The 144,179-nt window shown below is 42.1% G+C and overlaps 2 protein-coding genes across 10 annotated transcripts in view; one reads left to right on the top strand and one right to left on the bottom strand.

The window, feature by feature from the left end:
* The window catches only part of THAP12 (THAP domain containing 12), a 30,927-nt gene extending 8,986 nt beyond the window's left edge, over positions 1-21,941 (bottom strand). Inside the window, exons 1-7 of one of the 4 annotated variants that reach the window (XM_080341132.1) lie at positions 21,754-21,941; positions 12,671-12,791; positions 10,936-11,043; positions 9,933-9,969; positions 8,532-8,759; positions 1,193-1,302; positions 760-907 (exon numbers count right to left, since the gene is read on the bottom strand). In XM_080341132.1, coding sequence (XP_080197258.1) covers positions 896-907; positions 1,193-1,302; positions 8,532-8,759; positions 9,933-9,969; positions 10,936-11,043; positions 12,671-12,791; positions 21,754-21,842 — 705 coding nt within the window. In that variant the 5' untranslated portion in view covers positions 21,843-21,941 and the 3' untranslated portion in view covers positions 760-895. Of the gene's footprint in view, positions 1-759; positions 908-1,192; positions 1,303-1,780; positions 1,921-6,104; positions 8,760-9,932; positions 9,970-10,935; positions 11,044-12,670; positions 12,792-21,753 lie in introns of those variants that run through there. The other 3 variants (XM_080341131.1, XM_080341133.1, XM_080341130.1) reach the window with 3 other exon arrangements.
* Positions 21,942-31,905: 9,964 nt separating this feature from the next.
* Positions 31,906-72,463, top strand: EMSY (EMSY transcriptional repressor, BRCA2 interacting). Of its 6 annotated transcripts, XM_080339896.1 has the most exons (21): positions 31,906-32,025; positions 33,386-33,494; positions 36,989-37,088; positions 37,725-37,799; positions 40,034-40,209; positions 41,855-42,007; positions 45,332-45,591; positions 50,059-50,329; positions 52,281-52,577; positions 54,513-54,662; positions 56,174-56,347; positions 58,623-58,759; positions 60,176-60,349; positions 61,253-61,451; positions 62,575-62,739; positions 62,994-63,149; positions 64,445-64,504; positions 65,520-65,674; positions 67,016-67,582; positions 68,469-68,978; positions 71,054-72,463. In XM_080339896.1, the coding sequence occupies exons 2-21, from the start codon at positions 33,425-33,427 to the stop codon at positions 71,246-71,248; spliced, it is 4,044 nt and encodes a 1,347-aa protein (XP_080196022.1). In that variant the 5' UTR covers positions 31,906-32,025; positions 33,386-33,424; the 3' UTR covers positions 71,249-72,463. The 6 variants fall into 6 exon arrangements, with proteins under 6 accessions (XP_080196022.1, XP_080196018.1, XP_080196017.1 ...); XM_080339892.1 differs by lacking the exon at positions 54,513-54,662; XM_080339891.1 differs by lacking the exon at positions 54,513-54,662 and having other exon boundaries at positions 62,991-63,149.
* The last annotated feature ends 71,716 nt before the right edge of the window (positions 72,464-144,179 follow it).

The raw sequence follows: 144,179 nt of genomic DNA, 5'->3' as shown, positions 1-144,179 counted from the left end.
TAAACTGATACATCTTGCAAAATATATCCTGGTCAGAGGAGGAAATAGCCTCAAAGATCGGATGCAATGACTAACATGGAACTGGAATTGAGAAGAGAATGCAACTTTGTAGACAAAAAGAAGTGAAGGACTGTTGGGGTGAATTTGGGAATGGGTAAGTGAATAGAGTAAGGTAGAAAAAAATAGCACATGTAAAGTTTAACAGAAGAAACTGAACACAGTAGGGTTTTTCTGTTCCCCAAACCAAAATTAAAATGAGGGGATTTATCAAGAAAAGCAAATTTTAAAATTGTTTAGATTTTATAGTTACAAGTATACCGAAAGCCACCTGGGTAATGCAATATAATACCAAGGTAACTAAACAATACAGTCCCAGTGCTCTTCTCAGATGCCAAATTTTGTTCCTAAGCAGAGCTTTTCAAAATCTTGTGGGTTTTCGTGCCTTTAACTGTGTGTGCCCAGCTTGACACCACTTTAAAGCTCCTTCCCACCGAGAGGGGTAACGCTAAACACTTTATAAAAACCACAGCCTCTCAATGCATCTCCAATCGAGAAATATAAAGTAAGGGCATGCAAGAACGCTGACTTTTGAAAAGCATGACCTTAGAGCACAGCAGGCATAAACCTATAGAACACACAGGGCGCTAAACCAGCACTTTGTCCTGGGAAGACCTGTCTTCCTTGCAGGTCTTTCTGTATTAGTGCTGGGAGAAGAGTGGTGAGACCTGAAGGACCATGTAGCAGCAAGGTGTGCAGTACCTTATGCATACCTTGGCGAAGCAAATAATGCAGGAAATAACTGGATCAGCATTTTCAGCATCTTTTTTTCACTTTGAAGAGTTTCCCAGGAGCAATGATGCACTGTGACACGGGCAACCCCATCCAGGCTCCAGCTTTATCGTCCTGCCTGAAAGGTGCGAAGAGTCAGGATTAGCGTCAAGAATCTATTCCGCTACCCCCGTTGTTAAAACATGAAATAGTCTGGAAAATACAAGAATACCCGATGTCAAATTGTATGTATTACAAGTACTTTCCAAATCCAGCTTTTATAATAACGCAGAAGGGTGCCTCTACGTATGCCAAAACCCACACCGAGGCCCCAGGTTTCTCAATAAACACATTTTCTGCAATGGTGATACACTTACGGGATTAAAGTTTATAAGAATGGCTAAACGGAGAGAGCTTTGCTCACCTGCCAAGCGGTAATTCCTTCAAGCTTTCTGCTGTCTCCGCAGACACTGAACAGCATTCCCGGCCTTATGCACGACATCGATTTGGAAGGTGTAGTTATGTACAGCGAAACTGAAAATAAAGTCAATGCTCAGTTGCGTACTTCCACTTAAACTTTTCAGAGCGGGAGTGGAAACTATCTAATAATTAGCATGTGTTTAGGCTTGTGTATTTTGGTAATTTAACAGTTGTGTGCTTGGATCGTAGGGTACAGGGCTCGGGAGGAGCTGTGTATGGTGTGGACGAAGTCTCCCAGGAATAAGCTGTGTGCCTTTTGCTCTGGATGTGCTGCTGCTTAATCAAAGCTTTGCTCAAAGTTGACGTCTGCAAGGCAAACAAGTAACTTCATGTGGCTTTGCATACTTTATATACGTACACACAAAATGAACCAAAAATTGACTTAGAAGTGCTTATTAATCAGGGAAAGAGAAGTCCTCCAGGGCACAAAGATTCTTTTCTCAGTGAGGTTCCTGGCACTCATACCTTCCCCTTACTTTTTGATTATTAAAAAAAGGAATGAAAACCATATTTTTCTCATTTCAGTAAGTACCTTTATGATTTCCAAACAACTCCAACAATGATATCATCTGTCTCTTTCCTCCAGGGAAGAATTCAGGCCAGACTGCGATATTCCTGCTTATTCCTGGAGCGCAGAGCCTCACACCAAGGCAAGGGCAGCAAGCCTCACTCCTTGGGAGGAAAAAATGCAAATCACAGCACCATCCACTTTATACTGAACCTCCTACGGATCACTCCCTCTCTTGAGAGCTGTTCAACACTATAAATTAAGAGTCAAGGCCTGAATCTTGCTAAGTCTGATCTCTGCAGGCAGATACCCAAGGCTGTTCTTCAGCGGGACGTGCTCACTAATAAGGATCTGCCCATATGGATCCCATTTCACCACAAGTACTCTTTATGGGATACGTACAACACGTGGCATAATTGGGCCGCAGTCCTTGAAGTGGCCTCTGATTTAATGAAACAGATGATTCACTTTCAACTTAAGTCCTCCAGCTTAGGAAGGAGGCCAAGCGTGCCTTTAGTTGGCTGCCTGCACAACGGTGGACCCGCAGGGATGGACGTGAGTCCAACCATCATCAGCCTCCTCGTGGCCACTTCTCCTTCATGCTCCATGAGAGGGACCTCTTCTGTCAGCAGCACAAAGTCCTCCAGCCTGTGTCTGCTCAGCCTGAAGATGGGGATGGAGAATACCAGGACTATATCTGGTCTTAGCTCTGGGCTTATATAGCACACAGGCTGAGAGCATCACACTACCAAGCTCCATCACATATCTCCCCAACCCTCCTCTGCTTCTCTTATGACTCAAACCCATCACCTCTCCTTCCCAATAGCTCATAAACATCTTTCCATCACCAAGTTAGCAAGTGCCAGTTCTACAGAAGTGTTCTGCTGCTCCACTAGGCATCAGCCATGAAGCTTGAAGCTCTGAAAAAAACAATGTGTTGGTGATAAGCTTTTCCCCTCAAACGCTGTGTCCCGTTGACAGTAGATGCTGAAATCTCTTGGTTTCCAGAATCTACCTGCTAGAAAACCTCACTGAGGCTGGTGGGCTATGCCAGAGGTGGTGTCTGGCTGAGTAGATCTTCTAGAGGTTCTTCCAGAAGCAAGGAAAGATGGTCCTTTCCCCAGCTCCTCAGACATTAACTGGCTGGAGAGTTGACAGCAGCTGAATCTTTGGACTCCAGCAGTTGTGCACGTAGTCCCAACTCTGACTGTAGTCCCAGCTCTACTGACCATCACAGATGACCAGAGACTCAGTAGGTCACCTCTCACAGAGAGGCCATGAGACACTTGAAACCATGGGCAGATGTGCCAAACTGCCTCCAGCCATGGCTTTGACAGAGATCTCAATTTTCAAATGTAAACCAGCATTTTTCAGTATCTTTTAGTAGAGGTAGAGATGTCACAGGACCCTTTCTTCTAACCTCACGCAAAGCACTTATGAGTAGCCACTGCAACACAAGAGCATCATCTACCGTAAGATCACACGGGCAGTTACACGCTGACGTGTTTAACTTTGGGACGGTACAAAACAGAGGAACGGGGACAACACAGGCACCTCTTCTGTCACTGCTGCTCCTCAGTGTCACTGAACAAACTTTGCTAGTACCTGCCTTGCCTTCAGAGACTTGCAGGGACTGACTGTTGCCAGCTAAAACAGAAGACAGGCACGGTTATGGAACACACGCACTGAACTCCATTTGGTTAACAATGTTATTTTGCAAAGTAAACTTATAATGAACACGTATGTATTCTGAAACTAATACAGATCTACATAATACTTGCAACTCCATTCTTTTTGCTTATACATAGGCAAAATGGTGGGGAGACTGCTGTTCTTTCTAAGAACTGTTTTCCTTAGGGAGAGTAGAGAGCATTAGAGGTCTGGAAATTATTGAATGTTAAGCCTACTTTGGGATAACACCTATTGTTATTCCACGTTAGCAGCTGTTTCTTGAAACAGACCCAGTCAAGAGATTTATTTTCACCTTCTCGGAGTGACTGGGATGTTTCTGGCAACTCTGAGATGTGCAGCGTTGCACAGAAACAGAGCGTGGGGAGAAAACGGGATCACTGCACCCACAGAATTAAGTAGCTCTGCTCCTCTGCTTCTTTACAGCGGAACCTTGGCAGCCAAACAAGGAGTTACAGGATTTCTGCAGCCAGTGACAGAAACACCACCGCAGGAAACAGAATGCTACAAGACATTTTTCAAAGCAGAAACAGTGATTTCTAATAGGAATTCTACATGGAGGAAGTAAGATTTTGTATATCGAAACAAGGATCGCTTTCACAAACCGCAATCAGCTGAGCAGCTAAGGAAAATGCACTTTAAATATCCCAGCAGCGATACTTAATTTAAATGGATATATCGCTTCATGACATACAATGTGCCAAAAACAAGGCCAAAGCATGGTAAATATCTCAGGTACACCTTAGAAATACATATTGCCCTGAAATGGCACGATATTTAAGGTAATTCCCTCTGTGTCAAGAGTTTGTTAAATAAAAGAGGAATCAAAGTTTATCTTCAGTGATTACTTGTACCATTTTCGGACACTTTTCTGTCAGTCTCCGACCTGTTCTAGCAACAGTGTTTTCTTTTAAATTACATTACTGGATTCCACTTCAGTCACATCCTTTCTCTGCACCCCTAAACTGATGCATTCCCCACCAACAGGACAATTCAAACAGGCTAAATAAGGAGCTTTTGATTGATCTCAGACAATTTAAGCATCTCTGTGGCAGGCAGCGCAATGATGGAGCACACCAAGCGACCAAAGGCTCTTGGAGCCAGCTAATTAACAATGCTAATCACAACTTAATGTGTCAGCTGAGCTCCAGAACACACTTCAGTAGTTAAAGGAGCGTTTTACTGCGCTTCCCTTCTGCAATTTGTCTCAGTACGTCGGTCAAAAAAAGATCTCATTTACACATTCAGAAAGCGTTCTTCAGCTCTTTTGGGCAATTATATGGCACTGGGCATCAATTTTCCTTCTCTGGTTAAGCCTGTAAGTCTGGGCTCATCCAACCTGACTTTAGTGACCTGGCGCTCACAATCTCAGAGATTACGACCACCTTGCGCTGCTCACAGACATTCCCAGGATGGGAAAGATATTTATTTTATTAAAAATGTATTTGAGATCCTCTTTTAAAATGACTATTTTCCCCTATGACTTCTAACTTAAAAATGCCTTTTTATTTTAATAGCATTAACATAGATTTGAGCTATTTTCATGTATTTAGAGCAACAGCGCAAGCTTTTAGCTAAACCACTTTTTGCTGACCAAGGCAACAACTGCATTAACATGACAGAATACACAAGTAGCAGTGGAAATAAAAGATAATAGTTTTAAAAATTAATTTTTACTACCCAATGTAAATAAAAGCTCCTGAAAGCATTTCTTAAGATGCACATAGCCACTTTAATAGCTAAGCTTACCTACTAAAGGTTTGGGTTTAATTTATTCTTATTGCTTGACTGCATTAAAACATCAAGAACTGTATTTATCATAGTCTCTTACAATCATTTGATTTTCTTTTGCTGGAGGCCCTTCCCACTTGCAACAGGAAAGTACATAAAATTACAACCGTAAATAAGTGATAAAACCAGCATTTATCAGACTAGCTGCGAAACTTTTCAACCATTTCAAATTTAATCCATTCCCATCTGCTTCAGTTAGACAGAACTTCCACAATTAAAAGAACTGGATTTAGTGCCACCTTAAAATCATTTAAAAAAACCTTCAGTAGAACATACAGATCAGAATTACACAAAGTTCCCTGTGTCTTAAGACAATGACACTCACTGGAATTGTAAAAAAACATGAGAAGGAAAATTGCCCAAACTAAACGATACCTTACAAAAGGTTCCACTTAAATTTGAGAAGAAACTTCTTCTCAGTGAGGGTGGCAGACACTGGAACAGGTTGCCCAGGGGGGCTGTTGTGGAGTCTCCTTCTCTGCAGACATTCCAACTCGCCTGGACACCTTCCTGTGTAACCTCATCTGGGTGTTCCTGCTCCATGGGGGGACTGCACTGGATGAGCTTTCCAGGTCCCTTCAACCCCTGACATTCTGTGACTCTGTGACAAGAATACCCATTCTCAGAGAGGCCCAGCTTTACTAAGAAATCCAGTACTATGTAAAAAGCAATTCACATTTTATTTTAAATTGCAATAAACTGTACAAAAAATGTTTTATTCTTGCAAAAAATAACAGCAATATTTTTAATCTGACTTCTAGACAAACAACAAACTCTTAATCTTTCCTGGGCGAGTTTACAAATAAACAGACAATAAGATGCACGGGGTTGTGTCAGAGTCAGGAGAGAACGAACAGATTTAAACGTCTGTGGAATAACTTTTGAGTTTTTAGTGTCTTTTAAGGAATTTCAGTATTCCTGCCATGCCTGTTAAAAGCCTAAAGAAAAGGAAGTTTTGTGTCTCACACAAAGGAATGTAAACAGTCATTGAGAGATTAAAGAGGTTGACTCTTCCAATGAAACCATAAACGTACCTCTATACCACTAACATTCACTTTACACCGACAACAGTCCACAGCACAAGGATTGTGCAACAGCTGAATCCGCTCTCCAAAATCCCAATTAAATATACAAAGACTTTTTAAAAAAGGTTTTCAATAATAATAACCTATTACAGAACTGGATTATATTATTCTTTAACATTCTGAGGGTTTTTTTTCCTTATCCTAATTCATGAGCAAATAAGTAACAGCCCCATTGGATCTACAATCAAAATGTACTTTTTCCAAGATGCAATAAAATAAATGAGCACCTAGTTAAGTCAATTACATGTAGAAATCACCTCTGCCAAGAGCATGGGCTTATTTTCAGGCTTGGTTCTGTTCGCATAACACATTTAATGCAGACTAACAAAACATAATTTGAGTCACTGACCGCAGCTTCTTCAGTCTGAGACCTAAAAGGGAAATACAATTGCAGTGATTTTTGCTTTAGATTTCACATTTTTTTTCCCCTCAGCATTGAAACTCAGCTAAGAAAAAGCTGTTTCAACAGATTGGTTAGAGCTTAAAAAATTAAGCATCTTCTGTCACTTCAGAGTTGTTTGAGGGAATAAAATCTTCCTGAAATTCCACTTTTTCCGGATAAAGTTTAATATAGGTGTCCACCATTAAATCCAAGTCATGTTTTATATCGAAGTTTATGTTTAGCAAAGCCAGGTTGCTCGACCTTTGCTCTGTCAAGGTGTTTTTCAGATACGCCTTTAAGCGCTTTCGTCCCATTTCGTATTTCTCATTCTCCACCTTCATCACTGGAAGTATACACAGGACTTTTAGTAACGCATAAACATTAGGGAAAAACTTAATGTCAGGCAAGTGAAGTGCTTCATAAATAGTGGCTGGAAGTTCAATATCTTTTCCTCTGTGCTTCCACTTGATTCTCCAACAATGAAGCTCAGCAGAAAGTGTGTCTGGATTAGGCAAGTCATTTTTGTACATGTCTGCATGATGCTCCTCAGACGTATTGAATTTGAGCTGTCCCATGACTGAGGGCACCAAGGATAAACACTTAAGAGCTTTTAAATGTTGTTCTGAGAAGATATCTTTTAATTCTTGGATTATATGCTCTATTGTGGGGACGCTAAGGATTTCTTTGTAGTAATTTTCTGACGTTATCTCAGAGTCCAAGCTCCCCTGTTGTGCCCTGCGAAATTTTCCTGGGAGTTTAACTTGTACATCCAGTTTTGTAGCCAGATTTGTTGCTTCCTCAAACCAAAATTCATGGTAAACCTCAATGTTCTCCATCACTTCATTCAGAGAATGCAACACCGCTGTTAAGCTGCCAGCTGCAAAGAACACATCTGAAGTTTGTCCCTGGAGATTTTTTCCGAATGCTCTCGTAAAAGACAGAGCGTTTTTCAGAATCACGACAGTGACAATGAAGTCAAAATCTGTTAACGCACTTGAAAGTACAAACGCTCGACCGGCAATAAAGTTGTTCCACCTGACGGATGAGTCACTGCATACGGCATCCAAGCACAACACCAATGCTTGTATGAGGTCCACTAAAACCTCGAAAGTATCATGCCTGCCCGTCCACTGAGAACGGCAGATTTCCTTCAGCTCGTTACCCTTCACCTCATTGTTTTGAAAAAGAACAGAAATTGTGTTGTCCAGTTCTACCAGTAATTGTGGAAACTGATTAAAGAGACAACAAACTTCTTCGATTGTTCCTAACGCAATGGAAACGCCAACAACAGGAACGGATTTAGCTAGCCAAATATTTAAGGCACAGGAGGAACACAGCGTATACACAGCTTGGGGATACTTTTCTAAGAGTCTTGTAGCCACAACTTTCATTTTAGAAGCAAACCCACTGGAGACGATGTAGGCTTGACCTCGACAGTACTCCATGTTTAGACCCCACTTTTCAGTAATAGTTGTGTGGAACTTGACAGCTAAAATTTCAGGATCAGCCTCGTAAGGCAAAAACCCGATGAATTCTTCTCTTAGATTATGAGAATCATCAACAAATCTCACCAAAACCGGCAAGTGTTCCTCTCCTGCTATGTCTACTACTTCATCAGTGACAATAGAAAAGAAGTGCGAGTCTCTTACTTCCCTCAGTGTCTCTTCTCTAACGCAGCTTTCACAGATCTCCAGCATTTGTTTCTGCTGAGTTTTTGAACAATACTCGAGATTGACCGCAGTCATCTCGAATCGTTTCCTCAGAACTTCATCTCCTGAATTTATTCTATATTCCAGTAGAGCCTGAAAGTTATCTGAAGTAAAAATACCTTCTGGCAGCTCATCGACACCATGGCCATCCAAAGGAATATTCTGTTTACCCATTAGGATCAAAATTTCAAACAAAGATTTAAGGTAATCTTTGTTTTCTCTTTCTTCCAGTGTTAAGGGAACGGCTTCTTCCTCTTGTTCTTCCCCTCCTTCCTCTGAGACAGTATTTTGTTCATTGCTTTCGTTCAGTTCTTGAGTTGCCTGTTGCCGTTCGAAAGCTTCATCAACTACAAAATGTAAAATACTGTAAGTGTCAAGATAACATCAATAAAACATTATATTTGCTTTCCACTGCTGCCCCCATTACCCCTAAGTTACTGAATTCCAGAGAAGAACGTTTCCAGTTAAAAAATGAATATCAAAAAGAGTTTAGACTGGCTGTTTGAATCAAGAGGCAACTCAAATATCCTCCTGATACATATAAAATTACAGTTATTTGTCCTGCATTACCTCGTCAGCCTTACTAAACAAAGATTTAGGGAGGGTATAGAGTGACAGTACAGCAAGTTTACTGATGACACGAAGCTGGGAGGAGTGGCTGATACACCAGAGGCTGTGCTGCCATCAGAGACCTGGACAGGCTGGACAGTTGAGCGGGGAAAAATTTAATGCAATATAACAAGGGCAAGTGTAGAGTCTTGGATCTGGGCAGGAACAACCCCGGGTTCCACTTTAAGTTGGGGAATGACCTATTAGAGAGCAGTGTAGGGGAAATGGACCTGAGGGTCCTGGGGACAGCAGGGTGAGCATGAGCCACCACTGGGCCCTTGTGGCCAGGAAGGCCAATGGTACCTGGGGTGCATTAGAAGGGGGTTGGTCAGTAGGTCAGAGAGGTTCTCCTGCCCCTCTGCTCTGCCCTGGGGAGACCACACCTGGAATATTGTGTCCAGTTGTGGCCCCTCAGTTCCAGCAGGACAGGGAACTGCTGGAGAGAGTCCAGCGCAGGGCAACAAAGATGCTGAAGGGAGTGGAGCATCTCCCGTGTGAGGAAAGGCTGAGGGAGCTGGGGCTCTTGAGCTGGACAAGAGGAGACTGAGGGGTGACCTCATTAATGTTTACAGATATATAAAGGGTGAGTGTCAGGAGGATGGAGCCAGGCTCTTCAGGGTGACAACCAATGGTAGGACAAGGGGTAATGGGTTCTAACTGGAACACAGGAGGTTCCACTTAAATATGAGAAGAAACTTTTCAATGAGGGTGGCAGAGCCTGGCCCAGGCTGCCCAGGGAGGTTGTGGAGTCTCCTTCTGTGCAGACATTCCAACCCGCCTGGACACCTTCCTGTGTAACCTCATCTGGGTGTTCCTGCTCCATGGGGGAATTGCACTGGATGAGCTTTCCAGGTCCCTTCCAATCCCTGACATTCTGGGATTCTGTAAACTCAGTTATTATGCTCACTTACTCTTTTGTTGCTTCAGTGTTCTTATTTCATCTTCACTCTTTAAAAAAAAAAAAAAAAAAAATTTATATTGATGATGTCTAGTGCACAACCTTAAAACATTAAAACACAAATATTGCAGATGAGACCATTTTAAGAGTGTTAATATTAACCAAAAGGTGCTAGAAGGTCCAAGAGAAGGTGGTTTCTTCAGGTAGCTTATTGCTGCCACAACATGTATCTACTAACTTCATGAGAATATTTTGCTACTACTGCTAATATTCTCATAATTTTATAATTATTAGTAAACAGATTCTGTTAAAGAATTCTGTTTCAATATGAACATGCACTGCCAGTAGACAGAACAGTCTTTAACTTTATCTTCAGTCAATAAACAGACGTAAACTCAAGGAGAAATATTTAGAAATTGCCTGTAATCGTCCAACATAAAAGCAGAGTTTAAGAGTTGAATTCCTCTTAATTGTCAGTATAGATATAACCACAGAGACCTAGAGACATTCTTTTCTATAAATGACACAAAGGGGTATCGACGAAACACAATTCCACTAAAAAACTGCTTGATCTTGGTTTTATACATGCATCATCTTTTCAGAACAATAAGCTAAACCAAGCATGTCTGAATCGGTGCAGAGTTCAAGAATTAAACATGTGAACTGATGATCACAGTCAATATGTAGCAAGAATTTCAGGGTACTATGCATCAGTTATATCCATTTAGCGCTGTAGTAACAAGAAAAAGGAAGATATGCACTTATTTTGGAAAACAGAATAATCTCTGGATCAATACATTTCATTTTCCAGATTATTTCATCCAACCTTCCTTAGCAGAAAAAATTTATAACAGGATAATATTTGGGCATTTAAGTTTATAATCAACAAAAAGATACTAGAATAAGCAGTATAGGAAACACAAATACTCAAGTGATAAATATTATTATTTGACACTTGTATACAAAATATTAAAGTACTATATTAAAAGCAGAAAGTCTGACATGAACAAACTTACCAGCTCTTTTATCCTTTTCCTATGTCTGCTGTGGGGATTGTTCAGGTGACTTGTAAGATCAAATATAGTTGGCACAGCATTATCCCGTAACACTGTTCTGTAAGGGCTCTGTAAGAAGAAAGACATCTGGATTAGGGATTTCTTTGGGAAATTCTCACGTGTGTGCACAAAAAGGAAAACCCCAAGCAACAGAGTTTCACATACACACCCTCCTTTTCTTTTTAATTTTTTTTTTTAATTCCTTTTTTTAAAAATTATTTTTACTTTCTGAAGTTTAAAAACAAAGAGAAAGTCACGCTGTGCAATTTATATTTTGGGGCATCAAGAGAACACTGAAAATGAGAAATATTTTTTAAATAAAGCACGACCCCCACCCAAACCACAAACACTTTTTCTTCCCTATTATCTTCACATCAAGGACCCCAAATGCAATGATTAATACTGTAATATTATGACTTTTTTTTTTTCTCAATAAAAAGACATCAGAAAGGAAACCTTTTGTTAGTACAGAGCTCTAGCTTTTATCACTTATTTCCCAGTTCCAGAAACAATCACACAATCATTTTCACAATGCAAATGTCCAACTGCTTCTTTATGTAGACAGAATCATCATTCTTTATGAATAAGACATCAGTCTTTACAAATTCCACAAATCAGTACTGTGAAAGATCATACTGAATGAAAATGCATCTGTCAAATGAGCAGGAGGAATAAAAGACTTCTAGATGGTCATGTAAATGTTTCTAGCAATTAAAGAAAAATATTTTAAGTTTATATTTGGATATATTGCAGACTTATGTGTTCTAAACTGCCTAATTTCCAGTAAGTAGAGAATTTTAACTGATTATTTTTATACCTGTCATTAGATTGAAATACATTTTAAACAAACTGAGTTTCATAAAGCTTCATTTGTAATTCAGAATCACTTCCAACATTCAGTTTTTTTGTTTGTTTCTGCGATGCTGGCTCATCAGAGACCCTGACGCATGGAACACCACCAGGAGCTCAAAGTCTGACCTGCGTATTTTAATTATCCTTCATAATTACAGGACTGATCTTGCCTATGTAGCAACGTAAAATTCAGCCTGGGAATTAAAACTTTATCCAAAGCCTCAAATCCACCATTTCTTACTGTTATGAAAGCTGTTAAAATCAGCATTATCATGCTAGCAAGAAGAATTGAAAGCTATTATTTCATTGCCAGGAAACAGTGCCATGATTTCAGCTGGATAAAACAGAATAGGAACCAAAAGCTTGATAGATGCAAAGAATGTTTAAATCTCTTGGCCGCAAGAGTGTGTAATTTGACTGAATCACACTACATACACACTTCAGTAACAGCACATTAACGATTTTAAATAATTAGAGGTATGCAAACTTACATACTTACACCCCATAAATTAATATAATGTTGTAACACCTAGTGACAATAAACAAAATGAGCATTGCTTTGCATGAGGAAAGAACTGCAGTGAAGACCAGGGCTCCATGGAACACATTAAACCAGCAGGAACAGCTCCGCTTTTCTCTTCCCCAACTGCTCATTTCCACCTCATCCTTTGTGCCAACATCTGCGAGTCCATGCGGTGCCCTGAACCACAACAACAATCTCAATTAAGACTAAAAGATTAATTCTGGAATACCCAGAGGATCAAAGATTAAAACGCGGCACTCTGAGGAAAAACATCAGTCACATTTGGCAAGAGACAATAAACAAATGCTTGGTTTTACTTACACTTCTACATATCATAGAAGTCTCAAAATGTTTGGCGCACAATCTGTAATGCTTGTTCAGTTGATCTGGAGTTTTATCTTCTAAATCTGCCCTTCGGCAGTTCTCTACCCATCTTTGACACCTGCATGTAAGCAAAAGATTTAGGTAGTTTCAAGGTAAAATAAAATCCCCCACAATTTCAAACCGTACTCAAAATTGGGAGTGCAGTGAGCCCTGCTCTTTATGTGAGACTAAAGAAAGTTCCGTACACCTTCTGTTGTAACTTACCATCAAAGATTTTAAAGATCTGTTTTTCTCACCACTTAACGCTCCCCCAGCAAATTCATTAATCTTTTCCCTTATTTCATATATTTTTGCCTTTGTCTCACACACACAACAGATGTTAATGCAGTTGCTCATGAAACCTGACCATTTAATTCTTAAGAATTTAATCTGAGAAGGTTAAAAAAAAGAAAGAGATGAGCTTGTAGACTAAGGTCATAAAGTTTTGAAGGCAGCTATTACAACAGTTGTCTTCGCCACCTCCTTCCAAAATACAGCATTTTTCTTATTTATTGTGGTCATTGAGGAGTTTAGAGTAGATTTCTGAAAAGTGAAATAATAAACATCAAAAAGCAAGCGTTTTACAGACAGCGCTCACTCCCCTGAAGTTTTTGTTACAGGCATATTTTTACATTTCATTCTGCTTTAGATTAGTTCTCTGAGCTATAACACAACGCTAAAGAAACATTTCACCTGCTAATAGAGCTCCTTGCAGATACGCAAGATACTGTTTCTTCTGATGAGTAAACCACTTGCAATAACTGATGCAAATGCATTAGTCAGCTCGTACTTCCCCCAGCGAGGTCCATGCAATCACTTTCTTGCTATGGATTTTTGAGCAACAGCACACTTCGACTGATTCTGCACAGCTACTCCAGTAAAACTCATCTGCTATTTTATTTATGCGGTAAAAATATATCTATAAATTAACAAGACTCCAGCAGCTATTGAGATCTCTGTATTTAAAAGTTTGTTTTTTAAAAAAGTCGTTTCCTTCCTGCAAAAATAATCCTCTGAAGCAGCATTATTTTAATGTCTTTGCTTACACCCAGAGCCACAAGTTTACAACAGCACATAAGTAAACAGTTGAAAACATACGATACAGATGACTATAAACCTTCACATGAATGCAACTGATGATTTGTTCATCATTTTAACCATACAGAGTGGTGACACAAGCTCCCATTCCTCCTTCCCTAGACAAACCCAAGAACACCAGAGACAACTACACTATAAAGAATCACGGTAATATCACAACAATTCTACAGCAAAAGGAGAAGGAACTTTTGCTACAGTCTCAGTGACTTATTTTACTTCACAATCCACCGCTTCGCTACATACTTTTCAACGTGGACTCATATTTTAAAGTGTTGTGTAGTTTTTTGGTTTTAATTGGTAATGTTGGCAATGTCCACAAAGTTCGAGGAACCTACACAGAGAAGTTACATGAAGAATCTAGCATATCAGCAAGGCACAGTAGGGGAGATGTCTTCACAACCCAAGCATTGCTGAAACTCATGAAAGTGAAAGAATTACTCAGCCCACTGAAAAACAAAAGGCTTTAAATCTTCTTTTTTATTCCTAAATTAAAAAGACAGGTCCCGAGCCAAGAAACAGCTAGAAGTTAAAATAAAGCATTTTTATTATAATATTATTTTTGTCTGCAAACATGGCACTATTGCTCGCAGGAGGGAGGAGGGAGGAAAATAATTACGGATTATTCAACAATTTAGGAATGAAGGCTGTCTCGCCAGATGTTTTGATGGGCAGCGCAAATGAGGAAATCCACAGCTCTGAGTGGATTCAGCATCACCTCTAACTTAATGAAGTGCAATAAAGGGCAACTGTGAAGATGAAAAGGGAGGAATCTTGGATTCTGATCTCTGCTGGCTGAGCGGTTTGTTCATCTGAATTTTTTGTTCATGCAAAATATCAAAATAACAGTGGCAGCAAGCACCATAAACCAGGAATAATTTATAATATTGCCCTTGGAGCTCCACACATAATATCCTTAATAATGATGTAAGATGTAAAATGTTTTTAAAAAACAAATAAATAAATCAGTTTTTTGGCAGCACAGGCCTTGCACTCCTGCCTGGACAGTGCTATCACTCCAACAAGAGAACAGGAAAGCCTTCTTCATGTAACCAAACAGTATAAACATGGTATTTTTACATGGGAGACCTTTAGCATGCAGATTACATTGAATAAGGCTCTCATACTTTCTGAGTAGGCGCTGATTACTAGATAACTCATTAAATGTGATCACATCGGGCTGTCACAAAGGCTGATGAGCCTCCCTGCAGTCAGTGGGGAAGGTTTCAGTCCAGAGGGGTATCCAGAGGAAGAGCCTGATCACAGGGGTGTTTTCTGCCTCTCTGTGACCCAGGGAAGCTGTCGGGGAGCAAAGCCAGAGAACTGGCACATAATTGTCAAGGACAGACAAAAATCAGCCTGAATCCCGCACCTTCAATGCTGCTGCCAACCAGAGAACAAGTTAAGCAGATACTAGTAACAGCAGGTAAGAATCATGAATGATGGCAAAAGGCACCGTGAGCTCTTCAGAGACGGGAAATGAGGCTCACAAAGATTAAGTTAACCACCCAATAATCCTCTCTCTTCCCAACATCTTGTACAGTTACACAGAAGCAGCTGAGGCCACTGCCTTCTGTGCTGAAGTCAATATAGAACCATAGAATCGTTTCAGTTGGAAGACACTCTCAGGATGATTGAGTCCAACCATAACTTAACTCTAGCACTAAACCATGTCCTGAAGAACCTCGTCTAAACACCTTTTAAACACCTCCAGAGATGGTGACTCCACCACTGCCCTGGGCAGCCTGTTCCAATGCCCAACAGCTCTTTCCAGGAAGAATTTTCTCCTAATATCAAATCTAAACCTCCACTGGTACAACTTGAGGACATTTCCTCTTGTCCTATCACTTTCTACTTGAGGGAAGTGACCAACCCCCTGCATGCTACAACCTCTTTTCAGGCAGTTGCAGAGAACGAGAAGGTCTCCCATCAGCTCCTGTTCTCCAGGCTGAACCCTCCAGGTCCCTCAACTGTTCCTCATCAGACTTGTGCTCCAGTCCCTCACCAGCTTTGTCACCCTCCTCTGCGCTCTCTCTAGTGCCTCAATTTCCTTCTTATGATGAGGGGCCCAAAACTGCCCCCAAGATTCAAGGTAGGGCCTCACCAGTGTCGAGTACAGTGGCACAATCACTTCTCTAGTCCTGCTGGCCACACCAATGCTGGTACCAGCCAGGATGCTGGTGGCCTCTTGGCCACCTGGGCACACGCTGGCTCATGTTCAGCCACTGTTACCAACACCCCCAGCTCCTTTTCCACTGGACACTTTCCAGCCACTCTTCCCCGAGCCTGTAGCGCTGCCTGGGGCTGGTGTGACCCAAGTGCAGGACCTGATACTTGGCCTTGTTGACCCTCAGACAATTGGCCTCAGGACAATGATCCAGCCGGCCCAGATCCCTCTGTCTGGCCTTCCCACCCTCCAGCATATCAACACTCCCACCCAATTTGGCATCATCTGCAAACTTACTAAGGGTCCACTCAATCCCCTCATCCAGATCATTCATAAAGAGATTGAACAGAACTGGCCCCAACACTGAGCCCTGGGGACACCACTTGTGACTGGCCAACAATTGCATTTGGCTCCGTTCACCACAACTCTTTGGCCCGGCTCTCCAGCCAGTTCTTTATCTGTCGCAGATACACCATCCAGACCATCAGCTGCAGCTTCTCCAGGAGATGCTGTGGGATATGGTGTCAAAGGCCTTACTGAAGTCTAAGCACACAACACCCACAGCCTTTCCCCCATCTACTAGGTGGGTCACCTTGTTGTACAAGGCGCACACTGAGCAGATGATTCAAAAGAAGCCCTTGGCATGTGGAGCCCCAGTTTGTGGATCCTGATCAGACATGAGCGCCCATCAGAACAGCAGATGGGAAACCGGAGCTCCAGACATCTAGAAAGCTCCGCTGGCAAAGGCTGGAGCGTTGATGTTTTCTCAGGTAGCTGCAGGACTAGAGGGAGATGGTGGAGGTTGTGTGACTGGACACAAACTCCATCGGAGTCCGAATTCGGCCCTTTGGTCTCACTACAAATTTGGCTCCAAATCAAATGCTCCCCGAGAAACAAGGAATGGAAGAACAAAGAAAAAGGAGGTCAGATCCCTGAAGTCACCCAACATAGCTCTTCACTGTATTATCTAAGCAGCAATTAGAAGATTTTAAAATGAAATTATGTATAAAGCTTTCTCCAGTTTTTTAGTATTCAACTTACACAGTATACAGTTGCACACATGCTTTAGTTGCAAAATATTTGGAACAAATTAAAAGCCATTTCGTTGCAATACATTACAGCACTGCTCAGATATCGCTCATTAGCTTTTACAAAGGTTTTCTTCAGTCACAAACTCCACATTTTCAGAGATCTGCTGACATCTCATGGAAGCTTAAGTGGCATTTTATTTAAGTGTGGACAGTGTTTTATGTTACCCCAATATCGGTCAACTGCAGGAGAACACCATCTCTTTGCTTAAAAAGTATTCTGTTCTAAAAACTCACACCTGGCCATGACAAACAGAGTCAGAAACATGGATGGGGGCTAAATAAACAGATGTTACTGTCCAGACTGCACAAAGCTATAAAAATATGCATCCTTACTGGGGTAGCAGAGGCTATTTACATTAATGTTTGATATGGAAAGACCACGTACCATCCAGTAAATGCAGCTGGTTCTTTTGCAAAGCCTCATCTGTGCAGCCCTTCTTGTTTTCTCAGGTAGCAACAATAAATGAAACTGGTCTTAAATAACTGGTTAGTTCTCACAGACTTGGAACATCTAACTGGAACTGCTTAGCACTGAACTGGGAAAATGTAAAGGGAATTATTTGGTTATTGCAGAAAAACTGAAAGCAGTAAAGTAGTAGAGACAATTTACCTGGGACTATGTATTTCTCTGCAATGATTTTCTTTAAATTAAAATTTATTTTTAAAGATGTACTCTAATGCCATTATACTCAGCTTTCTCACCGTAAGCTGCCAAGTGCAAATAACACATTTTTGGCATAAAGTACTTTGCTCGCTGGACCAGTTTGACCTATAACAGTAAGAAGTTTCTATGACAGCAAGCAGTATGACCAACACATTGTCATTAACAGTGCCCAGCCTTGCAGTGTTTGGGCATCAGGAAGAGGTCTGGTTGTTCTGGCTTTAACACAAGGCATTCACCCAGGAGAACTCGACAACATAGTGGAAAACACGGCTTTAAGCAGCAGCTACTACCTATCTGAGCTTTTTGTATCTTCATTTGAAATCACTTACTGGAGATTGTTTTCTTAGGGAAAAAAACCCCTGTGTACCCATAATTCCCATGGGTTTTGAAATCTCCCATAAATCAGGTCAAGCAGCTTCAAGGAAGGAAGCAAGAGAATATAATGTATAAATCATCAAAAATTTCAGCCTTAATTACCTACTGTTAGGAGAGAGATAACCGGTATTGCTCTAGCACCTAAATATCTTCCAAAATTGTGAGGAACAAGTTAAGTAAATGATTTTAAGAACGTTATCTAGATTTAAATGTGAGCTCCCATACAGGGGTTTCTATGTCTAAGCGCATGATTTATTTTCAGGACATTTTCCATGTCCTTTCACTCACACACTTCTTGCTCTACCAGTGCACCACCTCTGCTTTTTACCCATTGGGAACCTGAACATCCCATCACTCTGCTGTTTCTCATGCTGCTTCACCACCAAGCATCACCCTTGCAAGCCTGCGGCAGTTGCCTGTCACACCAATGTCCTATTTGTAATGCAGACACATTGTTGTCCAGAGCCACGTCACCTCAGCATACACAGTAGGACTGACAGACTTCCACCACCATGCTGGCCCTGAATAGGGTCCCCATGATGCATGGGCTCCCCTGCCTCATCCCACTGTTCCTGTCCCATACCCCTAACAGATGTGCACCCCCTCACACCCAGGTACCTTCTCATATCCTCCTATATCCATTATAGCCAGGCACACTCTCCTTCCCTCCTACACTCCTCAAAGCCAGGCAGACCCTCACAGTCCCCCACACCCTCATTCCCCCACTCCTCTCAGGGCCAGGCAGCCCCTCACACACCCCCCACTCTTCTCATAATCAGGCACCCCTCATATCCAGGCACCCACTCACCTGCCACCCCCTGGAGTGGCCCCTCACGGCCAGGCAGCCTCTCATAGAATTGTAGAATGTCCTGAGCTGGAAGGGACTCACAAGGATCATCAAGTCTAACTCCTGTCCCTGCACAGGACAACCCCACAGTTCACACCGTGTGTCTGAGGATGTTGCCCAGTCTCTTCTTGAACACTGTCAGGCTTGGGGCTGTGACACCTCCCTGGGAAGCCTGTTCAGTGTCCAGCACCCTCTGGGTGAAGAAACTTTTCCTAATGTCCAACCTAAACCTCCCCTGGCACATCTTCCTGCCATTCCCTCGGGTTCTGTCACTGGTCACTAAAGAGAAGAGCTCGGTGCCTGTCCCTCCTCCTCCCCATGTGAGGAAGCTGTAGCCACCATGAGCTCTCACCTCAGTCTCCTCTTCTCCAGGCTGAATAAACCCAGTGACTTCAGCTGCTCCTCATACAGTTTCCCCTCCAAATCCTTCACCAACTTTGTAGCCCCTTCTGGACATTCTCTAGTAGCTTTATATCTTTTTATCCTGTGGCACCCAGACCTGTACACAGTGCTCCAGGTGAGACCAGAGCAAAGCAGGATGATCCCCACCCTGCCCTGCTGGCCATGCTGTGCTGGATACACCCAGGACACTGGTTCCTCTTTGCTGCCAGGGACACTATTGGCTCATGTTCAACTTGCCATCAACCAGAACCCCAGATCCTTCTCTGCGGAACTGCTTTCCAGCATCTCTATAACACATACCTCTCTCATTTTCTCCCAACACTCCTCAAAGCTGCACCACTAAGTGCCAAGGGAACAGGGTTCTGTGACTCTTCCTAAGTAACAAGTGACAGCATGAGAGGAAATGGCCTCCAATTGTACCAGGTGAGGTTCTGACTGGATATTGGAAACTTTTCCTCACAGAAAGGGCTGTCAGGCACTGGAACAGGCTGCCCAGGGCAATGGTGGAGTCACCATCCCTGGAGGGGTTTCCACATAAGGTCCTGAGGGACATGGGGCAGTGCTTGGAGTGGGTTATAGTTGGACTCGATGATCTTCAAGGTGTTTTCCAACCAAAATGATTCTCTGATTCGGTTGCACACTCAATTTTCACACTGTAATAGAGCCTAAAGGTCACAACGGGGTTTGTATCACTGTGTGCTGGAATATTCTCAGTGGGTCAGGTCTGTGTCAAGAGTGTGATGGAAATGAAAAGAGAGAATACGGGAGAGAACAGTGGGAAGGGTGGAGGGACAAGAGTGAAGGTAAATACCAGGCAGAGCAAGTGATCACTAGCGATCACCCCCAAACTCTGCACCCTTAAATCCTGATTCCCCAAATCCTGCCCCCTTAAGCCCTGCACCCCCAGTTGCTGAACACATGAACCCCCAAACCCTCACCAACCCTGTACCCCAAGATCCTTCTACCCTAAACCTTGCATCTCCAAATCCTCCACCCCATATCCTGCTGACACGCCAGAGGCTGTGCTGCCATCCAGCGAGACCTGGACAGACTGGAGAGTAGGGCAGGGAAAAATTTAATGAGATATAACAAGGACAAGCGTAGAGTCTTGCATCTGGGTAGGAACAACCCCAGGTTCCAGTATAAGTTGGGGAACGACCTGTTGGAGAGCAGTGTAGGGCAAAGGGACTTGGGGGTCCTGGGGACAGCAGGGTGACCATGAGCCAGCACTGGGCCCTTGTGGCCAGGAAGGCCAATGGTACCTGGGGTGGATGAGAAGGGAGTGGTCAGTAGGTCAGAGAGGTTCTCCTGCCCCTCTACTCTGCCCTGGGGAGACTACACCTGGAATATTGTGTCCAGTTGTGGCCCCTCAGTTCCAGTAGGACAGGGAACTGCTGGAGAGTCCAGCGCAGCCACCAAGATGCTGAAGGGAGTGGAGCATCTCCCGTGTGAGGAAAGGCTGAGGGAGCTGGGGCTCTTGACCCTGGAGAAGACTGAGAGGTGACCTTATTAATGTTTATTCTCAGTGAGGGTGAGAGAACACTGGACCAGGCTGCCCAGGGAGGTCGTGGAGTCTCCTACTCTGGAGGCATTCAAGACCTGCCTGGACGCCTTCCTGTGTAACCTCATCTGGGTGTTCCTGCTCCAGCAGGGGGACTAAACTGGATGATCTTTCGAGGTCCCTTCCAACACCTGACATTCTGTGATTCTGTGATCAATATATATATAAAGGGTGAGTGTCAGGAGGATGGAGCCAGGCTCTTCTCAGTGACAACCAATGATAGGACAAGGGATGATGGGTACAAACTGGAACACAAAACGTTCCACTTAAAGATGAGAAGAAACTTGTTCGTGGTGAGGGTGGCAGAGCCTGGCCCAGGCTGCCCAGGGGGGTTGTGGAGTCTCCTTCTGTGCAGACATTCCAACCCGCCTGGACACCTTCCTATGTAACCTCATCTGGGTGTTCCTGCTCCGTGGGGGGATTGCACTGGATGAGCTTTCGAGGTTCCTTCCCACCCCCGACATTCTGTTAATCCTGAACTCCCAAACCCTGAACCCGTCACTTTCCCCTCCCACGAGTCCCCCCTTCCCGCCCCGAGAGGCCCCGACCGGCGGCCGCTCCCGCGCATGCGCGGCCGCCCCCCTCCCCGCGGCGGCTCTGAGCGCGGCGGGAGAACCGGCAGCTCCGGGCAGCGGCCGCCGGCCCCTCACACCCCGCTGTACCCCCCCCGCCGAGGTGAGGAGGCGCGGAGAGGGGTTGCAGGGGGAGGGAAGGAGACGCCTCCCCGCCGCGGTGTCTCCTCAGGCTGCGGGTAACACTTCCCGCCCCCCCACCCGCCCCTCGGCACCGCGGGGCTGCCTTCCCGAGGCGGCGCCGGTAGTTCCCGGCTGTTCTCTCACCTGACCGGGTCCCGGGGGAAGCGGAAGAAGGCCAGGTCGGACTGAGTGCTCTTGCGGGTGCAGTTGGGGGCCGCACAGAAGTTCGGCATGATCCCCCCCCGCCCTGGGTTGGCGCCGCTGCCCCTTTAAATCGGCGGGCCGGAGGGAGGAGGGGGGAAGGGTGTGTATGTGGGGTGGAGGAGGAGGCCGGGGGGGAGGGAGGGAGGAGGGGGGTAGGGGGGGAAGCGGCTCCACACTGCTGTGAGCGGCCGGGAGGATTCACCGCCACCCTCCGCCGGGACAAGAGCCGCCTCCTTCCCACAGTGCACCGCGCCGGGGTGCCCATGCGCGGCGCCGGCGTGAGCGGTGCGCATGCGTGTGCCGAGGGGCGGGGCTGAGCGCCTGCGCAGGGGGAGCGGCGGCCGGCGGTGCCGCGCATGCGCCGTGAGGCGGAAGCCGGCCTGTAGCGCTGGGCCGCACCGCGGTGTGGAACAATATATATACGTGTGTAATATAATGAGTATGTTTACCTTAAAAATGAACTGAGGGTGTGGAATGATGTCATAGCTTTTTCCCCTTGTGTGTTAGGAGGGTGTTGGTCTCGTTTCTCAAGTAACATGCGATAGGACGAGAGGAAACGGCCTCAAGATGCATGAGGGGAGGTTTAGATTGGATCTTGGTAACAATATTTTCCTGGAAAGGGTTGTTGGTCATTGGAACAGGCTGCCCAGGGCAGTGGTGGAGTCACCATCCCTGGAGAGGTTTAAAAGATGCGGAGATGAGGTTCTTAGGGACAATGTTTAGTGGGTTGATGGTTGAACTTGACCTTGAGGGTCTTTTCCAACCAAAATGATTGTATTATTTTCTTCTGTTTTGCTTTTTAGGAAGGTGTCGTTATGCTACAGCCCTGATGAATAATGAGAGGAACCACAAATGTTTCAAGCAATAAAATAATCCAACAGGGAGTGTACCCAGCATGAAGAGTTTGTCAGGTCTGGCATAGGTAAAAATGAAACAAAGCTTAGAAAAAAAAACAGAAAACTGGGGAGTTGGAAGAAGAAAAAGAATAATTCCCCAAATGTGGTCTGCTGGTAGTTTGAAGTAGATACAGCAGCTGTGAAATGTATGAGTGCTGATGGCAAGCGATAATTGTTTCAGGTGTGGTAGTGCTATTGTGTAAAAATTCAGCTTGGATAAACCTTTTGTATATCTTAAAAGCAACGAAAAAACATCCTGATATGGGGATTTGTTGGGCTTTAGAAAACATAGTCCAAATGTATGAAGTGGCCAAAAGGGCATAAAGGAAAAACAAAAAGAAGTCCCTTGATTCCTTCTGGCTTCAAAACTTGTAAGCTTTTTTGTTTGGTATGAGTAGAACAAAAGCTGTCGTCTACATGAGAAGGCCTTGTCATCATGCACCATTCAAAATAGGAACCTCAAAGCATATTTCATTTGACTAATATCAATAACATCAATTTATTTGGTGTTAATTCTTTACCAGAACTCAGGCATGTATCTCAGTTCATTCCTTCTAAGTGGTTTTGAGTAGTCGTTTAAGCCAATACTAAAGATGAGTTTAGCTGCACCTGAATGCTTTCACTTTACTGGGCAATCGCCAAGGTTTGTATATAGTGAACTGTACAAGGGAGTTAATCAGATAAGTAACCTTTTTTTAAGTACATTCATTTGCCTTTAGGTTAGATGTAATTTGGGTAGCTGCCATCTGATTTGTTGTGCAGATTGCCTAAGTGCTTATGCTGATGCAGAGGAACACATAGAAGAGAGCAGGATCATCTTCAGTTGTATGACTGTATAATGTTAATGTGAAGCTCTGTAATTTTCAAACTCTTCTAAAACCTTCTTTCGTATGAAAAAGTACTTCTTCACCCTTAAATAATCCTTATGTTTTGCCCAAGATCGAAGGGCCTTTTCCCCTCCAGACTGATTCACCAAATGAAAGTGCATATGTACTGGAACTCTGTCTTATGGTTCTGGACAAGCAAAACCAGAACGTTGTAATAACAATATTAAAGTAAACATGGCACATATTTCTGAACTGCTGCTTCTGACTGAAGCTTCTGTTGATGCTGCATCATTTGAATTATAGAATCATAGAACAGTTTGTGTTGGAATTGCTACACAAGCATGTTATGGCTTTTACCTCCTAAATGCGTATATATTTGCATATGAGCCTTCCTAATAAAATTAATGCAATGGCTTACACATAAAGTTAACTTAGTGAAGGCTTCTGGATGATGTTTTTTTATGGGGAGACTAATTTTGAAGCAATTCCTATATAATGGAAATAAAATGAACTTAATTATTTTCAAAACCCAACATTATTATTAGAAGCCCATTATTTTTAAAGAAAATTAGTTTACTAAGTTGAAAATTCCAAAAATTAGCTTCTTTTTTAGAGTACAGAAACCACAAAACCCTTTTATTTTCCTGCAGAGTAGCCTTTGAATTGTACATATATAATTTGTATGCTGGTGATTTTGTGTCTTAAACAATCCTCCATATTATTGCAATATTGCTCACAATGTATTTCCAAGTGTGTCTGTCTATTATGTATTATAGACTGTGTTAGTAGCCTTGTATGTATGATCTCTATTCTCTGGATAAATTATTCTTTAAGGAATTTTGTGTGTTCATGTGGATTTCTTAATTGCTTTATTTGAATGCTGTGTCTTTAAGGTCAGCTGTGTCTCAAATCCAGGATTGTATATCATAAATAGTGGTTGTAAAATAAGCTCTTTAATTTACTTCTGGAAATGATCCTAAAGTAAAAGTCAGTATGCTTTTATTTTCTGATTGTACTGTTTAAGTGCAATTGTCTACTCATGCAGGCCTTCTGCTATTAAAAGTTTGTTTGCAAGAGAATATTTGAAGTCTGAAAAACTTGCAGGACTCTTATCACTATTATATTGTCTTGCAAGTCTTACAGCTGCATTGTTGGGATAACTTGTTCGTAAGAACCCAAGGGACATCAAGTTAATCCCACAGAGGTATTTTTGTAGGTGTCTCTTTGAGATGTGCTGAAATTCACAATGACAGGACGAAAAACACGTTGTTTATGTCCATGGTTTGTCTGCAGTCCTGGAGAACAGGAAGGGAAAGGTGGGGAATAACTCAAGTCTTGCACACTGTGTGAGAGGATCTGTGAGGCCACGTGGGTGCACACTCAGTGTGCAACGTTAGTTGCAACATGCAGCTTCGCTCACAACCCTCAGTTGGAATCATGCAGCGCCCTGCTTCCTCCCTCAGGGCTAGTTTTTTTGCAAGTGAAAGTTAGTGATGTCTGTGATGATATTCAAGGGTTATCAGACCCATTTCCCACTGCATTTTCCCCTATTTCAGTAGCATCTTTTTTTTCTTGTCTGATTCAAAGAATGCAGGGGCATCTTCACCTAGCTCAGGTTGCTTGGAGCCCCGTCCAGCCTGGCCTGGGATGTCTCCAGGGATGGTTCATCCACCACCTCTCTGGCCAACCTGGGCCAGGCTCTCACCACCCTCAGTGTAAAACAACTCCTTCCTCATGTCTGGCCTGAGTCTCTCCCCACTTTAGTTTAAAACCATCAGTCCTTGTAACACAAGGGTGTTGTGTCAGACCCTGCCCAAATGACGTGGTTTTGTGCACAGGTGTAGCTTTTAAAATGACCTTACTGTGTGATTTACTCATACTGAGCTGTATTCTGGCCTACAGCTATGCTCCCTGCACAGGAAAGCAGCCTTCAAAATTACAAGCAGCTGCTCTGAATCCCATCCTCGCTTCCACTGGAGCTGCTGCAGCTTCTGAAGGGCTCAGCCAGCCCAAGCAGATGATACAGTACATGCTAACGGACAGACAGGCATACATATCACCATGAAGGATTTAAAGTGAGGGAATCTGAGTCACCTCTTGTTTTCCCTATTTGCTTCCCCCAAACTGGGAGTGACAGCTTGTCTTTATTTGACTGCAGAAGCCTTGCTACTACCGGTATTAAGACCAATCTCATAAAAAGTACATGAGTTTCTCCCAAATTTTCAGGTGAGACTGCACAGAAACGTTAATTCTTTCTGGTTTACAAACTCAGCGCTAGCTTGCTTTTCATTTCCACTGCTGTTTTCACCCCATAACGATACAGTACGTTTAAATGAACTTCCTTTCACAAAGCGTTCCAGGATCAATATTAATTTCTTGAATCCAGGGCACAGCAAATGAATAGGATCCTTCAGACACAGTTGGGCATAAAGAGTTTGTAAATTATTGTATTGCTAGGAGAAACAAGGTTGGTGATTGTCCAGATAAGCAAATGCCTAATTTCATTGGTAATTACAATCATTAACTGCTTATCCTGTTGGCTGTGGAGCTGCATTTGTTTTGCAGTCTCTGCAGAGTGATAAAATACATCCTTTACCAGTTAATATGTTCACTTGCTTCCCCAGCATTTATTTCCCCATCTTAGCCTCGTAAAAATCAGTCAAAATCAGGAGCAAATAATTCACTTATGAGTTGTGTTGGACTTTGATGCAATACACTGTCACTCTTCATGGGTTAGAAGTGCAGTTCAGGAGAGAAAATGCAATCTCCCTGACAATACAATGCAAATCAGGTCCTATTGCGGCTGAATTTTACTTAATGCTAATCTGGAGTATGTTCATTGAATTGCAGAAGTATGTCAAGAGTTACGGATGGTTTGTAAGACACGTATGTGACCATAGATAAGGACACAAGTTGCACGGCGAAGCGATAATTTTAATACTTCACCTTATTCCCACGCTTGCTATTCTGAGAAGCGCATTTGCTTTCTTCGCAGCACGTTTATATGTTCTGCACCAATACAGCAGGCTACAAAGAGGCTGCATCTGCCTCCCTAAATTGCAGAGGGCACCGACTTTAATTCGCTGTTTGATATGCTGCAGAATGACACAATGAAGTTGTGGGTATTTTTTGTTATCTGAGGTTATATAATCAAGTTTCTGCAAAGTGCTTAAATCGGCGCTCGGTTCGACGCACGGTGGCGTTTTGATGGATTTAAGCCTTGCTGAATTTAGGTACTTTCAGCACTGAAGCTCTTACGCTTTGTAAAATAAATACACTTTTAATATAATATGTATTACTTACAATAAGGGGAAGAAGAATATATTAACTGGCAACACACAGCTGTCTTCCATGAAAGCAGTTGAAATATCTTTGTGGATTTAAATACAAATAGTCCTGTGTGACAATCCCTGTATCTGACAAACTGTATATAAAAGGCTTCTCTGGCGAACTGCCAGCACCCAACCATCGCTGATGCTTCTGCTTTTATCTTAACCAGGAGAAAAAAATGTGATGGGGAAAGCGTTTGAGGGGGAAAGGAGAGTTTGGGAGTGGTCTGAGGGCGATGGAATGAAATGAAAATAGAGATGCTTATGTCAGGAAAGCACATCGAGTCACTGAATTATCTCTTCAGAGAAGTGGGAACTCCATTGATTAGACCATTTAACTCAGAAACAAAAAAAGGCCAAGAAATAATTAAACTTTTCACAGAATCGCAAAATTGACTGGGTTGGAAAAGACCTCAGAGATCATCCAGTCCAACCCTTGGTCCAACTCCAGTCCATTGACTAGATCATGGCACTAAGTGCCATGTCCAATCTCAGTTTAAAAACCTCCAGGGCCGGTGAGTCCAGCACCTCCCTGGGCAGCCATTCCAATGCCTGACCACTCTCTCTGCACAGAATTGCTTTCTAATCTCCAGCCTCAATTTCCCCTGGCAGAGTTGAAGCCCATGCCCCCTTGTCCTATTGCTGACTGCCTGGGAGAAGAGACCAATCCCCACCTGGCTAGAACTGCCCTTCAGGTAGTTCTAGAGAGTGCTGAGCTCACCTCTAAGCCTCCTCCAGACTAAACAAGCCCACCTCCCTCAGCCTCTCCCCATAGGGCTTGTGTTCAAGTCCCTTCCCCAGTCTTGTTGCTCTTCTCTGGACCCGCTCCAGCACTTCAATCTCTTTCCTGAGCTGAGGGGCCCAGAACTGAACACAATACTCCAGGTGTGGCCTCCCCAATGCAGAGCACAGCGGAAGGGTCACTGCCCTTATCCTGCTGACCACGCTAGTTTTGATACAGATATTTTTGTTAGAATATAGGCTATTTCTCTCTTATGTAAGACAGCGAAGATAATTTAAACCATCTTTAAATTCTTCACATTTAAATTACTTACAATGTTGCATTCATCTTAGTATAAAAGCATAGCTGGTTTCTTTCTTCTTTTCTCAGTTGCTGTCAAACTGATACAAATAATATATATATATATATTTTTTTTTCCTTGATTTTCCAATTTTACTTTTGAAATTACCAACGTCAGGCTCTTGGAAGCTGAAAATTTAGTGTTTATGGCAGAAAAGAAGCAGCTGCATCGTTCTCATCTCGCACCAAGCTGATGCGCCTCTCATCTACCCAGGAAACCCTGCTCAAAAAAGAAAAGAAAAAAAGGATTATTTTGGAGTCTGTATCCATCATGTTGTAGCAATGTGAGTGGAGATGTAGTGAATAATCCAGCGAGAACTATGAGCCTGGTGTCCTGGGCTGCATACAAATCACCTTCTCCACCTGAAAATCTCCCCCCTGATGCTTCCGAGCTCATTGTCTTCCCCTTTCCATTGTCTTAAGGTATAAAAGGACATGTGGTAAGACAGAGATTATTCTGTTAGTGCTCAGAAAGCTTAATTAATTAGACCGGTGTCTGTAATTGATGAGAATCGTATTATTCAAGCTGACAGGGTACTCAAAGTTGCACAAAACAAAGTAAGAGTGGTTGACGGTTGCTACATTTCTTTCCCTTTTTGGAAGGGGGAACATATGTTGCTTAAATGCATGTAATTGAGCAATTTCTTAAACAGAAAACACAGCGGTGTGCTGTTATAAATAATAATGCATGGCTTATGTATATCACTGATTAGTTTTTTAAATGCTTTATAAAAGAGGCGCAAGAGAGGTGACACAACTTGTGTGGGTTGCTCACTAGGTCACCATCCCATGAAGAATACTGCGGGTCCTGATAGATCCCCGTTTCATCTCTGCTGGCCAAACTACCAAAATTCAATGATTTTACCCCTTGAGGCTGTTTTAAATTATGCGAGTTCTTAGCTTGCTTTGGCTGCAAAATAAAACAGATTATTACAAACGACTTTGACCTCGTGGGTTTTTTTATACTGTTCAGCTTCGCCTCCTTATGAAACAACAAAATGTTGCTGCTATCGACAAGTTTCTCTGTTGTTTTTGTCAGAAAGTGCTCTGTAATTTTGGGCGTCCTTAAGCGATGACTCAGTCAGAGACTGCGGATGTAGGTAATGAGAACTAAGAAAGTGATTAACATCTGGAAGGCAACTCAGGCAAGAAAAAAACACTGGCATTTTCACATTATGCATTTTCTTCCTTCACCCACAGTGAATTTGTTTATATTACAGGAATTAACTGGGAAAATTTCACCTGTGGGACGTTTAGCTATTCTTCTCTATTAGTGAAGTAAGTCTAAACTATATTGTTTTATTTTCATACCGACAAATTCAAAATAGACATTTCGTTCATCAGACATAAAGAAATGCTGCCAAGTCTCAGCCTCCTTCAGGTGACCTCCCTGGATTAGGACAGAGGATCCAAACTGGCTCATACGCTCATTCTGAGTCCAGATAACCTTAATTGAGTCTTCTGGAGAGCTCCATGATGCTCCTGGGTCCAGTTAGGTCTTCTTGACTTGACTCTCATGACCACAAACCAGAACCTGCTGGTGCATCTGCTGGGACAACTTTGGTGGACCCATCCCAGGTGATCAACCACCTCAAAGCTCAGGTCGCTTAAGCTTTTCAAGACTCATTATTTGTATGTTTTGGGTCTTTTTTTTCTTTGCCCATGGCATCTCTGCCGTCTCATTTTTATGGGTAATAAAGAAATGATTGTAGGTTAATCTGAACTAAATGGAGATGTTACTGCCATAACTACATTCAGAATTTGGCCTTCAGGTTTTCTGGACCAGTTGCAGCTTCAGGTACTTCATACGTAACTGGCTCATTTTTTTATTATTCGCCTCTTTTCTGTTGCGTGTGCTGAAGGAAATTAAGCGTATATGTATTGAGTATATACATATGCACATATGTGAGTGTCAATGCATGTCTGTCCACCTTGCCCATAATACCTTTTGATCCCATTGGCTAGTTTCATCCACTTTTGGAAAAAAACAAAAAAACAACCAACCAAACAAAAAAGGTCCAAAAAACCCCACCAAACTGATCTAATTAAGTTTAACGAATATCACTGCTGAGCAGAGCTAAGAAAATGTATTTGTGCTCGCCCCGAGCTGCCTTCTTAGCAGAGATTGAGAGCAGAGTATGAGAATAAAGTGCATTAATAAACCCACGAACTCCAAGAACACATTCAGCTAAAATCCACACCTTGGTAGATGCATTTTCTTAAGAAGTTTTGATGGTTTCTTTGCTCGCACAGTGATTTATTTTGCAAATGTAAGGGCCAGATGTTAAACACTTCAGACGCAATAAAACCCATACTCTGCTAGAGCATCAGGGTTAAAACTGATGAATAAACCTCACAAAAAGCTTATTTTATTCTGCTAAGCAGTGACACTGTCCTGCCTGTTCCCATTGACCAGGGTAATCCACCTAAAAGCCACATTTTCCGATCTGTTTGCTGTGGTGTCTCCGACCTGCAAAGGAAAACTGCAACTCCTGACGCTGAACTGCTTTTCATCTTCCTCAGTTTTGTACAAAGCTGAGGACATTTATTTTTATTAGGTAATATTATGCAGATATAATGCTACTTGCCTTCAGCTTATTCTTGTTTAAGAAGGCATTAAAGGAAAATTGTTCTAGTTCTCCTGTACTGTTCAGCATAATTGTTCTCAAGTACTTGAGGTTTATGCTGCTGTGAAGAACAATAGGAAATCACAAGCGAGAAAAACGTTCATTAATGATCACGGGGAAGAAACAATTTATCTGTAGTTAGGTGGGAAAATGAAATAAATAAAGATGTGGAAATAGGTGTTACGGTTCAACGCACACCATCCAATCGCCTCATCTTCACCTCAGCAAACATCCAGCTGTTTCCAGCACTCTGAACCCAAACTATACAATAGGATTTTATAGGATAAAGCGGAATGAGGAGGAGCCCTTCCCTCCTCTTCATCAAACCTCCCGTCCCCCCGGGGGGGCCTGTTTGCGGAATCAGAAAAGCGTGCAAGACGAAGCGTGGAAAATAAGCGCCCGCAGCAAAAACGAAGCGTTGTGAGGTGGAGACCCGACAGCAAACGCTCATCCTGAAGGGGTTTTCGTCTGATTTTCCTCAAAAATGGTTTTATAGATGATTTTTGTTTGCTTTCTCGCAGCAACACGCGGCCACGGGTGGATTGTTTTTAAGCTCCGGCTGCACCTCAGAGGTGTTTTCTATCTCTAGTCAGATCTACGGCCTTTTAGAAATGATACAATTTATTGCCATTCTTAGAAATCTGCAGGGAAAAAAAACAAAAGAAGTTGTAATTGCTGTTATATATAAAATAACTGCCAGGCCGTGGCTCTGAAACCAGCGCTTACGGCGTTTTGGAGCAGGTGGTTGCTCCGCTCCCCCAAGAATTACCGCAGGGAGCAAAAACACCCCGAAGCGGCTGTGAATGTGGTTTTAGGGTGTGGATTTTATGGCCTTTTTGCTCGCACGGCAGCGCGGTGACCGCAGCCCCGCGCGTAACCGCGGCCGCTTTGCAGCCAGAAAAGCTGGAAACGGCCAAATGACGTCAGGGCTGATGTTAACCCGCTCAGATTTCGTTGTAGAAGCGGCGGTCAGATGTTAATGGCTTAAAGTTTAGGGGTGTGGGGGACGCGTTTAAAACACGCCGAGATCGGAGGTATTTTACACAGCGCGCAACGCGGGCGGGGCTTTTTGACCCCAGTCGCTGCCCGTACCCGCCCGCCGGGCCATGGCGGGACGGCCGGCGCCGCTTCCCACCGCGTCGACAAACGCCGAGAGAACTACAACTCCCAGGTACACCCTGCGCGGCCGCGCATGCGCAACGCGCTCACCCCGCGCCATCTTGCCACCCGCTTCTTCCATCTCCTCGCTGGCGAAGGGTGGTGGCAGGGACTACAACACCCGGCGTGCCCCGCGGCGCGCGCGCATGCGCAGTGCGCCCCGCCGCCATCTTTGCCCGGGGAAGCGCTGCCGCCGCCGCCACCACCAAACAAACCCGAGAGCGGCACCGGGAGGGGAGAGGAGGGGCCGTGGTCGCCGAGGGGTCTTTCGATGTGCCGGGCACGGCCGGGCAGGTGGGTCCCGCTCCCTGGCAGCCTCCGCTGCCCCTCCGCGGTGCGCTTTCCCCCCCTCCTCGGGGAAGGGGGCAGTTCCCGTTCACCGGACGGCGGGACCCGCCGCCCCCTCACGGCCCCGCGGGCAGCGGGGAAGCAGCAGCCGCCGCCCCGCTCCTTCTTCCCCTCCCTCTCGACATCGGGGGCGGCCACCGGGTACCCAGCGCCGAGGAGTCGGCGGGTGGCGGCCGCCCCCGGGCGCCCCTGGGGGAGATTCTCCCGCTTTCCCTCCTTTCCCCCCCTCCAGGAACGTGCGGCGGCGCCGGGGCTTTTGTTCCCCATCCCCCCACCCCCTCCCCGGCACCAACCGGCTCGTCCCGCTCTCCTCCGGCTCCTCTTTTATATATATATATATATCTATATGTGGTTTTTTTCCTTTATTGGAGATGCGCCCTCCTTCCCCGCCACCCCCGGCATCTCGCCGAGATGCGATCGGGCGAGGCGGTGTTCCCGTGTTTGTTTTTTTTTTATTTGTTTGTTTGTTGGGTTTTTTGGGTTTTTTTTTTTTTTTTTTTGGTGAGTGTTGGATACGCGTAAAGCAAATTTTCACTTTTAAAAATTAATTAATTTATTTATTAATTTTGGCGTTGTGTCATACAACAGGCTGGTGATAAATGCATTGATCGGGCGAGGGGGGTGCTCCTGTGTTTTGTTTTGCTTTTTAATTATTATTATTGTTATTATTTTTTTTGTGAGTGTTGGTATGCGTAAAGCAAATTTTCACGCTTTAAATTTTATTCATTTATTTAATCATTTTGGCATTCTGTCATACAACAGGCCGGCGCTAAATGCGTTCCCTGGGGCGATGGGGTGTTCCCGTGTTTTATGATTTCATTTTATTTATTTATTTTTTGGGTGAGTGTTGGTACGAGTAAAGCAAATTCTCGCTTTAAAAAATGTATTTGTTTATTTATTTATTCATTTCGGCGTTCTGTCATACAACAGGCTGGCGCTAAATGCGTTCCATGGGGTTGGGGGGGGGGGAAGTGGGTGCGAGTGGTGAGCTGGGAAGAAGTTCTTATAAATAGGTGCTCTGTGCATAAAGGAGAGGGAGGAGACTCCAGCATCAATTCATGGAGCGTTCCAGTGTGGAAAGAAGCCTATAAGATACTCAATAAAAAGGTTTGGGCGATGGGTTTGAGTAAGAGAATATAGGGAGCCCGTGCCCTTGTGAAACTGCTGGATTCCTGCATGCAAAGCCCCATTACAGGGTCTGGGAGTGAACATGTTGGCGGAGTTATGAGCAGGCTGAGGAGAGTTTTGCATTCATTAATAAACGAATTGTGCTTGTGCTTACTGCATTTATATTCCTTTTTTCCAGCGAGGCTGAGCTCTGTGGGAGCGCAGACGCGAGGGAAAGATGCCCGTGGTGTGGCCAACTCTTCTGGATCTCAGCAGAGATGAGTGCAAGAGGATCCTTCGCAAACTGGGTACAGTAAGATACAATTTGCGGGTCTGTATGTTCGCCCTTTTAAGATTCGCCTGCCTGCTGCTTCCGTGAAATACTTCAATATGTCTACAGGCAACTTACGAGTCATTTTTTTGTGCTTTGCATGTGTCATTGGTTTGACAGCGCTGGTTTGAAGTGATGTTTAGCAGATGCTCTCTGCCTGGGCAAAATGAATAGAAAAGAATTGGTTTTGGTCGAATCCTTCATGGATGCACCAGTCCATCTCTGCCTTGATGTCGCAGTGTTGCATTGCTGTTCTTTTTACGATTATTAACATGCAACAGGATACTCTGTGGAGAGGAGAGTGTTTGTTTTTCAGTTCTGTGTTTGAGGCCTTTTTGTACCAAAAACAAAATCATACAACCCTGATTTAACTGGCACTGTGGAACTCAGTTTAAGTTGTAAAGATACTATCATGAAGACTTGAAACAGGAGACAAAAAAAAGAAGTGATAGTTTGTGATTTGCAGTTGCACAGATTATCAGGGAAATGTGGCAACAGTGTTCTCTTTTAACTGTCACAACAGTAGGAGCTTTTTGCATTGTTTCGAATGTCTTGCAATATCCAAGACTCCTGCCCAAAAGCCTTATAGTGGGAGATTTTATTTGTGCTCCATCCTTATAAATACATGTGTACAAGGAGACACACTTTTGCATTTTGGAAGGTAATAAAACTATTTGCTTGCATCCACTTCTGGCTACCACAGGAGAGAGAATCCTTTGTTAGACGTTTGATCTGATCCTGCCTGGTGGTTTTTGGGTTCTTAGAGCTGTATTTATTTTTTAGTTTAGCTGTTTGGCTGGTTAAATGATGTGTAGTATTAGAAGAGGGAAAAAAAACCACCTTAAATTTCTTTTCAAACTTCTGAGGAGCATAATCTAAGAAATTATGTCAGGAGGAAAGCTGAGACTGCCTCTAACTTCCTCTGACGGTCAAGTCACAGCTTTTTCTAGTTCTCATTTTACCCGAATGTTAAATGACGTGCTGCACTTCTTAACTGTGCCAAGGTTCTCGTTCATTATGAAGCCATCCACTTTCTTTTCTGAGAGTTGAGGATTTATTTTCCCTCGCTTTGCCCTATTTTTTTTTTCATTCCTTTGGAATCTGGGATTTGCTTTCTGTTCAAACAGACAGTGATGCGGCTGTTACATGTGACACTGGAAGCTGTACATCCATTAAGGCGACAGCCCTAGGTTTAAGCGAGGCTCAAGAAGCACGAAAACCAGGAGAAAGTACAGGATGCAAAAAGACTTGGACCGGATCTACGCTACTAAATTTTGTTAACGCAGCTCCACTGGCTGGGAGCGTGGAAAAATAACCAAAACAACCAACTTCTAGCCCAGCTGACGGTGCTGTGCTGGCACAGCCTCGCTGGTGCAGCTGAGCCAAACAGAACTGCAGCTGCACCTCCTTCAATGACATAACCTAGGCTGACAGGAAAGAAAAAAATTAAATAAGTAGTGTTTTCTTTCTTTTTTTTTGCTGGCATGAGCTGTGTCCCCACAAGAGGGCCCTGCCAGCCTAACAGAGGAGCAGAGCCCTGTCTCTCTAGGGTAGGGAAGCTCTCAGTTTAAATAGACGCTTCACAAGGTTAGAGGGGGAAGGAGCAGGGGCAGTGGGAGCAAATAGCTCTTTAATGGTCATATCCTGCAATCTTAATCTGCTTTAGAAGGTCCCACTTTTTCCAGCTCTCAGCCCAACTGCTTATTTTTGACCGCAACAGCGGGATTGTCCGACATGGGTGAGATGCGGTGGTGCAGGTGAGAAATTGGCAATACCCGGTGTTTTTCTGCGGTGTTCATGGTTTGTAACTGAAATAGGGGATGATGCACGTTATGCTTGAAATAATTATATTTATTTGTGAAATCTGTTTAGGCCGTTTGATGTGTTTTGTGTTGGAAAGAGGGCGCACCAGTTACTGATTGCTATGTAGACATAAGGGTGAGGAAGCTGGTTAAAGCTATTCTGTTATCTTTGCTAGCTTCCAGAAGGCTGGAATGTGCCTTTTTTTAAAGCCTTAGTGTAGAGGATCGCTATTAAAAATGCAGAAAGAAAAAAACAACTATCCTTGCTAAATAATTATATGGTTGTATCTAAGAATTACTTTATGTTGTTAACAGAAAAAAATAATTAGTATCTTAAATACTGTAACGTGGTTGTCTAAATAAATGTTGATATTAGTAATAACCGTTGCTTTAATTAGTGAATGTTTTATAACTGAAGCTGCAAACGCTTCTGTAGGTCACTCAGCATCCTTGTGCAGGCTGCAGAGTTAACCAAAGCGACTCTGCTTTCTGTGTTGTCTGCTTAATCAGGACAGGAGAGCAGGACTTCTTTTGAACCTAGTTCCTTGATTTGATTTGTAAATTAGCTCTTTGGAATCCTGCAGGCTTTTCAGAATAGCATCAGTCTTTCTTTTGCAGCAAACTTCAGAGGTGTTAGGTTTTGGTCTGCCCCTTTGATTCTCGCTTTTGGTTAACTGTTAGGGGATGGGATTGGGTTGACCACTGAAATGGGGGTGTCGAATGAAAGACACCTATGTAAGTATTGGGAAAAAAAGATCTATATTTGTGGCTTAAAGCAGGAATTTCAGTAATGTTTCCTTAAACCGTGCTAAGCTTGGAATAGCTAGTCATTTGGGGACAAATTAGCAGACTCCATTATTTGTATGAGATGTGTTTTCTTACTGCTGAGTAGGACAAAATTCAGAATGTTCAGCAATCTTTAGCTATTCTATTTTTTTAAAAACATCAGTGGACTGATATTTACATAGGTCACCTGGAATTATAAATTTTGGTAAATCAGAGTTGTATTTTTGTGAATTAATCTTCATGCTGGCTCTACATTTAAGAATAACCGGATTGTTTCTTTTGTGTTGAGCAGGTTTAGTTCAGTGCGTTGCATTCTTTTCAGACTCAAGCAGTTGTACATATCAAGTAAATGGGCATAAAAGATTATGATGATCGTATTTAACAAACTAGAGATTATGTTCTCCATGCTAATTAAAGGAAGGCATTATGGAAAAAATTAGTTGTTCTTTTGATAGTGTATTACTTTTTCAAGCCAAGCTTCTCTGTGGAACTTCTAACAATGATACGTGTTAAAGATTTTCTTCTCTTCCTTCTAGAGAGTTCTGAGCTACTCTCCAAATTTGGGGACTGTTTCTTCAAGCATTCTGGCTGAACTGTCAGCTCAGAGAGAGCCTGAAATATTTGGTTTGGTTTATAAACTAGATAATCCTCTGTGATGATACAGTTGTTTCGTAGAAAAGCTGTACGCTGCAGAGTAATTGACTGAGAGAGCTCTAAATCATCAGTCTCTTGAAAAGCACTGAATAATTGAAAGACGTGTTCCTTTTAATGGTTTTCAAAATTAATAAAATACTGTCAGTAATAGCGAAAATAACTTTTCTTTCTTTTTTTCCCCATTTGCGGTGAGTGTTAAATAGAAATACTATTTGCTTTAATTCTTCAGAATTGGAGGCGTACGCAGGTGTCATCAGTGCCTTACGTGCGCAGGGAGACCTTACGAAAGAGAAGAAGGATCTTCTTGGAGAACTCTCTAAAGTGCTTAGGTAACTGTCCTTTTTAAAATAAGAACCGATGACCTGTTTTCTTTTAAGGTATCGCGTTCTTTTTCTGTCGCTAGTATCACCAAGCACATCTTAATTTATGGAAGTAATTCTCTGCCTTGTGGAGGTTTAATTCCTATTCTGCTTTGAGTTTTTAATAAGGAAAAACAACTGTGCTTTAGTGGTTGAATCGTTGTTGGTGTTTTGTGAGATACTGAGTGTTAAAAGGATTGCAGCTGGTTCAATTGTGTGCACTAGCTTGGAGTTCTGTCAAGATACGACTTCAAGGTCTTTGGCCCCAAGTTACATGAAGAAAGAACGCTGCACATTCTGTGCAAGTTTTCCTACCATAGGCATTAAATTTATTGCTCTCAGTAGGAGATTGGATTCTAGCTGTTTTGTAGGGGTACCCTATGAAATACAATGTTCTTTTTATTCTTCACTAATATTTTAGGACAATAATACATTAATTCTTCCTCACCGTGACAGCAGAAGTTAAGTGACAATCTCCTAAATGTAAATGCCCGTTCCCTTTTGTCTCTTGAGTAGATTATTCATAAGTTTAATTTTAGTTAGAAGTTTTAGATAAATGTTCGTGTCACCCTCTGACTAAAATATATTGCTGGGTTTTTTTAATAGTATTTCAACAGAGCGACATCGCGCTGAAGTTCGGAGAGCAGTAAATGATGAACGACTAACGACTATTGCACACAAGTAAGTTACAGGCCATTTTCTGTGTGATTTCCAAAGGTGCTCTTTGGAAAATCCATTATATTTTAACTGAGCAGCAGAACTTGGAAGATTGATGCTGGTTTAAAGAATAGTGGTTAAAACAGTGTGTGGATGAAGGAATGACTGTATCAGATTTACATCCTGGAACTAGAAACAGTTATTTAATACTGTTGCATTTTGGATCTGAAGGCATCTCATTCCTTTTACAAGTACAATATAAGAAACAGTCTTTTGTCAGGATGAGCTTTCTCTAAGATAGTCCAGAACAGAAAGCGGAGAAAATAGAGAAATCCATGAGCCGGATAGAGATGTTTGCTTTATTATTGTTTATTTCACCTTTAATTTTGTTTAAATCCATTTGGAGAGGTTATGTGAGGAGGGACTTAACCATGTAGAAAGACAAAGGGAGGGAAAGAGGTGGCTGAGATTAGTGGAAAACAGTGTGTCAGCACAGAGCCGGGGGAAAAATGTTAGAGTAGAGAAACTGCAGCAAGATAACTGATGACATCAGTTCCACTGTTCTGTGCTTGATGCAGCTGCTGTGCTGACATCAACGGGGCTGGTTCCTCCTTGCGTTCCCTTTCACAAGCTCCACACGATGTTGAGAGGTGGAGAGGAGCAAGAGGGCAAGTGCTTACTTATTTTCGATAAATACTTAACAGCCTTAATGTTAAGAACTGTCTTTAAACAGAGCTGGATGGCAAGTTGTCTGTATTTTTTTTTCCTTTATCTGTGTTACAACCGTAGATTTTGAAGTTTGATTACTTAGGTGTCATAAGGAGAAAAAGGAAGGAAATCGTACAAATAGGAGTTGGCAATTGTCCTTCCAAAATCAGCATGCTGTTTTAGTGCTGCAGAAGGCTATTTACCATTTTAATGCTTTAATGTTCAAGTTTAAAGAGTTAGAAAGAGGCTGTTTACTGAAGAAAAACCACCGAGTTCCTTACACTTCTTTAAAGAAAGGGGAAAAAATAATGAAAACCAAGTATTTAATTTTCAAATCAGGATTCTTCTCTTAAATCAAGTTTCCTTTTTAAGTAGTAGTTCTGTTTTTAGCATTTTACAGAAGAAGCATAAAGTTTGTCCTGAGGTGTTGAACTTCAAACGGCTGAAATGTTATAATCCAGACAAGGTGCAATTGTGAAGTGCTGCGTCTCTTTATTTTTCCTGTGATAACTCTTTGTAAGTGATGGTTGATAATATAGTATTTGACTTAAATAATTCTCTAACTCATTAGGAAAGCCGACTTTGCCAGCTTTGCTGTACGCAACATTTGTAGTCTTATTTTTGATTTTAAAGATGTATTTTTACCTCGGCTGATGTAGCTCTGCTTACACTATATGAATACGTATGAAGAACGCTGAAGCGTATCAGGATTTAACAACAGAGCAGATACTCTGCATTTTACGAACTAATTTGTGGTAGCTTTTGCTGCAAACTGCTTGTAATAGTTCATGTGAGGAGTTGTTTTTTCAGAATATATTAATACATTGAATGGGTTGATTTGCTTAAGAACATAACAGCATTGAAAAATAATTCGCCTTTTTGGTTTTGCTGATTTGACAAATGGTTTATGTAAACCAGTCATAACCAGAAACACTTCTCCATCTAGATAAGAACAGCCTTTTTTGGAAACATTCTAGTCAGTGTGTGAGTACTAAGGTTAAGAGACAATGAGAGCAGCAGGCTGGTTTCTGTTGAGGAAGATGCACAAGGCGTATTTAAATCATATAATGTTCTGTTACCTTGTTTGGGTCTAATTTAATAAGTTGAAGAAACTTTTCAGGTAGAACAAGATTTGCTTCAGAACCCAAGGGTTTTTCCCTGTAGTATAACCAATTTGAGTAGTCTTATGTTGGATGTGTAGGTATTTTTGTCATCCAGAAGCAGAGTGTGTAGCCACTCTACCTGAATAGTAGCTAATTAATAAGGGGGTTTTGAACACAACATTCACAGACCTCTGGACTTTTAAGGGCTCTGCAAAATCAATCAGCAAAAGAAGCAGCAACTCTTAAGTTTTCCGTGGGAGGATTTCTGTATCAGGTGGGAAAAATGTAAGGGCTTTCATGAAATGAATAAGGTTCAGGATTATTTCTCTAGAATACCTTTAGAAAGTGTCTTTTAGACTTTGGCTGTTGAAAAAAGGTGTTTGAATGAGAGCACTGAGTATTTTGGAAACTTGGCAGTGTACTTACAGAACCTTCATTTCTATTTAGTATGTCTGGACCAAATAGCTCCTCCGAATGGTCTATAGAAGGTCGTCGACTGGTGCCGCTGATGCCGCGACTTGTTCCACAAACAGCTTTTACTGTTACCGCCAATGCTGTCGCCAATGCAGCTGTTCAGCACAACGCGTCTCTGCCAGTTCCTGCAGAAACTGGAAACAAAGAAGGTGAGAGAATGCCGGGATTCTACTGCAATCGATGGGAATATCAAAATAATGTCACAGTATAAGTTGTTATCTTAGATTCCAGGTTCCAGTATAAGCTGGGGAATGACCTGTTGGAGAGCAGCGTAGGAGAAAGGGACTTGGGGGTCCTGCTGGACAGCAGGATGACCATGAGCCAGAACTGGGCCCTTGTGGCCAGGAAGGCCAATGGTACCTGGGGTGGATGAGAAGGGGGGTGGTCAGTAGGTCAGAGAGGTTCTCCTTCCCCTCTACTCTGCCTTGGGGAGACCACACCTGGAATCTTGTGTCGAGTTGTGGCCCCTCAGTTCCAGCAGGACAGGGAACTGCTGGAGAGAGTCCAGTGCAGGGCAACAAAGATGCTGAAGGGAGTGGAGCATCTCCCGTGTGAGGAAAGGCTGAGGGAGCTGGGGCTCTGGAGCTGGACAAGAGGAGACTGAGGGGTGACCTCATTAATGTTTACAAATATGTAAAGGGTGAGTGTCAGGAGGATGGAGCCAGGCTCTTCAGGGTGACAACCAATGATAGGACAAGGGGTAATGGGTTCAAACTGGAACACAAAAGGTTCCACTTAAATTTGAGAAGAAGCTTCTTCCCAGTGAGGGTGTCAGAGCCTGGCCCAGGCTGCCCAGGGAGGTTGTGGAGTCTCCTTCTCTACAGACATTCCAACCCGCCTGGACACCTTCCTGTGTAACCTCATCTGGGTGTTCCTGCTCCATGGGGGGATTGCACTGGATGAGCTTTCCAGGTCCCTTCCAATCCCTGACATTCTGTGATTCTGTAAACTCTAAAAACTTGGATCAATGGCTTAAGATTTTGTAAAGTTCTGTAAGTGATGGAAGGTGTTTCATAACACTTAAAAAACATAAGTAAGTTTTGGTGAAGGTCAAGAAAATTAAATTTTGTTGGTTTCCTTTTTTTTTTTTTCTTTTTACTTCACATTAAACATACCAAATTAACAAATTAAAAGCTACTTTCTGCTTTCCCTGTGCCTTTTAAGTAATGTTAGTACACATTCCATTTAGCTTGGCTGAATAGGTTCGAGTTACACTTCATGCAACTGGAGAATGTGTGACACTTGTTGAAATGGGCTGTTTTATTCCCGTTTGGTGAGAAATATTGGATTATTGCAATATTACTTATGAGCAAGGGTTTAAAAAAAGCTGATTAGCAAAATGAGTTGATCATTACGGAAGGAGTATTTTGGTTCTTCAGCTGATGTACTGTTGAGGAGAGGCACTAGTGATTTTTCTATCAGTTGCCTGTCTGGATGTGGTCATTTTCTGAAAAGGAAAAAGATCAAAATATTTAATGCTAAAAAGACAAATAACCAATCGTAAAATACAACATCAGATTAATACATATAAAAAAAAAATCTAGAATCGACAGCACAGATTTCTGGCGATGGGAGGAGGGGAAATGAGATTTCTATATTGTCTTTTGAGGCTGTTAATTCCAAGACCGCGCTTAAGTCAAACTGGGGACTGTTCAACAGTAACAGGACTGCAAAGGCAAAGACGTGGCTAATGACCTGAGAAGTCTTTGACTTCCATTTCAGCTGTTAAAATAGTGATAGAATAATGGGATTCTGCGCTTCAGTTATACGGAAGGTGTCTTTTCTCCTCTTCAGTGGTGGTTTGCTATTCCTACACAAGTACCACTTCAACCCCAACATCTACCCCTGTTCCAAGTGGCAGTGTAGCGACAGTGAAGTCCCCCAGACCCGCCAGTCCAGCCTCCAATGTAGTCGTCTTGCCAAGTGGAAGTACTGTTTACGTCAAAAGTAAGTGATACTAGCAACTGATTAACAAAAGGGAAAGAAAGGGAGAGTTTCGTGGCTGAAGCATGGACTAAGTTAAACACTCTGACCTTGGGCAAGTCATTTAGTGCCTTTATGGCTTCATTTAATCTGAAGAATGAATGTATTGCTTCCCTTTTTTTAAAGAAATTGCCTTCAGGATAAACCCACTCACTGTAATATGCTGCAGGGAACGGCAATGACAAGGGACAACACCAGTGAGAAGTATTTTGAAAATAAAATATAGGAATTGCTGTGTATCAGTGGATTTCTAATCCATCTTGCTCAGAAATTGTTTTTAAGGTGGCTCTGCTGGTTGCTTCTGCAGAGGACTTACCTCCTCTTTATGCTTAAATATGCATAGGAGTCACTTATTTGGGTTAGAAAAGGTCCTTCCTTTGCACTTCCACAGTTGGCCAGTACATTTTTAGAATACAGTAGTTTGGCAAGCATTTATATGCTTACATTAACTATGTTGGCGCATTTTGTGATTTATTTGGAAGCGAATCTTAGTGACATTGCATTCCTGGGCAACTGTGAAAACTCCATACAAAATCCCACCAGATACCCATTTTCATTTATTTAAATTTGTAAATCCAGGGTGTAACGTCTAGAAACAGTCATTTTTCTTGTCCCTCCCCATCTCTTTCTTTGGCTAATAAATCAGGTAGTTCTAAAAGCAGAGTATATCCTCATACGTGTGTCTAGCTCATCAAAGGTAGTTTTATTTAACTAATAATTAAAAATCTTTCCTTTTGTCCTTATTTGATGCCTGTCAAAATGCGGGTGACAAAGATTAATAGTAAAGTTGATAAGAGCTATTTTTATGCTTGCCTTGCATACATTTAATATTTAAAGAATTATTTTAATCTTTTTGACTTATGTGCCTGTTTGTATAAACTTTTAGCTAGTCAGAAATGTCACATATTACTTTAATGTAATATTACCTGTAAACCACCATCTTTAATGGCTATATCAACCCATGGAACCCATTAAGATTTTTCATTTTTCTGATTTAATGCACTAATCACTCCTCTTTAGTTTAAAGATTCAGGGGGAAAATGTTCTTAACCTCTTAAAAATTTAATTTCAACCTCTCTTGAATTATTACTTGGTAATGAGTATAAAACCAGTCTAGACACACAATGGAGGAGGATGAAAGGTTCTCGTTTTTATTCTGCCCATCCCTAGATTTTATTTTTTCCCCCACTTCACATGCTTCATTTTGTTCGTTTTTTGTTTTGTAAGGAAAAGTGTCTTTCAGAGTGTATTGTATCAGTCATGTTAGTTTTAACAAACCTGCTTAAGAGCAAACTTGGGGGACCTGAGTTAGATTCATGACTTTGCTGCTGATCTGTTGTGTGACCTTGTCCAAGCCACAGGCTGATGGAGCCGTTAACCTCTCCGTGCCTCTGCTCCCTTGCTCACCAAGCGTGAGTTGTAGTTGAGCTGCGTTAACTTTTAGTTGAACGCATGTGGAAAACCTTCTGCAAACGCAGTTTCTAACATTAAATTATAGGAATAACATTCTTGAAAACCTCATCTGTGGAAACAGGAGATGCAGTGAGCTGTATTTAGCATAAAATAATGTGTTGCTAGTTTAATCGGTGGTGTGTTGTTTATTTTTTTTGTGGATGAGGACCACAAATAAATATCTTTCTCTGCAGTGTTTCTTGGTGACCCACCAAAATAACAGCTGTGTCCTAGCATCTTAGCTGCATGTGTTTTCTTGCTTGGAATGGATTCTGAAATTCCTATACATTTTCAGTGTGATGAGTGACCTCACAGTTATCAATCTGCGTAGTGTACTCAGAGTAATACTTAAAAGCCTGTTCATGATAGACCTTGAAGTCATGGAACCAAGTCTTTGCTTTATAGATGGATATCACCACTAGGCTTGTGCAGGGCCATAAAGTGAATTCTTGATTAGAGCTTTGAAATCCGGGCTCGTAAATCCATGCATCATCTGTACTGTTACAGCCACCTCAAACTATTTTTTGGGCTTCAAAGCAAACTTAAAAAATAGTCTTTACTTCTCTTCTCTAGCTCGTTTTTCCATCTTTGTCAGCATTCTGAATGAGCTGATACTCGTGATAAGAAGGAATCCCATTTTTCAGAAATCACTTGCTGTTCTACTGGGCACTTTCTTGTCCATGTTAATTCCTGCATCTTCACTTTTTGAATGTCAGAATATTTTAATTAGAGACTAATTAGATCTTAACCCTAATTAGAGATTGCCAACCAAGTTTGCTTGGGTTACCAGCAAGACTGTTTCTTGTCATGACAGCATTTTTTTGTCTTTAAGCTCCAGGCAAACGGAACAAGACACTTGGTCTTGTTTTGCATAGGGGAGACTGTGTCGTTTTGGCTTATCTCCATATTTTAAAAAAACACTGGCTAATTGGTAAACCTAAATGCTGCCCAATAGCTATAAGAAATTTTCAGTTATTAAACTGCATCTTTGTGTAATGTATACCAATTTATGAACCTGTTGTCTGCTTTGGGAAGTTTCATATGGATTTAAGTTCCATTGATCACACTATTATCCTGAATATTGCAGCACACTATATGTGTACAGTAGATGATTGTGAGGAAGAATGAAGTCCTTTGATACCGGACTCTGTTTTTCATTATTGTGTGTTAGGCGCTGTTTTATATCTGTGTGTATGTATATATATATATATGCACCAAACAAGACAGAAGCTGATAAAGTGAGGTTTGACCTTCATAGTTAAAGTATGTAATTAAAAACAAAAAGGATCTCAATGCTGTATTGAGGTGAAAGGGAAAAAGGTGTTTTAATGATGGCATTAAAGTAGGTACGAAAATTGAAATCAGACAAGACTACAGGAGGATAAACTTCAGTAGTCCAGCGGCTTTAAACAAAACCAGCAACAACAACACTGTAGTTTAAAATTTTAAACTGGAATGTGCATGACATTGTCCAGTCCCCTTGTGTATATAATCTCATTAGTCAAACTTCTGGAGACAGAATGAAATCCCTGTATTGGCTCCAATGTTCTTTTAATATCTTAAACTGAATGAAATTAACCCAGTAACTGAGCGACTTGTGTTTTATGAGGTTTTGTTTCTTGGCTTTATGGCACTGTAAGTGTGGTCTGTATCAAGGACCGAGACCACCTGTTGTACGGTGTGGGTTAGTTGTGACCATAAGATGTGATTTATCCTCTATTTCTTTTTATCTTATTTGAAAGTGAGTATAAATCTCAGCAAATTTATAGTGTTTTAGAAAACACCGAGACCCGCAGTTGGGGAAAATATAATATAGAAAAAGTACTTCTTTTCCAGGTGTCAGCTGCTCAGATGATGACGAAAAGCCCCGCAAAAGACGGCGAACGAATTCTTCCAGTTCTTCCCCCGTTCTCCTGAAAGAAGTCCCGAAGGCGGTGACTCCTGTCACTAAAACTATCACCGTGCCTGTAAGTGGCAGCCCCAAGATGAGTAATATCATGCAGAGCATTGCCAACTCCTTACCGCCACACATGTCGCCTGTGAAAATAACCTTCACTAAGCCCTCAACACAGACAACAAACACGACAACACAGAAGGTATGTGGGGGAAGCTGCCAAATGTTACTTTATTCTGCTTTTATCAATGAATAAGACGCGATGTTTGACTCTTACTTTTGATGAACTGTCTGGCTGGTTTGTTGGTGTATTCTTTTTAAGGATTGCTCCTGGGATAAGGTAATCCCTCTGTAAAACAAAGAGAAAAACCAAACTCTTGTATGAATTTAGTTCACCTGTGTGTGAAAGGACCTGGATTGACAGCCGTGGAGACTGAAGCCCTCTTTTTATCCACAGAACAGGTACAGCACAGGCAGCGGGAGTGCAGGCTTCCCCCAGACTGCCCCACCAATGTGCCTCAACCCTGACCTGAAGGGACCACTTCTAGGGATGAGAGGGGATTCAGTCTCCATGCTCATTCAATTCTTGGCCTCTCTGGTGAGACTGCCAACAAGGTTACCAGTTAGGACCATTTGTGGTGTTGGGTTTTGTGATATGGACACTAGTCCACTGAGAACTGGATCACATAGGCCACTGAACAGCCTTCAGATGGTAACAACTATTGGTCAAAGGTAATCTTTCTTATTTCTATTTTCCTTATTTATAATGATTCTTTGCAGTAGTGGAATTCCAGGAGAGATGGCGTGGGCTTTCCCTTGCCAAGCCTTTTGTCTAGAGCCTAGCTTTTTTTTGCGATCTATAAAGCTTATTTTCGGAGCCGATCAAAGACTGGGGGGCTTTATTTTCCTTTCAGTACTAGTGTGCCATTTCTCATTCTACATTAACAGTGTTATAGTGGTCAAAATCAGTTGCATTATTTCAGCTCAATGTGCCCAGCTTTCACCAGAATGCAGTTGTGTGGAGAAGCTTTTTCCATGCTGAAATTTTGTATTCGACTCAGATACTTACGTGCCTGATCTATGGCATGACAACTTTTCCATACTTTAGGATGCATTTCAGATGTGTCTGCTCTTTTGTTGTTATGATATAAAAAAAGATGACTGGCCCAAACCAAGCTTGTTCTTGCTGTGGTTATTAAGGCAGACTTGGAGAAGGATGGTCCGTGGAAATAATTTGGCCCTGATACCAACAAACTGATGGTAGCCTGGCCACTAACAGACATTTTCTTTTTCAACCCTGAGAGTTTGACTGTTGAGCTCAAACCTTCACACAGTATTTGTGCTGTTAGTCTTCTTAATTGTTTTATGACTCTGTTTGGATTAGCAGAGTTCCCGTGTCCTCATTTTTGGAAACTCTAAAACCAAGGAAGATAAACTGAAGGGATGTGCAATGAAGAACTTGCTTTCTGCCCTTTTCCCACTTCAGATGCTTTCATTTGACTCACTGTTCTGTAACAGTGTCCTTAATCAAATTTCATCTCTAAATACACAAATAGAAATTTGTGAATGAGCATAAACCATCGAATAAAATGTCCTGCTTTCATTGCCACAAATCCACATCGACGATAGGGCTTAATTTGCCAATCCTGTTGTTCTTGGTAGGCTCATCTTTTGTGCAGGAAGAATTTTTTTGCCTTAAATGTCTGTAGTGTTGTAACTATGAGTGTTATATCATAGTAGTTGACGATGGAGTGTAGTAAATCTCTGAAAGGAAGAGAATGGAGTGATAGAGTCTTTGTGCAGTTGTGCCTCTGCTTGTTCTGACATGGAAGTTTTTGGGTTTGCTTTGCAGTGAATTATTTGACTCTCGCTAATCTGTAATGATGGAAAAATAATTGCTTGTCTTGTTAGAGAGCTGTAGTAGCGTTTGTATCGAAACTCATCACACTGCACTCTTGCTGGATTTAGGTATGCCAAAATATGTAACTATATCATTTTGGTGGGGAAAAAACCCTTTTAGTACTTTTAAATTAAATGGCAGACTTGTTACACTCCAATTGGAAGTGTACTATATTAAACAAGCACTGTCGGATGTGAGTGAAGGTGTTGGATGTGAATGAAATTCGTCGTTTCTGCATGCCAGCTTTCTGAATTGTTTTGACATTTTAGTGGGTTGGAGGAAGATTTGTCGTAACAACTAATAATGTCACAGCTCCAATTTCTGGATTCTCTTATAATCAAGTCCTCTGTCTGGGACACAGAAGGAAACTAGTGAGGGAAGCTTCTGGCGATTAATGCTTTTATTTCTTCAGAGACTGGGATTTAATGCCTCTCAAAATAGAGGTGACAGGACTAATTTCAGTGTTTGTTAGGAATTAGTTTTTACCTTAACAATTACGATCAACAACAACAACAAAGCAACTTAAGTGTTGTTTTTTTTTAAATTAGGCAGCCTTTCTGCTGTAAAAGATGTGATGCAGTTTTGGTACCCATGATGACGTTACTTACATCATTTCAACATATATGAGAAAAGAGTATCTCAAAAACGTCATTGTTGTGATTTGAGCTTTTATACTTTTAAACTTTTACCTGAGAATTCTGTTCTCAGAATATACTTCGCACATGAAAGTCACTAAACTTTGTTCTGCTGTGTTAACTTTGAAAGAAGAAATAAAGAGACCCAAACCTACTTAGTCTCGGGACAGCAGCCATTGTTGGACTGTAATGCTTTACAAGCTTTTATTTTTCTTCGCACAATTAAATAAGGTCTTATTAAGTGATAAGCTTGGACTGATGGTTTTATCTCTTGTCTTTCAATGAAGAACAATGATGTTCAGGATTTGTGGTTACGCCAGATTCATCTTGCATATCTGTACTTAGTTGAGATGCTAAACTTGCCCTGTTGCACTACGTGTTATATAGGAAGTTTAATGTGAATAATCTGCCTTTTTTAACTGCAAGTTGTCGTTTGGCTGTATTCCTAAATTAATTATCCTAGGTGCAATTAAGCTGGCCCTAAAATACAAACACTTGGGAAGTATTTCTGGTTGTAACTGACTATTTAAGAAATGGGATAAAACCCCAGAGGCGCATCATCGTAGGATCTTTTCTTGTAGCAGAATCAAGCTGTGTCGTGTTCAGCTCATCTGCATGGTTGTAGCCTAAGAGCAATTTTGGAAAGGTGTTTAATTAAATCAAGGTTGAGCAGAAGGCAAAAATAAGAGAGATGCAGAGGACACATTCTCCCTGCAGAATGCAATGAAGCGGTAGAGCAGCAGATGTAGAAACCTTGTCCTTCCGACACTGCTCAGTTGTGGTCACCCTGCTGTAGCTGATGGAGGTGATAAGATTTTGTGTTTCACCAGATCGAGGTATTAAAGGCTAAAAACTAAATAATTGGGACCATAAAACTAAGGACTGGGGTGAAAGGAGAGAGAGGGGTAGCCATGGTGGTGAAAATTGCTGCTTTTATTCCATCCATGTGGTTATATATATTTTTTCTGTAATTATAAACTCCTTCTTTCTTACTCCTTAATCTGTCACTTAAGTGTATTTCTGGTGCCATTATCATGTTTTTTCTTTGTCAGGCAAGGTTTCAATAGTCTTTGGGCAGCACTGTAAGACTTGGTTTGAGCTGACCCAGGGTTTCTTTGCTCTTTCTATACCATCTTTTTTCTATCTGCTTTTGTTGCATCAAATCATTAATAAGTTTTTTAATAAACGAGGGGTTTTTTTTTTATTGGGGCACTTGCATTATTAAAATAATTTCTCTATGTTCTTGCGTGGTAAATTGGAAGTATGTTGTATTTCTGTGCTGTGTGTTTCTATTTTAACTGTGTGTAAGTACAATGAAGCACGTAGAAGCAGAATAAAAGGAATTACTTTAAACAGCCTTAATATTCAATACTTAAGAAATACTTAATTTTCTGGCTCAGTTGAATAAGAACAGACCTTGTCCAATGTTATAGTGAATTCTGTGCTTTTGTATGTCAAATCAGATTCATGGTGTTGTAATTGCAGCTCGCACTCAAGGTAATGTTTATTGTCTTTAAACAAATGGTTTTCAGACAGATGAGACAGAATTTCTTGTTATTGAGAGCACTAATTAAAGCAGAAATTATTTTCAACCTAAAACAGGTTTTTCACAGATGAAATATTGATTGTTTGCAGCCTTGTGGATCAAAAATATTTCTCATTGCTGACTCAGCAATTGCTTGTTAATTGTTAAAGAGAAAAAAAGAAAGTAATCTGTTCTCTCATTGCCATTTCGATTTGGGAGAATGGTGTTTAAAACTTCCTTGAAATCCCTTTAGTTGCATTTTAAATGGGCTTCAGGCTTCCTGGCCCAGTTTAATGAAGCCAAGCAATTCATTCCTGTCTGTTTGCCTTCAGATAGGAAATAATTCTACTTTAATTAGATAGTAATTGTTTTACTCAAAAGAAAAAAAGCAGCCCTTCTAAGGGAAGGGTGTCTAACAAAATGTTTATCACCACTTCTTCAAACTAATTGAAATTTGTTGTTTCTAGGAAATGTGAATGAGACACTCTTAGATGGTCTTAATAAAAATGTATCCTTAAAACTAAATACACACAGATATATTACTGCAATTTCATGCCTTTAAATGAATGCGAAGAACAAATGAATTCCTTGTTCTTTTTCTTCTTTCAGGTGATAATAGTAACCACCTCTCCAAGCTCAACTTTTGTACCCAACATCCTTTCAAAGTCCCACAACTATGCAGCAGTTACGAAACTTGTCCCAACGTCAGTCATTGCCTCAACTACTCAAAAGCAACCGGTGGTTATCACGGCTGCTCAGTCCTCTTTGGTCAGCAGCAGCAGTAGTAGCTGTTCTACTGCCTCCTGTACTGCAAATACTGTTGCTGTGACTGCTGTGGTATCATCAACACCATCCGTGGTTATGTCAACAGTAGCACAAGGTATGGCCATAATATTATATTATTTCACTGATGAACCGGGCTTTATTTTGAGAATAGCGTAGAGGAAAATGCACTTTATATTTACATATGATGAGTAAAGTGCAGGAGATGTGGAAGAGGTGACAGAACTAATCCAAGATACTCCACAAAAGTTCTTGATGAACTCTTTCCCTCTTCAACAAACATGGGCATCCTCTTCTTGAAGAGAATGTGCTGAGACGGTGCGGCATAGCTTTTTATTTTAACAAGATCTTACTTGCAGCATTAAAACACTATAGCCTCAAAATCACTGGCTTTAACAACTCTATCTGATGTGTGAAAAAGGAACATTTCCAATATTTGAAGATGGTTCCTTCTTTTAAAGCCTGATTTACAAAAACATGCAAAGTCAACATAAAAATACAACTTATGCTTGACATACCCATTCTTTAGCATATTTCTAGTGGTAACTAATCTCGATGACAATTCTGAAAGGTAGAGAACTGTTTACACCTTTTTATTTGCATTTTTTCAGCATGTCCTTTTCCAGGTCCTTAAAAATTAAGACCTGAGTGGGCCTGGATTGAGATTCCTAGGTTTCTGATCTTTAATTCCCACTGTGTGTGCCAACTTGACTGATTCAGCTCCACAGCCACAGGCAACATTTGGAAGGGAAGATGCGGATGAATGAAAGGGCCTCAGTGACCAGCACTGGAAAAATACTGTGCCTGACAATAACAAATATCAAATGGCAATTTTTCCTGGTCCATATTTTCCATTCTTGCTCCATTCCACAAAGAGTTGGTCGACCACATGAAGGCTGAGGAGGTGTTTTGGCTTCTATATTGCTTCTGTTAATCAGATCCTGAAGATGTTGCTCTACAGAGCACAAGGGCTTACAGCACAATTTCATGTTGTGGATTTTTAGTTGGATTTGATCACAGAAGAAACTATAATTCTAAAATACTTTAGGTGGAATATCTCTAACAGTTTTTTTCATGGCTATAAGTGTCGTTGCAGAAGATGCTGGTGAAATGTTTTGTGACATAAACTGATTGTTGCTTCTTATGTGGAGGTTAAATTCATGAATGAAAACAGCCGACCAAGGAAATGGAGAAACCATCTTAGATGATGCAGTGAGAAAAGGATTACTTATTTAGGTTGATAGAATAGTAGTTTATTATGATTTCTGTCATTGTCACTGCCATCCGTAAATGTAGAGATACAAGGGAGATTTTCTTGCCATTTTCCACTACAGCTGGGACTTGGTTAAGAAGTGCCTTCATAAGACATGGGCTTTGTATTTGACTTTTGATGCTTAAGGATGTGCACTTTAGAATTATAGATGAAGCCAAATTTTGCTGGAAATGTTGTGACAACTGTGTAAGAGAATGACAGGTTAGGATTTATTTGGGAACTTCGTCTTTTCATCTTACTGCAAACTTGCTTTAATCACTTTATTACTTGTACAATCACTTAAACCTATCAGCACAAAAAACCTGTGTTTCACAGTTTTCTAAATTATATACTATTGCTTGATTCGTTATTTTAAAATAGCGTTGCGGTTAGTAGCAGATACTCCCTTCTAATGTTGGTTGGTTTGATATTTATCATCCTCGTATCTCTAACTTTTTCTAGTTAGGCTTTTCACTACAATATTTTACTTTCTTGAAGCTTAAAGGTCAGGCTTTGGAAATATTTGTAGTTTGTTTATACTACCAAAGGTGCAGGAAGTAGACTTGGGATTGTGGTCTTTCCATTAACTGCCATTCTGCTGCCACATAGAAAATCTGTATAAAAGCCCGTTGCCTCTGAACAGAGCACTTCTGCTACGTGGGAGCGTCTTTTACTTACGTATATCTATGGTTTTTATTACTAGTAAAGACAGTTTAAATGTAAAATTATTTTAGAAATGGTAATGTTTTCCTTCCGAGTTGCACTATTCCATCTTAAACCATTTACTCTTTCACAGGTGTGTCTACATCGGCAATTAAAGTTGCCTCTACCAGACTACCTTCCCCAAAAGGTTTGGTTGGGAATCCAACTCAGATCTTAGCACAGTTTCCCAAACAGCATCAGCAGTCCCCCAAACAGCAGCTGCACCAAATACAACAGGTTCAACAGCAGCAGCAGCAACAACAACAGCAGCAGCAACAACAACAACAGCAGCAACAACAGTTGGTGCCGTCATCTGTAGCTCAACAGCAGCCACAACAATCTCAGTTGCCTCCTGGCATCAAGCCCACCATTCAGATCAAACAGGAATCAGGTAGTTGGAGTTAATCTCGGGTCATATTGCTGATTGGTGAGGTCTAAACTCAAGGAAGTTTGGCAGAATTCTGTCCCAAAGTGTCCTGTTGTTAAGACATAATGACTTGAGGATGTGGCATTAAATATGGATATAAGTAAATAGTGAAGGATGTCTTAATGTTCTCATCTAACAATAATTGAAGAATTCGGTTCTGTCACTTTTCTTGTCTGGCTCAGGTATGCAGACCATGCTTTAGGACTATATGTTTTATCTTTAGAGATTGAAAGGTATGTAAATATCTTCAAAAGTAATGTGATTGGCAACCTGGAAGACACCGGTTTTCTGAAGATCCAAGACCTTTTCAACTGTATCAACTGGAAAAAAGAAGTTAATCCATGTTTTAATTCTTTTTCTTGGGTCCAGAAATAAAAATCTACTTTTTAGGTACTTGTCAAAACAAATACAATTAGATCCGAGACTGGAAGTTGGACTAGATTCATTTTGTAACACTGATTCATTCCGTTGACTTCAGGCAGGTCATGTAATCTTCTGTGTTGGCCTTACTCTGCTATAGAATACGTTCTTTTTCTCCATACGATGTGGTAGGAAGTCATGCTTGAAAAGCTACCTTAATTTTAAAGGAAGAAGTGCTATAGAAGTGCAAAGTATTTTTATATCCATATATTAATCATGCCAGTTAAATTAATTATATCCATACTATTTAGATCAAAGAGTTAAAATAGGCCATAGAATGAAAAAAATAAGCAGCCCTACTCCTGTCCTTTAATAAATTACCTTTTGGATTATAGGAGCGTTGCCTAAGAAAAAATACCCACTAATGAAGACAGATATGAGGCCTCCATCCTTCAGTCACTGAATAATATATGATCAATAAGATCAATAAATAATTTGATCAATTAGAGTGTCGCTACCATCTGGTAGCTATTCTTTCTGAAAGGTGTGAATCAGTTTTCACAGAGACTTTGCCTTTTATTCAGTTTTGTGTCTGGATGATGCAAAGGCTTTAAGTTACGTTTTCTAACTTCAAGTAGTTCACATCCTGAGTGGACAAAATTCTTCACCTTAGAAATATTTGCGTAGAAATGTAAGTAGGATTAATTCAGGCTGGGTGTTTCATGGCATTTGACCAACACAATGCAACACATTTACCTCGTTGTGGAATGTAAAATGACTTGAATCTCCTGGTTTGCAACTGAGAAGTGAATCTGGCAGAGAGCGAGCAGAGTCCTTGCTGTCCTAAGGTGTCCTCATCCTTTGTTCTTGCTGATTCTACTCAGAGCTTGTTTCAGCCCAATTCTTTTGTGGCTTTGAGATAACCAGTAGATCAAGAGGAGAGCAATTTACTTAAAGCAACCTTCCATAGCCAGTGTGGCGGTTGCTTCCTTACACACACTAATATTTTTTGCCAGAAAAGCGTGTTTTTTAATATTTATTTAGAAGGATGAAATTCAGCGAGGCTAATTGAGACACGTTAAAACTTACAGACTAAATTGATGAAGAACTATTTCACTTTTAGATGGTTCATGTATATGAACCAACTAAGTATTGGTTGTAACCTGTTGGTTCTTGGGAAACGTTCTGTTATTGGAATCATGGACCAGAAAAGGCTAAAAATCACTGCGACAAGTCAATGATGGAACGGAATCGCACGCCTCAGTGGGAATAGTTAGGAATTGAAACAGGCACATGAAAGGCAAAGATGGTGATTGTCTTGGTATTTGCAAAAAAAAACCAAAACAAAACCCACAAACAAACCCCAAACAAATGAAAAGGCAAAAAAACCCAACCCAAACAAAAAAAATATATGTTTTCAATATCATGAATAGATGGGCCTTGTGAGGCTACTTGCCCACTAGAGCTTGGTCTGAGAAAGCATTTCAGAAAGTAACTTTTCGTGCCTGTGTTTTAACAGTGACCTTTCTCCTTTCCTAGGTGTTAAAATAATCACTCAACAGGTGCAACCCAGTAAAATCCTTCCCAAACCAGTTACAGCGACCTTGCCCAGCAGTAGCAATTCACCCATTATGGTGGTTAGCAGTAATGGGACTATCATGACAACTAAACTGGTCACTACTCCCACTGGTAAGTTATGGCTCTGAGAAGGGAAGGGAGGGTAAACCCAGACACACAGGTGATCAAACATGGTTTGTTAGAGTAGAAAAAAGAGTCACTTCTCTCTTGTAAACAGGGAGCGCAACAGCACATCCACAATCCTGTTGATATTTATTGTAGATGAGGATTTTTACACTGAGTGCTCTTTTATTGCTCTTACAACCTCTTTGAATTTGAACATGAAAATATGATTGTTCCTTCCCCACTAGGTTTTATTTTAAACAAAATTTCCTTGCAGCTTATACTTTGCACTTCCGTAGCACCTTATATTAAATGATTTACATTAACTTTTCAGGTACCTCAAGCAGATAGGTCAGCATCATTCCTATTTTACATATATGGAGTTTAAAAGGCATGTGACTTGCTCATAATCTTGCAGTGAATTTATGAAAAGGCCAGTAAACTGAATTATATTTTTCTGGGGATCTAATTGTATTTGTGTTTTGGTACCGATGAAGGATTCAGAAATAATGCCGACTGTTCAGATTGTAAACTTGTATGGAGAAGACTTGAAAGGAAGCTTTATCCTAATTTTGAGAACTTCTGATTTACTTTCTGAGTTTTAGCATGGATTGGCAATATTAGCATAAAATAATGGCTAATATTATTTTTTTTAAAGTGCTTCACAAAAACGTTCTTAAGTACGTAAAAAAAAAAGAAATCCAGAAGTTTTGCAGTTCATTTGATCAGGAAAACCTGTGTTGTGCTCTCTTGGGTTTGAACACTTGGCTTTCTTGTTGTAACAATCTGTTTTGCTCTGTAGTCTTAAGCAATTAAGGTCTGTAGTGCACTGTCTGCAGCCGTACAAGCAGAATGGAATTACAATCTTCGTGTAGCTGTCAACTCCTATTATTATTATTTTGAGCAAGTTTATTTTATGGATTCATATCCATTTCCATTCTGAGAAGTAAGTAGGAAAAAACAACATTTATACTGTATCAGGAGGTTTCTTTCGTGCTGCTGAATCTACAAAATTGCATTATCACCATAAATTAGATTTTTGTCTTAGAGTGGTATTTAGACCGGTCCTTGGTAGTGTTCTTTATAAAAACGATAAAGAACACTACCAACGACCGGTCTAAATACCACTCTAAATGCCACTTATCATATAGGAGAAGCAAGAGTAGGGGTGTCTTTCAGGAGAGGAAGGGATTAGTTATGGCCGTGTCATCAAATGTAAGGGCCAAACATACAGGCAGAATCCAAACACCTATTGAAAGTTAAAATTTTAGGCACAAGGACATAAGTCACAGAACACTTGGTAAAGTAGTTCAGAAAACTCTTAATTTAATGTTGGTGTATAATTCAATATTGCTCTGCAGGTTTAAAAAGTACTAGCATTGTAAAAGGTGGTCATGAATCACAGTGTGGGGTCTCTGAATAAAATCTAATGCCTTTTTTCCCCCCCCCCCCCCAAAACTTATTTTTCCACAAAATATCATGTTCTAACGGCAAGATTTTTTGTTCTGTCTTTAAAACAGGAACTCAAGCACCATATACGCGGCCAACGGTGAGCCCGTCTATAGGGGCTCGGATGGCTGGAACTCCAGGGGCTGCTACATACGTGAAAACTACAAGCGGTAGCATCATCACCGTGGTACCGAAATCGCTGGCTACGCTGGGAGGGAAGATTATCAGCAGTAATATTGTTTCTGGTAGGCACATGAGCACTTTGATATGAAGACTTATTTCAAGAGTAAATTTAGGTTGTTCAGGGCCTTTCTGTGGGTTGCTCAAGTAGTTACTGGGACCTTTATTGGAGAAGATAATTCAGAAGAAAAATAGCTGAGGTTGAAGAAGAGAATAACGGGTAGAAGTTATGGAGGTGAGGTGTTCTTAAGGATTGCAGTAATTCTTGCGTCTAAGAAGGAAACATCTAATGTGAGGAAAGCCTGGGGGGAAAAAAGAAATGTAGAGAAGGAGAACTGCTGTATTTTCCTGTGTTAGAAGGCTGAAAGATAGGAAAATCTTTTAGCCTTAGTTTAAAGCATTCTGTAATCTGGATGCTGGTTTTTTTTCTATGCCACAATACGTCCAAAGAACCAGAATAAAAATGAACCGTGTATGTTAAATTCAGCTGTGCAGTCCCCACCTTATCCTGTTCTTCTTTTGTGAGTGTCAGCCGGTCTTTCCCTTACCCCATGTTCTAAGTCAAGTTTTTCCTCCCAGCCTCAAGCAGAACCTGCTGCTTTATGTTAGTCTGCTGCCAAGCCTCAGTGCTCTCTGTTAGCATTTAAACAGGGTCTTTTTAGGACTGGGACCAAGCATTCTCGCACCAGTCACAATTTTAGTATCTGTTTTGAACTTTTACCAGCGCTAACGCAGAGAAGATCTGCGGCATTTCCAAGCAGATGTCTGGCAGGATCTGTTTTTCATGTTTAGGAATATCTTTAAATTACTTAGAGGTCCCACTGTTGGTGCTTAGCAAAGGCTCCATGTAGCACCAGCCAGTTCCTGTCACTGGGAACGACCCAGTAAATCCACAGTGTGGTCTGGTAGAGGTCCTGCAATTTTTCAGGTGCTAATTTCTCCAAAATGATGTTTTGGACTGATAAGTTGCTTCTTTGGAAATGAGTAACTCTCTTTTTAGGCTGTTGTGGGTATAACTACTTGTTAAGATTTCTAGATCTATTAGTCAGTTTATACTCAAATGCAAATACTGTTCTCCTGAGCACCAGCTAATGCAGGGAAACCCTTGGCTGGTCTTGAATAGCGATTATATTGAAACAACACAGGTTTGGAAAGGATGTCTGTTTTTTTTGGTTATTGTTTCGTGGCGGGGGATTTTTGGTTGATTTTTGGGTTGGGTTTTTGTTTGCTTTGGTTTGTTTGTATTTTTTTGCTAGGAAAGGAGTATTCTAGGTATCTAGATGCTTCACACAGAATCACAGAATGTTAGGGATTGGAAGGGACCTCAAAAGATCATCCGGTCCAATCCCCCTACCGGAGCAGGAACACCCAGATGAGGTTACATGAGAATTAAGAAAATCATAATCTCAGTGTGTCTTCCCATTCCCACGATTGGAATTATTACTCTGAAATATGTAGTGGAGTATCTGCAGGCATAACTAATTGGGTAGAAGGTAGAGAGGGGAATTGTTGGGTTTGCAGCTCTGCCAACTGAGTGGTACTTTCTTCAAGGAGATAATGGAATGTGTGATTAAAAACTGTCCGAGTAGATATTAATTTACAGTCTGATAACACTGGTGACTTGCATATCGCTATGTACTCTTGTAGATTGTGAAGGGCTGATGAGAATTACCTGTCACTGCAGGTAAATAAAAACCTGATATGGGGAATGGAGCTAATTAAATATTGGGAGAAGAACAGAAATAACCCACAGAACTCTTCAAAAAAGGAAAAAAGAATCCCCATACTTACGAACACAACTTTCAAGAACTGATTTTAAAGCAATAGCGTATTTTTCTTTTTTCCTTCTTTAAATCCACTACTCGTCACTTGTATCACAATTCCATGCCAAAAAGAGATGGTATTTCTCCTGACCAGAGATAGATTCTTGGTACGTAGATTCTTTTACAGAGGTGATCTGTAGAAGAATATTGTCTGTGCAAATAGGACCCTGAGTTGAGTATTAGTGGTGTCCTTATCCCACTTACTTCTAGTCTTTAAAAAATTAAACATATTAGCCTGAGAAAGCTGTATTAGTCTGCTCTATAATTTGCAAGAAGGAGTTGACTGTCTTAATATAGAACAAATTACATGCCTGTTTTTACTGTAGATTTGTAGAGTGAGCATCTAATCTTTATACGTTGGGTTAGGTGACATAAATTCCCATTCCAGATACTGCCCTTTTTCTTTATGCTGTCAGATTTCAATGCAATGATTTGTATATATCTCACCAGCTCCCACCTTAGAAGGAAATGTACATGTGATAAACCGCACATTACTTCTTTTCCCACAAAAATTTAGGAACTACAACCAAAATCACTACAATTCCAATGACGTCCAAACCCAATGTGATCGTCGTGCAAAAAACAACTGGAAAAGGAACAACAATTCAAGGGCTTCCAGGCAAAAACGTTGTCACAACGCTGTTGAATGCTGGGGTAAGTAAGAGTTTCAAGTCTCAAACTGGTAGCGTGCGCTGGCTGCTTCTTTTGTTCTGCTAAAGTCCTGATTAAAAGCAAATTGTGCATGAGCTCCTTAACAGAGCACGCATTAATGTCAGGGGTGTTTTGCAGGATATGAAAGATACTTAAAGCAACTGGGAATATTCTCAAAGTTAAAGGAAAATAACTTTTGAGCTTGAATTTTTTGCATGATTAATGATTTTGCAATCCCAAAGGGTTTAAGTAGAAGAAAATGAATAGATTCTTACCCTGTTGGTGCTCTAGTGAGAACCGCAGTGTTGTTTATAAACTCTAATCTCCAACCATTTATCTTTTGGAAGAAAAGATACCACCTTTCAATTCCTGTGGTGTGTAACACTGTAACATCCTGTACCTGGGTATTGTGTAGTGTTGAATTATTTTCTGGATAACCTGATGTGTACTAAGAACAAAATCAAGTTTCCAGTTTCAACCGGGTTTACCTATAACTGCCAGTAACTAAAAATGATGAATGTGCTTTATGTTCCTAGATAGAACTGTGACATTTAATCCATTAATCATCTTTAAAAATCTACTTAAATAGCTAAGTAAGGAGTTGGAATTTTTGTAAACATTTTAGGTTTGGGCTTTTTTTAAAGATTTTGAACTAACTTAATTTACAAAACTTAAAGCTCTGTTTTCACACAAGTGGAAATCTTGTGATGTTACACACTAGGAACCACCAAAATGTGCTGGTATTTCTGAAACAAGTATGGTTCTTGGGTTTTCTAGCTACTTGATGGAAATTAGTAGAAATACTGGGATAACTGGCAGCCAGTGTTGTTCCTTGTCTGGTTTGTTACTGTGCAGAGCTAAAAAATACCCCATGCTTAATGCCTTTGCTCTTCTTAAGCAAGCAGGAGTCTAATAATTTGTCAGCACTGTTTCAAAGTCAGATGTAATATGACCATGTGTAATTAATATCTTGGTCATAAGGATAATACAAAGAACTATATTTAAATAGTTTCTTTTTAGAATATCAGTTGAAGTTTTGTCTTGCCCAAGTTAGTGTTAATAGAAATAAGAGGTTTTATAAAACATTTGCGAAGGATTTGAGGAAAGTTCCAACTTAGGTGAAATCTTTGAAACAGCTTCAAAAAACCTGTCGGCATCTTTTAGTTAATTCTTTTTGTTCACCCCTTCAGAGCTGCTCAAAAGGTAAAGTAATGGAAAAGGGGATTTTGGTAGCTTTTGCATTCAAAACCCTAGGGGTTTTTATTCATGGTTGTTGTTTTTTGTATCAAGTCTAGTTGCAGCAGCAGCAGGTTGATCTCATGGTACACACATTCACCTGTAACTGTGTATTTTTTTAGAGAAGTGGGTCTCTCTGAAGAATTTCATTAAGTTAACCTGTAAATTTTGACTTCTCTACAGGGGGAGAAAACTATTCAGGCAGTGCCAGCAGGAGCAAAACCTGCTATCATCACTGCCACAAGACCCATCACAAAAATGATTGTTACACAGCCAAAAGGAATAGGGTCCACGGTCCAGCCAGCCACCAAAATCATCCCAACTAAAATTGTTTATGGTCAGCAAGGGAAAACGCAGGTACAGTGAGGACCCATTTTTGTCTTGGAATGTACCCCTAAATTTTAATGGGAAGTAAATAATTTTTCACTGTGTTGCCGCATTTGTTGCAAGATTAATATATGTCTGTGGGGAATAAGGCTTTGAGGTGGCCTTGATTTTGATTTTTTTGAGCACCGTGTTTGCATTTCTTAGTTGTTTCTGGAGGCCTAGAGCAAAGCAAACGGATTTACAAAGCCTTTCACAGAGCTGAAACTTCCTGTTCATGGCTCTGGATGCCTGTTTAAGTCTTACAACTAACGGCTAGATTGCGGGAAATAAAGACGCAGAATCTGGACATTGGTCGTCCATCAAATCTGAGGTGTTATTGAAGTTATTTTCTAGCTAATGTACGTTCACGTTGTCCCTGCAACCTTATATAGCTGGTGGGGCTGTATACAGGGAATCTGGCTTATTGCTGGACGCTTTTAGTTTCAGCTTTTTCTCTGGTTGTACCTAGTATTTAAAAGAGCTAAACTTTTACCAGATATAATATTTTGTCTGTCTTGATTGTTCAAGACTATTTATTGTGGGCTGTGCAAGGGAGATGCTTGTCCTTACCAGCGCAGTGCATGTTGCAGCTCACTTGCGTAGCTTTCTCTTGTCACACCATAGTTGTATCCAACCCTGAAAAATGACTGTTCAGTGGTTTATTGTGTTAAATATTCCAAACTACTGCGTGAGAAGTACATTCTTGTGCATCGCCATGTACTCGGGCTTTGTGGTTTAATGACCAGAGCTGCAGAATTTACAGGTAGACGTTTTCAGTGAATTATTTTGTTGGTCTTGTACATTGATCTATTTGAGTGGCACCCTGTACTCCGATTGTTCAAATCTGTTTTCCTGAGTGCTCTTGGTATACACAAGATTTCTCTTTCTAATTAGGTTCTCATAAAACCAAAGCCGGTGACGTTTCAAGCAACAGTTGTGAGTGAACAAACCAGGCAGCTGGTGACCGAGACGTTACAGCAGGCGTCAAGGGTGGCAGAGACAGGAAACTCGTCTCTCCCAGAAGTGAAAGAAGAACCGCAAACCTACACTGAGAGCAGCTCTTCTTCTACAGAGTCCTCCCAGAGCTCCCAAGGTGTGTATTAGTGTCACATAAAATACAAACGGACCATCTCCCAATCATTTATATAGTTTTATATAGAATCACAGAATAATTTTGGTTGGAAGAGACCAAGATTGAGTCCAACAGTTAACTTTCTGCATCTCTTTTTACACAGATTTTCACCCAGTCTGTTAGCAGTGAGTCTAATTGTTCACTTCCCATACAGCTCAATGTATATTTTATGATCTATTTACTCTATGCCTCCACTTGTCTGAAAAGCAGAGATGATATATTTTTGCTGAGCTCTGGCTTGCTGTTACAGTATTTGTGGCTTGCAGCCTGTTTCTTCTTTTTGGGGAGTCACAGGTAGCCGGTGTAGCTGTTTTTTGTGTTTTCTTGGCAGCCCATGCCCTGCCACCCTCTTCCCTGAGTATATTGAAGCATCTCTCCAGTGCATGACTGTCATGGGACCAGCATAAATTTCGGTCCTTTTATGGGCACATATGTGTGCATCAGAACATAAATATCAGATATGCAGTTCCAGTGGAGATGCTGCCATGGCTTCAGGCCTTAATACAGATCCAGCTGCTCTTATCTGGTAGAGGGGAATAAATAATAGGGCATAAGTAACACCCAACTTTCAGTCAGGAGAGACCATAGGGTGTATCACTCCATTAAATGAAAAAGAAATGTCTTTTGGTGAAATGTGTACTTATTTTTGTGCTGTTCAGTCTCCTTGCCTATATTATTCTGTAACTGTTAGTCTATACTGTTATTTTAAGCAAATTTTTTAAAGTTATTATTAAGATTCAACACACTTTAAAAAACTAGGAGCTGTTAATTCAGAGCACTGAACACATGTTGATCACAACTGCTAAAACCTGTCAGTAGTTCAATTCGAGGCGAATTCACTGTAGAAAGAAACCTGCTGAACTTCAGTTGTTCAAACCAAAGCCTTTATAAGCAACTGAAATATAGAATCTTTTTTGTCGGTGGAAACTGCTCATAATATCAGCAGTGTTTTACTTCGAGAACCACTTGTAATAAAAAGTATTGCAGAATGAGAGTATACATCCTTGGCAATGCTTAAAATGCTGATGGTTCATCCCAGAATGGTTCTATGATGACTCTGTACCTTTATTCTTTTCACAAACAGATTCTCAACCTGTCGTCCATGTGATTGCTTCAAGAAGTCAAGATTGGTCAGAACATGAAATTGCTGTGGATACAAGCCCAACAATAATTTACCAGGATGTATCCAGTGAATCTCAGTCAGCTACTTCCACAATAAAAGCTTTGCTGGAACTTCAGCAGACAACAGGTGTGAAAACACACGCGGTTGTTTAGAATAACATCAAAGCTTATTACTTGCTTAAGCAGCCATTTGTAATAAATTTTGTAATTAAAAAGCACCTACCTTAAATCAACTTGATTCCTTTCTTATCCTGTAACAGTTTTTAATCTCTTATATAATGTTCACTATTAAATTAAACTTTTGCATTTTTATTGGAGGTATTTTTAATAATAGAAGTTCATGTTTTGGATGTTTATTTTATGTTTTTTCTTCTAAAGCAGTGAAGGAAAAGTTAGAATCGAAGCCAAGGCAGCCTACCATTGACTTGAGCCAAATGGCTGTCCCAATCCAGATGACCCAAGAAAAGAGACATTCTCCAGAAAGCCCTTCAATTGCTGTAGTAGAGTCGGAATTAGTTGCTGAATATATCACGACTGGTAAGTTTGATGTGGGGGTTCGCAAAACTCATTTTGGAGTTTTCTCACAATGAGTTTTCATCACTGTGTTTCACTATAATTTACTGTGGAGGAAACGCATCTTTTCTATCTAGAGGAGTCAAACTTTTTAGTTTGTTTAATCTATATTTGCAAAATGTTACTTCCTTACCAGGACTAAGTGGCTTTTAAAGCCGGGTGTGCATTTAGAATGCTACCATAGTCCACAGCTTCTTTGTTTGCTGGAAGGCTTTGAACTGTTATATTTGCACTCTTTGAACAAATAAATCATTCAAATTCAAATTATTTTGGGGATTCAGCTCTTAACTTTTTATAAACTTGACTCCTCCTATCTGGATGTCCTCTTGTATAGAAGTCCTTGACTTGCTTCCACTAATCAGCTCTTAATTATATCATGTGTCTGATGTACCGTGCTACCCCAGAACACTGGGTGTGAGCCACTTCCCGTACATACATGAGAGGATAAAATTACCCATTTTCTATTTTAATTTCTTAAGTCTGCATTATCGCTCTCCCTACTTTACTTGGAAGATGAAAACAAAAGTGTGTTGAAAATCTTCATTGGAAAAGAAGAATAAAACTCGATTATATTAAATTTTGTCAGTACATATCTAACTGGAATTTTTAGTGTCTGAACTGATATTTTTCCTTTTGCTGCTCTGTACCTCCGTGCTTCCATCCTTTGTATGGTTTTACTTTAAGTTGTATGAAATTGGAGCTGGGGGGATGTTACTGTTATTCTTTTAAATAACAATTACTGTGCCCAGCTTCAATTTGGAATGTTTGAGTCATGTTCCCTTGGATCTCTTTTAAAACAAGCTCAGAAGTACAACAAATAGTGTTAAAGTGATCCGACTAACAGTCAGTTATCTTCACGGACGTAGGTGCTGTGCATTGTGCTTCTGTTCAAGATTCCAGTTTTTGCTGGGTCTTGCTGTAAAAGTTGAATGCAGGGAAAAGTGGAAATTAAACTCAGTATCTTTGTATATTTAAGAAATTTTATGAAGCTATACAAAGTACAAAAGTTTGAGAATTCCTTGTGATTACTGTTTGAAATACTGGAACTTCTATAAAACTTGAGCTGCTACACAGGAGTCTACCCAGTATTAAGATAGTAAGCAGTCTATAATCTGTTGTGAAATCTCCTGCGTGAGCCTGGACCAAAGGATTAAGCACATTTTAATCTTTGTGGGAGCTGGGATCCAACGTTTGCTTCCTCGTGAGATGAAGGGAGTGGTTCACGCATCTTAGTGTCACCGTTTTTTGTCTGTCTGCAGACTCAGGAAGACAACACTGTATTGGTTCACATTCGGAAGAATATCTACACAACCATATAGGTTAGAAACTTTATTTTTAAATGAACTTTTGAATTGTGCAGGAACTTTTGGGGCATCTCCACGATGGATCTGGCTCAGCATGCAGGCCAGTATTGATATAATCCAACTCCTTTCTTGGAGTGGGAAAGTAAAATTATAATATTAATTGAAAATATGAGCTTTCTTTTAACTTTCAGGAAGGCCAATAGAAACTTTAAAGTTCAGCTGTAACATGGCTTAATGTTGCTCGTTCTCTTTCAGTTATTATTTTGTCACTAAAGGGTTAATTAAGGCAAATACTTTATGCCTGTCCATACTGATATGGAAATATTTTGATCAATGTCTTATAAGTGATTGCAATATAGAAGGGTTTGTGGGTTTTTTTCTCAGCAGATCATTTCTCTGTCAATCCACTATTTAATTACACAACCATCCCAGTAGCTCCATAAATCATGTCGGATCTATTCTAAAAAGTGACATAGATGCATGAAAAGGTCTCCCAATTTTTGCTCTGTGGTTTCTGATCAACCTCACTTGTTTTCATAATACCTGAATGTTTCCTAATTGCTAATCTTTCAAATTTAGCCTATGCTCTGGAGAGCATGTCTTGCAGTTCATCAATGGTAGAAATTTAGCGAGCAAGCCTTGCTGTTCTTAATTGCAGTCAATTGTACAGGTCCTTTTAGCAGTGTAAAAACCACAGAATAACTCATGCTGTGGTGGTGGTATATAAAGAATCCAACTGAAAATCAGGTATAAATTCTACTTGCAAAGAAAGGCCAGAGGAGGTTTGAACCAAGCATGATTACTTAGGAAGTGGAGACAAAAGCAAAACCCCTGAGTTACTATTTTAAGAGGCTTCTCAGAATACATCTGTGCTTTAAGGTTGAAGCTAACCTACAGTAAAATAACTATTTCATGCTCAGATCTTTAATTTCGCTCACATGTGCTTTCAGTTGAAGCTTAAATGCAAAGCCAATAGCTGAAATCACTGCAGTTAGTTGTGGAGAAGTGCCAGTGACCTCTTTAATTTCAGTCAGTCATCGGTCTCAGCCCCACCAGCAATCGTCCCAGCCCCAGAGGACTCTGCTCCAGCACGTGGCTCAGTCGCAGACAGCAACGCAGACTTCTGTCGTGGTGAAATCCATCCCCGCATCCTCCACGGGCGCGATTACCCATATCATGCAGCAGGTTGTACCCTTTCTTTTCCCAACGCTCTATAGAAATAGCAGTAGGTTAAATTAGTTATATAGGACCAAGGCTGCTTCTCAATGGATATGTCATGTTGCTGCCGCTGGAAATGCGGAGTGTAAGGGTCAATTAATAATTTTAATATTGCATGTTTTGATGGTGAAGGTGGTGGGATAAAAGGTGAAGCGGTTAATGAGATTATTTGAGACTGTTAAGTGAAATGTATTAACAGCCACTGTGGAAAAGATGGTGCTTCCTAGATGAGTTCTTCCTGTCTGTTTGTTACCTCTTCAACAGCGACAAACTGCTTTTTTTCTATATGTTGTATTGCAGGGGCTTAGGCTATTTATATTATCTTGGTGTTAGTGTGGGGGGAAGAGGAATGAAGCAGAATCTGGTCAGTACACAGAGCACACAGTGTCATTTTCATTTGAAGGCTTTAGTCGATGAATAAGCAAACTTCTCAATCAAAAAGTAAAATAATATTTAGACCAGTACCACAAGGATCCCAAACACTTCAAATAAAGTGTAGACTGTGGTGAAATCTCACTGAAGCCACTCCAATGCCTTTGTTCAAGAACTGCTCAGCTCTGCAGTGCTTTAACTTCTAGGAACTTCACTGCAGACCGGAACAATACTGCGTTTGGGTTATAAACCCACTTCAGAGTGTATTTTCACAGGTGTTTGAATAGGCTGCTTCATCTTGCTAAGGCCATTTATTAATACATGTACACTGTGGTATACAAAGCATAGTAGCGTAGGTATCTTGCTCCCTTAAACCCCTCAAAAAAATCAAACAATGTGCAGTGCCCAAGAAAAATTGCAATGATAATTTGAGGAAGAAAGGAAGGAAGAAGAGAGGATCTCTGCTGAGATAAGGTGGACTGTAGGTATATGAGGAGCTGCAGAAGCAGCCATGGAGATGATTAGGCTCTCAAAAGGAAAGGATAAGAATTTATTGTGGAGAGGGCCTCACTTTAATGAGGAGCTACTGTTCAACCACCTGCTAATCCCCGCTGCTTCATATCCAAGTGCCATTGCAACCTTAGGGGCTTTGAACCTTAGTGTGACGCATTTGAGAGCTACGTGGTCTCCACTGAGGATTAGTTATGTGGTTAATGTCACACAGAGACATGCCACACTTTAACATGATGGAAATAGCTATTGATTGCTTACTTATTGTGGAATCTCCATGCAAGGGTATTTTTATACATGAGCTGAGATTCTGTAGTGGTAAAATAAGTTGAAGTAGTCCGGTTGAAACATTAAAAATTATTTTTATATTGTGTATTCTTATTTATATTTCTCTTTACTAACTTGCTGTAACTTCTTCTTATTAAGGCCTTAAGCAGTCACACTGCATTTACCAAACACAGCGAACAACTTGGAACTGAGGAAGGAGAAGTGGAAGAGATGGACACCTTAGATCCTCAGACCGGCCTGTTCTACAGATCCGCCCTGACACAATCTCAGGCACAAAAACAGCAAAAACTGAGTCAGCCACAGCTGGAACAGACTCAACTGCAAGTGAAAACTCTGCAGTGTTTCCAGACTAAGCAGAAGCAGACAATCCACCTGCAGGCTGATCAAATCCAGCACAAACTCCCACAAATGCCCCAGCTTTCCATAAGGCATCAAAAGATAAACCCCCAGCAGCAGCAAGAGCAAGCACAGACCAAACCAGATGCACAGCACCCCCCACCCCACATGATGGCCAAAGAAAGGCAACTCCCTACCTTAGTGGCACAGCCACAGCAAACTGTAGTGCAGGTGCTTGCAGTCAAAACCACGCAGCAGCTGCCCAAACTGCAACAGGCACCAACGGCACAAAAAATCTACGTGCAACCCCAACCCCCCCAGGGTCAAATGCAGCTACCTGCCTCTTCAGAGAAACAGCCAGCAAGCCAGGTAACGGAATATTGATAGCATGCAAAATACACGGCGCTGTTCAAGGAAAAAAAACACAAAAAAAGGCCAAAAAAAATGTATATCAAAACACCGACACTGTCGCTGTAGCAGTGTTTTGTCCTGGCAAGAGAGAACTCCTCATTCCACTGGTTTTAAGTGCCCCATCAGAAGGTTGACACTAGGAAAGAGAAGCACATGTTATAGGGGAAAAATCTGTAGAGCTCACAGAAGTGTTTCATTGGACAGTTCTTACGAATTTCTGCCACCATTGGTGCATGGAATTTGTCCCCACTTGTTTCCTTTTAATTTTTAGATATGACACGTTATTAATTTCCGTTCCCGTAGCACTTTTTATTTCCGTGGAAATAAAGATGAATACACTGCAGTCTCCTAAGGCTCTCCATTGTACATCTTCCTTTGTAGTTTACATTCTCCTGAAGTTGTATGGCTTTCATGTACAGGAGTAATTTGATTTTTCCTTGGGAGGGGAAAATGTAAAGACTGAAGAATGAAAAAAATAATGCATTCTAACTAGCTCCAGAAAAGTATAGTTTCTTTTTTTTTTGGCCCTTTAAGGAATACATGTGAAAACAAGAGGGTTAACAAACATCACATGAGGGTGTAAATCCCAAAGGAAAATGAGGCTGCTGTGGTGTTATACTGCTAAAATCTTTATCTAGCAGCATAAAGAGCTGCTTTTCCCCAAGCTTCAATTAACTGTTACTACATCATTGCTAATTCCTTTGTTAAAACACTTGAGTTTCAACTGTCTTCCTAATAGCAAATATGTTGTTTGTGCCATGCTGTCCTTGGAAATATTGAGTTAAATTTTCAATTGAAAAACAAAGTCTAGCTGTAACATGCACAACAAAAATTTGATTTTCAGGTGCAGCAGCCAGTTATAACGCAAGGATCCACTGTTACAAAGATAACTTTTGAGGGGAGGCAGCCTCCTGTTTCAGAGGTAGCAGGTGCCAGTTCTGTGCCCAAACTGGCGTTGCCGGTTACCGGTTTATTCCCCACGCAGTCATCCACGAAGACAGCGGTAGCGGATGTTTTGAGAGTGTCTATGGTGGAAGCTCAGATTGATCCAAACGTAGAACATACAACAGTGGATCCTTCAAAAAAGGCCATATCTGCTAGTAAGCTCGTTAGCGAAGCAGAGTCGTCACCTTGTCCCCAGGTGCCGAGGGTGACTGCGGTAGGGATGACGGCAACTTCCATCCCCCAGCAACAGACACGTGCAGAACCCGGTTCAAGTCCTCCTGCTGTTGGTCCTACTTTGACAGAGAGGAAACTCGATGCACAAGGAATGCCTACAACAAAGCAGTTTATACACATTCAGAATATATCACAAAAGAAAGCTGAAGAGAGTTCATCAGAAATTGTTGTCCAGGTAAGAGAAGACTGGAGCAAATAAGGCAAAGGTTGAGCAGAGCAAACTGCTGTGTGATGTGATGATTGCAACCGAGCAATGTTCGACTATTTTTGTTTTCCTTCCCCAGTTTTTGGTTCTTTTTCTACACTTGTGATAGTTTGGTACTTCAAAGTGTGTAGTTCTTCTTAAACTGAGCTCAAGTTTGTCTAGAACTGTATCATTCACTGTGTCCTCGGTGTCTTCATTTTTCTGTTAAGAAAACAAACCAAGCTCATCTTATTTTACCAAGTACTTTTATTTGAAATGCTTAAAAATATGACTTTCAACACTTAGTGTGGAACTATGATCTAGAATTTTTTATAGTATTTATTAATATTACCTCTGAGTATAAAATCAGTGCAAAAAATGAAGCAGTGGGGTTCTACTTACTGGGGAAGTTCAGCAAATAAGGTCTAAATTCAGGAGAAATCTTGTTAACTTCACTTACGATCCATCTCACCAATTCTGAGATAAAATGACTATTGATCTTTATCCTAAATGCTTTGAGTCACTGCGTAAACGATGATTGATATTTTCATTGATTCTCTTGTCTTAAATATGATGTCTTATGATGTAATACGTATTCAGAATGTCAACTGAGGAAGTATTCAAGTCATCCGAGGACTCAGAATGGTATAATATGAATCTTTGTAGACAAGTTTGTGAACTGTGGGTTTGTCCTGTGCAGGGACAGGAGTTGGACTCGATGATCCTTGGGGGTCCCTTCCAACTCAGGACATTCTCTGATTCTATAAGTTGGCATGGTGTATGTTCACACAATGATGGTGTAGATTGAAATGGTTTTACTATCTTACCATATTTGTGTTTACAGGGAAAATGCTTCTGATGTGGGAAATTATTTGTGTACAGAGCTTTCAAATTTTTCATGCTCCTTTGTAAAGTCATCTTTGCAGCTATCTTCGCTTTTGTAGAAACCATCCTTTTTGTACTCATTTTTAGTCCTCATTTCCCTAAATAGACCAAGGTAGATTTCTATTTTACTTCAAATACCTTGTATTATGAGAATCTGTATTGTTTATCATTGTGGCATGAGCTGTTTCAAAAGTAAAACGCTACCCAGAATTTCAGTTGTATAGTTGTAGATTTAGTTTCTAGAACCTGTGAAAGCACAAGCAGAAAAAAATAGCTCAGATCCATTTGGTTTCCTCAACCTCTGTGCCACCGCGGCTCTGAGCAAGGCCACAGATTCTGTTGTGTTGCATACAAAAAATGTAGCTAGTCCTTATATCTGAACGTCTTGTCTGAAAAAGATGAAGCTGAAGAAAGTATTATCTGTGCTTTGTGTTGGAGGAATAGGGCAACGAAGTTGATTAAGAGAGTGGAGCATCTCCCTTATGAGAAGAGGCTGAGGGAGCTGGGTTTCTTTAGTTTGGAGGAGACTGAGGGGTGACCACATTAATGTTCACAGATATATAAAGGGTGAGTGTCAGGAGGATGGAGCCAGGCTCTTCTCGGTGACAGCCAACGATAGGACAAGGGGTAATGGGTACAAACTGGAACACAGGAGGTTCCACTTTAAATATGAGAAGGAACTTCCCAGTGAGGGTGGCAGAGCCTGGCCCAGGCTGCCCAGGGAGGTTGTGGAGTCTCCTTCTCTGCAGACATTGAAACCCACCTGGACACCTTCCTGTGTAACCCCATCTGGGTGTTCCTGCTCCATGGGGGGATTGCACTGGATGAGCTTTCCAGGTCCCTTCCAATCCTTGACATTCTGGGATTCTGTGATTCTTTGAATGATGGATGGTGGGCATTGGTGGTTTAGCGGTTGGTTGTGCCATCACAGGCCATTAGAGATGACCCAAGGCTGAGATCGGTGCCTTAAGAGCCAGATTATTCAGATTTTTTATCTGTCACCATCTGATCTGGTGAAAGGGTGCTTTGAAACTTTAGATAATTAATGTAACAGGCAATGGGCCTTAGCTGGGGAAAACTGCTCTTGGAAACCAAATATCCCTTTTCCATGAGTGCTTGCACAGATGCATTTACCCATGGAAACTCCATGTGTTAAAACTCAAATCTCTTCTTTCTTTTAGACTATCCCTCACTATTCCATCCCTTGTCACTCCAGCTCCAATGTGGTGGTGGAACCCAGCGGGCTCCTGGAGCTCAACAACTTCACCAGTCAACGCCTTGATGACGAGGAGACGGCGATGGAGCAAGATGTGGACAGTAGCACGGAGGATGGCACCGAGCCCAGCCCCTCTCAAAGTTCTGCTGAGCAACCCTAAAGAACTGGGACACTGGAGTGCACTTTAAAAATATCTTGGGGATTTTGAGTATCCGAGATACCCTTTTATTGTGATGTCCTAGAGCACTTTTGCTTATTAGAGTTGTTCATTGGACCCTTGAAGCATCAGTGTGTTTTAACAAGACGGTGTTGCAAAAGCTGTGTCTTAAAAGTTCGTTTCCAGCGACAAAGATGGAATTACTGAGATTTAGTAAACCCATGACGGTGGAATGTACTGTTAAAAAAGCAAATCTGCAGCGAATTCTACAGCTCGTGCTATTGAAGCCTTTGCCCAGATGCTGAAAGAGCTTTCAGTGAAAAGGGATTGTTATTTTGCTGTGTCTTTTTCTTAGTGTTGAGCAAAACACCATCAAAAAAATAAGTTGAATAAATATTTGTGTTTTTAAATAGCATGTGAGAGAAAAAGTGTCTCTGACAGTGCTGGAAAAGCCCCAGGAATTTTGGAATTTGCTTCCTTGCACTTGTGCTCACTTAAAGATTTTCTTTCATAAGCCTAAAAACAAAGATTCCTTTTTAATTCTTATTGGTGAATGTTTGGAAATAAGCAAAATCAGTCACTGGTTGCAAAGTGCATTTGCTAGTGGATTTCTGTTTGCAAGTAGGGTAACGCTGTATGAGGCATTTCTTTGTGCTGTTAGCACATGAAATGCTTATCTACCCCTGTTAATCTTGGATTATTTATTGAAATATAAAATCTAAAGTGAGGCCAAGCTGTTTAAAAGATTCCTGTGAAACAGACAGGTGCGTTAATTCAGATACAAATGGGGCAGGAAGGGATGTATTTTGCTATAAACCGGTTTTCCAAAATGGGCGATAAATGGTTCGGCATCTTTCCAAGCTGAACCCCTGAATTCAGAAGCGAGCTATGACTTCTAAAAATCTGTATTTTACTCTTACATGCTGTTTATAAAGTGACCGTTTGGGGAGTTTAAAAGCTTAAATTGGGATACAGTGGTAGGTTTCAGAAATTAGCCTTATGACTTGGCTTGTTGAAGCAATACTTTGGGAGGTTTGCATTCAGATGGGGCAAAAGAACCAGTTTTAATACATTCTGCTAATGAAGAAAATACTTTTTTTTTTGTCCAAATGTATATAAAAACACGTTTTTAACTGTTTTGTATAGATTTCATTATAAATAACTAAGCATTTTAAGACTTTGACATATCATTTCATTGTATATACATCTATCAGCCTAACTGCCCAGGTTTTGGAGCTGAAGTACTGTAAGTAGATTTCATCCGAAGTCTAATACAGCTTTTTGCGTCAGTCTTTTTTGTTTCTTTTTAAGCTGTGATTTTACTGTTGATATTGTAGTTAAGATTAAATTCCAGCAAGAGTAACTCAAACTAAAAATACAAATCCTAAACCAACCCATTTATCTTACTTGTCCTGAGTATCCACCGCTGTAAGAACATACAGTAACCCGTAGATGGTGCTGTTGGTTTTTCTGTAACCTCATTTATTTTATAAAGTAAGTCCCTATGACTTTCATACACCTTTTTTCCCCTTCTGTTTTCCATGAGCATTAGTTGAAAAAATCACGTAGTTTATCACGGTGGAAAAGCGTCTTGATAAATTCAACATGCAAATGGCAGAGTAGTGGGTTAGGAAACATCGGTTTTGCATTATTTTTATGTTGGAATAGGTATTGGCTTGGTTTCTACTGTACTTAGTGCTCAGGATGGAAGAGAATAATATATATTAAATGAACAATACCATATTTCTTTCTCCAGTAAAAAAGATAATAACCCTACCAGTGTGCCATTCTAGGTGGTTCTGGTTTTGATAGTTTGGGTGCTTTTACTCTTGTTTTAGTGAAATAATGGTGACCCACAAGAGTGACCGAGTTACGATCCAAGTCCTGAAGGTTCCACGTTGCTACAGAATGGCATAAAGAGATTTAATACCAAGTGTACTGCCCGATTGGACAGTCTGTTGTGCTTTGCAGATGCCAGTGCCAGGTAATGTCTGTACTTTTTCATACACAGTTAAAAAAAAGCCCAAAGCAGATGACACACAGTTCTGGATTTTATCAAATTTTCATTGTCACCTGCGGTGTTTTGAGTGTCCCTGGCTTATCTAGGACTGAAAGGCCATGAGAATATGGAGTGAGATTTTTATTAAGCGCTTTTGCCCAAGAACTTTGCCTTAATTAATGGTTTAAGGTTTCAGTGAACGTACATTCTCTCTCCAGCCAAAAAAGGGATACTAAGAAATAGCATAAGGTGTATTCATCACTCCTAATACATTAAGCATATTAAGTTCTGATCCACTTTATTTCCATGTTTTATGACTTTTGTTTGCATCCTTAGCAATGACTTTACAACAAAGGTATGAACAACTAAGTGATATATTTGACAGTTCCTTGAAGACAGCAAATATTTTAAAAGCACAAAAGCTTTTGCTGTTGCTATGAGAGAATTACAGAATGTCGGGGTAGGAAGGGACCTGGAAAGCTCATCCAGTGCAATCCCCCCATGGAGCAGGAACACCCAGATGAGGTTACACAGGAAGGTGTCCAGGCGGGTTGGAATGTCTGCACAGAAGGAGACTCCACAACCCCCCTGGGCAGCCTGGGCCAGGCTCTGCCACCCTCACCATGAAGAAGTTCCTTCTCAAATGTAAGTGGAACCTCCTGTGTTCCAGTTTGAACCCATTACCCCTTGTCCTATCACTGGTAGTCACTGAGAAGAGCCTGGCTCCATCCTCCTGACACTCACCCTTTATATATCTGTAAACATTAATGAGATTGTTTTCGGCCTGGCAAAGTGAAGCACATGGTGGAGTCAAGTGAGAAATTTAGACTTTTGTAATCAACACATTCATTCTTGAGACTCTTTTCTTGATGCTTTTCTAAACGAAGATGATTCTTTTTTCACATTCTCTTATTTCAATTCATTCCAGCACTTCGCCTTATAAATACTTTCAATTATAAGGGCTAGACAAGGTGAGCTAAAATTTAAGATCAAGATGTTATTTTTTCTCCTGGTTACTTGATTTTTGAGGACAACATTAAGAAGATAATCTTGGAGCGTTTGGCCTTCTCTTCCTTTTCGTGACCTCCAGGCAGCAATGCCCGTTCCTTGTCCTGCCCTGTGCCCCTGGGATACGTATTTCATCCCACTGCAGCCAGGTATCCACTCCTCACAGCCTTATAAATATCACCAAGCTGCTATAAATAATACATTGGTGTGTAAGGTAACATTTGCACATCACTTCTCCTTGATAAGCTGCATCTGCCTTCCTTAAATGAGTTTGATGTCTCTCTTTGGAACAGACAAAAGTGAGATACTGTGATGGTGATGATCTTTGGTACTAGGAATTAGCAGGTAAATAGGCTTATAATTTAGCAGCGAGCTGGAGGGTGGAATTGGGGAGCAGGTAAAACAGTGTGAAAGAGTCGTTTTGAATTCAGCATTTTAACAGATGGTCTCTGGTGCTGCGATAGTAAATGAGTTTTCAAAAAAGGATGCTACAAAGAAAGTAAAATTAGATGAGGTGATGAAACAAGGGAAGAGTTTTGTGTGCTTTAAAGACGTGCACAATCACAGACGGCTACATGTTTTCTGGAAGGATTTAACTGTTGGGGTTAAAGTGTTTTCAGTCCCCTTCCAGTGACAAAATGAGCTTTTGAAATGTCAGGGCAAAACAGAAAAACAGCAGCTACTTGCGATTGTGAGTCTCATCTTACATGTGGAGGACCCTTTGAACAGAATGTGTGATTAAATAGATAGGATTAAAGAAAGAATCAAAAGTAAAGGCAATTTAAGACCATTTGCTTTTTTCTCTAGTGTTTTAATAGTTAAGCCCAAGGGTTTCACAGATGAAGTTTTGCATCCCCATGGCTACACCAACAAGGCAGGTGAGTTCAGCTTTGCAATGTTCAATCCAGAGAAGACTCAGCGTATAATTTAAGATAATGAACTAGAAAAAACACATTGTTTTGGAGTTTGTCTGTATTTAAAAAACAGTCTAATGCCTTAATGTCTTTGCTGGGCTCATGGCTTGCTCCTTTCCTTGGGTTTGATGTCAACCATGAAGAATTATTTCTAACAGGCTAAGTTCCCTTCAATGCTATGGGGATTATTTTTCCCCTCCCCAAACTCTGTCCTGAAAAACCTGCCAATCTGGTTTCTTCTAGTAATGCAACACATAGTTTATGATAAATTTAGAGCTTAACATCATTTGTCGAAGAGAAAGTTAGACTAAGTGCCTTAATATATTTATGGGTTCCTATGCAAGAAGAAATTGTCATTAGTGGCTCTTTAGTCTGTACAGAGGCATAGAAATGGGAACTTGAAAATATCAACACCAAGACTGATGATAATTATTTAATGTTACCAGGGAGTGTCGTGTTCTCTATCATTTGGAGTCTTTTCAATGAGCACAGGAGCTGCAGGTTGAAATTCAGTGACTTCATGTGTCATATAGTGGCAATTAAACTAGACAGTTGCATTAGTATTGTAAAGCTTCAAAGTATAAGAAAGAAAAATATATATAAATACTTTGATACCTTAGTGATCTTGAATGGGTTGTGGTGGTGGTAGGTTTTTTTCTTCTTCAGCTGTAGTTGCTGAAGTGTAAATAGGATGGTGAGTAACCAGGAACTTGTTCATAACTTCTAGAGAAAAGGGTCTTTGAATTATGTGGAGCAGGAAAGATCTTAAGAGGTTTTTAAGCATTAAGGACTGAAGAATAACAGCATGGCCTTGAATCAGTTTTGGAGTCTGGGAGTGTCAGAATTTTCCAATAGATATTAGTCCAGATCAGTTCCTGCTCAAAACTTTGTATGATTTTGGTTTTACCCAGAACTTGGCTGCTTTTGAAAAACAGAATTTCTTGTGATTATATCTTGATGTTTGTCTCTAAGTTTTTAGCAAGTTCAAAGTTTCCTAGGATCGTGTTTTCTGTTGCTGCCTTTATTAAATGGATTTGGTCATAAAGAAGAGCTATATCACCATCTGGTGGGGTTAATTAGGACCTTGGGCTCTTTAGGAACCCATCAGAGGGCAGTAGGCACATCAGCCAGTCTCTCATGGACGACGTATGGGATTTACACCCCAAGGAGGACACATCATAGACCGGTTTGGGTTGGAAGGGACCTATAACAGTCATCACGTCAACCACGTCAATTTGAATGCGCAAGGAATCCTCTGTGATACAAGTTTTGCCAAAACCTTTGGAACTTCCTTTGCCTCAGTCTCTACCAGAGGCCAACTAAAGACTCTGGAAGTCTCTTCGCACAGGCTTTTATTGCTGTTAAGGATGCTGCTTTATTTTTATATATATAGATAAATAGATACAGAATGCATGTTGTCTCTAGAGAATGGTTGTCTCTAGAGATGACAGTGGGTCTGTCATTGCTGCCCTGTAGTCACCATGGCTGTTGTCTCCTTAACTGTAAACCCTTTGAGCTGGATATTTGGTTAATCTTTAACTGCCAAGTTATTCTATGATATTGCAGCCTTATTTAAAAGCAAAGCAAGTCAATGTGCAGGGGATCTTTTGCTTCGTGACTGTTTTCAGGTCTTAATTCTCTTTGTTCCTAGGAAGCTGCTTTTCCCCATAAATTTAATTCAGATATTTAATCTGCTCTGCTATCTCCTATTCTTTTTGCAAAAAGATAAAGCTGTGTATAATATATGATTTAATAGAATCATTTTAGTTGGAAGAATCACTCAGGATCATCAAGTCCAACCATCACCTAACCTAACTCTAGCACTAAACCATGTCCCTAAGAACCTCGTCTATGTGTCTTTTAAACCCCTCCAGGGATGGTGACTCCACCACTGCCCTAGGCAGCCTGTTCCAATGCCCGACAGCCCTTCTGCTGAAGAAATTGTTCCCAAGATCCAACCTCAACCTCCCCTGGTGCAACTTGAGGCTGTTTCCTCTGGTCCTATCACTTGCTACTTGGGGGAATGGGAATGCTCACATCCCTTCCTTGTAAGAAACTTCTCAGTGCCTGAAACTTGAGTAGCAAAGGGCTGGGAAAGGTTCTTCGTGCACTTGCAAGGTCAATGAAGTTGGCAGGAGCATCTGGAGATGATCTAGTCCAACCCTACTGCTCAGAGCAGGGTTAGCTGGGGCAGGCTGCTTGAGACCGTGTCTAGCTGGGTTTTGTGGAAATCTCCTGTGATGGAAACTCGACAACCTGTTCCAGTGTTTGACCACTTGCCCATTCTTATTCTTTTCCTGGTATTTAAGTGGAATTTCATGGTTTTGAGTTTATGCCCATTATCATAGAATCATTTTGGTTGGAGGAGACCCTCAAGATCATAAAATCCAACTCTTAACCCACCCCTGACACTGCCCCATGTCCCTGAGAACCTCATCTACACGTCTGTTCAACCCCTCCAGGGATGGTGACTCCACCACTGCCCTGGGCAGCCTGTTCCAATGCCTGACAACCCTTTCTGGGAAGAAATTGTTCCTCATATCCAATTTGAACCTCCCTTGGTACAGCTTGAGGCCATCTCCTCTCATCCTGGCGCTTGTTCCTGGGGAGCAGAGCCCAACCCCCCCTGGCTCCAAGCTCCTTTCAGGCAGTTCAGAGATCAGAAGGTCTCCCCTCAGCCCCTGTTCTCCAGCTGAACCCCCCAGGTCCCTCAACCGCTCCCATCACACTTGTGCTCCAGCCCCTTCCCCAGCTCCGTTCCCTTCTCTCAACTTGCTCCAGCACCTCAAGGCCTTTCTTGGCATGAGGGACCCAAAACTGACCCCAAGATTTGAGGTGCGGCCTCTTGTCCTTTCCTTGGTCACCACTGAGAAGTCTGGCTCCATCTTCTTTATCCTCCACATCAGGTATATAAACACATGGAAAAAATACCCCTTTCAGTCTTATGCCCAGAAACCTGAATGGCTGTAAGCCCAGTGATATAAAATAATTTGAGAAATCACTTCCAATTTTAGTTTTCAATAACCTGGCCCAAGGCACAACACTTGTCTTGGGATGTTCAGCTTCTGACTTGAGTCCCCACTGGTGGGAGGATTTCAGCTGCAAGCGATGCAAAATTTGTTGCTTTTGGGGCTCTGGGAAATCAATGCAGTTATAAACATTGTCAAGGCAGCTTGGAGGGATCATAGCCATGGGCTTTTGGGAGCGTGAAAATAATACCAGGAAATGGTTCCAAATTATACCCAGAGAGGCTGGAAAAAAGATTTTCCTGTTGTGTATCACATGGAGAAGATGTTGCCTCCTCCAGACTCAGGATCAACCACTTTCTATTGAGTGTCTACAACCAAAGACTGGAAAACAGGACTTTATTCAAGGCTATGAATTTATCCAGAAATTACTTTTCTCCCAGAGATACAAGAACTCATGATCTTAAGGTTCTTTTTTAAAATGTATTTTATTCTTTGTTTCTTTTTTTGTTTATTTCCTGTCAAGGTTTTTTTTTTCCCCTTGTTTGAACTAAATGTCACAGGGAGATGTCATAGCAAGCCTGGGCTATTTATAGTGGAAAGCAGCAGTATCTTGACTTTCAAAGTCTGAATTAAAAGCACAACTTTTCTGGTCAGGAAATGGCAAAGGTTTGTTTTGAAATAAGCAGTAAAAGCAGAGCCCGTGGTATAAACAGCTACTTTGGGGTACTGCGAGGGAGGGGGAGCGCCTTTTTGGGCTGTGTTACTGATCCTGAGCCAAAAGTGAGGGGTTTTTTTAGTCTTCTGTTGTGATTGCCTTTCTCCTTGTCCTGGCAGGTGGCTGAAGAAGACGCTTTTCCTTTCGTAGTCACACCTTTGGGACCTTTTCTCCTTTCATCAATTTTCAGCCCATCTCCTGTTAGCATCTGCTGAGAAGGGTGCTCACAGGAAGGAAAAATAGCCCAAGTTATTTCCATCTATCAGTGGAGAGCGGACGTGTCTTATTGCTGCACCTGGGAACGTGGCTGGTTCGCGTTCACTTGGCTGTGTTGCTTTTTGATCAAAATGTATGTTATTCCGAGGTATTTGAATAATAAGTTATTTCAATAGTCCATGATGGTAGGAAGAACTGTCCCACGTTGCTATATCTCTTCTGATGCTGTCATGGAGGGACCCCAAGGTTAGTTTAAGGGACAACAGGGTCCAAACCAACTTTTATTAAACCGGTGAGAAACGGAAACAGGGTTTTAGCACTCCAAAAGTGACTTGAATAGAGGTTCAGATATCAGTTGAGGAAAATTATTAAAGGACGGCAACTAATAATTCAGGAGGTCAACAGTGTGCATACATCTGGCATCACCAAAAGCAATACTGGAGCCGCCCCTGAGTCCGGGAAGAGCACATATTTGCCTGAACATGGTGTGGGATTATTTTAATGGGATACATGTACTTGTATTGAGTGTGGAAAGTGTACACTCGCGATTCTGCGAGGGTTAAATTTACACGTGCTTGTATTAAGCACGGAAAGTACGTGTGAAAATGTTCACGGAAAGTTACACGTGCTTATGTGGAAGCACAGGAGGAAAATACACCCGCGATTATGCGAGGATTAATTTTACACGTGCTCATATTGAGCACGGAAAGTTACACGTGCATATGTGCATGGGAAGTAGATAGACTCGCAATCCTGTGAGGAGAAATTTAACTCACACCCATGGCGGCAAGGCAAGCGGACACATGGGGAATCATTTCACCTAATGCGTGTGTAAAATTACAGTAGCTGTGAGTTTGGTTAAATGCAGTGAAGTGTTACATATTCATGAAAGTTTTAGGAACGCCTATACATATTCATAACCTGTCTCCTAGAAGGCTGTTCATATTACAATGAGTTCCAGGAGACCATTTCCATAGTCTCCACCTCTGGCTCCTCCTGGTTGCAGCTGCGCAGTGATCGTGAACCCGGGTCCTGTTTCTCTGTACACGGTCACCTTTGGTCTGGTGTGATGAGTTGGTTTGGTCTCAGTCTGCTGAGCTGGTTAAAACTGGTGTGTCTCCTGTCCTGTGCCCAAGTTTCTGCTACCTAGTTCACCCAAGGATGCACCCAAGGATTTTTATCTTTGCAAGGCGTCAGTGAAGTCCTGTTTCTCGTACAATAAGTTACACAGAGCTAAGCAAGGCTTGGCAATAGTGATGTGGGTTAAAGGGTTAGCTCTCTAAGTGATGTGGGGTAGGGTTAGTTCTTTAAGTGTTAATAAATTAGTCGTCAATTCCCTGTATCACTCCCTTCTCCTAAGGGCCCTGGCCAGGGTGCTCTGGGGCCAAACAAAAGAAACTGTTAGCCTCAAGCAGCAGAGAGAGAGTGAGATGTGCCTACTCCTTCCATGATGAAGGAGAGAGGGGGGTTTGCATCCTGCCACAGATGCTTAGCAGCCTGCATCTGGAATTCAAGAGCATCCTTAAGAAGCATCCCAGCCACGTGAGGGCTGAGCATGAAGAGTCTTTGGATTGTCCACGCTACAGGATCCCACTGTGGTTGAATTGAAAATCCAGTGTCATGGGTCAAGATGCACCTCTTCAGTAGCTCTTAAAAAATATTTGCTCTCCGCATACATCGGTTTTGCATGTTCTCGAAACACACGGAGGACATTATCTTCTGGTCCCATCCGGCCATTTTTCTTAATATGAGGATGTAGTAAAGAGACAAGAAAAATCACCTTTAAAGCAGACTGTTGACATAGAAATTCATCAGGGCTTTAGTTTTATTTTGCTTTTCCCAAAGCCAAACTTTGTTATTTAACTGGAAAACAGAACCTGCTCTTTATTTAGACGCTGCTTTTTGTAATAAGTTAAAATAGGAAAATGTGAACTCATTAGGAAAAAGAAAAAAGAATTGACCTAAACTATGGCTAAAATCCTTTTGGGAATGAAAAGGTTTCTGTTCAATTGTTTTTCATATGTGCTGTGTTTTCTCATTTTTTTCCTTGGTTTGTTTTGGACATGAAATAGAAATACTATATTGGTTTGAGAAGAAGTTAAAAACAGCATGAGAACAAACCGCGAGAAGTAGGAAGTAGCACAAGTTTAGTGAGAACAAAGTTTTGGAGCTCCAGTGTTCCCAGAAATAGGGTTATTTGTTTTCCTCTCCAGACTTTTCCTCATACGTTCTCCCTGCAGCCACTTTCGGACGGCGGTGACGCAAGGCACCAACAAAGCACTGCAGTGACCTCCCACTCTCTAGTATTTCTTAATATTAAAAAAGTGTCTGGAGAAGGTTTTGGATGCTCAGAAATGATTTTTCCAACTGCTGGATGCAATAGCTGTTAGTGAGCAGTCCCCAACCTCCTTTTTTTTGCATGACAATATATATTATAGATCCATGGATGACCGCGTTTTAGCTCTGATTTATGATTTTTGCTCTAACCTACCATGTAAACGTGCAACACGCGAACCCAGAAGAACTAATTTGAGAACGGGAGATCTTCCTTCCCTGTAAAGCAGTGATTTTTGGTCAGGATGGAGCCTGGCTAGCTGTGCCTTGAGGGCACACAAATTCATTTGGTTGCTGATACTGCTTCAGTGCCTCCCTCTGAAATTGTCCTGAGGGATGGACAAGTTCTCCTGTGATAGATGGAATCAAGGAGACCAAAATAACAACAAAGATCTGCCAAAGCATCTTAAGACAAAGAATCCAGGAAGGTGCTGCAAAACAGAGCTGACTGAGAGCACAGGATAGGGTTTTATTACAAGTAATTGTTATGGAGGGAGGGCTGGAAGAACAGGCTGAGAGAGTTGCGGCTGTTCAGCCTGGACAAGAGAAGGCTCCAGAGAAACCTTATTTTTGCTTTTCCATGCTATAAAGGGGCTGATAAGAATGAAGGGGACAGACTTTTAGTAGGGCCTGTTGTGATAGGACAAGGGGTGATGGTTTTAAACTAAAGGAGAGAGATTGAGGTCAGACATGAGGAAGAAAGCTTTTACAGTGAGGTGGTGGACGCCTCATCCCTGGAGACATCCCAGGCCAGGCTGGATGGGGCTCTGAGCAACCTGAGCTGGGTGAAGATGTCCCTGCTCATGGCAGGGGTGGCACTGGATGAGCTTGGAAGGTCCCTTCCAACACAAATTATTCTATTACACAGAATCCCAGAATGCCAGGGTTTGGAAGGGACCTGGAAAGCTCATCCAGTGCAATCCCCCCATGGAGCAGGAACACCCAGATGAGGTTACACAGGAAGGTGTCCAGGCGGGTTGGAATGTCTGCAGAGAAGGAGACTCCACAACCTCCCTGGGCAGCCTGGGCCAGGCTCTGCCACCCTCACCGTGAAGAAGTTTCTTCTCAAATTTAAGTGGAACCTCCTGTGTTCCAGTTTGTACCCATTACCACTTGTCCTACCATTGGCTGTCACCGAGAAGAGCCTGGCTCCATCCTTCTGACACTCACCCTTTATGTATCTGTAAACATTAATGAGGTCACCCCTCAGTCTCCTCTTGTCCAGCTCCAGAGCCCCAGCTCCCTCAGCCTTTCCTCACACGGGAGATGCTCCACTCCCTTCAGCATCTTGGTGGCTGCGCTGGACTCTCTCCAGCAGTTCCCTGTCCTGCTGGAACTGAGGGGCCACAACTGGACACAATATTCCAGGTGTGGTCTCCCCAGGGCAGAGCAGAGGGGCAGGAGAACCTCTCTGACCTACTGACCACCCCCTTCTAACTCACCTCAGGTACCATTGGCCTTCCTGGCCACAAGGGCCCAGTGCTGGCTCATGGTCACCCTGCTGTCCACCAGGACCCCCAGGTCCCTTTCCCCTACACTGCTCTCCAACAGGTCATTCCCCAACTTATACTGGAACCTGGGGTTGTTCCTGCCCAGATCCAAGACTCTACACTTGCCCTTGTTCTATTGCATTAAATTTCTCCCCGCCCAACTCTCAGCCTGTCCAGGTCTCTGATGGCAGCACAGCCTCTGGCGTGTCAGCCACTCCTCCCAGCTTGGTGTCATCAACAACTTGCTGACACTCACTCTATTCCCTCATCCAAATCGCTGATGAATATATTGAATAACACCGGTCCCAGCACTGCCCCTGAGGCACTGCACTAGATCCAGGCCTCAACTGGACTCTGACCCATTGACCACGACTCTCTGGCTTCTTCCCTTCAGCCAGTTCACAGTCACCTCACTACCCGATCGTCCAGACCGCACTCCCTCAGTTCAGCTGTGAGGATGCTGTGGGACACTGTGTCAAATGCTTTACTGAAGTCAAGACAGACCACATCCACCACTCTGCCTTCATCCATCCGTCTTGTTATGTCCTCATAAAAGGCTGGTCAAGCACGACTTCCCCTTGGTGAAGCCATGCTGACTGCCCCTACTGACCCTCTTATCCTTGGTATGCCTTGAGATGGCACCAAGGGTAAGTTGTTCCATCACCTTTCCAGGGATGGAGGTGAGGCTGACTGGTCTATAGTTACCCAGCTCATCCTTCTTGCCCTTTTTGAGGACTGGAGTGACATTTGCTTTTCTCCTATTCTCAGGCACCTCTCCCATTTCCCATGACTTAGCAAATTAACTTCCATGATTCAAAGTTAAACTGAAATTAGTGCACAGCAATTGCCTGGTCTGATTTGCCACTCTGAAGGCGCCATGGGGCTCAGATTTGCCACCGGATTAGGGTTAGTACATGTGCTTTATGGAAGATTATTGTGGCCATGTTTGGAAATAAAATAGGAACCTCAAGCTGAAATAAACTGGGATTGGATAATGGGGGTTGCAAACTTTGAGTGTAAATGTAACCTGGATCATTTCAGTTCTTTCAGTCAAGGTGCAGGAAGACCCAAGGACGACTCTGTCCCTGGAGCTCTAGTCCGCTTGCAAGAACTGAGCAGAAGTAGTGATCTGGGAAACTGCTTGCCCTGGATGTATGTGGTATCTATAGATGGTGAGTGGGACATGGGAAACGATGGTGTGCAGAAGCCAGCAGGACAACCAGAGGGGAGCTACCAAAATCCCCTACTGAGAGCTGCAGCTCCTGTTATGGTGAGACACAGCCCTTGGTTGTACCCAGATGATTGTTTGGTAGTGGCACACTTGCTTGTAAAGCTTTCAAAGGCTCTCAAAGTAAAACAAAGGTAGCAAGTTCCTGACAGAGGTAGACTAAGAACCCCATTACCTCATTCCTTCTCACCTACCACCCTAGAAAATACATTTTAAATTCCCCCAACTTCATTCTTAAAGCTACTGAAAATCACTTTTCATGTCTGACAACTTCCTTATGACAGGTTTGTTGTTATCACACATCGCAAACTTGTTGGTTCTGACAGAAAGGATGTCCTTTGTGTGGCTGCCAAAGGACTTCATGGTTTTCCTTTCCTTTCTTTTCTGTCCTTTTCTTCCCAGACTTTGTGGTCATGCTACAGTAACCTCTACAGCATAGAGATTAGCAGGATGGCTGTAACATAATGAATGCTGGTTTTCAGATCAAATCTAAGTGAAATTTCCCTTGGAAATCACCAAGAAATTAATTAATTGGTTAGGAAGGTTGTGGCAAAGCATGGGGGCACTTCCTCACCATGGAATCATACAACAGTTTGAGTTGAAGGGACCTTCAAAGCTCATCCAGTGCCACCCCTGCCATGAGCAGGGACATCTTCACCAGCTCAGGTTGCTGAGAGCCCCGTCCAGCCTGGCCTGGGATGTCTCCAGGGATGGGGCATCACTCTTCCTTGGACACCCCATTTGCTACAACGTCCTATGGCAATGTCCCTTAAAGTAATGACAGCTCCTTTGTTGTTTTTTGAGATCACTAATGAGCCCTGGAATGTAACTGGCAGGGGGAACACCAGGATGCACCTGCGTAGCTTGGGTTTTGTGCCTGTGGAAACTGGTGGTTGTTTCTCTTAAAATTTAAGATTTCTTTGTTCCGTTTCTAACTTCTTGTTTTTGCTGATTCATCGAAATTCAAACACTTGACATTTGAACCCCCCGTTTATTATATTCCACCCATCCTGTTCATCATACTCTTCGTTGTAGAAAGCGCATCCCTCATTGCCACAAAAGCACTGCAAGAAGCCCCATGAAAGAGGTCAGTCTTGCTCCTTCAATTCACACTGACCTATGTGACTCATCCAGCGGACTTGTCTTCTGCTTCCCTTGGCCAGACGTGTTGCGTATTGCAGCGTCCTAAGTAGTAACTCACGTTAACACAACACTCGCTATTGCTGCTGTTGGAGTCTCGCCAAAAATATTGCTAGGTTTATTTGTCAGATTTTAATACCAAAACATAAATAATCCAACCCAAGAGAGGTTAGTGTAGATACCTTCTGGCTGGCTTGGCAGGGACCCAGCCTTGCTGTGTGTTGACACAACACGCTCCATGCTGAGCACAATGTCTTGGCTATGGTCTTGTTCCTCTTTGTGGCAGTGACGTTCCTACTTTGCTGTCACGGGGTGTTTGAATTCATCCCGTTCTTCCACAAACTGTCTGTTTTGGAAAGTTTTTGCATAAAGTTAGTGCCTTGTGATCCAGCTTCTGACCAGAGAAGAGCTACCACAGAGGATGCTTGCAGAAGAAACTCTGGGACTTGCTCCTGCTTCCTCTACCCTACAGTCTCGTATTAACACACAAGTTTAATTTTCCATTACCGTTGAGGTGGCACCCATCTCTTTTGAACTACGCAGGATACTGCTGGTTTATGGTAGTAAAAAAAAAAGGGGTTCCTGAGACTTCTGATGCACTATGGACAATGAGGAGCTCAGGGCCACATGTAGCACGAATAGGTTAAAACCAAGAAAGTAAAGGCCAACATTGTTTTGGATTTTCATTGGTTTCTGTGCCACAGCTTCAACTTCTGTTTGCTTTTAGGTTCAGTAACTGAAAATCTATTGTATCATAAAAATCAACAAAACAGTTGTTTTGTCAAAATAATTTAACTCAATTATAATGGAAGTGGAGAAAGATTGCTGTTTGGGAAAGACTGACTCGTTTAATTGGATGCTTCATTTGTGAAACATGAGCCCATAATATTGTAGGCTTTTTGCTCTCTTCTCTTCTCTTCTCTTCTCTTCTCTTCTCTTCTCTTCTCTTCTCTTCTCTTCTCTTCTCTTCTCTTCTTCTCTCCTCTCCTTCTCCTTCTCTTCTCCTTCTCCTTCTCCTTCTCCTTCTCCTTCTCCTTCTCCTTCTCCTTCTCCTTCTCCTTCTCCTTCTCCTTCTCCTTCTCCTCCTCTCTTCTTTCCTTTATGCTGAAGGACTGCACTGGCAGAAAATGTATGTGACTTTTGAATTAAACACATAATGCCCCCCCACCCCGAAAACATAGATTTATTGACATAAAAGGCAAATCAAAGGGTCAGGTGTCTTTATCAAATGCCACCTGCATGAAGCTCTCTAGACATGAAGCCAGGCTTTACAGCCATGCCGCAAGCTCACTCCTGTGTTGCAGGAGTGTAAACAACCCTGTGCAGCTGTTTCACAGCAAACCTGAGTCAGAACAGCACAAACTGCATCCTGCTGTAAACACAGTTTCCTGTGAACAACAATAATGCTTAATCACTTTTTTATGTTGCAGTTTGAGCTCAGTGGCAGGCTGGTCTCCTTCATCATCACTTGACAATGGAGATAGCTTTAAAAAAAAATCAAATTGCTGCCAGAAAAACCCTAAATTCTTTAATCTGGTCACACCATGTAGCATGACATTATAAATATGAATTCTTCACTTCTTTCCCAGACTCAACTGGAAGAGAGAAATGGAGCTTTTTGCCAGTCACAGAATGTCAGGGATTGGAAGGGACCTGGAAAGCTCATCCAGTGCAATCCCCCCATGGAGCAGGAACACCCAGATGAGGTTACACAGGAAGGTGTCCAGGCCGGTTGGAATGTCTGCAGAGAAGGAGACTCCACAACCTCCCTGGGCAGCCTGGGCCAGGCTCTGCCACCCTCACTGGGAAGAAGTTCCTTCTCATATTTAAGTGGAACCTCCTGTGTTCCAGTTTGAACCCATTACCCCTTGTCCTACCATTGGCTGTCACCGAGAAGAGCCTGGCTCCATCCTCCTGATACTCACCCTTTATATATCTGTAGCCATTAATGAGGTCACCCCTCAGTGTCCTCTTGTCCAGCTCCAGAGCCCCAGCTCCCTCAGCCTTTCCTCACACGGGAGATGCTCCACTCCCTTCAGCATCTTGGTGGCTGCGCTGGACTCTCTCCAGCAGTTCCCTGTCCTGCTGGAACTGAGGGGCCACAACTGGACACAAGATTCCAGTCTGTGTTTAGTTTTTTATTCTGCCATTCATGCCTTGACATTTGAAGTGATGCCCAAGAGCGAAAAAAAAAGGTTCTGGTGAAAGTCCAGTTTAGTTATTTATATATATATATTTTTTTTTGCAGCTCTTAAAGGGTAACATTTTATAAATGATACAAATAGGAACTGGAAAACATATTATTATTCTTTTCAGAAGCATCTTAAACAGTTAAAGACACCACGATGGGATTAAGTTCACTGATTAAAATATTTGTGGAAAAACCTCAGTTATTTATCCTTATGAGAAGGAGAAGGATGGTAGTTTTCTGTAACGGAACAAATTGCTTATGTTAACCACTGAAGGCAGCGTATGTGTGAGAAATGAGGTTTGGAGGGAATGCAAGCAGGGAAATCATAATTAATTTCTTGCCTGCATACAGCAAATTAACTGCGCTTAGGATAGGAGCTCCCCTGGTGCACATCACTGGATTTTTTGAGAAATGAAACTGAGCAAATATAATATTTCCTGATGTTTAATCCAATGCATTTTCTGTTATATTCTAATGGTCTCGAAGGACAGGTGGTGGAAACTATAATGAAGACTCCTGGGCAGGGCAAACCCTGGGGTGTCCTGTAGGGAACCAGACACAAACTGGCTGTGAGTCATGGGGGTGACATGGTTAGTGCCCTGGTGTTTATTAAATTTCCATGGTTGCCATCCGGCTTACATTTCACAGAGTAATGCAAATGCAAAATAGGAAAATTAAAAGCTCCTGTTTATGGAGATGTGGGGATGAGCACCCGTAGTGGAGGAGGATGAATTCTGACTCTTGCATAGCTGATGCATCTCCCATACTCTGCTTTTTCAGGTGCACTTTCATTATAGAATCATTGCAGTTGGAAGAGACCTTCAAAATCATCAAGTCCAACCATAACCTAACCTAACTCTAGCACAAATCCGTGTCCCTAAGAACCTCGTCTAAACACCTTTTAAACCCCTCCAGGGATGATGACTCCACCACTGCCCTGGGCAGCCTGTTCCAATGCCTGACAACCCTTTTTGGGAATAATTTTTTCCTAATATCCAATCTAAACCTCCCCTGGTGCAACTTGAGGCTGTTGCCTCTTGTCTCATCACTTTCCACTTTGGAGAAGAGACCAACACCCACCATAGAGGTTCTAAGCTTGAAAGCTTTTTGCTGGAGCAAGGAAGACCGTATTGCATCCAAGTGACTGGGACATCATCCAACAATGGTTGATTTTGTATTGGTACTAAGCAGCCTGTCTAAAACCCACAAGGGAGTGCTTATGTGTTGGGGTAAATGCATTACCCTCAACAAGCTGTTCAGATGGTGGGAGGCACAGCTGGGAAACCTCTGGCTTCCAGGTCAGGGAGGATGCAGGAGTCCTTTTCATGAAGCCTATGGAGAAATGACACAGGTGGCCTTAGTGGACCAATGTCTCACCTTTCCTCAGGACCCAACCCGTTACCCTCTCTCATGAGACGACCCAACGGTCCTACACACTGAGTTTTACCCCAGCACATGGACATATATAATAACATATTGTTTTCCAGTTGAAAACTTCTATAATAACAAGATTATTTCGTGTGTGCATGTGAAATTTCTCTCTCTCTCAGTGTTTTTCTTATCTCCAGGCCTTTCCTCTCGACTAAATACCAGCAGGTTGTTGACCAGCTTCTCTCCTTGGGGGAAAACATGCCTTTGTGGTGAAGACGCAGAACGAGGGCTCACATCATCTGGGTTAGATGCTCTCTATGACCCCAGGCAAATAAATCACTTTCTCTGCTCGTCGCCTTGGCTCCCCGAACATTTGGCCATCTCCCTACTCCGAAGGGTAACACAAGGATAAAATGCATTTGTGATTCTGAGTTGCCTGGATACTGTGTGGACTTAGGGCTAAATAAAAAACAGGGAAAAAAAAAAAAAGAAAAGAAAAAAACAGAAAAATGCATCTTCTAGAGTCTTCCCTCTGGTCTCCAGCCCGCCTCATGTAATTAACCAACCACTGTGTCTTTCCTGGGGCCAGTTTGCCATCCCGAGCTGCTGCTCATCTGGTGCCCTCGCTCAGCATCTCCCCACAGGGCCCTGCAACTTCTCTCCCTAATTGGCAGCTTTTAATTGATAAAACATCGCCCTCTTCCAGCACGATTCCTTCCTTCCCTGCAACATCTTTGGGTGATGCCCGAACAATAAAACACGCTGATGTTCTTCTTCCAGGGCTTTCCCCTCACCCTCTGCTCCTTGGAGGAAACCTATGCCATTGATAACGAGCAGTGCTCATTTTTAGCCTTATCTTGCTATTACGTTATGGTTTATATATGTATGTATTTTTATATATAGTCTCTCTATATCAAATCTTTATTACCTAATTCCAGGCTGAGATTATGAGTTAGACAGAAGAATCCTTAAAAGTCATGGCCACAACTATACAAATATTACCGTGCAGTGATGTCTGAGGCCTGGTCAGGGTCTTTGTGGTTCTGATATGAGATAACATAGGGCTTGATTAGGAGTATTTGGCTGGGTTCAAAGAGATTTTATGTTAATCAGCCCATGCCGATGGCCACAGCTACACTATTTCAAACCTACCCCTGAGCCTCAATTCCAATTAATTATATGCTTATACTTATTTTTCAACTGAGAAGAAAATTGCTTATTTCACCTTAAGTTGTATTGTGAACCTGCATTGTCTATAGAATAATATGGACTTTTCCATGCTATTAGCCAGGAGCCAGGTTTGCAGCACTTCTAAAAACAGAAATCTCTTAGAAATATGCTCTTAGTCTTAGGGTTAAGCTTTAGGTAGTCCTGCAAGGAGCAGGGAGTTGGACTCGATGATCCTTGTGTGTCCCTTCCAACTCAAAATATTCTATGATTCCATAATAAATACAAATGATAGATAGATAGATAGATAGATAGATAGATGATTGATAGATGATTGATAGATGACAGATAGATAGATAGATAGCTATACATCAGCTAGCAATTGGTTCAATTTACTACTCTCTGAAAGCACATGACAGGAACTTCTTGCTTCTCCACTGGAACCACCATGGTTTGCATGGCTCAGCAGTCAATGATGCTGAGATGCTCTTGGAAGCATTTGCAGCAATTGGGCATTATTAACAGCTGCTAACATTAATTTTCCTTCTTTCTGGCCCCAGCAGCAAGGTTATGCTGGCAAAGGCAGTAGGTCAGTCAGAATCATTCTTCACTTTGCTGGAATACAGGGGTGGTAGGAAAAGGCGCATGTTGCAACTCAAATTTACAGAGGAAAATAAACTAGGTGCTGACTGGTCTGCAAGATACAGCAGCTGCTGCCATATGTTCTACTAAACCATTTGCTGAGGGTGGCTGGGCAAACACTGAGTATGTTTACAGTGATGTAGTTTGTAGAGCTGGAGTATGCTTCAGTAGAGGTCTAATATTATAAGCTGCCTTGCCTCTATTCCCAAATGATCTTCCCACCACGTAGAAGGTCAGAAGGTACCACTTTGGTGGCTTCAACATGACTGAAGGGCATCCTGGATTCTTCTTAGTTTTCAAAAGCCACTTTTTTCGCTCTCATTCCCAATGGTCCTGACTCATGGCAGTAAATGTGCTCCCGATAACTAAACTCTCCCAGTAAGCCAGACAGGCTCAAACCATGATTTTATGGTTGTCGAGACTTTTACTGTTAGCATAGCAATTGCTATTAGTGCAAAGCCATGTGAAACACTTGCTCACAAATCTGAGCACGTGCTTCAGAGTCAATTCCTCCTGGATGGAAGCAATGAAACAAAACTCAGCTGTTTGCTCAAATGTAGCTGCAAATAATATTTTTTTTACAGTACAAGGCAAAATCTCATTTTAAAATCAATCTCCTCATGTCGCTGTGTTTTTTATTTTAGGCTTTAAATGGTTAACTTCACATCTTAGCTGGTCCTCCTCATCCTTTTGTAGCTGACCATAAATACACTGCAGTGAATTCCATTTATTAGATAACATTTTTAGAGTAGCATAGATGTGAACAGTATTTTATGGATTACAGATAAGACATACTCCCTGTCTAGGAGACTTTGAAATCTAAAGTAGTCAAGTTAAACACATGGCAGAACATGAGAAAGTATTTCATCGGAAGGATTATCTGGGGTTACCAGTGATTAGAAAAGAGGAATGCTGCTTGGAGAGATGAATTTTAAGCAGTTCTTTGAAGAAAAGAGGACATTTGACAGATGAACACAGGGAAGGGGCAAAGGCACAAAAGGCCAAGAATGTGAAGAGACAAAAAAAAAATTAGATGTGAAGATAGAGATAAGCCAGTGAAATAATGGTCTAGATCTTGGTCCTGGCAGGAAAAACTCAAGTTATGAAGGCTGGAGAGCAGTGGAGGTAGAAAAGGAGAGGTCTTAGCATGGCTGTGTTTATAACTTCAAGTGTGTGATTGCACGTTGTGTGATATCTTGGTCTCCAAGAGGGAAGTGTGGACTTGGGAATGAGAGAAAAGAGCAAGTGATGTGCTGCAGCAAAGACAGGAAAGGAGGAAAAGGAGCCAAAGGTCTGGGAGTCAATAGAAGGTGGAGAGGTGATATCTGGAAGGAAAATGTGTTCATTTCTGGGAAAAAAAGTGTGTTTGAAATGCAGGTTCTGGTGGGGGAGGCTGCCATGGGGAGTGTCAGGATAGAGGGGGAAGAGAGGTTGGAGCCCAGTGTCAAGGTTCTATGTTATGGCTCTATGGCAGGAGAAGCACAGATGAAATATGTCAGGAGAGAAGGTGGATGGAAGGAAAAACAGAGGAACAAAATCAGGATCCAGTGCAACGCCAATACACAGAATAAGACCAGAGACAGGGGAACGCTTGCAGAAAGTTCTGTAGGAAAATATTCAGGGACACTTACTCCATCTCTGTTCTGCCACAGACATTGTTTCCGCTGTCATCTCACGCTCAACATGGAGAGACCAACGCTACTGCCTGCATGTGGCTATCATTGCTAATCTATTAGACTTCCAAACCCAGTAGTCTGTGCTTTTCCATTCTGTGCCTTATCCTTGATAAATTTCCCCTACAGACAGGTGCAGATAGACCTACATTATCAATGCAGAAACCTTGATGACTTTTGCTGGTCATGACTGTTGCTGGTTGCTCTCAGCGCTTCCTTGTTCTTCCCTGTTTGGGTTCATCTGTCTGCCCCTTGCTTTATGCTTTGGCTGTGGGTCAGGTGGACCCTTCAGTGGACCTTCAGAGTGGTGTAATGCTACAGGAAAGTCATGTCCTGGTCTAGATTTTCCTCCCTAATAGCTAATGTTGGGTTGGTTGTCATCCTTGTGGCAGGACTAGTGGAGCTCTCTCCCTCAGGTACAGTTATGTATGTCAAAAAGAACGCTCCATCTTCACATTGCTCTAATTTACTCAAGAACCTGAGAATAAATTAGCATCTCAATGTGGATTCAGGAATTGGTTTCAGGCACATACCCGGACACAGGATCTGGGAAAACCCCTGGTTTAGCAGTAGAAATGCAGACACAATGATCTATCTCCAGCCACATAAATGTAAGAGGAGCTCTATGAACAATCGACGGGGGAGTAGGTGGGAGGATTAAAGACAAAAATAAATAAACCCATGAAAAAAAGTTAGGAAGAGAGGGGTTTTTTGTGTGTTGTTTTTGTTTGGTTGGTTTGTTGTTGTTGTTTTTACCTTCCCTTTCTGTGCTCCGTGTGACAATTCCCAGAAAAAGGATGAGGGTAGAAATAAAACACTCTTCCACAAGCCAAAATTTGATTACGAGTGGAAAAACAAAGTCCTCTAACAGCAGCTGCTGTTTTATATGTTGGCCATAAAGCACATAGTATTATGAAACTTGTAATAATATTTAGCAACTGCAGTAATCTAGTTAATTTTTTAATAGATGTTCACTTACATCCTGTTTATAAGATGTCCCTGAGCATCTGCAATATTACAAAGATGTATTGTCATGACAAGGTGATTAGAGGAGATTGTTTGCTTGGGGTTGCGATGATTAGTTAGACTTTGATTTACAATCGAGAAAATAAATGGAATGGGATAAAGCTCTGGCTGATATTAAGATGGGTCTTTATCGAGTCCAAGTTGGCCTAGGTCATATGAAGACTAAACTCCGGTGTTATTTTACCACATCTTGTAATATGTTTGCCTATCTGCTTTAGGGTTTTCAGCATTGTTCATACTGTGTTTTATTTTCATGACGTCATCCAAACCATGTAGATCAAGTTTGGAATTGAACTTGAGTGTTTCTAAAAAAGCATGTATTTTCCAGAGGTTTTGACACAAAAGGTCCCAATGAAATAGACAGTCAGGAGAGGGCTGCATAGAGATCCCAAGTTCAGTGCAAATTTACCAGGTTATAAAGTTTTCATAAGCAAATGTTGCTGCGCAAGGATGTCCCAGGATATATCTGTGCATGACTGAGAAATCTTGTGCTGCCTGTGGGATTTGGGGTGACTGGGGCATGGCCAAGTGCTTACACAACGACTTGAAGGATTGCAGACTTACCATGTAAGCAGATGGAGAAAGACTCAATTTTGTACTGACCTGAGCCCTGAGCAGCTTCACTGACTTGTTGGAGGCAGCGAGGCAGAACTCATCAGTGAATTTAGCTGGGTGTGCAAAGCTTGTAGCCGGTTTCTGTGTTGAGACAGCCGATCTCATCAATTGTTGCAGCAAAAGAAGCAAGAGCAGAGGCTCAGTCCATAGAATCATAGAATCATTTTGGCTGGAAGAAACCCTCAAAATCATCAAGTCCAACCATTAACCCAACATTGACACTAAACCATGTCCTTAAGAACCTCATCTGCGCATCTTTTAAACCCCTCCAGGGACGGTGACTCCAGCACTGCCCTGGGCAGCCTGTTCCAATGCCCCACAGCCCTTTGGGGAAGAAATTCTTCGCAGTATCCAATCTAACCCTCCCCTGGTGCAACTTGAGGCCATCTCCTCTGGTCCTGGCGCTTGTTCCTGGGGAGCAGAGCCCGACCCCCCTGGCTCCAAGCTCCTTTCAGGCAGTTCAGAGATCAGAAGGTCTCCCCTCAGCTCCTGTTCTCCAGCTGAACCCCCCAGGTCCCTCAGCCGTTCCCATCACACTTGTGCTCCAGCCCCTTCCCCAGCTCCGTTCCCTTCTCTCCACTCGCTCCAGCACCTCAAGGCCTTTCTTGGTGTGAAGGGCCCAAAACTGACCCCAGGATTCGAGATGCGTCCTCACCAGTGCCAAATCGATATCTCATTTGAGCATCTTGGTGGCTGCATTTTGCCAGTGTAGAATAGGGACAACGTGCGTGGCCATAGTTTCTCCTCTATGCATCCTGCAAACAAACAGGACACTTCTTTCCCAGGACCTATTTGGCAGCTTCCAACAGCTCCAACTTTTTTTAACAATGAATCAGGAGGGGAAAAACCCTCACCCTGATCAGTTTGTACAGCAATAGCAGTGAGTGTTTGCGATTAGCAGCCAAACAACAACAACTCCTCTTCTGGTGCGTGGGGGTGTGCAGGACAGAGTCCAAAATCAATAATACCCAGAAACATAACAACAGTTAGCACTGACACGTAATTAAACCTCCCTGCCTAAAATATCAACTCAGAGCACATATTTACCTACTCATGCTTCCCATTAAAAATAAACAGATTAAAGTCACAAACCTACTGTGTGAGTAGGTGGGGGGAAAAAACACCACATGTGAAGCGTAGCATGTGATAGCGATTCCTCCAAGTAATGTGTTCAGACTCCCTTCCCATCTCACCCTCCCTTCAGCAGTTTGGATTGAGTTGCTGGATGATTCTTGCCAACAAATACTGGGACAGCTTGTCTGCTTTGTGTCTATATTGTTATCAATTATCTGCAGCCACTGCAGCCACATTTCCATGCAGAAGTTATCAGAAGTTCTTTTTTTTTTGGGTTTTGTTTGTTTGTTTGTTTTTTTTAAAAATTTTTCTTTTAAGTTTTCAGCTGGAGACACTGGAGCACCAGGTTAGGACTCAAATTCAAAGTCTGTTTTCTGGCTTTGCCACTGACGCACTGGCTTTGTCAGGAACAGGTTGCACTCAGGAAATGTGGAGTAGTATCAATCTGTGCCCATGAAAGGGTTTTTTCATCAAAACTGAAAATTATTTGACGTGTGTCAGTGCTTCTCCTTCAGCTCCTTTGCTGATGGCTTTGTGCAGCCAGGCTGAATCTCTGAAGAGGTCAAAAAGAGGTGTTTGCACAGCAAAATCAAAGAAGAATTGGGATGTTGATGGGTCTCGTCATGGTCATTGTGTTTGATCTAAGAAGCAATAAGCAACAACTCAATATATTTTCATAATGACCTTCATATTCAACCCAAATAGCCAAACATGTTGGCATTTCTGCAAGTCCTTTCCCTGAAGGCACAAGTATCCCTGTTAGGCTCAGCAAATTAATTTGTACCTTCCCTCTCTTTTGGGTTGAAGTTGCACAAGAACTGTCCCATTGAAGAGCCCAAGTTATTTCTTTCGCCCGAGCATGCCTCAAGTAATTCATTCTCCAAGGCTGTGTCTACACTAGCAAACTGACTGATTGCTCTCCAGCACTGAACCCAGCTGGCCCAGGATAGTCCATGTCCCTATTACTAAAGTCTATCTGTCACCATCTGAACACCTTGTGCTTTTTTCTAGACTGTGCTTAGTGGCACTTTAGGCAAAGGCTGGTTCATCCAGGGCAGAGGTGTACCTGGGACAGCTTAGTAGCACTGACACTGAGTCTTCATGGTGTTTAGTTTACTAGAGTAGATTATGCTTGAAAGACTATGCTGGGTTGGATATTAATTTTCACAAGGTATTTGCATCACCCGAGTAGCCCTCTGGTAGAATGGCGTCTGATACCTGTTGCTTTTAGTAGAAACAGGAGACAAAACTCCTAGTAAGACTTAGGTGTGTTGGGTACAGCTGGTGTGGAAGTAGGGTACCCAAGTTCAGGAAAGAAACCAAAACCTCTTGTGAATTCTTCTGACATTCTTGAAAAGCTGAAGACATAAGTTTAGTTCAGAAACTCTAACATGGAACTAAAGTTAAATTAAATGCCGAGGATCCCTTACTTCATCTGAGTTGGTTATCTACCAAAGTTTCTAAACTTGGGGACAACCACCTCAACCAAAAGACCTGCTGGACTGTGCTTTGGGTGCCTCCTTGTACACACATCCAGTTTTTCTTCCTGGGGAAACCAGCAGGGGGAAGAATAGGATGAAGGTTGCAGCTGATGCCCATCTCATGCTCCAACCATTTCAGGGTGAACATAATAAGTCACCTTCTGAAAAAACTGCAGTTCCTTCCACACTGTTTTCCAAGTATGGGTTTGGGGACTGAGCTTGGGTGTCCAGTGATTGACTCAGTGTCATCTTCTTTTTGATTAGGATGTAAACTCTTCTGTTCTTTGCCCTCAAGGAGACTATTAGAAATACTGTCTTGGTGCACCTGTACAACCTGCACAGAGCGGCAACTGGATGAAAGCCCAAGTTGTGGAGCACAGATTGCTGCTGTCAGTGTCTCCTGAATGAAGGTTATTGAGCTCTCCACTTGAACATTTTGTGGTTGTTATGTGCTCTCTTCTTAAGAGCTCCATACAAGACCACTGTTACAGTCTTTTTTTTTTAAATGACAAGATAAATTCTTTGTGGTTTATTTCACTAACAGCAAGAAAATAGGTAACAGATCTCTCAGTTAAAAACTGAAGTGAAAACTACCTCATGCAGCAAAAAGAGCTTCGAGTGATATCTTCCAGACTAACAGGTTCCTTATTTCTTAGTGACCCACAGCCCTGAACATCTGTCCCAAAATATTGAGGCTCCAGGCTGCCAACAAAAGGAGGACTGGAGGTTAAGGGCTTGACCTTCCTGAAGAAACTATACTTGGCCAATAAAGACTTTGGCTGAAAAACTTACAGGGGGATGGATGAAGATTCATCTTGGAGCAGAAAGTGATGCCAACAGTTTGCTTCGATGTAACGTTTTAACTGGAGATTTCTGAGGAGTTTGGTTTGTTTGTTTGTTTGTTTTGTATTTGTTTTGCTCTTGCTTGTCTTTGCAAAGTTGAAACTTGTCCAGTAACACTCTGTTTCGGTCTTTTATATGGATTATCAGACACTTAAGAAAAACAAACAAACAAAAATATAACACCGTTTGTCAGTCACATCTGCAGTTTATTTTTAAGAAAAAAAGAAGTTGAGAGTCAGCTAGTTTGTAATGAAAGGAGGTGGACTGGGACATCTCTTAACAAACTTCCAGCTGAGATCTTGGCAGAACAATAAATAAAGAGCTCCTTTCCTTAGTTGCTGACAACATTTTTAATGTTCCCACCAGCTTTATTGGGCATCAAACAGCCACTAAATTTGGATAATATGATTTCCAACACAATGCATGATGCATGACTCCGTTGACAAGGTGGTGTTTGTGGGAAGTATTGTACCTCGTGGTCTTTAACTAAACACAGGTGAAATTTGGAGCTGATTCATAAAGGCTGGGATTACTTCAGCCGTCATCACAGAACAGAAAGATAAACAGAACTAATAAAGTAATGAAGCTTTAAAAATAAATCCTCCTGAGACTTGAGCCCATCTGTGAATTTCTCAGTGATTTAGCAGGAACTGCACGTGTAGAGGAGGAATATGTGGCTCTGAAGCCAGGTTTTGGGGCTTTATAATAGTTTTGATGGGTAGGCAGGGCTCTCTCTATGTCTATCTAAATTAATGTCTAGCTAAAGGCATCCCTGAATCTGTCCTATAGCAAAAAGGGGTGTCACTGATCAGGACCACCGACCTCAGAGTTGAAATGACTGACTCCCTCCATAGATTCAAACTGTTTATTTAAACCTGAGATTTGTTTCCCAGTCCAGCCCAGATGTAACCAAGTGCAGCTTGCACCTCTGACCTTGTGAAATTTCCACTATTTATTTCTCATGGGATTAACTTCAATACAGACCCAAACCTAGCTCTGTCCTAGGCTAAATTTTATAAACTCCATACTTTCATTTATCTCTAAATCACATCCACGTCTGCCTCCACCCTTTAATCCCACCCTGGTGAAGGGAATGTGTTTTCTTACCCAAAACCCATGAAGTCCCCTTGAGGACTCACAATACCTGATGATTATATCAAGTTTATGCTCATTCCTGCTTTACAACAGCAGTGGGAACTTGCTCAGGGACATCAGTGTGAAAAACACCCCAGATGGTATCTCTTGTCTGCATTAAAATTCAGAGTGAAGACAAAGACGTTGAAAAATAACAGCAAGAGGACCGTTCCATTAGCACAATGTCTTTTAACCTCTTGCAGCGATGCTGAGCACAAAAGTTGCTTTTGCAGGGAAGGTTCCAATCAGTCGTTCACAGCTGGAGGGGACTGAGTCACTGTTACAAATTGAAGGGCATTTGGAGTCTGAAACAATATAATATTAAAAATCATTGGGCTTTTTTTCAGAAGGAAGTGAATTTGTGCTCAGGCTGAGCGGAATAAGTTCATTGAAATAATCATAAAATATGACTGTTAGTTACATTAATCAGCATATTGGGGCAATCAGGAAAGACCAGGTTATGCTTCAATTACATAAATGGGGAAAAAATTGCTTCAGGCTTCTTGTTAAGCAGCAGAGGGATGTCATCAGTGATGTCTCATACCTCAAACAGGGCGACAGAATTTTTAACAGAGCCTGTTGCGACAGGACAAGGAGTGATGATTTTAAACTAAAGAAGGGGAGATTTTGACTAGTTATAAGGAAAAAAAAATTACAGCAAGGGTGGTGAAACATAGGCATAGGTTGGCCAGAGAGGTGGTGGATGAACCATCCCTGGAGACATCCCAGGCCAGGCTGGACGGGGCTCTGAGCAACCTGAGCTGGTGAAGATGTCCCTGCTCATGGCAGGGGTGGCACTGGATGAGCTTGGAAGATCCCTTCCGACCCAAAGCATTCTATGATTCTAAACCCAAGATACCAGTGAAATTGGTTCAAAGGGTAAGTAACCATTTAATATTATCAATTCATGCCCAGTCTTGGTGTTTTACACTTTTGTTTCCAGACTAGTGATGTTCTTTCCCTTTTTCCCCAGATTCACACCAGTACAACTCCATGGGAATGAAAATTTTTGCTGTAGTAAACATGGTGAAATATCAAGAAAAACTGTTGCACTGATCACTCCTCCCAGTCAAGTCCATAAGAAATGCAATCGATACATCACTCTCCCACACACGATCTGCTGTGGATATGTGAACAGAAATTGCTGCACTAATGACGAAGCAGATTGATTCCTTCCTCTACTGCACTGGGAACCCATCACTATGCAAGGTTAATCGATTTAGTGAAATCTTGGTGACCCTGGAGTTTTCCTTCCCAGAACAATCCCAGAGTACCCTGGAACTGCTCAGAGCATCGTTGCAACTACTAAAAGCCAGGCATTAGGTATTTGCTCAGTGCCATACCTAATTACCTAGCATTGCACAATGCAGAACAAAGCTACAGATTATGGTTGCAGAAAGGATTAATCTTGACCTAGCCATCTGTCTCTTTTTTAACACCATTTCATTGGCATTCTATCTTACAAGCGCTTCATGCATCCCACAGTAAATGACATGGATGTCTGTGTGCCCAAATATGCCTGTGCATTGAGTGGCTTCTCTCCACCCTTCTAGTCTTATCTCATTGTTATAAAGTCTTGTGAGTCCCTTTTTCTGTTTACTTTTGACCTGAAATAGCTGGGGAATTGCCATTGAATAATTATTTATAAAGAAGCCTACACTGTATGGTGTTTTGTAAATGTCACAGTCTTTTAATCTGAAAGAAAAATCTTATCTGTTTTGTAAGAATAATGTTTAGGAGCTGCTGGCCAACACAGTTTTTTTATTCCTTTCTCAAAGTAGCCTCGGGCTTTGTGACTATATGTAAATTGCTGAGTTTCACTGTGTAAACTCCCCTTCATGTACCTGTAAGAACAAGAAGGAGGTTTGAGAAGGGCCCACAGATAATGGATTTTATAGAATAGTTTAGGTTGGAAGGGACCTTCAAAGTTCATCCAGTGCCACCTCTGCCATGAGCAGGGACATCTTCACCAGCTCAGGTTGCTCAGAGCCCCGTCCAGCCTGGCCTGGGATGTCTCCAGGGATGGTTCATCCACCACCTCTCTGGCCAACCTGGGACAGGCTCTCACCACCCTCATTGTAAAAAATGTTTTCCTCATGTTTGGCCTGAGTCTCTCCTCTTTTAGTTTAAAACCATCAACTCTTGTCCTATCTCAACAGTACCTTCTGCCCAAAGTGTATCAAATTTTTTTTCTGCTGTGTCTGGGTCCTGTGGGGCAAAAGAGGTTGTCACCATTTCTTAGCCATCCCTGCACAACCCCTGTCAGCGCTTCAAGGTTCCCTTGTGCCGCACTGCGGTTGAGTTGCTGCCTTGGCAGGCTGCTACGCACCTCCTCGGTAGTTTCACCTCTCATGGTGGTTTCCAGACTGTTAATCAGCATACACATAAAAATATCCTCCAAGACAGCCCTTGAGGATGTCCCCACCTCACACAGGTTGAGGTCTGTGCATAGATGTAAGTCTACGTGGGTCCTTGCAGCAACATCAGGAGCCTCGTGCAAGACCCATCCCATCTTCTTCTTGTGTGGGTCAATGGAGCTGGGCAGTGATGGAGTAGCATGAGCATAACTGAGCCAAGCATAGTCCTTGGGATGCAGTATTTAGGTGTCTCTTCATCCATCACTGGAGTGCAGTTGACTATTTTGCTGTTGGATGGTGTGCGAGCAGTGCTGGTCTGCAGAATGTGAGGAGGGGTGGCGTGGCAGAGCAGGGATTTGGCAAAGACTGAGCCTGTAAAGAGCAAAAATGATCAACGCTGTGGATTTGTGTCTTTATCTGTAAGATGATGAAAGCCCACTGACCTGCTTCGCTGGTGGATTTGTTTGGGACAGCTGCTAAACTCAGTTCTGCGTAAGGTAGAGGACATTTGCAGCTCAAATTACTCCTGAACTCAGTTTTCTGAGTCCTGGGTTGGGCCAAAATTTTAAGGCAAGATCTGCACGTATTATGTGACAGACTCGGCTTTCGATAGCCCAGATGTTTTCAGGGTTGTCTCAGCTATAATTAACTATGACGACTTGCAGCCTGAAAATGTTTAGCAGGATTTCAAACTACCTTCCCCTAATTTGCGATGGTTGTTTCTGAGAAGTGCAAGACGTACTTGGAAACCTGCTGCTGCCTTCGTGCGTGGTAGAGCTCAACTTGAGTCTAACTAAGCCGGTCTCAGTCAGCGTGACCCCTTTACCAGCAGATTGGGAGGGGAAAAACTCCCCCAAATCTGCTGCTGCCTCTGCAACTCTGCTCCGAGATGAATGATACTGGTCGGAGGTATGATGAGGTGTTTCCTCCAGCAACAAGATCTCCATTGCATAGTCTGCTTCCATTTCTTCATTTCCTCTGCTCTAGCCTGACGCCGTCTTCTGCTTTCACTCCTACCTATTGACCTTTGCATCCTCAAAGTAGCTTTTGTTTTAATTGTTTTTATCTGCGCTCGCTTTCAAACCCGGTCTGAGGATGTCTCACATCTGTGTCTGGTGGAGGCAGGGTCCTTGATCACAAAAAAAGGGGCTAAAGTGTAGTATTGCAACACCATATCCAATTAACCGGTTTTGAGTCTCATAGAGATACAGGTCTGAAGGCAACGAACACGTACACTCTTCAATTCTAATACCTCTAAATGGTGTTTCCAGCCTCTAGCATGGGATGGATTCACACCAAGCTTTGCTGAGAGGTCAGGTTTCTTAAGGTGCTGTTCCAAATTTGGCTGGAACAGCATAAAGAAACAGAGCTGCTGTCTAAGGGTTTTCTGATGGTCAGTAATAGGCAGAGCCTAACAGAGAAAAGCCTACAGAGCATTGAAAAAGATTAAACAAATGACAATGTGATGTCCTGAGCTGTGTCCTTCTCCTTAGGCAGAGGTTTCCTGCTATCCTCATCCAAAGACATCTGGGATGTGTCTGCAGTGTGCTGTAGTTTCTTCCTAAGAAATTGTTGCTGCCAAGAGAAATCATCTTGTGCAAGTCTCTGCTTTCTCAAAACTGTTCCTTCTTACTACACTTCCCTGGACTGCCCTCCCACCACAAGGTCAGGAGAGAGCAAGTCACCTAAGCAAACCATTGACTCACATACACTTTCACCTCAAATTGGCAAAGATCACTCAAAGCCGGGCCAGACTCATCTGTTGTGCAAGCTCAAACAACTTCCAGCTAGAGTTCTGCCTTCTTTTTCTTGTTTTTAAGGATTTTTTTTTCACACTGCATATTTGATTGGTTGCAGCTCATTTTGTTTCTTGCTGTTCTGATGCCACTATAACTCCTTGGAGATCCGTATAGTTTCTATGGCTGTTGGTGCAAAGACAATTGTATCTGCAGGACTTGATGCAATGCTCAGTTTGATCCCAACTCTGTTTTTCTGCTGCAGCCATGTGTTCCCATCTCTTGGTGATGAATAAGGGATCTTAATTTTGGGATAATACCTCGGTGCAGGTCATTCTAGAGGAGAAGGAACGGGAGTCAGCCTCAGGACACATCATCTGGCATGATGATGTGTTCAGTTGCAGCAGATCATGCTGCACAGTTGATATATAGCCACAGAGTTCTGGTTCGACTTGCTCTGAGGAGCAGGGAGCTTTCAGGTACACCAGGGAAGGCCAGCAGATGGCTTGGAGATGATAACCAGCAACTTTCACTCAACTGGTGTCCAGCTGCATCCAGCTCTGGGGTCCTCAGCACAGGACACACATGGACCTGCTGGAGAGGGGCCAGAGGAGCCACAGAAATGATGTGAGGCTGGAACAGCTCTGCTGGGAGGACAGGCTGACAGAGTTGGGGTGTTCAGCTGGAGAAGAGAAGCTCCGGGGAGACCTTAGTGCGGCCTTTCTGGACTTAGAAGGGGCCGAGAAGAATGATGGGAACAGACTTTTTAGCAGGGCCTGTTGTGATAGGACAAGTGGTGACGGTTTTAAACTAAAAGAGGAGAGACTCAGGCCAGACATGAGGTAGAAATGTTTTCCACTGAGGGTGGTGAGATCCTGTCCCAGGTTGGCCAGAGAGGTGGTGGATGCCCCATCCCTGGAGACATCCCAGGCCAGGCTGGACGGGGCTCTGAGCAACCTGAGCTGGTGAAGATGTCCCTGCTCATGGCAGGGGTGGCACTGGATGAGCTTTGAAGGTCCCTTCCAACCCAAACTATTCTACAATTCTGTGAACTTGATGTTGGCGAGAGGCACAAAGATAAGCAGCCTCCTTAGGAGACTTTGTGGGTGAGGAGGTGCTCTGCAATGTATTGTACATCTTGGGATGACATAGAGACAAGCAGAGTCTTTCCATCACCTCCAGCCTGCTCTGGATTAGACCCAGGATGCATCATTGTGACTGTGACGTGTAGTGTGATCCTTTTGTATACAAGACTCTGTTACCAAGTAAGGTTTCTTTTACGGACGTAACTGGTTGTGCAGCAAGATCGTGGGCTTACAGGGAGGGGACAATTTAAGCTGGTTAATTTTTTAAAACCACACATTCTTCCCCTCCCCTCTTTTCTTTTGAGATTTATTTTTAATTTGGTCTGTCGGGTTTGTTTCCAAATACCGGTTCATCACTTTTTTGTGAAACCTTCACAGCTGGGGACTTTCCATGGGATGGGTTGTTTGGAAAAAGTGATGTAAATTGTAAATTGTGTCTTAATTTGTCTTAAAATATCTAAGCCTGGGAAAACATGTCATCTTACTGAAGATAATACACATGCTCAGAAACTCAGCAGGTATCTGTTGAAAATTCACACCAGCAATAAATGTCACGGTTATTTTTAAAAATTATTGTTAAAATGTATAGCTGATCCTAAAATAAGATAGTTAAATTTATGCATCAGAAGAATGTTTTTTTCCCTCCTAAATTCCTACTGTTAATGAGCCATATAAGAGAATATTTGGGTACAAATAATTGACAACAGAAACATTTTAAATGAGATTCCAATAACCAACTAGTAAATTAGCTGTGTTTCTTTTGATTTGCTGTTCCAATACAGAAAAAAGCAAGTCCTAGAGCTCAAAACCTACATCTTGAACTAAATATTCTCTTGTGTAATATGTTGCTGTTTAGGAGAGGGGCAAAGTTTGAGACATTCTGGGTTTTTTGTATCCCAGATGATCCCATTGCTCTTCTGAGTATTTCCCAAGAGAAATAGAGGACAGGATGTTAATCTAAATTGAGAATGTAAATTCATGTTATTCAGTGAAAGTTCATCAGATGTCTTCGTTAAATGACATCTTACCAAAAGAATGTTTGCTGCTTTTGAAAACTGGCATAAGGAATGTGTATATATTTGTACATTTTTGCTTATTTTAGCTTTAGTACACAAGAAAAGTAAAACCATAGGTCTTCATGTTTTGCATCATCAAGGAATTCATGGGGCTTTACTCATAAGAGATACTTAAAATAGTGATTTAAGAAAACAGTTTAGAACAAGATTCTCCCAAAATCCAATGGGACAACATATATATGACATTAAACCTACTTTGAACAAATGTCCTAACCATACTGAAATGTAACGGCTTGTTAGGTAAAATACTCTAAAATCACAAGTATTCGATAGTTCATTACACTAGAACCTTTTACATTCTGTAGATATGCAAGGGGAAGAAAACTTACACCACAAGATTTTCTAGAACAACATTTTTAAACCATGTTCTTAAATTAGGCTTTAACACCTATATTTAGACACTTCAAGTCTGATAATATTTCAAAGGTGCTGAGCCCCTCTGCTTTCCATTGACATAGAAAATTTCTCAATGCTTCTCCGAATGAGATCACATTTCTCAGAAAGCCTAAATATGGTTGTAAGCACACAGTTTTGACTCATTTTCCTGAAAATTTCACAGTTAAACTGAGTCTCCAAACTCAAGACTGTACATAACTACCGAAGCAAAAGCCAGTACTTCAGGGCCTTGTGAAAGTCGTGCATGGTAGTTGTGATCCCTTTAAGGAGAATGTAGATTTACCAAGGAATTTGACCACAAAAGTTGTGGCAAATACACCTGAGGGAAAGGGATCTAACAGTAATAAAAGAGATTTATGTTAACTGGCTGTCTTGTGTGCTCATGATGCAGGGATTGGTATAGAGTCCTTAGAAACGGTAGCATGAGGAATCATAGAATCATATGATAGTTTGGGTTGGAGGGGACCTTCAAACCTCATCCAGTGCCCGCCCTGCCATGAGCAGGGACATCTTCATCGGCTCAGGTTGCTCAGAGCCCCATCCAGCCTGGCCTGGGATGTCTCCAGGGATGGTTCATCCACCACCCCTCTGGGCAACCAGAGACAGGCTCTCACCATCCTCACACAACAATTTCTTCCTCTTGTCTAGCCTGTCATGGAAAAAGCCAGGATAAGGTCGCCCAGAGAGGTGGTGGATGAACCGTTCCTGGAGACATCCCAGACCAGGCTGGACGGGGCTCTGAGCAACCTGAGCCAGTGAAGATGCCCCTGCTCATGGCAGGGGTGGCACTGGATGAGCTTTGAAGGTCCCTTCCAACCCAAACTGTTCTATAATTCCATAGTTCTAAGTGCAAGCTGCCCCAGATGAGCATCAACTTGGGTGACAATTTTCCTCATAGGCTCCTGACCACTGTTGAAATTTCCTGAGACCACAAAACACTGGCCAATGAACCATCTCCAGATGATAATACCATTTTCTTATCACCGACTTTCTCTGAAAAACCACAGCTTGTAGCACTAGTAGGGCTGGGTGTGGTTTGGGTTTGGTCTGTGGAGTTGATGCCATTTGTCCCAAGTCTCAAATCCATGGGGATTTGTCAAATTCCCATTCCTCCTGCCAGGAGCAGTCCAGCTGCTCCATTGCTGTTTTGAACTCAGAAGCCGTAACTGTGGGAAGGAAAAGTAACACAAAAGATAAATTGCAGGATATTTTGGGTCAGGTTTTCCACTTGTGGTGTTTCAAGCTTCCATGCTTTGTGCAACATGCTGTGGGATGTGAAGGCCCTTGCAATGCCTGTATGCCTCGTACACAAAGCATGAGCCTGGTCTCCCACAGAACCCCCAGAGTTTTAATTGTGGCTGGCAAGCCTATTGCAGCAGAAAGTTGCTACATATCCTGTAGTCCACAATGTATTGACTTCCTGTTGCTACAAGTATTTATAAATGACAAATAAAAGGGTGTGAGTCAGTCAGAGTAGTCAGAACTCAAACTAGAGTACCAATTATATATTTTATTTTATTTTATTTTATTTTATTTTATTTTATTTTATTTTATTTTATTTTATTTTATTTTATTATTTTATTTTATTTTATTTTATTTTATTTTATATTTTATTTTATTTTATTTTATTTTATTTTATTTTATTTTATTTTATTTTATTTTATTTTATTTTATTTATTTTTTATTGTTTAGTTTAATTTAGTTTAGTTTTGTTTTAATTTTAATTCCATTCCATTCCCTTCTATTTTATTTTATTTTTATTCTACTTTATCCTATTTAATTTTATTTACTTTTTTTACGTTAGCTAAAGAAATGTAATTTTCAGATGAGCTTCAGACTTTGCTGCTATAGCTAAATGGCTGTCAGGTCTCGAGCAAGCCACAGAAGATGTGATTCCTCACACATGGCTTTAGATGCATGTTATGCCAATGTCTATACATGATCGAGTCACCCATGACTCCCTTTGCAGTCAGTAGACAGAAGTGGGCACTTTTAGGTTGCGATTCATCTGATTTGTTTTAGACATCTGCTTCTCAAGAAGGTGAATCGCTCCCGGGAGTGTCTCCCCTTTGGTTACAAGGAAAGCCCAAGGTGAGTCACACCCTGGGCTGTTTTTGGTTAGACTGATCCCAGCCTTGTCTATGCCTCTATTTCCTATCTTTAAAATAGGTCCACCTTTTCCCCTGGGTCAATGCAGTCAGTTGGATGATGTCCACACTTTTCCATGCAAGAGATGGTTTAAAAGCGACAGCTGCTGGTTTTCACTATAAAAGCCCTGGGGTGTTCCAAAGTGTTAGATATGATTATTTATTAGTTAATTTGTGGTAGTGCTTATAAAGTCAGAAGTATGAAATATGAAACAATAGGAGAGTACATCTAAGAAGTTCCAGTGGTATTTGAACTTTGATTTCCACCTTAATCATTTCAAATGGGGGAAAGAGATTGAGGAAGCCCCACTTTTCTTGTTTCCTTCAATAAACATGCCCTCAGGTTTGCCCAGAGGACTTGATTTGCTGTCCTTGCATTTGTTGAGCTGCAGATATAGAAATCATAGAATTGCAGAATCTTAGAATCAATAGGATAATTTTGTTTGGAAAAGACCTTCAAGATCATCGAGTCCAACCATTAACCCAACACTGACACTAACCCATGTCCCTCAGAACCTCATCTACGCGTCTTTTAAACCCCTCCAGGGATGGTGACTCCAACGCTGCCCTGGGCAGCCTGTTCCAATGCCTGACAACCCAGCTTCATCAACCTTTTCCCAGCTCCATTCTCTTCTCTGAACTCAATGCAGCACCTCAAGGTCTTTCATGTTGTGAGGGGCCTAAAGCTGACCACAGGATTCAAAACGAAGATCAAAGATCAGGAATTGGACAATCTGCAGTTCATTATTGGTAACGTATTTCTTTCAGTGTTTCTCAGGGTAATTTTGTGGGCTCTATTTAAACCATTTAAAGCCTTTCTTCCTATGGAGTAAGACATGTCGAGGCTCAATAACACTTTATTTTGCCTAAATTTCTCTGTGAGGCTAACAGATAGAAGTATGGGTTAATCACAGCTAAATCCAACCTTCACTTGAATCAGAAACCTCTCTAGCTGCAAGGTGATCACTACATCAGGAGGTTTTGAACCATGTATGACCCAGGGTGGGGTGGTGGTGGTGCCTAAATCTCCTTTTTCTGCTCCCAGCAAAAATACACCTCGTCACAACACTGGAAAGGTAAAGTCAACATAGGCTAACTCCATGCAGAGGAGAATCCACTGTATGTGAAGTGCTGACTTCAGACTAAAACGATGACAAATCATTAAAAAAGGTTCAGCGGACGTTTACTTGTTGAGAAAAAAAAAAAGATAGATGTTGAGATATTGCTGTGCTCATTCACCCCCCAGGAATTTCCCTTCATGTGGCGTTAGATTCATGACTAAGATTTCTTTTCCGACTCATCTGTGCTGTAATGGAGTAAATGAAAACAATCTTGACTGTGTGGGGCAATAAATGTTTTCAACAGGGATTTATTTTATTTCTTTTTTTTTTCGCAGAACATGGAGATGATCAGATTATGAGTGTAAAAAAAAAAATACCTAAGTAAAAAATGTACAACTACAAATACTCTTAAAATATCCCCCGTCTCAGAATTACTAACCGTTCCTGTTGAATAGTTGGAGAAGGTATGAAAAACACTTACACATTTGCAGTGTGTGCAGACGGCTGTTGGTAACACCTTATTCTGTTCCACAGGGGATTTTCATCTCTTCCAGTGAACTTTAGAGCAAAGGACTTCAGGGTCCTGATGTCCTCTGCTCTAGCCCCATGAGATAGCAAAAATAGTCCTTCACTATTTACTGTATTTTATCTACTATAACCTAGGTATTTTCAGTGTTTCTGAAGACATTTATGGATCCAAATAGCTCACATCACTATTTATCTTCCCCAAAATGTGTTTTTCGTTTAGTTCCTGGTAGTGTCTGAAGGCTTCATCTGTGATCAGGGCTTTAGTGTGTGAGATGTTCTTCAAACACGGACTAAACAGGCATAACTGACGTAAGTGGTTAAAAACAGTGGGCAAAAAGGATTATTCTTCATAGAATCATAGAATCATTTTAGTTGGAAGAGACCCTCAAGATCACTGAGTCCAACTGTTCTCCCACCCCTGGCACTGCCCCATGTCCCTGAGAACCTCATCTCTGGTCTGTCCAACCCTCCAGGGATGGTGACTCCAGCACTGCCCTGGGCAGCCTGTTCCAATGCCCCACAGCCCTTTGGGGAAGAAATTGTTCCCCACATCCAACCTCAACCTCCCCTGGTGCAACTTGAGGCCATTTCCTCTCGTACTATCGCTTATTGCTTGGGAGAAGAGATCAACACCCACCTGTGCAAGAACTGAAGTGAACTGTGAGTGAAATCTCACAACAAGTGCGCAGACAGGAACTGAACCATGTCTTCGAGGTCCATGTATAATGATTTGCTTAAATACATCAATTGTAGGTGGGATTTGGACTTTTAGGCCAAAACCAAAAAAGGATGGGGCAAGCATAACTTGAAAAGAGGCCTCAGGTTAGAAAACCAGCTTGTTTGATTATAAGGTAAAAAACAAGAAGCCCATGTTGGCATATAAAGTTGGGAGAGATGGATAAAAGGGTTTAAAACAATTTAATGGGTGTCAAGGATTTTTTTTTTTTTGTATTTGTCAGAAATGAGTGTAAAGGAAGTTGCAGTAACTGAAGCACCAAAATGTTCAGAACATTGTACCAGTGAGGATAGTTAGGAGGGGCCATACCATGAATTTGTATAAGAGAAAGAATGTGCAAAATGACCCATAGCCTAGATGGGAAAAGTCAGAGAAAGTTTGAAACTGAAGAAGACGCTGTGGGAAGCTGCAAACATCTTCCAGGCTTTCAGGTCATCCTGACCTTGAGCTTTTTACAGTCTTAAAAATCTCTTTTGCATTGAATGGAATGTGTTTTATGCCTTTTGGCCACAGTCCTGGGCTGGTGGGTGGATGGATGGTCTCACTTATTTGCTTGCAGAACCTTAGAGCAAGGTAGCCAGGTGGGTGGTGCTCATCATCGTGTGTTGGGTACCACACTTTGTGCTGCTAGGCAACCTCAGGACATCTCTTTGTGTGTTTGTACATTTGTTCATGACTGATCATCTGTAAAGGATGGATGATAAGGATTTGCACCCCACCCCCAGGTGTTTTGAGATTTGCTGATGCAAAATGCATGTTCCATGTTCATTCCTTTCTTTGCTCCTCCTGCTCCTGTGATGACACTGACAAAGGAGGCTACAGCCTGGAGAGCAGGTCATAGGCATCTCCCTTCTTCCTAGAATGGCTCTAGCAAGTAGTATCAGACCACATGATGAGCAGCCTCTTACATGGGCCTCAGCCCTTTAACTAAACTAAAGAGCATCCTAATATGTGGAAATAAACCACATGTGTCTCCCGTTCCCAATATGTTCCTCTAAACCAGGTTCACTAAAGGGACAAATATTTCTTGGTTTATTTTCAAAGTTGATACTCTGAAAAATGTACCTATTTGTCAACTTGGATCAGCAGTGGTACCAGCCATAATCAAGAAGAGAAAGTGCAAAGTGAAGTCTGAGCTGTGACCTGCTCCACAAAATGTGCAACCAGCTGGAAACATCTGCCATACTTCAATGTGTGTACTGGATATTGCTTGGATGAGGAGGTCTCCAATCTGTTGCTAGAATAAATGCCAGCTCTGAGCCAGGGCTATAGAATAAGGTTTTACTCCAGAAACAGGCTTCCTCCAATGCTCACACCAATCCCTTTAACAGAATTTTTGCAAAAAAAAGTTTTGCCATTAGGCAGAAGTTGTCAACTCCTCCTCTTTTGCTGCCACTGCACTCCTGGCCTTGTAAATAACAGATTTGGCAACTGCTTCTGTGCCAAGACATGATATCCAGTTAGGTGGCCGTATTCCTGTGTGGTTTTCCACCACCGATGAATTTACTATGAAAGTAAGAATGTTAACCATGTGATAGTGATAAACGATGTGGCAAGAGAAATACTGCTGATAAATACAGATCCTGAACTACCTGGAGCTCCAGCTCCTTCAGATGCAGACACTGTCACTGGAGCAAGGACTAGAAAATCAAGCACTTGGTGAGTGTTCTAATACCTCACCTTTTTTTCTGACTAATTTTGCATCAGCAAGCAAGTTTGTTGCATGATGTGAAATATTAAATTTTTCCATGTATCAATGAGATAAATCAGTGGGGGTGCTATCTTCAGACAATAAACTTCGAATTCCTAATTGGTGTTTGGTGTATCTCACATATTTCAGCTGGTCCATTAGTAAGAGAAATGGAGACAGAGCCAGCAGCAAGAAATACGACAGTCGTGTTTGGCCTGAAACTACAGGAACAAGTATCTGGATTGTTATGTCTGCAATTAATTAGTCACCACTTGAGCAGACCCCCAGAAGTTTTTTCTCATTGAAGTCACGAAAACACTGAGTATGTGCTCAGTGTTTCAGGTTTAGCAAAGCAGGGAGGCATACCACAGAATCCCAGAATGTCAGGGATTGGAAGTGACCTGGAAAGCTCATCCAGTGCAATCCCCCCATGGAGCAGGAACACCCAGATGAGGTTACACAGGAAGGTGTCCAGGCGGGTTGGAATGTCTGCAGAGAAGGAGACTCCACAACCTCCCTGGGCAGCCTGGGTCAGGCTCTGCCACCCTCACCATGAAGAAGTTTCTTCTCAAATTTAAGTGGAACCTCTTGTGTTCCAGTTTGTACCCATTACCCCTTGTCCTACCATTGGTTGTCACCGAGAAGAGCCTGGCTCCATCCTCGTGACACTCCCTCTTTATATATCTGTAAACATTAATGAGGTCACCCCTCAGTCTCCTCTTCTCTAAGCTAAAGAGACCCAGCTCCCTCAGCCTTTCCTCATAAGGGAGATGCTCCACTTCCTTAATCATCTTTGTTGCCCTATATGTTCAATCCCGTGCACTTCAAATGGAAGAGAAGACCTTTACGTGCTAAAAAGAGACTTTTCAAACATGACATGCTCTACAAGCCCCAGAGCAGATGATCAGAAAGCATATAGAATCATAGAATAGCTTGGGTTGGAAGGGACCTTCAAAGGTCATGTAGTCTAACCTGGCTTGAACTTCTTGTTGAAAATCCCAGTGCTCTTTTCCTAAGAAGAGCATCACCCACAACCCAGATTGCGTGGTCACATTTCTAACTGTGCTAGAGAAAAGCCATTTCCTCCTGAGCACCCCCTGGGGACCATCCAGCACACCCCATGGCAAGAATCTTCCAAGAAGCTATTTCTCAAGTTAGAAGACCCTTTGGAGAAGCGCAGTGCCCTCTCACCCTGACCAAATATTCATATCTTTGCACAGCTCACAACCACAATCCCAAAGATACCCATAAAATGAGCCAAATATTTATTCAGCAGTCTGAAGTTTGAAATACAGAGGATTGTAAAAGCGTGATGTTATACTGGCATTTCCAAATTCCGAGTAATCTGGCTCTGTAGACCACAGAGATGATGTCCATGCGCTCTGTAACACTTTCAGTTGTTGCTCTGAGTGCAATAAAAATATGGTGAGCAAGTGAAGCAGCATACATGGTAATCTTCTAGGAAGGAGATGTGTAATTCTCAGGAGGGTCCCATGCCCACAGTGAGACCAGATGCTGAAGGATGTCATTTCTCAGTCTAAATACTCAGGCAGATTTGGGATATTGTTAGTTCTTTAGCCAAGATGCGGAAAACAGCCAGGCTGTGAGCTGCTGAATCCTGGGATTTTTAGCAATCTTGGATGTTGGATACTCAGCCTGGGGTTGAAAATGGGCATTAACAGTGGAATTGGAACGGTTTTTGGCATGGAAGGCTTCTGGGAGGTACAACTAGATGTCAACACACTTTTGAAACTCTAGCCTACCTTGTCCCACACCTTTCTCTCTGACTGTGGAGACAGGGGGATTGTCAATATAATCACATAACTCACTGAATCATCCCTAGTCCTGCTTCCCTGATCATCCAGATTGAAGAAAAGCTAATTTATCCTTAGGAATTAGCCAGCTATAAAGCCTTGCACCCTTCACTCCACATGGTCCTCCAGCAGTGCCTGGGAAACCTTGCACCCACAGTCACTTGCAGGACACCTCCATGTGCCCCCAAAGATGGACACATGTCCTCGCCATCACGATATAAAACACCATTCTGAGGCTGCAACACAGAGCTGGTGAATTCAAACACTTTGAGAAGACAAAAGCACAAAATACGTGTGTACAAGGCCAAGAGCTTTGCATTGGAAACACAGAAATAGGGTGCCCCATGGCCCCCATCCCAAGGCCAGGGCTTTCTCCTTGGAGCAAACACCTTTAGTGAAGTAATTGTGCCTTTTGATGCTTGCCAACAGCTGTGGAGGTCAGGCAAATGCCCTTTTTGATCCTAAGACCCACTTCCAAAGACAACCTGCTAGCATGATGATGTTTGTGTGAGTTTGCACTTTGCTTCTGAAGTTTTTGCAGCCTGAAAGTTACAAATGTGGCTAGTCTTTATCCCTGGAATGGGACATGGCTTTAATGGGATGTGACCGCATGTGTTTGAGAATGAAAACACATAATATCAGCAACCACAAGTTCTTCAGGATCAGTGGTGGAAAAGGCAGCTGTACCGTGGTCCACTGAACAGCATCTGCAGTAGGTTTAATAAAATACTGACATTTGAGCGGTTGTTTCAAACCATGTATTTCCAACTGGTTAACGGCAGCAGGAGGAAGATCAGGGTATAAATGTCTCTCTAGGAACACGGAGCATTTTCTTGGCTGCTTGCTTGTTGCACACTCTTTTGGATCTGTTTATTATTTGATGGAATCTCTCTGCACACGAGATGCTTGAGATAAGCTCATCCCAAGACCTATGTGTCAACGCAGCTGCAAAGCGGAGAATTTTCTGTCTTGGGAGGGCATGGTGAAAAAAAAAAATACAAAAACCTTTGCAATGAATTACACTCTTACCCGGGAGAGAAAGGAATGCGTGGAATGATTTAGCTGAGCTGTGTATAGCCCAAGGCTGCATGCCAAGAGACAACGGAAGATAGTCAGATCCCTTTTATAGCTTAACCCCACCCGGCTGGAAAGACACAGAGCAAGGCGGCTGAAATAGCACAGATGGAAAATGCCAAGAGTCGGAGACTGAGAACAGGGAGGGCATCTGGAACAGCACTAGTGAGGAGGTTTGCTCCTAAGAGAAGGGGAATGTGCTCTGAGTTCCCACAGCAAACAGGTTTGGGCAAGTAAGAGTGTCCCAGAGACAGGAGCCTGCAAGGGCATGAAGCAGCAGTGTGCACAGCTGGTGCTTTGGTTTCTGTTTCTACAGAGACATGAAGGCTTGGGAGATATGTGGGATATCAGCTGTCCCTGCTGGTTGCTGATATTAGTCTGTAGTCAGTTTAGCTCTTGAGAGAAGGAGGTATTTTCAGAGGAAAATCATAGAAAATCATGGGTGGGAAATAATGGAAAAGGCTATCATGATTCTTGTTCCTCATGGAAAGACAGCAAATACAACAATGAATGTGATGACAGCCACCAGGGCAGTGACAAAAAGTTGTGTTAATACCTGCAGGGTTGAGAGAAGGTGTTCAGATTAAATATCAAGTAACAAAGCTTGTGGCTCTCTGTAAGGATGCAATACCTAAAGGCATTGAGTGGTGAACAGCACATAAAGTCCAGACTCCAGTGTTGAACACCTACCAATAAAAAGATGCTTATTTCACTGGCCATAACTTTCAGGCTCTTCAGATCTCTGTGTTGCTCCTTGTTTCGCTTGAGCTTCTTTCTACCTATCAACTTCCCATGGCCAACCCTGCATGATTTAGGGCTTTTGTTGGTCCCTAGACAGCAATAATTCCCCAGCCACCCCACGGCTCTTTGGTTGCAGTGTTTCTAGACCACTTACCTATTCTTCTGTGGTGGTAAAAGACTGTGTGAGGGATCAGTATATTTATTGCCATATCGCCAAAGACCCTGAAGTATTGACTTGTTCCTCATGTCTCAGACAACATTTGCTGTAATCTAATGGCATAAAATCCTGCTTGGATTAAATCCCTAGTGCCACAGTTTAACTGAATAGATTTATTATTGTACTTAAAATTCTCATCTCACAATCTTTGTAATTAATGAATACCCAAAGAACATACTTCACAGAGACTTAGAACAGAAAAGACTTTAAGGACCATGAATCTGCTTTTTGTTCATTGCAATATGCATTTGAAAGGGGGTATATTTTCCTTATGATCAGGAACAAATTAGGTATGAAAAATACAGTAGCGTTCATGAAAAAGAGGAGCAGATAACACAAGAAATGTATTCTTGTGGTTAAAGCAGTAGACTCACCCTCAAAGGGTTGGATTTTGTTCCCAGTTCTGCCACAGACTAGTCTGTGATCTTGGCTGAGAGGCTTTGCCAGATCTGGACTAGATACATTAGTAATTGTCTGTCACTGTTGTGGACATGGCAGCCAGAACTGCTACTCAACCACTGTCTAGACCAGAGTGTGCTACATTTCTGCTAGCTGGCACCAACACATTAATATGTTCTTCAACCAACCATTTCGTTAGACTTCATGCCAAAGCCCAAAGAAGGAGTCTTAGGTTGGTCCCTTCTTCTACCTGATCCCATGGAGAACATCTAAATGCACCCTCCACAAGAGGCAGCCAGGTGACAATATGCATGTTTGCATAGGTCCTTCTTCATGCAGGTGACGCAGGATCTCATTCTTGCTTCACTAGATATGAAGAAGAGTCTTGACTTTAATCCTCCATGAATCCAAAGCTCCTATCACTCTTCCTTAGGGCACAAGCTGGCAAGCCCCATCACTGGGAAACGCTCTTTGATGATATATGTTCTCTGAACAGAAATATTGGGACATCAAATCTAGCAGCAAGGATACAAAGACTGGTTCTAAACCAGAAGAAGCGTCATGTCTTGGCTAGATGTGCTTAAGGTAGTTTCCCTTCTTTCAGCGTGGCTAGTGGAGCAAGGTCTCTGTTCCACTGCATCTGGATATGTCTCTCTCTGCACACACTCCCACTAGGAAGGAGGCACCTTGCCTTCTGCAGACCTGTGGATTTCAGCACGTGGTAAGGGTCAAAACCAGCCATATTCTACAAAAGTCACCAAACTGTTTTGAAAGCAGAACCTCAAGTCCTCAGAAGTACACAATTGTGCAGGTCCTATCAATTTCTATAGGATTTCAGTGCCCTTATGCCATGTTAGACCTGCTCATCTCTTCCACTGTAAAGGTAATACCATGTCCCTCTTTTGGTAAATATATGTGGGAAGCTCTTTGGAAAAGGGAAAAACTCTTACCAAAGGTTTACTTCGTGTTTGGAACAGGGTACTGTAGTACCACATTGCATCTCTTGGCAATAGAGCTGATAATATTGCCATAAGTCTGTATCTGAGTGTCACAAACCCTTAAAGAGCTGTCAGAGCTATCAGAGATGCTTTGTGTTGGCCTTGGCTGGGTGACCCTTGTATCATGGTCATCTCTCCCATTCAGACTTTTAAGGACTATTCTTGCCCCGAGAGCTAACTTGGATGTAAATTTTGGGTTTCGCTTGCCTTGAAGCTTTCACTATATGTGAGGCTCTGCAGGGTCTGTAGTGGGAGGAGGGTTGTGTTTTTTTGCCTAACAGCAGCTTTCACACACACCATGAGCATTTCTGGGGAGCCATCACTAACATTCCTGGACCACAGAAAAATATGATCATTTGGCAGCTCCAGAGATGACTGTAGGATATAAAAGGAGAACGGGTGGAGCTGGGAGAGATCCCAGAGGACAGACAGTAGCCTGTTCCCACACAAGGACGGGAGGGTGTGATGCCAATCCCAGCCATTTGCTCAGGGTAAACCAAGGGCATGTTAACAGAAGTCAACGACATGAATTAAAACGGGTGGTTGGGAGGAGAGTCATTTCCAGAGATGGCATCAGTAGCAGATGATGTCCTAATGGGACCAATATGTTGAGAACTTTGTATGCTGCAAATCCCACACCAGTGATCCAAATGCCCGGGCAGAGTATGGAAATCCACCAAAATCTTTAGCTGGAGTGTTAGTCATCATCTGTAGAAATGAAAGCTGACAAGGCAGCAGCTGCCTTGGTCAGAGCTGTTTCATATTTGAATGGCCCCATATAGAGAAAGTTTGAATCAGAAATGCAGTGGAGCCAAGAGGGAATAAGATGTTAAGCCACCACAAGGGATAAAAGGGAGAATATTTCAATATGTGAACAAGCAGAAATCTCCCGGGTAGCAGAGAGGAATATTAAATTAGAGCAAGAGGACAATGGCCAGCAATGACAAAGAATAAGAGGGATTAAAGCAGAATTAATGTCACTGTCTGCTCGAAGTTTTACATGCAAGTGGATTGTAGGGTCAATAAATAGGCATTTCCTGGCTGAATCTTCATTGTTCAGTCACTCTTGGTTTCAGTTTAGTGTAGAATTGGCATTAATTGCTTTCAGATGACCACAGATACATCACAGAGCTGCCTTGGGTTCCCTCAGCTCTCCAACCTTCCTGGGAAGCAGTTGACTTTGCAAGGGCTAAATGTGCTGAACACGAGCAGAGGTTTGGGTCACTGAGCAGATGATTCTGCTGTCTTGGAGTTGGCCAGAGACCTTCCAAGCTGTTTTTCAAGTGGGTAAGGGCTAAAAAATTACTGTGCTGAGTCAGACCAGATCTGTAACTGTTCCCCATCCCTCCTGGAACGTAAGCTTTGGAAAGGAGCTTGGAAACAACACCGGAGGGTAGTGATACTGCCCCAATACCTCCTCTGACCCTACAGAGTTGTGGCTTAGGGACTTGCTGAGCCACAGGTTGTACATTCGTGTTGAAGAGACTCTGGCGAACATTTCTTCCCTTAGCCATACAATTGCCTTTGGGATCTGTATGAATGTTTGGTATTCATAATGCCTGCTGACAAGGAGATCCATAACAGAGATTCAGACTTTGTCAAAAGGCAGAATCTTGAGGGTTTTTTTCAAGTCTACTGCCCAATTACATCATTTGATGACCCTAATTCTGCCATTGTTAGAAACAATAATTATTCTCTATGCCATGGTAAACCTGTTTGTAGAGATATTTATTGTGTCTCTCTTGTATAATCTCTTATAAGGTTGACCAGTCTTATTCTTTTTATACATTCCTTGTGAAAAAACATTTTACACCCCCAGTCCTTTAAAAACTTTTCTAATTCTTCTACATCGTTGTTGAGGGGTAAACTTCAGAGATCAAAAGAGCTTTTGATATTTGGGTACTCTGTGTTTTTTTAAGTTACATTGCCCTGTAGTTTTCTATCCCTTCCCAAGTAATGGCTTCCCCATAATAGCTTTTTCTTAAAGTTTTTTAGCCACGACTGAGTGCCCAGTTGACATTTTTGCAGAACTCACTCTAATGACACCAACATCTCCTTACTGAGTGCTAAAGGGTGGTTCAGAGACTCTTCATAGGAAAAAAATAACAACATAGCATTTAATACCTTTGACTTTTATTCCTTAACCACTCTACAACTTTTCAGTTACTTTCCTCCTTAGGATTCCTAATAACTGAGTGTCCTTCATATACGTTGTCACCTCACTCTTCACTTCATTTTTAAGATGATTAATGGATGTGCCATATGGTACAGATTGTATCATAGATCCTGTGGATGTCCTCTGGTGCTATACCTCCACTGTGGAAACAAGTCATTTATTTCTACCCTTCAAGCAATTTCAGTCCCTGAAGCTTCTCTTGTTTCCTGAACCTCTTCATCCAAAACTAGTGTCAAACTAAAAGCTTGTAGGAATGAAAATCTTCTATTCTCTCCCCTCTTCCCACTTTCTCAAGAAAAACCTCAGAATAATATAACTCAGGTGACCTTTCTTATCCAGCAGGAAATCCCATTAGACCCAGTCTAGTCATCATGGGAGTTACGTATAATTTAGATACGCTTGGGAAAACATTCAGTTGAACACAATCTTCAGGTCTTTGTAGGACCCTGAGGGGTCTTTTCAGGTTTTCTGCTAATGCACCTGTATTGGGCCAGTTCTGTGGTCAGCTGCCTGTTGATGGAAAGCAATACTCATACAAGGCTAGTCATGAAATTCTACATGTAGGCAGTACCAGACAACTGGTGAGCTCTTCTAAGCATCAGCACATTGGCCAAAGCTTGCTTTGTTTTTCCAGGTTTTCTTATACCTCTGTCTTGCTACCTCATCCAAAGCTGAGGAGCTGCTACTTGTCTAGCCATCTTTCCAGCAGAAGAGAGAAAGAGGGTCCAGAGATGGGGCTGTGGTCCTTTTTGCTGCATCTACTTGGCACTGATTCAGCTCTGGCAATTCTGCTACATCTGCTTAAGACTCTCAGACCTGAGCAGAGCTAACCAGCATCTGGGGATACTTCTGAAAGGGAGAATCAAACAGTGTTTCCCATCTCTTCCCTGCTCTACTGAGAGTGACAGATCTCTGGTTTAGTCCTCGGTCCTGCCTTAAATCTTCTTTCTCATGGGTTATAAAGAATTTTCCTCCCATGGTGCAGGTTCAGTATGAGGGGCTAAACTCCACACACACACTGCAGCACAGCAAACCTTCCGTGTTTTCACTGAAACTTCATCAAAATCATTCAGCATTTTCAGCAGCAAGAAGAGAGGTGGCTTCATTGCACTGGTATCAGCACTAAAACTCTTTCGTCTTCCTCCACTGCCACAGCAGTACCCAGATGAAAAAAACTGAAGTGTCTAAATTTCTCGACTATTATCCCTCCTAAACATGACCATGAGCCAGCACTGGGCCCTTGTGGCCAGGAAGGCCAATGGTACCTGGGGTGGATGAGAAGGGGGTGGTCAGTAGGTCAGAGAGGTTCTCCTGCCCCTCTGCTCTGCCCTGGGGAGACCACACCTGGAATATTGTGTCCAGTTGTGGCCCCTCAGTTCCAGCAGGACAGGGAACTGCTGGAGAGAGTCCAGCGCAGGGCAACAAAGATGCTGAAGGGAGTGGAGCATCTCCCGTGTGAGGAAAGGCTGAGGGAGCTGGGGCTCTGGAGCTGGACAAGAGGACACTGAGGGGTGACCTCATTAATGTTTGCAGATATATAAAGGGTGAGTGTCAGGAGGATGGAGCCAGGCTCTTCTCAGTGACAATCAGTAATAGGACAAGGGGTAATGGGTACAAATTGGAATACAAAAGGTTCCACTTAAATATGAGAAGAAACTTCTTCCTGGTGAGGGTGGCAGAGCCTGGCCCAGGCTGCCCAGGGGGGTTGTGGAGTCTCCTTCTCTGCAGACATTCCAACCCGCCTGGACACCTTCCTATGTAACCTCATCTGGGTGTTCCTGCTCCATGGGGGGATTGCACTGGATGAGCTTTCCAGGTCCCTTCCAATCCCTGACATTCTGGGATTGTATGTAAACATTATCCCTCCATTGACATTATCCCTCCTAAAATATGTATAAGTGAAGGTTCACAGCAAACTGTGTATCTGCTCCTGTTGTAGTCAATAGTCTTCTAGGTCTTTACTATTCACATACTTCTTTTAGGGTAATTTTCATTAAGGACAAGTCATCTGCCTTTGAAGTCTCCTACTGACTTCAAGCTTTCTCTTCGGTATTAGAGGAAAATTAATTCCTGATTGTAAAATCAGCTTTATTCCTCATGGACAATGAGAACAAAATTTCAAACCTTGTCTTTGTATGCACACAATGGTGATGAGGAATGCACATTGTGCTGTATTTTTTGTTACTGAGCTCTCTCACTCCCCTTTACATGTCATTCTGTAAAGTATCCCTCCAGAGTGCTCATTTCTAGTCGTCTCTGTGCAATGCAAAATAAAACATGCCTTGGAATTATTCATACCATAAGATGACTCATAAAATTTTTCTACAAGAGATACTAGATTTTGAAGTAGCAGAAGATGAATACAGGAAAATTAAGGAGCATATTGAAGGATATTATAACAGAGGCAGGAGCTGCAAGCAGGATGTTGGAAGGTCGATAATTTTTGTTAATAGATTTGTAGCCTTCAAAAATTAAATGAAACCGAGGTCAGATTCAGTCATCCAGCCTGGAAAAACAAACAAGCAAGCAAACTAAACAAAACCAAAACCAAACTGTGAGTGTTATAGGGATGATTTTTGTCTGGGATTCGAACACACTGTACAAAGGGCACAATATCTCTGTAGTTTTCAGTGTTTCTGGGTCTATAGCTTCAAGAAAGTAAAGAAGGTAGATTTGGTGGATAACTGGATAGATCCAATCCAGGTTGTGGCAGTTTCCTTTAGTTAATAGAAATCACAGTTTATGGGATACCTGACAGTCCCTTTATTGCATTTTCCTGCCTCTGGCTCTGGTCAGCAGTGATTGCTTAGAGAACAGTGGTATAAGAGATTTATTCCCCAGCAAATTCTTCTCTGCTAAACAACATCTGGCTTGGTGAGCAGATGAGTAAGTACTGGGACTAGGACAATTCCTTAACTGTCATGGACCAAAGAAGAGGCATTGCACTTTTTCATAATGCTTTTCTGTCCTGCTCAGGACTTAATCTCCCTCTTCTTTACATGCATCAGAAGAAATCTCATCCTCTTTATGACTACTACAAACCACTGCCCTCCAGGCAAATCAGAAAGAAAGCTTTTACAAGGCAGGCAGGGAACCTGATAATTTCTTAATTGCATGTCTGGGCAGAGTTCAATTATAACCATTTCCTAAGTGTGGAAATAAACACTTTGCGTGGGTTGCTCCAGTGGTTAAGAACCTCCTACGTTGTCCTAACTTACAGACCAAGAAAACTGTCTTCCTGCTAAGCAGAATTAAACAAACAAACAAAAAAAAGTATCTTGTTTTAGCCCTCCTAAACCTGAAAACTTAAAAGTCTCAGGAAAACAAACAAACACACACCAGCCATCCCAAAGTATTTCTCTGTCTCTTCTTATTCATTCTCCTATGTGGAACAGCTGGGAGCAGCTTGTTAGGAGGCACCAACTTATTGTCAGCCCATCCTCCTTTGCGGAGAGGGAATAACAGCTGAAAACAAGAGCACTTCCAATGATAGTCACCATACAGACAGACAGCAAACAAGGGGAGCACTGGGGAAGAAATCCGCTCCCCACTCTGTTCTTCATAGAAACCCTCCTTACCTAAATGGAGATAGTAAAGCTCATTCTATGTATCTTGATGTGTTAATTTATTGCTATTCTTTTTTTTCTAGCAAAAGAGCTGAAAGCAGAAAAAAAAATATAATAAAAAAATGAGGTCTGGCTTGGAGCATATTTCCAGGGATCTAGGGCAATTTGTCATTCCCATCCTCTCTCCATTGTGTATGACATGGATTTCTCATTTCCAGTTGAGTTTTGGAGCTATGCTTTATTCACCATCATTACAAGATCTGCTTCATCAACATGACGCTTGACTCAAATTGCCTTAAAACACACAATTCAAGTCATATAAAGGGTCTGATAATATATTCCTGCACCATGGCTACTCTTTGAAGTTTATGGGGTGCAAAACTTTGTGTGCTGCAATGACCCAGAAGGCAAATATCATCTTGGGCTTCATCAAAAGGGTCATGGCCAGAAGGTAGAGGGAGGGGATTCTGCCCCTCTGCTCTGCTCTGGTGAGACCCCCCTGCAGTGCTGGTCCAGCTCTGGGTCCTCAGCACAGGACACACATGGACCTGCTGGAGAGAGGCCAGAGGAGCCCCAGAAATGATGCGAGGCTGGAACAGCTCTGCTGGGAGGACAGGCTGAGAGAGTTGGGGTGTTCAGCTGGAGAACAGAAGCTCCTAGGAGACCCTAGTGTGGCCTTTCTGGACTTAAAAGGGGCCAAGAAGAAAGATGGGGACAGACTGTTGGGCAAAGCCTGTTGCAGTAGGACAAGAGGTGATGGTTTTAAACTAAAGGAGGGGAGATTCAGGCCAGACATGAAGAAGAAATTTTTGCCCCTGAGCGTGGTGAGAGCCTGTCCCAGGTTGGCCAGAGAGGTGGTGGATGAACCATCCCTGGAGACATCCCAGGCCAGGCTGGATGGGGCTCTGAGCAACCTGAGCTGGTGAAGATGTCCCTGCTCATGGCAGAGGTGGCACTGGATGAGCTTTGAAGGTCCCTCCCAACCCAGACTGTTCTATGATTCTGTGATTCGAACTCACCCCAGACCAGTGTGGTGGGCTGTGTTAGGACATTGGAAGAACTCACCCACCCATCTCCACAGAGGCATGGGTCTTCTCATGAACCCCAGCAGACACCAGGGCACAACTGCCCCCATCCTGATATAAAGCCCCACAGATGACTGGATTATGTGGGGTGTACAACCCAAGGGAGGAAAAGCTCTGACTGCGGGACGGCTGTCTCAGAGTAACTGGAAGCAACATAAGAGGTGAAAAACATAAACTGGCCCCAAATCTGCCTTCCAAATAACTAATTGGGATGTCTTGACTGAACATCAGATGGTGTTTCATCTACAGCCAGACTCTGCGATCATGCTCCACCGATGCTAAAAATGAGTATTGTGATAATCCTTTCTCTGGGGGAGAAATGGTTTGAAGTGTAAAAGGTGCATCTCAAAATTTTTGAAACTCCAGGAGTCCTGCAAACACCAGAAGTGATAAAGCTGAGTTTCCTACTGAGCCGTGGCCCTTGGTTGATTGCCTTCAGAGTCTGAAAAGCCTGTGAGCTCTAACTTTTTCTAGCTCTAGGGACATTTATAGTGTCTCTTTCCCTTGTTCCGTCCCCTCTGTGTGTTCTCAGATAAGCAATTTTAGGGTCTCTCTTCTGCCCAGCTGATGGGAATATGACACAGCTGAGACATGGGACAGACACTAAAACAACCCACAAAAGCCTTCTTTTGGGGCATTATACATGGACAAAATGGCTTACACCCAAATACAAGGGAATTAGAGAAAGTTAATAATTTCCAAGGCTTTGGGGCTAGCTGGACCTTTAAGATAATCTTATCTGGGCTGTACAACTCAGGCCAAAGAATTGCACTAAATGGGTTCTATGTTAAGCCCTTATCTTTTATTATTTTTTTTCTTTCCCAGAAGGCATAACCCCATAGAAGAAACAGTAAACGGAGATCTGAGAGATCAGCATTCAGTATCTAATCTTCTGCTTCACATTGTGTTGCTTAATTAATTCAGTGCTTCAGACCGCTCTGGGCAAAATATAAACAATTGTTCACTGTTTCACAAAATTATTATAGCTGTTAAATGTTTGTAAAGTTGCTCAGATACCACAGTGGTGAGAGACATGGAAAAATCTATACATAAATCAGCACTGTTTACATTTCTGCTGATAGCAGAGATTCACAGAGTTTTTGTCATTATTTTATTATTTTTATTTATTTTTTTTAATCCCCAAGTGTGGAGAAGATGTTGCCTCTGTCACATTACACACCGAAAAAAAATTGAGCTCATCAACATCATAGTACAAAAAAGGGGAATAAATACTTCTTAGCAGCAATGTCATTCTTCACATCTTCAAAGCACTTCACAAATATCTGCCAGGAAGCTGACTTTCCACTCTGACATTCAGATTCCCAGGGTATTGTTTCTATTTCGGTGAAATGTTTGTTATGACAGCATGACCTTCCTGAAAGAATAGCTTCAGCATTTGAGAACCCATCCCTGGCAGAACTACATCTCTAACTACATTTTTAAATGGCTCTTCTATAATATATCTAAAAGCACGTATCAATAATCCTGTTCTTTCTTATGAACTGACAAGGAGTTGTCTATACAGGGGAGAATGGACTGAGTATTTCTCCTCCTGTGTAATAATGAGGTTGGAGGGATGTCTTTGTAGGAGGAGCTGGGATTTAACATCATAAACATATGGGAAAAACATTTGGAAGAAAAAGAGGTGGAAGTTGAATTTGCATATGCTAAGTAGACCATCCTCCTGACAGTCTCCTCTTTGGAGATGCAGGTGGACACAGAGAGCCATGGGGTTTCTCCTGGGACAGCAAATTAGAAGCAGCGAGCTGAGCTTTGGATGAGATGATCTGGTGGACCTGGCCCCAGACATGAGCAGTTGAAGTTGATGGCTACAGGAAGGAGTCCTCTGCAAATGGTTGCTGCTGGAGAGCTCAGAAATGGAGTTTCTTGAGAATCTAAGACCCCAAAATTCATGCTGAAGACCATACAGCATGACCCCTCCTAACTCTGAGGTGGGAATGCTCTCTTTTCACTGTGAGTGAGCAACACAGTGTGATCAGGGTTGGGTTTGAGGCTGTCTACTAGGATGGTGTGCCTCTGTGAGTTGACATCTATGTGCAATATGGAATCATAGAATCATAGAATCATAGACTCATAGAATCATAGAATCACAGAATCATTTTGGTTGGAAGAGACTCTCAAGATCATCAAGCCGAACCATAACCTAATTCTAGCACCAACCCATGTCCCTAAGAACCTTATCTGTGGATCTTTTAAACACCTCCAGGGATGGTGACTTCACCACTGCTCTGGGCAGCCTGTTCCAATGCCCAATAACCCTTTCCCTGAAGAAATTTTCCCAATATCCAATCTAAACCTCCCCTGGCACAACTTGAGGCTGTTTCCTCTCATACTATCACTTGCTGTTTGGGAGAAGAGACCAACACGCTCCATGCTACAACCTCCCTTCAGATAGCTGTAGAGAGCCAAAAGGTCTCATCTCAGCCTCCTTTTCTCCAGACTACACAGCTCCAGTTCCCTCAGCTGCTCGTGGAAAGTAGAAAAGGTCTGTTTGCCTAACCCTTCTTTATAAACCCAATAGTGAATGTCATCCAGGGGGTTTCAGGACAGTGTCATGAAAGCAGGATGCTCAGAGGAAGTCCCAGTAAAGGCTCCAGCTGAGGGAAGAGCTGTAGCGTGAGCCCAACCTTTCTTTGACAGCAGGAATCACTTGCATAATCTCTCTCTGGAGGAAACCATGGGCTTCTTCTGCTTTGAACCCTAGGTTCCAGCTAAAACTTGCTCATTGGGAAGGAGGGAGAAGAAGAGAGGAGCCTGCTCACCAGAGTCTTCAACCTCTATGTTTTACAGTATTTTTTTGGCTTCCCTCTCCCCATCTAATAACTAGACTGCACTTTTTCTTGAGAGCAAACCCAGCCAAGGCTTCCAGCTGCAAGATGGGCACTGAAGTCCACCACATTGCAGGAACAGCCTTGCTGTAGCCTCTTGTTTCTATAGCACAACACACAGCAGCAACAAGCAGTGTAAACAGCTCAGCCTGGAGAAATAAACATTAGGCTAAAGATTATTTAATGACTGTTTTTAATTAAATAATTTACCGGCCAAGGTCGGCAGCATGGGGTCCTGCCTCCCATGAAGACCTTGAGGATTGTGGTCTGCAAGAGGTGTAACTCAGGGGAATTTCACTGAAGAGGTTGTGCCCATTTACACCCAGATAAGGATCTGATCCTGTGGGTTTGCCCCTTGCCTGGGTTGGAACAAGGGCAGGCCCAGGTTTTGCAAGACTAAAAAAGATCAAAGAGGTCCAGTTTATTGGAAACAGCGGAGGAGGGAAAGCCAACCCCTAAAGATTTCCTGCTCCCTCTGTAGTAGAAATGAACAAACAGCTGAACAGAAAAAGCAAGCAACAGGGTGCCTGGTATAACCAGGCCCCACTTTAAACATCATTCTCCATCTGGGACATGTATAATGGCTATTTTCCGGTTCAAGCCACAAATAAAAGACACTGTAAACACTTTAGAAGGGCCTGGATTAATCCTACCTAAATATAGGCAATGAGCTGTGCTTTCCATGTTACAAGTACGTCACTCTAGGCTCCCTCTATAATTAATAGAAAGTGCATACTTTCTATGCCACTGAGACAGAAAGACAGTGGCTGAGACTTGGTTTAAGGCTGATATTCATTGCTTATGGTTATCACCCTGTAGAGCCACAGTTTGCATTGAATTTATACAGCCTTGGCTTTATGACTCCAAGACCTAATGAGACCAGAAAACCCGTTGTATCCTGGTCTGCATCAAAAGAAGTGTGACCAGCAGATTGAGGGAGATGATTCTGCCCCTCTGCTCTGCTCTGGTGAGATCCCACCTCAAGTGTTGTGTTCAGTTCTGGGACCCTCAACATACGAAACATATGGACCTGTTAGAGAGGGACCGGTGGAGGCCACAAAGATGATCAAGGGGCTGGAGCATCTCCTGTATGAGGACAGGCTGAGAAAGTTGAGGTTCTTCAACCTGGAAAGAAGGTTCCAAGGAGACCTTACAGTGGCCTTCCAGTACTTAAAGGAAGCCTACAGGAAAGATGGGGAGGGACTCATTATCAGGGACGGTAGTGGTAGAATGAGCGATAATGGTTTTAAACTGAAAAAGGGTAGATTTACATTAGATATTATGAAGAAATTCTTTACTGTAAGCATGGTGAGACACTGAAACAGGTTGCTCAGAGAAGTTGCAGATGCTCCATCCCTGGAAATGTTCAAGGTTTTGAGCAACCTGGTCTAAGTGGAAGATGTCCCTGCCCATGCCAGAGATATTGGAACTAGATGCTCTTTAAGGTCACTTCCAACTCAAACCATTGCATGATTCTGTGTGTTTCCCTTCAAAGTATCTGAAATAATGCAGGCAGTACTGACCCCATCACCATGATGTGACAATGGGATGAAACCACAATGGTGTTGAGTGATCAGGGTGGTGGATCAATGCACTGGGGGAGGGTATTTGAAGGTGCAAAGCTTGCTGAACCAGTGTTGGAACACTGCATGACTGGTTCTTCTCCTGGATTGAACTCAGGCCTGAACAGAGCCAGTGAGGTAGGGAAAATGAACAAGGACGGATAAGACAGAGGTTAAGGTTAAGACCATCTTTGACATAATTTTATTCAGCGAGGTATGTAGTAAACCTTTATTTAGGAGTGCATTGATAGACTCCCAGATAGATGTTCTAAGACTGGATGCCTAAGGACATCTGTTCATATCCATAGCTATGATGGCACAAAATATATACAAGATTTAGTGGTTTTTTTTTTCCCTGTATATGAGCATAGTGTCTGTCATCACCTCATCTCATCCCCTTCTGATTACTCACCCGGTCACCCTCCTAGCACAAGTGTGGCATAGGGAAGGTCTAATGTTCTATTAGGGCAGTGCGGCAATGGGAAGCTGGTTTCTGTGCCCAAGGAGAAGAGGAGCTCTCACATGGGAGCCTCATGGGAACTGAAGCTATACTTGTACTACCAGATTCTCCTTTCTCATACACATGTTAATAAGTTGTGTTTGTAGATACTTCAAATTCTTACATGATTTCTTGCATTAGGCTTCAATAAGCTCATCCTGGTGCGGTTAGGCTGCCCTATTGGACTTGCCAAGTGTAAGCAATGAAATAAATCTTTATCCTTGGCAGAAAACAACAAGCCATGTTTCAATGTCATGTCCATAGAGAAAAAAAAATCTGGATTATAGAAATTAAGATTAATTGGAGACAAAGGATTGAAGAAGATAATGTATTGGCGGATCATGCTCTAGAGCTGGCAGTTTTGATGGGCTACATTTCTTTTCAATCAGCCTACTGATTCACAATCTGCGCTCCTTGGAGGATACATGCATGATTGCACTCAGATGTTCAAAAATGGAAATGAACAATGTCATGTCTATGATAAAAATGGAGAAACTGCTGGTAGGTCTGTTGGCTGCAGCTGAAAAGTGAAAGGGCTCTTGCAGCATATACACACCAGAGTGAGTTCTTGGGAGAAATGAGTAAAAGGTGATGCAGTCTGTCTGGTTTCTTGGTATTTGTTTCCTAGAGAACTACTCAGTCCTTTGGGGAAACATTTGGATTAACAGGAATTTTGCCCGTGGGCCAGTGTTCTACGTTACCCACTCTGTATGCTGGAATGCCAGGAGTAGGATCCCGCAGACCTCTGGAGGGATATGAAACATCTCCTTTACATAATCCCTGGTTAGAAATTTGGAGTTACTTGTCACTTAGTGTGACATTCTTCTACCTGAGACTTCACCACGCACATAAATGACGCTGCTGTGGAGGTAATTAAACTGCAGAGCCGCCTCTTCAAGCTAGAGGAGCACCCATGTTTATTTTAGTACAGTATATTTACTGCGAGTGAAAGTACATCTGATGTGGCAAACAGCACTTTTGTACTAGCACAAGTCTTAATGGCAGTTATTACATCACTTTGTTTTTTTAGGAAAAGAAAATTGCCCTCTAAACCAAAACAACAATAATGGTAAGAAATTTGAAGGTAGAGCAACAGACCTATTTCAGCATCACGAGCTGTCATGCAAGGGTGTGCAGGGAGTGGAATAGGTGGGACACATATCATCAAAATAGCAACACCAGCAACCCTTATTAGACAGACTCAATACTGGAAAAATATGTGACTTTTTCCCCTCACAGTGGTGGTCATAGGGAATGTGCATTGAACCAGATCCAAATGTCTCACAATATTTTTAGGCACCTGGGGGATTAACCAAAAGATTCCCCTGCCCACCAAAGTGCCAGGAGCTGTGCCCTGAAAAATCCCAAATGCTAAAAACTCAAAAAGATCTCCCAGAAATTTTGTGGCTATGACTGTCAAAATCACGTCACTGTTATTTGAGCAGAGGGGGTTGTTGCAAACCCCAAAGCAGGTCCTTGTTGCTTGGAAAATTTTGGACCCTGTGAGTCTGATAAATTTTACTGGGTGGGGACTTCTTATCTAAAAGCTCACAGGGCTGAGACAACTTCAAAATAATTGCAGCCTTTGCCTGTATTTCTTTGAGCAAATTTGACCTCACGTAGGGGCACAGAAAAAATGTACTAATTCTTAGCTAAAATGTCTCAGGCAGTGAAGGCTGTAGAAATTCCTAGGATCCAAGCTGAGTTAAAAGAGAAATGAATAATATTCAATTAATGAAGCTGGAAAGGTTGGGCTGGTCAACAGAAAATAGTTTTAAATCAGTGAAGATAGTTTAGTCCTTGCACATTTTTGTCTTGACGTGTAGAGTGAGCTGTCTTTAACATAAGCAACTGCAGACAAATGCCATCAGATGCTGATGCTCTGGAAGAAAGATGAGCTTTATCTCATGAAGCAAAACCCAACAGTAGTGACAATGACAAAACTGCCAGGGGGGATATGCCTCTTGGGTCTTGGACTGGGAGGATGCTATGGTACCAGATTTTTCCCCCTACTTGACTGTTGATCATGTCAAAGGCTTATGTTGCCCACCCTGGTAGATCTGGTACAAGTCTTCTATTTATTGTCCAGTTAATGCCATTACTTTTGTTGATTGTTCAGGTCCCGGTTTGCTTTGCCTATGTCATTGCACCTGGAGCTGAGCAAGCGGAGAGAGATGGGCTGGGTGGCTGAGCAGGACAGCAGTGGGACTCAGTCCCAGTGGTTGGCAGACACCTGATTACCTTATAGCTTTTTGGCTTAAAAATCCTTGTTTAATCTCTAAAAATCCTTGTTGTTGCCATTGTCCAGGTCAGAAGAGAAGGTAAAGTAGGGTGTTATTTTTGACACATAATTTTTTAACTATTGTGGTCTCTGGGCTAGTGAAAGGTCTTACTTTTCCAGGCTTCAGTGGAACTCCATTAGGAGAATGATATTGTCTTGCTCAGAAACTACAGGTTTTTCCCCTTCAGTCTTCTGCTGCATATTCTCATGGGTTTAGCGGATCACCCCATGGGTGTGGTAGGAGAAGCAAGACTGATAACTATGCATACCAGGACACATATTCAGAAAAATATTCAAATATTTGGGGCAGATGAATTGGAAACATATGTATCTCCATGGAACTGAAGGCCAAAGCAGAGCTGTTTATCTGCTGGATTTTATGTACTACTACTGGAAAAGAAATCAATTATGAATATACAGTATTGAAAAAATGAAGTGCTGCTTCAGGGTTTTCTTTACAAATGCCCTTGCTTCTCCAATGCAGTTATCCAAATGGCACCCACCTCCGAGCAGGCAGATGGTGAGGTTGCTCTACTTGTGTAGATGGGTGGTCATCCCAAGAGTGTTTGGAAGCCCTGGTAGGAAATGAGAATTTCAGAAGATTTAACACCTGGACAAGAGATATTGTCCACAGGAGGAGCTTAACTGTCACCTTAAAAGTGACGATTTATCATGCTTGAGTCTGGGCACTCTCCATCAAAGGCAGCTTGGTTGCCCATTTGAAATCCTTGGCCCAGAGAGGTGGAGAGGCAGGTCTAGATTAAAGGAAGGATTATAGGTTCTGCATGAGAAATTGTTGCATGTTTTGCATGCATTCGTGGTCATCAGCTCACACTTGGAGAGCCAATCTCAGTGCTCCTGGTGTCCCAACCTTGAGCCAAGACCTGACCCAATGTGGAGCAGCCCAAGCAGAGAGAAAAGTCACACGCAGGTGATTTTCCATAAATGGTCCCATTTTCTTCAGTTAGTTCCTCAGAGCATAACAAATGGTATAATAATTGGTGTCAGGACATTTGGATTTTGCATCTCATTCCTCTTTCAATATGAAGTTTTCTCTGCTGGCTGAGTTGGATGCTCTGTTATGAGGACAGCGTTCTCAATTCAGCCGCCTGGGGAAAGGGTCTGGTCCCAGGACAGGCTGCCAGAAAAGGTTAAACCATCATCTCCTGCAATACAGATATCACATCTACAGAGATAAACCCTGAAGAAAGTGATTGCGATGGTGGTGGTTGTTGGCCTGAATACCCTGCCTGCCAGACAGTTGTGATTTATCCAACTGACTTTATATATGTATCACTTGAATTCAGAATGAGTGATATAAAGTACACGTGATATATTATACATGCACATATAAATACAAGTGCCACATGTGCCACCAGCAACATCTCCTTGCCAGTGTTTATTTTCATTTCTGTCTTCTGATCTGTGTCCTCCTCATCATTTTTATTGACGGCAATGCCTGGACATTTGTTTTTCAAAGTTTCCGAGACTTGAAAGTTTTTTCTTCCAAGCACTAAGTTCACAGACTCTTCTCCTGATCAAGCAGATAAACATCTGAAGCAAAGGGGCGTCTACTAGAGAACAGCCCAGTCAGCCTGGGGACCTCTGAGACCCACTTAGCTGGATACAGTTGGGAAGTCTGGGAGAAAGGGACAGTCTTAGTTCAGATAAGATGCCTTTAACCCTTCGCAACAAATCTTCAGCTGGAAAATACAATCCAAACTCAACATCTCTTGGGGATGGAAAACGTACAGCTATGACTAATTTCATGACTATCTCATTTTTCCTTCTTGCTGGTTCTGTTAGGATGTTTTTTCAGAGGGAAGCTATGAGAAACTGAGGTCTTGTTCTCAGTGAAGTGTTGAGATCACAGTGCATGTGATTTCAACCCCCCTCCTCCCCTTTTTTTTGTCTTTTCTTTTGATCTCAAAGCAGAGAGAGAAGACAAGCGACCAAGGGGGGGGGAGGTTAGTAATGAAGTTATTTTGCACACATGCAAACACACACTTTAGATCTCAGTGATGCAAACCAGATGTTCACTGTCTGACTCTTAGGAAGGCTCTAAGTTAACTCATCCAGAGTTGTAGAAAAGATGGAAGCTTTAGCTGTTTCTGATAGGAACTATGCACTTTTATCAAACATAGTTGTTACAAATTAATCCTTGGTTGGTTGAAATATTGTTCATTAATCAGCCAAAATTTCTGAGACTCCATTATTACTTGTAATAAAAAAATTTCACTGAAAACTTTCTGATCTGTGGCAAGAGTTCCCAACATCTCCTCTTGTGGCTCCAGTTCTGAAATTTAACTCCATTTTAATCAGCCTGATGTCCTCAGCTCAAAAATGATTGAATTTCCAGCAGTCTCACAACCCTGTTCATAACTTCATTGACCTCTCAGATGGGAGCTATTGCTGGGTGCTTGATTGGTTTTGTACTGTTCATTTGGGTCTGTACTGGTCTCTGCTTCTGGTTTTGTTTTTACATATAGCTCCTACGCTATCATTTAAGCTCCCTGATTGCACACAACTGAAATTGGAGGATGACAGCTCCAAAATACAGTTTCAGTGATAATTTTTAAGTGAATGCATGTTGTTATTAATTTCAGGATTCCCAAACTCATTCTCATAACCTTCCAATAACAAATAACAAGACCTTGTAAGTCAAAGGGAACAAAAAGCTGGGTTTTAATTTAAGAATATAGTTATAGCTCTGGTTTAAGCTTAGTTTCCCACTCTCTGCTTGCCAATAGCTATCATGCTGCTCTTCAGAAACAGACCACTGTCTAGTTAGCCTTTTGATGTTGATGAAGCATTTTAGGTGAGATTCTCCTCCCCTAATTTTGATGTGTATGTAGTGGAGGAATCCCCACATCCCCAGGAGTTCTGTTTGCCCAGCTTCATGTTATAGTCAAAGGAGAGAAACAGGCAGTTTGGAGACTCATCTGCCTTCTTTTGCATGTCTTCATGAGGAAGAGGTGGTTTTCACCCCATCACTGCTCTTTGGATGGATAACATCAGCTCAGTTGATAACTCTGATATCTGTGTTGGGTCAGCTCAATCTCACCCTTTCTGCTTCTATGAAAAAAAAAATTAAATTCACATTAAATTAAAAGTTCAAATGCATTAATTCAGGAGTAAGCAACACCCTGTCCTCCCTGAGGACCATGTAGTGATCCCCCATTATTGCTCCCATTCCTTGTCCACTGTAGATAAAGAATCTCTTCTGTTTTAAGCAATTGCAACCACTATCTTGAATTGCCACTAACTGAAGCCAGAGGTACAACCTTTCTGCCATTACTATTAGGAAATATCTCTAAAATCTGCTTGAAGCTTCAAGGGAAGTTTGTCCAAAAGACCTTGGTCTGTTCCAGCCTCTGAAAAATGGCTAGAAGGAGGCTTTTCAGGTGTTCTTCATGCTTCTTGTGGTCCAGGGTGGTAGTGAATAAAGGTGGTTTAAGCAGAGCTTTACTTTGAGGGTGGTGAGACCCTGTCCCATGTTGGCCAGAGAGGTGGTGGATGAACCATCCCTGGAGACATCCCAGGCCAGGCTGAACGGGGCTCTGAGCAACCTGAGCTGGTGAAGATGTCCCTGCTCATGGCAGGGGTGGCACTGGATGAGTTTTGAAGGTCCCTTCAACCCAAACTATTCCACAATTCTACAATTCCATGATTTTATGATTCTTACACCCCATTCCCAAGCTGCAGATACAAGTATGCTCCACAGCTGCGGTAGATCTCTGTGTGAATGTGTCATTCATTTCTGGGAACCATGTTCCTGGATAGCTAGAAATGTGTGAGAAAGGATTAAAGAGTTTGATACGTAAAAGCTTGGCACGGAGATGACTGAGGAGGATCTCAGGATAAGAGTCAGCTGAGATATGAAGGCCGTGAACATAAAAGGAAGCGAGGAATTATTTACTGAGCTTTGCCGAGAGGAAATAGCACAAATGGGATGAGGCCCAAAAGAAAACGTCACTCTGGCTTTCGGGAAACTGGATGCATTTTTAGGATGCCCGGAGTGAGGATTAAATAAGGAGTGCATTATCAGATAAGGTGCTGAATCATGTGAGATAGTCACGATAAAACATTGAAGAGAGCTCTAGCCTGGCAGCTTGGAGCCAGGATCATCTCCCTGGCTTTTTCATCTGTTTGCCAACCTTAGGAAATCTGCTTCTTGCCTTCGCTTTTCTCATTAAGCTGTAATCACTTTGGGAAAAGACTTTTTGAACTTAAGTTTTGAGTATATTTTACACCACCTACCCTGAGGAAACTATTTTTTGGGTGTTCTTGGTTAGATTTACGGGGAGGATTGCTCAGCATAGTGGTGTTTTGGGTGCTTAACCTCTCCCAGGCAATTCATGCTGGATTTGGATTTAACACAAGACGTTGTGCACCAAGGATGAGGTTTATGCTGCTGAGCAGAGGGCTACCTAAGATAGCAAACAGAAACTTTAGCGGGAGAGCAGGGCTTTATCTTCAGCTCTAAAGAGGACCAGTCCACCCCATGCTGACCCGGTGGAAGGCACTTCTCAGGATTCATCATCTTTCTTCTTGTGCTACCTAAATCCTTTCTCATATAATTTGTTGAAGGAATAAAACTTCTTCCTTTTAACTCAAGGTGAAGGAGACTTCACAACCTCTTTGGGCAGCCTATTCCAGGGCTCTGGCACCCTCAAAGTGAATAAGTTTCTTCTTAAATTCAGATGGAATCTCCTGTGTTTCAGTCTGTACCCGTTGGCCCTCATCCTGTCATTGGGCACCACTGAAACGAGTCTGGTCCCTCCTGTGACATCCACCCTTGAAATATTTATCAGCATTGATAAGATCCCCTCTTGGCTTCTCTTCTCCAGGTTGAACAGACTCAGCTCTCTCAGCCTTTCCTCATAAGAATTATGCTCCAGACCCACCTGGACACATTACTGTGTGATCTGCTCTGGTGACCCTGCTTTAGCAGGTGGGTTGGACTGGATGATCTCCAGAGGTCCTTTCCAACTCCAGCCATCCTGTGACTGCTGTGACCTTAAAGCATTCATTGAAGACATGACGTGCTGGATTGAAGTCCCTTGTCTCCCTAAGGTGGCTTGAAAACCTAGCTCCATCCCCAAAATAAGGGCATCCTTTCAGCCTGCTAAAGGACATGTCAGTACCACATTTTCCTGCTGTTGTTTTGTGGGTTGAGGCAACATCTGGATGTCTTCACCAGACCAGATCCTGAAGAGAAGACAGAGAAACATCTGGTTTTTGAGCTCCGTTGGATTTTAGGAGTAAGCTGGGTATTGAAAGGCTGATGCCAAGACTTAGGCAGTCCTTTTCGTACCACCAAAAGACTATCATAGGCCGCTATGGAGTGCTGCTACTGGAAACACAGACAAATGGGATTTTAGGGATCTTTAGGGTTAGTGAGCAGCTAATTGAAAGGTTTTGACATTACTCTGGTGCCAGAAGTACCAAATAGATACTTAGTGGAATTCAGCATTTAAACTTCGAAAGCTTCCTTTTCCAAATTCTTGAGACCTAACAGGTTAACGAACTTCCAAGCATGTTAAAAAGAAAAATCCCAGTGATTTCAGAAATTTTAGAAACAAAAATGAAACAAGAGCAGGATGTGATAGCAGCAATAAATACAACAGTGGGGTTTTACTCCTCTCACAGCAGTAGTCCTCTGCTAGGAACTTTGCCTTCAAAACACCTGCTAGGAGATTCCATGGCAGAGATTGAGCAGGTGAAATGCTTCCAAGCTGATGATCTCCAACAGATAAGAGCAGGAACTCATGTGGAGAAGAGACAGGTCCTTTCTTTTTTCTTCCAAAGGAGCTTTCACAGCAGTGTTGCTGGATAACCGCAATTCACATAAAATATTTGCTCTTTGGGAAATGACACTGAGATAGTCTCGAGCCTGGCAGAAAATCCCAATAATCCCCAGAGAAAATGGAATGTGAAGGGGAAATACCATTTACTCTGCAGTTCAAAGCAGAGAAAAAAAAAATTCCTGAGCTATGATTTTTCTTTTAAACAATATTTATAGGGTCTAATGTAAACTCTTCATTTGCAGTCTCCATGCTCTGAATTTCTTCCCCCATACACATTACTTCTAATTTTTTGCAGTCTTTAAATGACAGAGAGGACAGAAGATCACATTTTAACATATGCATGCGTGTGTATATAACCTGCTGGCAGAGCTGCAATACGTCGGCCACCATATTGTATAGAGATATGTTGAAATTGGATCCTGCTGCACTGGATGCTGTAGGAAGATGTAAGCGGTGACAGTCTTTCAAGGTTACAAATAATATAACAAACCAATGAGACAAATAAATAAGTGTATTATGGAGTGAGAGAAGACACAATGATCAGCAAATATAATACTGTATGCTATACTATCTGCTGAAAGGCCATTCAAGCCTAAATGTGGTTCTTGGTGGTCTGTAAGAGAACAGTCACTTGGAGTCTGTTTTCCAGCATTCGGTCCAAGTCCTGAGCTCAGGTTCTGCTGGCAAGTCATGGCTGGAGTGCTTATTATGCACTGCATAAATAATATTATCAATATTATGGAAAACTATTGTTATCAATAGTTTTAAGCATTGGACAAAATTATTTTCCTCACCTCCAAACCTAGCCTGAATTTTGACATAATTTGCCAAGTACTTTCAATAGGAAGCTTTGGGGCAGGGAATGAAGGCGACACGCAGGACTGTCCAGTATTTTGGTCTGGATGTGAAAATGGAGATTCAATCTCTGGTTTGATCAAGGGCATCAGACCCATCAGGCTCTTCTGACAACAACAGAGCAGCTTTTTTTTGCCAGCATTTTGCTTCAGCCTTTTGAGGGAATAACCTCCCCCTCCTCTGTGAACTTCATTGCAGCAGATTTATTATTTTTTTTCACCCTTTCATGGCAATTAGAGTTATAGCGTGTTTGCCTCCAGATGAAATACATGACATGAAACACTAAGGAAATGTCTGAAGCTAATGAAAATAGCACAAAACCCTCCCAGTTCCTCTGTCCTGCTGACTTCAAAATACACTGTTTGGCTCAGATTGACCTAGGAATGACTACTAGGACAGACAAATATATGTGATATTTCCATGAACAACTGCTAAGATGCAAGCCAAGCACCTTGTGTGGGGTATCACATTCATAAATTGGATAAGCGGGAATTATGAACCCATTCTGATCTTCGATCCTTGTCCTGAGCAAGGTCACCACAGACCCAAGGATGAGATGGACCAGTGTGTCCTTGCTTCTGAAGTTCTTGAATTCTCTAGTGTTTCAAACAGGATAAACATTTTGGCCCAGATGTTGAGACGATAGCAGTATGTTTTTTTTCCCCAGAAAGAACAAATTGTAAGTTGTAATCTTAGATCTGAACATTCCTTATTAACTCATTTTTTTTTTAATCAGTGATAGCACTAATTAAATTACACATTATTAACAGCATGCAGAAACAAAAATAAAAACAAAATGAGCAAACCAGGAAAAAACATATATATTGTAACATGTTCTATCAAGGCCATGTTTAACTCAAAACTGAATGTTTTTATTACAAATACTTTTTTGTGCAAATAGGAACTTGCCCAGAGGAGCCCATTCCCTTCATTATACAGGCAACCAGGCTGAAAAATCAAACTGTTCCACTCTGGTCTTATAACCTGTGAATCGGACTGAATTTCACTATTGTGACTGAGAAAGATGTGATATCTAAACGGCGAACATCACCAGGCGATAAGCGGATATCTGTCCTTTTCTGCAGCCCATTAGACTAGACCTCTTGGACAAAGAGACGCAGACATGCTCTTCCAAGCAAAGTAGAGGTGGCCCAGTTGCTTTCAGCCACTGCTTGACATAGCTAATAAAACACTCATAAAAAGTGAAATCCTGTAGAAACTTTAATTCCTGGAATTACCAGGGAAGTCCATGGTCTGACAGTGGGTGTTTTTCAAGTATAACTTCTACAAGAACCCACTGTCTTATGAGGAACAGAAGAGAACAATCTGAGATGACAAAGAGAAGCAGACTCAAGGAAGAGCACTACACAATGGGCTTCCTCTTGGCACTAGGCACAGTGTCTGGGTCTCAAGGAGCTGAAGATGCAGATGAGTCAGATGGGTCTGGGCTGTAAAGGTCAGTTATGCTCAACACCCCCATTCCTGGCAAGCCCATGGAGGAGCTTCTGGAGGGTCCTGATGACCTCTTGGGGTTGAACTGGTATAAAGAAGAGTAAAATTTGACCTGCATGTTTCTCAGTGTCTCTTCTTGTAATGAGAAGAATCAAGAATTAAAGCCAAGAACAATTAAATATTCTGAGTCAAGTTCTACAACTGTCTGGTTTCCAAATGCAAAAACATTGCCTCCGGTTTGGTTCACAGAAGCAATTCACATACTAGACCTTCAGGGCCACCATTCAAGCTCCCCGATTTTGGGGTTTTTTTAGCAGGGAATTGCCTTTAAGTTTTATCAGAACTCAGCTGTCTGCATTATTTATACGCAAACACATCTGTACCAGATCCTCAGTTATCTAATTTATAGCCACTGAGGAATGCAAAGAAAAGCAACCCACCATGTGCATGTGGAGTTCATTTTTTGTCCTCTTTTGAAAGCTGTGAAGTCCTCAAATCAAGGGTTTTGTTTTGGTTTTCAATGTTTCAAGGAGGCTGGTAATTTGGGTTCAGTTCTGCTTCATTGCCAGGTCAGATCCCAACCTCAGAGTATGAAAGTTTTTGTTCTGGTACATTCTTACATGATTGTCTACTTAAACTAGCTGACATTAGTTGTCTCTTCAGTGACAGAGGGTTGGTTTTGAGGCTAAAGCAAGTGTATGCGAGAGGGCTTTGTGGTATGATAACTCATATAAAAATCTCTAGCAGTTTGCACTCAAAGAAAATAGTGTTATTTGTAATAACATGGAGGAAGATCTGTGGACAGCATTTGTTGGAAATGAGCCTGTGAGCAATATGAGGCTCCTGTGTTTGACATGCTCCTTATATTTGCTTGCTTCTAATCAATGCTGTGTTAATGACTTGCTTTGTGCCAGCTGAACATGATAAAGTCATTAAAGAAAGCTGTGGGGTGATAAAACCATACATCTGGAATAGTTGAGTTGGGTCCCACAGCAGAAGGAGAGGTCCTTGTTTTGTTTTGGGTGGAGTTAACAACTGCTGGTGTGGTTAAAAGGTCAGTGAGGTGAATCTGGGACCCTGGTGATCACCTAAATGCTTCAGGGACCTACAGAAAGCCTGATTTCTGCTACCAAGTGGCCAAGAACCCAGAAAAGGGATTTATGCATCAAAAAGGTTGCCTCATCCCACTGCTGATGTGCTGAAGTTTTGTCTCCACCTGAGGCAGTGTGGACCAAGGTTATTAGTTGGGCTGTGGGGTCTGTGGCCTGAGAACTTTGCTTGGGAGCCTGCAGTGATATCCAACGATGCCTGTGCCCCTGGGAACACACACCTTTGGTGAATATCGTCTTCCACTTTCTAGATGACAAGTCTGGTTTAGGCAGCCTCAGGCTCATGCCCAGCTTCAGACCAGCTCATAAACTCCTGTTAGCCTGAGGAGAGATCTACAATCAGCGAGAAAAGAAGGAGCAGCACTGTGTTGTCTCTGACACCCCAACACAGCCAGCAGAAGACCCAAACTGAGCGCCTTCTTGGTGGGTAAGAAAGCCCACAGTACTTTCCAAAGATTAATATGAGCTGACTACTTGTGCTTGCAGCCCAGAAATCCACCCGTGTCCTGGGCTGCATCCCCAGCAGCGTGAGCAGCTGGTACAGGGAGGGGATTCTGCCCCTCTGCTCCGCTCTGGTGAGACCCCCCTGCAGTGCTGGTCCAGCTCTGGGTCCTCAGCACAGGACACATTTGGACCTGCTGGAGAGGGGCCAGAGGAGCCACAGGAATGATGCGAGGCTGGAACAGCTCCGCTGAGAGGACAGGCTGAGAGAGCTGGGGTGTTCAGTTGGAGAACAGAAGCTCCAGGGAGACCTTAGTGCGGCCTTTTTGGACCTAAAGGGGACTGACAGAAAAGCTGGAGAAGGACTTTTGACAACGATGTGTATTGACAAGACAAGGGGTAATGACTTTAGCCTGAAAGAGTGGAGATTTGTTATTAGATACAAGGAAGAAGTTATTCCCCATCAGGGTGGTGAGAGCCTGTCCCAGGCTGCCCAGAGAAGCTGTGGATGCCCCATCCCTGGGAGTGTTCAAGGCTGGACTGGATGGAGCTTTGAGCAACCTGGTCTAGTGGAAGGTGTCCCTGCCCATGGCAGGGGGGTTGGAACTAGATGATCTTTAAGGTCACTTCCAACCCAAACCATCATACGATTCTATTCAGAACTAAGCTTAATGGAAGCAAGCATTCCATATTCTGCTACTTCTGTTCTCATTCTGTACTCATTTCTTTAGTGAACACCAGTACTTGGGGAGGGATGTTCTTGACCACATGCAGTTTGATAGTCTTACCAAAACCTTGGTGTCACTAGAAATCACAATCGGTTATTTACAGATGCCTTTTTCCCAGTGCTTGTGTCAAAAGAATGAAGGGGAAAATTTATAACATAACCTAAATTTGTACAGACAAAGCCAAAACTGAAAGCCACACTTCAAAGACCAGGAAGATTATGGAAAGCAGCAAGGCTGGAAGGCACTTCAGTGTTTGCTGCTCAGATTAACATAATCGTATGATGGCATCTCAGAATGCATAAATGAGCTTTTTTCTGTTTCCATTCAGCAATGACTGTCTCCAGAAGGAGGTACTAATTTTCAATGTTTGTTTAAAAAAAAACGAAAAACAAAAAACCAAAACCATGACAACAGCAAAACAAACAGAAAAGCCCCAAACAAACAATCAAACAAAAAAACCCCACAAACAAAAAGAAACAAACAAATAAAACCAAAATCAAACAACCAAGCTTTGAAATATTCAGACAAGAGAACCAACAATAATTAGTGTATTGAAAAATTTGCTTAGTAGCACAAGTCGCAAGGTGCTCAGATTGTGAAACTGTCAAAGCCAGAGGAAAAAAGGTGTCTTGATCAGATTCTTACAGTACTTATTTTGGAAGCTGATTTAAGAGAATTTTCGGTCTTAGAAACAAAAGTAGAGTAACACCTAAAGACTGGAGGTTGGACCTAGAGAAACTGAGATTTAAAATGTGGCATGTAATATGTCATTGGAACATCTTAGAAAGGGGAATGTGGTTGAATTTCCATTGCTAGCAATTCTCCAAATCACCACAGTACATTTTTCTCCATTTCAAGCATGAACTGAGTGCCAGAAGCCTGATGGCCTCTTACGCAATAAGTCAGACAAGACAATCACCATGGTCTCCTCTGATCTTACAGCCGATGACTAATGTATCATGTGTTTGTTCTCTCATTCTCTCTGGGGGAGAAGGAGATGCAGTGGGCTGTTTTGTTTTGGAAGCATCATTGTTTCTTTTTTTTTTTTTTTTTTCAATATACTGTACTTAATTTAGAGGAGAGAGGTCAGAAGTGTGTGTTGTAGTTGGAAAAGAGAGTTGCAATGTTTGTGGGGGTTCTTTGTTCCTGTGGGAGCTCATCCCACTCTGACCCCTGAGAAAACCCTGTATTTGGTCTGTCTTCTAGTAGAAAGAGTTGCAGTGCCAGAGGACTGAGATGCTCCTGGAGTTGTGGATGATCTGTTGCCAATGCCGCTGAACCCTTAAGGAGTGGGGTTGTGACATGGAGCTGTAGGAAACTACTGTGTGCAGGAGAGGCATTGAATACATCCATGTCTGATGCATCTTGCTGTGGTGCATTGGGTCCCCTGGAAAGATAACCCATTGCTGATTAAGACCTATGTTGCTTCCCTGCTCATCCACAGCCTTTCTTTCACAGAAAATGAGTGAGGTCCAGCCCAGCGTTGCTTGCCGAGAGGATAGTGTTGGCCCTCTGCACCATGTCAAAGGTTCAAAGTTGAGCACCAGGCCTTCTGAGTCAGTTTAAAAACATTAAGATAGCTCATAATATCACTTGCGATCAGCCAAAGATAACTACCTCACTCTCATATATCTGAGCTGTGACTAATCAAAATTATTTTTAAAGGGAAAAAAAATTTATCCGGGACAAGAGCTTTTATTCTGATTAAAAATGTCATTGCTCTACAGTGTTTAATGAGGCATGCAATATCAGCCTTGCTGTTAGTTACTTCTGCAAGAAGAAACTATACTATTAATATAATATTTGTATAATTGATAATATATTTAATTCAGGAAATACTTAAAAAAGGTGTGTGGGGTAAGTTTAGTAAATATGCAGCGAATCTTTACTATAGTATTGGGCAAAACATTTTCATCACTACATATGACAGCTGAACAAACCATTGACCTAAGGAGAGAGTTGTTATTTTACATGTAAAGAGGGACTGTAGACCACATGCACAGATGGAGTCAGGTGCCTCAGTCCTCTGAAGCAGCAGGGACTTGGGTTTTTAAGAGCCATTTTAGGTCTGACCACGACAAGTCCAAAGTCACAAAGAAATATTATCCCTGTTTATTCATCCCAGTTTGAAAACAGTACCTACTTTGGTTAATAAGACCTCGGATTTCTGTTAGGGATGTTTTGTAATTTATCCAAACCAGGGCACGAGAAAAAGCCTGAATTTGAAGTTTGGATTCTTAGTTTAGATTTGAGCTTCCTATTTTGTTGGCTAAGAGTAGAAATAGATAGGCAGTGAGTATCACTGGCAGCATTTGCCACTCGAGGCGTAGGGTATAATCTACCAACCGCTTGCTGAACAAGCCAACCCTCAAGGCTTTGATGAACAGGGAGAAGTTACTCACTGGGGTGCGTACTGGTTCACTATTTCTATAGCAAACCCATCATTTTCCTCCAGGAACTATTCACACATATGATAAGACTTTCTTTGAAAATCTCAATGCCTGTGTTAGTAAGGAATACAGAGGCTGAGAACATAGGGTGAAATGAATTGTTCAGTAGGAGAAGCAGCAATCAGGATCGGAACCAAGATCTTTCGAGCTTTATCATTGTGAAACTGCTCAAGAAACAGGAAATCCTGTTCCCTTCAATTCAATGGCAAAGTACCAACCTCTTCCTGGTGTTTACACACTTTGATGAACTCATCCTTTACAGATACTTTTACCTTCCTCACCAGAACCCTTCAGCTCTTGAACTAAGGTTTTTTCTAAGAATGATCAATGAGAAAGTGCAAGTTCCCACTTATATTTGGTGATTTGTTAAGATGTTGCTTTGGGGCTGAAGCCTATGGGGTCTCCAATACGTCCTAATTCTGCTGCAGCCCACTGCAGTTGGGGTGCTGAGCTGTTTTGTGGGGTTTTAAGGGTGCTTGGGCATTCATGATTTTGCAGCTTCAAGGAACGAGGTCAGATCAAAGAACTGATCCTGGCAAGTCTGAGTGGAAGTCTAAACCAAGAGACCAGATCCAGGCTTAGAACATCACATCCACTGGTGAAGTTCAGACCAGGGTAAGTCCTTCCCAAGACCTATTATGAGGGCTTTGGGACAATATTTCTTTTTAAATCTCGTGTTCTTTGCAGTGTTCTTTTGCAGACATGTAATGCGCGTTCCTTGATGGTGCTGAGAACTTGTGTTTCATTTCCTTTTTCCCAGCGTGCTTCCATGTTCCTGACGAATGA

This window comes from Nesoenas mayeri (assembly GCF_963082525.1).
Source record: "Nesoenas mayeri genome assembly, chromosome: 1".
NCBI lineage: Eukaryota > Metazoa > Chordata > Aves > Columbiformes > Columbidae > Nesoenas > Nesoenas mayeri.
This window is presented reverse-complemented; position numbering and strand designations above follow the sequence as displayed.

Bases quoted from the DNA above. Each gene is read 5' to 3' on its own strand.
- EMSY (XM_080339896.1), top strand. From the start codon at position 33,425: ATGCCCGTGGTGTGGCCAACTCTTCTGGATCTCAGCAGAGATGAGTGC. The intron at 50,330-52,280 runs GTATGGCCATAA...ACTCTTTCACAG, and splicing joins TATGTCAACAGTAGCACAAG to GTGTGTCTACATCGGCAATT. The intron at 52,578-54,512 runs GTAGTTGGAGTT...CTCCTTTCCTAG, and splicing joins TCAGATCAAACAGGAATCAG to GTGTTAAAATAATCACTCAA.